The sequence below is a fragment of the Schistocerca piceifrons genome, chromosome 5 (genome assembly GCF_021461385.2).
Source record: "Schistocerca piceifrons isolate TAMUIC-IGC-003096 chromosome 5, iqSchPice1.1, whole genome shotgun sequence".
Lineage (NCBI taxonomy): Eukaryota > Metazoa > Arthropoda > Insecta > Orthoptera > Acrididae > Schistocerca > Schistocerca piceifrons.
This window is the reverse complement of record NC_060142.1, coordinates 484,406,067-484,550,245: the sequence shown is the minus strand read 5'-3', so window position 1 is coordinate 484,550,245 and position 144,179 is coordinate 484,406,067. Positions and strand designations below refer to the sequence as shown.

Sequence of the window (144,179 nt, the reverse complement as noted above, 5' to 3'; positions counted from 1 at the left end):
GATCTTACGATTTTGTACTTACCTGCACTGGAAAGAAGATTCATGACACAAACCTTTTTGAAGTAATTTCAAATGATAGAGAGTATGTTACTAATACTAAAGTAAAGGAATGAAATGCAAGGCACAAAGCAACTCATTTAAAGTGGGTTTAAATACTTACAAAATCTGATATGTTAAATATTGATTATTGGAATGTCAATAATATTTTAGGGTCTATCGTTTTCTAAACTGATGGAAACACTTCACGGCATTCGCTTCAAAACTGCTACAAATTCGTCGGGCAATAGACCGCCCCACTCGAACTGTCAACACAGCTGGCACTGCTAAGAGTATCCTACAGCTTCCACATCGCTGGCAACGGGTTATATACAATGCTGGTGACTAATTCGAAGCTCAGTAAAACTGTGAAACACGTATCTATTTTGTACGAGCTGTAAATAAATAGTTGCCACTATTAAAGTTTTTACCCTCATAAGTGCAATTCTCACTCTAAGAAGTTAAAAATATGTAACAAAACTTTTTTAAGTGCGTTGCTGAATATTATGTAAACAATAACAGTCTATCAAGACCTCTTAATGGATTTCAGCAGAATAAGGTACTCAAATTTTGTAAATAGATGGTGGTAAGCTTATATTTCTTAGCGTCAGCTACCAGAAAAGTGATCTAAAGTTAGTGTACAACAATATTACATTATGTGAATAGTGTGGCACAAATATTATTGTTCTTTATTTGAAAGATATCAAACATAAATTTAGTCAGTGGATTGTGGTAAATCTTTGTTTAGTGTTATTCTCAACAGCTGGCAGCAATCTGGTGATTCATTGTTGGCCTCTAATAATATCACATTACCTCAAAAAGTGATATCAGTATTATTGTCTATTATTGTAACTGACATGCATAGATAGGTAAATGCACATTGTAGCAGAACCTGCTGTGAGTTCCGTGAGTGCCAGTTGCCTACAGTCAGTTTCATTCTGAAAAATGTTATCAAGATGTGCCCTGCTTGTTCCATTCTATACCCACAGAAGATGAAAGTGCAGCTAAGCAATAAAATGATACTCCAAACATGAACTTAATTCTTATGATACACTGACATTTTAAAATGCATGAAATAATTTTATTTCATATTTTAAGGGAACTATTTGAATTTCCAAGTACATCAACTGCAAGCAGAGCAGATTATGTAAGCATAGTATATGATGAAGTCCCACCCGTCCCCCTCCACACACACACACACACACACACACACACACACACACACACACACACACACACACACACACACACAAAACAGCACACGATAAACCAAGGCAGAAAGGGTATCAGGTGAGCCCAGGGGGAAGTGCTTTTAGTGTAATGGCCAAGTATAGTAAGAAGAGAATGATTTTGACTCTGATAGTTCGTCAAGGATCCGTACTATGAACCAGGTTCCAGTGATACAGACTGTTCACATCACATGATTAAAGAAATCAATGCTGTAAAAGAAAGTAACAGTGGTAAACAATTAAGATGGAATAAAACTGATCCCAAAAGATGGAAAAAGAATTTAACTAAAAAGTATAAAATTGAATCTAAAAAACTGAAACCGGTTAATTGTTAAAGACATCGATACAACTGCAACAAAAATTTTTCAGATGAAAAGAGAGGCTCCTTTTGTAGAAGTTTCTGGGGCTGCTATTATACAATGTAGATGGATTTTATTCTTGGATCATAGTGAGTCTAAATCCAGCATGATGACGAAATACAGGTCAGCCACTGTAGCAATAAAGAATTCTAAGTTCAAATAACTTACGGGTTTGCTCCAGGGTGACGTCGTCGAACACCGCCAATATCTCGACAGGAGCACACCCTGCCATTCTCAAGGCACAAACGCAAGGAAAAAAAATGTGCAAGCAAATTTAATACCTCGGTTCACAGAGGAGAAACAAGGAAGACACCACACACGGAACAAGTGTCAACACAAACAAAGATAACCAACATCAGAATTATCGATAGTTACTGTTAATCAATAGGTGAGGTAGCACTAATTCTGTCCCTCTGTTTTTTGATGAGAGACAGAGCCGGATTCCAAGCAGCATTTAAACAAAATCCACCATCTCTGTTAATAAGGTTGCTTGATAGTCTCATTTCAACAGCTTTCTTAATAACACTATCCCAATAGCTGGACGTGCAAGCCAGAATCTCCGTGTTGTTGTATTCCATAGGATGTCCGGTGACAAGGCAATGTTCTGCAATAGCGGATTTGCTCGGTTGTTGTAAGCGTGTGTGACGCGTATGTTCAATAGAGGTTATTTCAGCTTCATTTAATGATGGCGTCTAATGTTTCTGAATTTTCTTGGGATTGGGTGGACGGTGCCCCTTGGTCGCAGTCTGACTGGGAATTTCAGTCTGCAACTGCTCGTCATTCGGCGAAGTTTGAACGTTTCCTTGGCTCAGTGTCTAATTCTAATTCTCGACGTTCTGTGATCAATCTCACGGAGAAAACGTTTGACGCCGCCGCTTTGTCTGTACTGGGGAAAGGTTTGAACTTCGCACCGACGCCTAGTAGTTTGCCAGTCGTTGATTTTATTAGGTCTATCGAACAGGCTGTTTATAAACTACCTTCCGAGGCTGCGGCAGAGGTTAGGAGGGAAGCTTGTCGTGTGTTGACTGGGGCCCGTGCACCCAAGTGTAACATTACAGCAGCTGAGGCGGCTGCTTTACGTTCACTCAGAATGGATCCTGATATTGTTATTTTACCTGCGGTCAAGGGAAACGCCACCGTTTTGTTGAACAAGCACGATTACATACAAAAGATGCAGTGTCTACTTTCTGGTTCGGCGTATCGCAAAATCGGTGCTGATCCTACTAAGAGTGTTGAGAGAAAGACAAATAAACTCCTGAAGAAAAGTTCTTTGTCACAGGAGACTATCAAGAGTCAATTCTTACTGTGCTGTACCACCTACATTATATAGCCTCCCTAAGGTCCATAGAGAGGCTGTCCCGTTGAGGTCTATTGTTTCTAATATTGGTGCTCCGACATATCGTGTAGCTAAACATCTTGCTAGTTTGTTGAGCCCACTAGTAGGTAGGTGTGAACACCACATTAAGAACTTTGCAGATTTCTTACGTCGATTGCAGGGATTGCGTTTGAATGACTCTGATATTTTAGTCAGTTTTGATGTGGTTTCTCTTTTTACTCGCGTTCTTCTCTCTGATTCGTTGCAGCTAATTGAGGTTAAGTTTGGTGTCGAGTTAACAAATTTGTTTCGACATGTGCTGACTTCCACTTACTTTTTATTCAATGGTCAGTATTACAAACAGACTGATGGAGTTGCAATGGGAAGTCCGTTGTCACCTATTGTGGCCAATTTGTTTATGGAGGACTTTGAGGAACGTGCATTTGAGTCTGCGACCTTGAAACCTGCGTGTTTTTTCAGATATGTAGACGATACTGTTGTTGTTTGGCCTCATGGTAGTGAGAATTTAAACCGGTTTTTGGAACATCTGAATTCAATCCACCCGAATATTCAGTTCACTATGGAGGTGGAAAAGAATGGATGCCTTCCCTTCCTTGGTGTGTTGGTCAAAAGGAAAACTGATGGTACGTTGGGACATTCTGTTTATAGGAAGCCTACCCACACTGACTTGTATCTGCGAGCTGATAGTTGTCACCATCCAGCTCAGCGTGAAGGAGTACTTCGCACCTTGGTTCACACGGCCCACGTTATCTCAGACCCTGAAAGTTTGGCAGATGAGCTAGCACACCTCGAAGTCACCTTTCGTCAGAATGGTTATAGTGAGAGGCAGATCAAACGTGCGTTGCGCCATCAGCCTTCTGTGCAACGGATGAGTGACGATAGCAACGAAGTGGCACCTAAGTCTACGGCCTTTTTGCCTTATGCAGGAAGCATTTCCAACAGGATTGGCCGTACTTTGCGGAAATAAGATGTGAAATGTGTTTTTCGACCAACTTCTAAGATTAAGGCCCTGATGGCGTCCGTAAAAGATGATCTTGGTTTGCGTAAGGCTGGGGTCTATCGTATTCCTTGCAGTTGTGGTATGTCATATATTGGTCAGACAATCAGGACTGTGGAAGACCAGTGTATTGAACATAAGCGTCACACACGCTTACAACAGCCGAGCAAATCCGCTATTGCAGAACATTGCCTTGACACCGGTCATCCTATGGAATACAACAACACGGAGATTCTGGCTTGCACGTCCAGCTATAGGGATAGTGTTATTAAGTAAGCTGTTGAAACGAGACTATCAAGCAACCTTATTAACAGAGATGGTGGATTCTGTTTAAATGCTGCTTGGAATCCGGCTCTGTCTTTCATCAAACAACAGAGGGACAGAATTAGTGCTACCTCACCTGTTGATTAATAGTAACTATCGATAATTCTGATGTTGGTTATCTTTGGTTGTGTTGACACTTGTTCTGTGTGTGGTGTCTTCCTTGTTTCTCTTCTGTGAACCGAGGTATTAAATTTGCTTGCACATTTTTTCTTCCTTGCATTTGTGCCTTGAGAATGGCAGGGTGTGCTCCTGTCGAAATATCGGCGGTGTTCGACGACGTCACCCGGCAGCAAACCCGTAAGGTATTTGAACATTCGATTCGCCGGGAAAAGTTAAGGTCTCACAAGAATTCTAAGGTTTACTACTTCAATAAATACACTAAAAAACGGTTCAAATGGCTCTGAGGACTATGGGACTCAACATCTGAGGTCATCAGTCCCCTAGAACTTCGAACTACTTAAACCTAACTAACCTAAGGACATATCACACATCCATGCCCGAGGCAGGATTCGAACCTGCGACCGTACCGGTCGCGCGGTTCCAGACTGAAGCGCCTAGAACCGCTGTTGCACACCGGCCTGCGAAAGACACTAAAAAGTCAGAGTCTGTAAGAACTTCTTTATTATAACTTAATGTATTTCAGGTGATGTCATTGATACTGCATATAAAGGGAAAGGTAAGAGTGGACTTTTAATAGGAAACAGTTCCACATAAGTAAATGAGATGACGTGCAGAGTTAACGAGCACATAAAAAAGTTTCCTACAATGGAGTCTCACAACTCAAGAAATTCATAAAACGACTGTACTTAGACCCAAGCTAAGTATATCTAAACTATACATTCTGTACAAGGAAGTATGTAAGGATTTCAAACCAGTCAACAAAATAACTTACAGAAGAATATTTTGCCAGAATTACAATCTCGCCTTCTACAAACCTAAAAAGGATCACAGTCAAAAATGTGTGAGTTCTTTTAAAGCAAAGAGTTAGGAAGAGAAGAAAGCATTGGAAACAGAGTATAACGAGCAAATTGCCAGGAAAAATGAATGCAACAACTCACGCCCCGTCCTCACATCTTTACTTCCGCTAGTACCTCTCAGGAGTGCTAGTCCTGCAAGGTTCGCAGAAGAGCTCCTGTAAAGTTTGGAACGTAAGAGGCGAAACACTGACGGAAGTAAGGCTGTGAGAACAGGGCGTTAGTCGCGCTTGGGTACCTCAAATGGTAGAGCACTTGCCAGGGAAAGGCAAAGGTACAGAGTTCGAGCCTCGGTGTGGCACACAGTTTTAATCTGCCAGGAAGTTTCATAACAGCGCACACTCCGCTGCAGAGTGAAAATCTCATTCTGGAAACATCCCCCAGGCTGTGGTAAGCCATGTCTCCGCAGTATCCTTTCTATCAGGAGTACTAGTCCTGCGAAGTTCGCAGGAGAGCTTCTGTAAAGTTTGGAAGGTAAGAGACGAGGTACTGGCGGAAGTAAAGCTGTGAGAACGGGGTGTGAGTCGTGCTTGGGTAGCTCAGATTGTACAGCACTTGCCCGCAAAAGGCAAAGGTGCCGAGTTCGAGTCTCGGTCCGTCACACAGTTTTAATCTGCCAGGAAGTTTCAACTTCTTCAGTGTTTTATAATCATTTAAGGTTCTAATAAAGTGACTGGTTATACTAATTCCGATTATTTAGTGATTGTTTTTAAAATAACTTTTTTCAAGTTGATATATAACTTGAATCATGTTTGGCAAAACTATATAACTGGAGCAAATATTTTTATTTTCTGTTAATTACTTTAAAAAATAATCCAATAACTAGCCAGTTATGCATTAAACTTTTGTACAAAACATCATTAGTTTTTTACTGTAGTGGAAAATCACTGTGGTGACACAGTTATTTTTGGCTTAAAAAAGAAACTAAAAATTCAGTTCTCTCAGTACTTCCTAAAATGTTGTTAACGGGTTTTTGCAGTAAGCCCATGTGTAGTTTGTTGCACCTTTTACCTACTTGCAGATTCTTCTTCTTCACCACGCTCCAAAACTGAAGCAGTGATGACGAAACGAACTTCAGTATGAATCTGGAGCCCGAAGATATATTAGTAAGGTAGCTGACAAACATGGCATTGCCCGGATATTCATTTTGACAATTTTCTATTAGAAATGAAAACAGAAAATGAACTGTGCTTGTGGTGTAAGATCGAAGATGTTGTATTTCCATGTATTCGTCACAACATCTTTGAAATTACGAAACAGTCGTGCAAAGAAATATGCATAATCTGCGCATCTATAGTTACAGTATCAAAATTAAGAAACATGGTTTCTCTACACACTGGGTGCAGTTGCTTCGTGTGTCTACAATGTGACTTTGTAAACGCCTCTATGGCAACGCCTCTTCATAGTTCTTTAGACAGCTAATGTTTTCACCTATAGCCATTTGAGCTTCGCAGTTGCAAGCTGTCAAAAGCGCTGCCAGGTGTCAGGGATTTTCTTAAGTTGATTGGACTGTAGTAGTGTCTTAGTAGTTAGGAATAAGTGTAATAAAGCTTTATGCATGACGCGGCAGTTTTTCATATATCTCAATCCGTGGCCAATGATAAATACGGTCCAGAGCGTGACGTCAGCAATGTAAGGTTCATGGCCAACGATAAATACTTATCAAACCGTTGACAGCGTGCTAGGAAAGCTTTTAGAACGGAATTTTGATAAAAATTTAGAATGAGGGCCGTTGTTTATAGGTCGCTTTGTTTGCTTTAGTGCATTTAAGCTATAAAATGACGAAGTATATTTGGTGCTTGGCTACCACCATAGTAATCATTGCAGAGTACGAAGGATACGGAATTCTACATAACGCAAAGCACGCTGACTACATAAACCACAATGAGCGGTTGGAATCTTACAAAGAAATAGCTGCAGCAATCAGCTGTATTCGAAGTTGCTGCACTGTGGATGATGTTAAGCTTAGATATAAAAAGAAATGATATGTGCAAAGTGCGTTCAAAGTGCGTTCAAAGTGAAATAAATGTATTTATTTGTTTTCTAAATATCCTAACTTAACTCTCATAAATTGGTTCAGATGTTTCTGGAATAATGCGTAAAACGGTACACTGTGGGATTCGAGTACTGTATTGCAAACTGCAACAGCTTACGCCTGTTGCTAAAAATCTTAACTTAGCCATGAGATTATCTTTAGCAGAAATAGAATTCATGACTGAAATAATGAAATACTGCATCAGTTATGTATTTTTGCGCAATGCTTTGGGAGAACTTATTCTCATGGCAAGTACAGACATTTACATAGGTATTTTATGTTATGTTTCGGCAAAATCGGACAAAAGAAATGTCAAATTACAGTAAATCATAAAAACAAAACTGCAGGACAAGAGAGGCAGAACAACACACGTACAAACACGGCATAAAATATCTATGTGAATATTTGCTTTTGATAATGAGAATAAATTCTCGAAAAGCGTTATATTAAGCAAGAAAAAAATAATGCAGTACCAACCAACAAAAACCAATGCAGTGTTACATTATTTAAACCGTGAATGACACAGCCGCAGGCTTTCCAAACACATTGATTACGATGAATGAAAGTAAGAAATGGCGTTTCTTAAATGAGTATCATTTATGCAAATATGAGGGGCCTCTTTCATGAGGGCAAATTGAAATGTTGGTTCACTCACTTTCAAATAATTTTCGTTGTTCTTTAAGTCCACCACTGTATCTCATGAGACAAATTCTGGTGAACACTTCGAACTTTCCCTCTCGCTATACACGGTTTCACCTACAATCAACATTTCTCTTCCCTTTCACCACCGGCATATGCTGTTGTAACTGTTCGGCATCCATTACCGAACAACTATGAAGGAAAATTTTACAATCATGTAGTAGCCTCAGTGAAGTAGTTCGGTCAAAGAAGGTTGACGGAATCTTTGGCAAAACATGCGTTTGTGTTAGCCGGCTCTAGCCAACACTAGGTTGTTAACACCACACGGATGTGCGCTCAGGCCTGTGTTTACCGTTGGTCACGATCTCAGTATTTATGACGTTCTATCTCCTGAACTATGCACCGTACAATGATGTATTTGTGTAGGAATATTCGGTGGGTGTGTGGATGTTGTCTGCAAAAAATGCTGCGAATAGAGTTAGCAGCAGAGAAGTAATAAATTCAAACATCATGCATGATGGGACAGTTTGTCACACATCTCACTGTTTATGACGCCGCACCGCCTAACTATGATAGGTAGGTGGTTCTTAAACCCCACAGCGACTGTTACCTGACGATAAGAGACGTGTGCTCCAAGTTTGGTTGAAATCAGTCCAGTGGAACACACACACACATGCATTTTTTTATAATATTTACGGATTGCTCTTGTTCTTGAGTGATAAATGTTGGTGGAAATACTGTAGTGAAAGTACCTTTGATGCAGTTCTGTTGATCCACTTCGGAAAGTACTTCAGAAAATAATCACTGAGTTCAGTTAAATGATCCACAAAGACAGACATGAGTTCTTGATTCAGCTGAGAGTTATTGTCTTCTAAAACCACGTAAAGACCAGGAAAAACGTAATGGATATCATTATCATCGAACTTCCTTCGACAAAAATAGTTTCTTTGGCTCTGAGCACTATGCGACTTAACTTCTGAGGTCATCAGTCGCCTAGAACTTAGAACTAATTAAACCTAACTAACCTAAGGACATCACACACATCCATGCCCGAGGCAGGATTCGAACCTGCGACCGTAGCGGTTGCTCGGTTCCAGACTGTAGCGCCTAGAACCGCACGGCCACTCCGGCCGGCAAAATAGTTTCTTTCTGAAGGCTGAAATTTTGTCATATAGTAGTAGAGCGCAGGTCTCATGATATTGAAAGGGATACATTCAAAGCCATGAATTGAGTTTTTCAAAGATGTAACGAAGGTATTTCGACTTCAAAACAAAGACTCTGTCTATGAACTTCTCGGAATTCAGAACTTTCTCTTGAGTAAAGGTCGTAACAGGATTCATACAACCTTTCAATACATGCGGTGCTTCCATCATTTAAGTTGATACGTACACACAGTTGGAGGTACTCTTCCACTAGCTATGCAGCAACAATTACTGAAGTTTTCAATATAGCTGATTTTTTATTTAACCGTAAAACTGCAATGTACTTGAAAATGAAATAAATTTGATTTATGACTGTGAAATAAATCGTTAACAAACTTTTAAGTTCTCCAGCATCGTAAAGAAGTAGCTTTGCTGACAGAAAAATTTAGTGGTTACACATGCCCCAGAGTTCCCCGCGGAAAAAAAGGTTTTGCGTACACATGTAAAAAGGGAAATTATACAAACATATAAAATCAGAATTAAACACTTGTAGATGTAGCTTACTATGGTGCGGCGTATCTAGGGGATCATATAGACACCTTTCCTTGCTGTATTGCTCAATAAGCACGCTCATACTTTTTTGTTTCATAATACGTCAATGGTAAGAAGCTATCATTAGATATACAGCTTTTATCAACGGTAAAACAAAACAGAGAATTTTCATTTGATTTAGTACTGTACTTATAAAAAATTACTCAATGAAAACTGTGTAGAATATGTCGCGCACTAACCACAAGAGGCCTCATGGCCTCACATATTTCTCGTCTGCTGATCGCAAGTGAAAACAAGAACCAAAAGCCTGCTTGCTGCGTTCTGCTCTTCTACTGCGCATGCGCGGAACCATGGCAGAATAGAACGGTTCCAATGTCCCTGCGGCGGATAAACCGTTTGCTAAATTCGCAGCTTCATCCGTCCTGCCGGTATAATAAATGGCGGGACGTCTGCACCTGGCTAGTAGGCGTTAGGTGTGTGGTGTGATATCGGCTTAATAGATACAAATCCAAAACATCTGGTAAAACAAGATCTTCCGCTATGGTGTGAGATTTCTTGCTCTACGCTACACGGTAGACAAATTTGTAAGCTGAAAGTAGCGCCCTTGTAAGAATCGTAGCTTGTTTAATGAAAGTTTTTCTTTGCTGTGTTATCACTTTTAACATGCTCGAAAAATATTCTCATGGTTTGGAGGAGATGGAGGATGAGATCAGTGTTTAACGTCCCGTCGACAACGAGATCATTAGAGAAGGAACAGAAGCTCGGATTAGGGAAGGACGGGGAAGGAAAGCGGCTGTGCCTTTTCAAAGGAACCATCCAGACATTTGCTAACCTAAATCAGGGTGGCCTGACGCAGGTTTGACCCGTCGTCCTCCCGAATGCGACTCCAGAAGGGGAAACTCTACAGAAGGCGAAAATACAGACTGGCAGGAAGTGAACAACAAGCGGAGAGGCAGAAGAAATTCAAATGTAGCGAAACAAAACAATGAACTGGCCAAATATAGCACAAGGAAATTAACTGTTGTACAAGACTGTGGCACAAAATGGAAAAACTACGGGACAGTATAGGCCTATTTTGAAGCCTACAATGCAGATGCTTGGAAATGTCAGTACTAAAAACAGAAGTAAAGTTATAATAGGTACTGGCGACGAAAATTGAATGCTGTATGGCGAAGAAAGAGGCTGGGTTCACATTAGCAAGTTACGAGGTACTTCAACTACTTCTCACAGGACACTACTCCAAGTCACAACAGTTCTACAGATGAAAAACTGGAAACAAAGGTATTAAATAATAGATTCAAAATTGGTGCTCATTTCGACTTAAAAGATGAAATAATGGACAGCAATATATGGCCCAAGAATGTTGCGGTAAGATGTTTTGTTTTGGTTTTTTTTAATTATTATTTTATTTCTGAGGAAGCGCAATGCTCCAGCAAGATAAACTCCCAAGACCCAGGATATTTGAACTGAAAAGGAAATGCCACCATTGAAAAAAAAAATGCAAGCATAAATGTAGCCAGTGCAAATTTGCAATGCCTTAGGACAAAACTCGATACATCGTCACTGTTTGTTGAGGAGGCAAAATCGGATGTATTATGTATATGTGAACACTGGCTAGTTCATGCAGAAATAGAATACAATGCGCATAATGAATATCTGGAAATGAAGGAGGCATGCTGCAGAGAAACTAATACACATAGTGGTGTGTTGCGTTGTCATGTGATAAGCTCAGTGCCAAGAAAACTGACATAAGAAACTTCTGTGTGGACTTGGATCTAGAATTTGCTGCTTTGGGGATGCCAGATGCTACCTTAATTGTTGTTCCTGAGTATTCTTCTCCAAATGGCAATTTTGAAAACTTCATCAACTAATTGAAAAGCTGTCTATGTCACCTAGTGGGCCTAGGAGCAAAAATTGCCTTATGTGGAGTCTTCAACATTTATATTGGGGAAGGCAGTGACAAAGAAAGACCTTTCATGAACTTATTAAGCAGCCATGGGCTATTTGTGGCAAGTTATCTATCAGCAAGAGGAGATGTCTGTCTTGATACAGTCGTTACAAAGCTAAATACACTCCTGGAAATGGAAAAAAGAACACATTGACACCGGTGTGTCAGACCCACCATACTTGCTCCGGACACTGCGAGAGGGCTGTACAAGCAATGATCACACGCACGGCACAGCGGACACACCAGGAACCGCGGTGTTGGCCGTCGAATGGCGCTAGCTGCGCAGCATTTGTGCACCGCCGCCGTCAGTGTCAGCCAGTTTGCCGTGGCATACGGAGCTCCATCGCAGTCTTTAACACTGGTAGCATGCCGCGACAGCGTGGACGTGAACCGTATGTGCAGTTGACGGACTTTGAGCGAGGGCGTATAGTGGGCATGCGGGAGGCCGGGTGGACGTACCGCCGAATTGCTCAACACGTGGGGCGTGAGGTCTCCACAGTACATCGATGTTGTCGCCAGTGGTCGGCGGCAGGTGCACGTGCCCGTCGACCTGGGACCGGACCGCAGCGACGCACGGATGCACGCCAAGACCGTAGGATCCTACGCAGTGCCGTAGGGGACCGCACCGCCACTTCCCAGCAAATTAGGGACACTGTTGCTCCTGGGGTATCGGCGAGGACCATTCGCAACCGTCTCCATGAAGCTGGGCTACGGTCCCGCACACCGTTAGGCCGTCTTCCGCTCACGCCCCAACATCGTGCAGCCCGCCTCCAGTGGTGTCGCTACAGGCGTGAATGGAGGGACGAATGGAGACGTGTCGTCTTCAGCGATGAGAGTCGCTTCTGCCTTGGTGCCAATGATGGTCGTATGCGTGTTTGGCGCCGTGCAGGTGAGCGCCACAATCAGGACTGCATTCGACCGAGGCACACAGGGCCAACACCTGGCATCATGGTGTGGGGAGCGATCTCCTACACTGGCCGTACACCACTGGTGATCGTCGAGGGGACACTGAATAGTGCACGGTACATCCAAACCGTCATCGAACCCATCGTTCTACCATTCCTAGACCGGCAAGGGAACTTGCTGTTCCAACAGGACAATGCACGTCCGCATGTATCCCGTGCCACCCAGCGTGCTCTAGAAGGTGTAAGTCAACTACCCTGGCCAGCAAGATCTCCGGATCTGTCCCCCATTGAGCATGTTTGGGACTGGATGAAGCGTCGTCTCACGCGGTCTGCACGTCCAGCACGAACGCTGGTCCAACTGAGGCGCCAGGTGGAAATGACATGGCAAGCCGTTCCACAGGACTACATCCAGCATCTCTACGATCGTCTCCATGGGAGAATAGCAGCCTGCATTGCTGCGAAAGGTGGATATACACTGTACTAGTGCCGACATTGTGCATACTCTGTTGCCTGTGTCTATGTGCCTGTGGTTCTGTCAGTGTGATCATGTGATGTATCTGACCCCAGGAATGTGTCAATAAAGTTTCCCCTTCCTGGGACAATGAATTCACGGTGTTCTTATTTCAATTTCCAGGAGTGTAGTTGGGACTATAAAGTAAGTGTGGTTGACCTTATGTTTGCATATCACAGTGCAGTAATCACGAAGATAGGGGCAATCTCAGTGAGTACTCAACAAATTCCCAGATGACATTCAAACTATGTCTTCAGATGTAGGGTTATTACAAAGAAAAATTTAGATGATGTCAAAGCTGCAGTGTCTTCTACAACCCAGCATCCAATGTGTGACGAACTGGCACCAAATTATACATTTAGTTCCCTGTTTCAGACTCTTAAAACCAAATTTGATGAAATTTTCCGCTGAAACCCAAGGGATACTCAATCGGCAAATCAAAAGACACACAGAAGACTGTCAAAGTAAAGAGCTGGTATACCTCTCGAGTAGTTAAACTAAAATGCATTGTACAACCAGTACATGCTAAAGTCAAAGCCTCTGAAGATATCGGTATCAAGGACAGACTATACTACAATTATCTACAGGCCAAAAGGCTGTATAGAAAAGAAGTAGAGAAAGAAAAGAAGGAAAGCAACGCCAGATTTATTGAAGAAGCTCACAATCCTTACAAAACAGCATGAGATCTGTTTAATGAACTTAGGCAAAAGCCCATCTCTTGCTCAAATTCTTGCATTCCAGATGAATTTAATGAATATTTTATAAACATAGTAGAAAATAGCGTAGGTGACATTCCTGACTTCAGAACAGACGCAGCAGTAGCTGTGAAATTTGTAAATAAATGCAGAATGGTTATGTGAAAGAGTGTGTATCCAAATTACATAATAAAAATAGTAAAATACTACAAAACACTCAAGGAGCCCTGATATTTGTGGCATGTCCTGTACTCTTTGAAAAATTATCGTCTGAAAAACTGCTCATCCACTGTCAGCAGTAATGTGTAAATGCCTTCACGCTGGGGAATTTCCAGACTTCCTGAAAGTATCACGCACAGTACCAGTTTACAAAAAAGGTAATCCACATCAAGTGTCAAGCTACAGCCCTATATCTATAATACCAGTGCTAGCTACCTACAGTGATGGAGTCCATAATGAAAGCTCAGCCATTCAGTTATTTTGAAGGAAATAACCTCTTTTATGATACACAACACGGTTTTCAGAAGGCCAAGTCAACTACAACAGCAGTACTTGCATTAGTTACAAATATAGGTCAGGGTTTTGAAGACAAAGAGCCTCTATCACTTATACTCTCTGACCATCATATGGCATTTGAGTGTGTATCACGTAAGGCCCTGCTCAGCAAGCTAAAATCTTATGGTATTGGGCGAGTTGTCCTATGAGCTCTCGAATCCTACCCAAATAACTGACGACAGATTATATCACTGCAAGGAATAGAATCAGGTGAAATGAAGTTAAAACACGGTGTGCCATAGGGATCTGTAAGAAGAGCCCCTGTTGTTCATAAATTTCGTTAATGACATAGACTTCAATGGGCGCACCTTGCAGTTTGCAGATGACACAGCTTTGTTCTCGAAGGGGAGAATATACTTTAAACTGTTCAACAAGCAGAAGTCCTATTCAGTGAGGCAAGGCCTGTTTCAGCATGAACAAGATGAAAATTAATGAAGACAAAACACAGAGGATTATATGCAGAGCCTAGGTGGTACTGGAGCACTAGGTGATACAGTGGCTGTCAAGCTTCTGGGCTTTTTCACTGGTACAACGTTAACCTCGCCACAGCACACTAAACATGTATGTTCCAAAGCCTCACAGGTTCTATACCTCTTGAGGAAACTAAAAAATGCTGTTCCGATACCACACCAGTACCTATTAACAGTCTACAATGCAATGTTGCACAGTCACACCAGCTATGGACTGTTACTGTGGGGTCATTCTGCAGGCAAGAATGTGCTTTACTACAAAACAAGGCAATGAGGATCATTACCTCAAGCAAAAAACTGACCTTTGCGAATCAATTTTTTCCAAATTGAGAGTTCTGACTGTTTTCAGCCAATATATTTTCAACTGCCTTGTCCACACACACGAGTACTACAGATTAAGAAATGAAGTTGTAGCGATCGGACAGTAATAATCTGTACTTCCGTGCATACCTATGTATATGTCTTTGCTATATTTACGATCTTTGGGTCTGCTTCGCCTAGAGAGTTGGGGGGAGTCGAGTGTTTACTCAAGCAGTCTTGCATTGTGATTTTAACTTGTGAACGTTATCCGAATAAATCGTTATTGTGCTGTAAGAAGTTGGTTTATGGGACTCAATACCTACCAAAACCCCACGAAGTTCATTAATACAGCACTCTCTATAAAGGTAGCATAGACAAGCCAAGATGTAGATTAACTAAGATGCGGAACAGCTTCCCAATAGTGACCCTAAAATTGTTTTATGCTCTACATAAGAATATAAAGTCACTACCAATCCAACAATTTAGGGCTAAAATTATGTGTACACTAAAAGACCAACCCCCGTACAGTATGGAAGAATGTAGAAGAATACTTCTTTGGTGACAGAACAACATCTATTTGAGCTGTATCTCAATACCACTGACAACAGCAGCAACTCTGCTATTTTACTACATGATTGTCTTATTATTGTAATGTACAGTATATTGTAATTTATTTCTTAAATAAATTTTTATAGTACCAACTTAAGAATCATAGTTTAAATTGCAATTTTTATTGATTTTAATATGATAATATTATTGTAAAACTGATGCTGTCTGTGCAGTCATGGCTATTGAATGACAAAGAACTGGTAATAAAGGCAATAAAGATAACCACTATTGTATGTCTAGCTAGGCCCCTAATCTTTTGCAGTTTCTCTTTGGGGTTAAATCTGCTTGCTTTGTAAGCATGGACGTAATTAATATTCTACTCTTACCTTGACAGTTTTTCTTCAGTGGTTTCAGCCCAGTTTCCCTTAACTACGAGTCACCAGAGAAGTCTTCACAAGGCTAATCAGTTCAGTGTCATGGTAACGCTTCAGGTTAGTGACCCTGAGCTGTGACAATACCATTTGACACCAAGGGCACACTGCTTTTATTAGAACTCTATTGTCTTCTTCATATTCACGCTCGTTAGGCAATATCGTATCTATTACAGCACCAGAAATATTCGCAATTTACCTTTAACTAGTGTGCAAGGCTAACATTAATTTTTGATCCATGTGAAGTATAAAAATCTTTTATAAAAATTACCATTTATTCCATGCATGATAAAAAAATGACCTCTGTAAAAAACCGACGTTAAGGCGTATGCGCACCTAACCAAATACTTGGCAAGAAAGCTTGCACAAGCACGCAGTTATTTTATTATTCCAGGACTGACTCTGAAATGGCGGAATCAGAAGTTCGTAGCAGATATTTTCTCATGTTCCAGCTGATGCCATCATAATTATGAGTAGGAATCTTTGTGGATGAAGCTATTACGTAGAAGTTGCTGGAGTATAGCGAAAGCACGCTAAATGACATTAATGTTGAGAGACTTTATTATGCTTGCGTAGGGGTCTGAGCATAGGGACTTACTATTTAGAGTAAATATCGATCTGTATCTCGTAGTATTGCGCATGCTGACCACTTATTCATGCCTTCTATACTCTCAAACGAACAGAGAAACAATTGTAGTTGTTGAAGTACTCACAGCGATTAACTCAGAGCTCCAATATTTTTATTTTGTTACAAACTTCACAGGAATTCCGAACTTGGCTTTCTTTAATTTGAGAGTAATTACTGCCGTAATGACTAAAGCACTTAGCTGACATCGTTTTGATAGCTACGAAAGTTAGAAAGGGGCAGCAAACTGTTTTGAAAACTATTTCGGTGATGCAGCAGAAAGCATTTCAATTCCAGTACCTGTAGTTAGGTCGGTTTTCATTGTCGAAGCAAGTGCATTAAACTCGAAAGATTATTCAAGAGAAAATCGATCTAATGTTTACTGACCTTCTAAATATTTCATATTTTCAGCAGACGATCAAGGAGTTCTTTTTTAATTGCAGGATACAACATGTATCTCAAAATACTGCAATCCCAAAGAAATGTTGTCATGCTAAGACCCGTACGAAGCTTTTTCGATTACTTTCGCACTTACCGTTTGTAAACATAGTAACAAAAAGTAACAATAAATTCTCGATGTAACAGTTTACTTTTGTTACATCTTTGTGTTGTCACGATGTCGCAGTAGTCACTGTACAGGTTATTCCCTAGCACACACTCGTATGTGAAGCCTGTTGTCCCTGCAACTTGCCACATGGCTTAATGTTAACTGCAAATGGCTGGAAGAGCATGATCAAGGCTTCAAAGTACGTTCTTAGCGCAAAATTCCCTAGACATACATCGACGGGGCCACCACAACTGTACCGGGCGGTTGTAATCAAACTTACAGTGTCACAAGTGCTGCAGTGCGGGCTGTATACATCGCAGGACGCTGAAACAGGGGGATGCTAAGTTCACCGGACTTGGATACGATGTGACGTATACAAGCTACATCGAAAACGATAGAAATCGTGTATCGACTATTCGACTTTTGTGAACTTTCGAGAGATTGTGACAGGGTAGCGCTGTGCTCTGTGCCATTCGTTTATATGTGTTTTGTGTTCCTTGCGTTTAAATCGTGTATTGTACTGTGTTTGTGTCCTGTGCGTTGTTTTACGTTTGCCCGTCTCTAATTATGTGTTCAGCATTCGAGAGACTAATGAGAAAAAAGCTTACCACCATGGAATGCTTTGACACTATCATACCACCATGGAATGCTTTGACACTGCGTTCAATCATTTCATACGTCAATCAGTACTAGACACTAACCTTTGGTTAAGACTTCATTGAGAAATCCACTTCCCCTCGTATTTCATCTCCGGTCGACGATTTTTCTTCAACAATGCCTCATATTTTTCTTTTTAAGTTCGAAATTCAATCATTCTACACATCAGTCATTACTGGACACTAAGGTAACTGTCTCTGCGGTCCGAGTGTAAAATTACTTGGAATTATGGTTGATAAAAGACTATCTTGGGATGGACATATAAATTACTTAGCTAACAAACTTGCACGAGTTCTCTTTCAGCTATATAAATTAAGAAAAAAACGTCAGCAAGAGTATGCTGCTACAATCTAATATGTACTGACAAGACCAATTGTATGAAACCATACTAAAATGTTGATAATAAATAAATATTACTTTCGGCGTAAGCATTCAATACAACAATCACACAATCTAATCTGGTCGGGACATAAGAAGACTTCACTTTTTTACGCGGTGTTTTCAAGGCCACGGTCAGGAATATTTCTATTAATATCCAGCTCTTTTACTTTTATTTTGGCGAAATCCATATACGCTGCCACACTGAGCTGTTTTCAGAATAGCACGTGTCAAAACAAACCACTAGCTGACGACAGTTTAGAATCTCGAACGTTCGTAAAAGTCGATAGGTGTGTTAAGCGACTAAAGCGTATATACGTCATAATGACGTCACATCATATCCAGCGAGGCCAACAAGAAAGACTCGTTGGCCTCGATATCCAGGTTGGGTGAACTTAGCATCCTCCGCTGAAACATCGTAGATATGTTCGTTAATTGGTAATATCGCAGAGTATGCTGAAAAAAATATAGTGCCACTTTCTGTCACCAGGCGAAAATACGGCACTGTAAGCAGTCAGAATGTTAAATCTTTCCTATTTTGTCTGTCTCTTGGTAACGCATGTTGATTTCTTATGTGAAGTGATTGTTAGTGTAAAAAGTTAAGAAAGTTGAAGTTTTCCATACAGAACGCAGTGGCTATTGAGAAGAAAGACTGTTCACTGCTGATAAACTTGTTTTACTACAGAGGCAGTAATGTAGGAATATTGCCTACAGAAGAGCTCCAGAGAGGCCCCATATCCACAAATGGGCTAAATATTATGATCAAGAAATTTGAACAAACGTGTTAATTTGGTGGTGCAGCAGGGAGATGGAGGCAACCAATTTCTGTGGCAGTTGATGAAGTCGCTGTAGCTGCAGCTAGCTGTGCATAATATGCCTCAAATTCTGAAGCTAGTGCTCAAGCTGTGTCATGGGAACTGTCTCTCCCACGGTCAAAAGATTTTGCAGTGCGTTGTTTACTGGTATCCCAACAAGATTCATGATGTCTATCAAGCTCCAAGATAGACTAGGCCTACAGAACTGTGAGTTTGCACATACGAAAATGGATGACATGTGGCAGAGAATATTCTTTGGACAGATGAGACACATTTTACTCTGCACGGTGCCATGAATGCACAGAACTGTCAAATATGGGGCTCTACTCCACCAAATGTTGCGCAGGAACATCCACTACTCCCAGCTTACCAGCTTACGTGACTGTGTGGTTTGGACAGACAAGTTCCTTCACTTTTCACCTGGTTTTCTCTAAGAAGATGACAGACACTTCACAGGCTTGTTAGGTGTACAGCACGTGACATCTGTACATTATAAGGACCTCCTTGTGCTACAAGTGGTTCCAGCTTTGCAAGTATGCAGCTGTGTTCACACCACTATATTCATTCAAGATGGGGTGTCACCACATGTCACTTGCCAGGTGAGTGGTTTGCATTGAGAAACCTTCAGTAATGACTGCGTCATCTCTAGGCAGTTTCAAGATGTGTGGCCTTCCAGGTACCCCAACCTAAATGTCCGTGACGTTTGTTGTGGGGTCATCAGAGAGATCATGTCTATCAGGGTGAAGCATAGCATACGGTCATATATTACTCTGATTACATCAAATATGCTGTGAGCAACTGTTGACAATGCCATGTAATGGATGCAGCATGTTGCTGAGCTGGGAGATCATATTAAACACATGTTGTAACTTGTGACCATATCCTAATAAACATGCCAGAACCACCATTATCTTCTATCTGACATTCCTCCCATTTTACAGCATCCACACCACATTCAGACTGCTTACAGTGCAATTTCTTCATCTGGTGGCAGACAGTGGAACAATTATTCTTTTCCAGCATGCTCATCAAGTGCAAGGATTAATGAGCATACTTACAACGCTTTAGCATACTGCAACGTTTACAGCCCACAGTGCAGCATCTGGAACTCAGTCAGTTTAATTATAATCACCCAGTAGCATTTGCTGTGTGAATCCCCTGCTGCAACCACTTTTTATTTAAACGTCCTTTACATGGATCAATTAAGTCATAACAATGTAGCCATTCTTACCCAGCACTAACAGTGTGCATGAACATTTTCAAATAATTAGGAATTAAATTTTCTTTAGTTTCAATCAAGACATAGAGGAATATTGAAACTACAGGGAGTGAGGAATTAGATTTTATTGAAACTGTAGACTGAGGAGGTTCATTCTTTGTTAGTCTTCTTGGTCTTCATGCAGCCACTTTAAAGTTGGCTATCCACTTCTTCAAAAAATGTGTCCATGATGACATAGTTCATCAGGAGTAATTACCAGAGAAGTACCATAATACTCATAGGCAGAGACAGTGCTTGATTTCTAAATTTTCCAGTACTGTAACCATGATGATGTACTTCACGAGGAGTAACAGTCGGAGAATTATCATAATACTCGTGGGAAGAGACAGTGTTAGATTTGAAAAAAGATAAAGAGGTTCCAGTACTGTGGTTTTCTGGAGGTATTTTTTAAATTTAGATTTCTTAAAACGTTATTTTAATGCTTTTCTGGGCATTTTAAAAGTGTGAATACAACATTTGTACCAATAAAAAATAAAACTCCCATGTGCACCAACAATATTTTATTACATGTTTTATTAATTAAGTTAAACATTATTTCTCAAATTTGGATTTGTTGCAAAAAAGAAGTTACAATATGGTAAACACACACAAATTTGTACTATAGGATACCAAAAAAGGGACATAAACTTAAATGTTTTAACTTACAGTTTATAAAACTGTCCAAAGCTTTGATAGGTTTGTATTGTATGTGTATCGTCTCTCTATTTCCTTGTTGTTGGTGTCCATAGAGGAGTTTGTGACGAAGCAAGCTGGGATATTTTTAATTCCCTTCTTGTGTTTCATCTGCCTCCTTAAATTCGCTTTTTTACTTCTAATTAATTACCATTAACATACGAAAGAGTAAGATTGGCCCTCAGTTTTAAAGAATATGACATCAGATCTAACTTTGTGCTTAGTTTTATGTACTTGATTGATTTTCTAATTTATTTTGACTATTCCTCGTTAGTATCTTTTGCTATAGGGCAAAATCAATAATTCTTTTGTAACTTAAATTCTATTGTTGACATATAAACAAATATAAATTCTATACTAATTATAACCATTTGGAAGACGAAATACTAGTACTTTTGAAGTATCTATTTGGCTGTATTCAAAACCATGTTAGCAAAGGCAGCCCTTAATTAATTCCAAAGTAATTAACAGTTTTGTCAAAAGTATTATTTGCGTAACTATATATGTTAAGTTCATGATTTAAACAAATAATTTGGCCTAACTCTTCCAGTAGAAGAAACCGTTAAAAAGACTCAATTTTTCGATGTATTCAGTTAATTTAATGAGATAAGTTTTAATTGTAATTTCTGTAAATTTTACTTCGAACAATGTCTAGTTTCAGTACCTATTATTGTGGTGATATATAAGGGTCAGATTTTTGGTCACGAGATAGTCAATCCACAGCCGAGTTTTAAGCGAGAAATCGGTATTGATTCGAACTGCAACAATGCTTCAGCCTACCTGTGGGGTAAGTGTTCAACAATTAGGCCGTGTGTAGTAACCATGACAGTGTCTGTTCCATATGTACCTGATTATTCCTCAAGAACCGTGAACTTTAAAGGCTTGTAATTCTCGTAGATGTTCAACTGGAAGTTATTGTAGCAGTATGTGGAGGTTTGCCTGCAAACTGTTAATGTGGGTTGTCGGAGGTTAAACAATAGTGCACTGGCCATATCACTGTGTATTAGTCGGCAGGTTGTGAACATCAAAAGTAAAAGACTGTGAAACGTAACTGTGCATCTGTCGGCTACATTATTTACTGTAGTCAGTGTCCAAATTACAAACCCCATTTTCTGGCCACAGTAGCAGCGCTGTATATCGATACCGAGGACAACAAACGAAGAAAATAAAAGCAGGTTGAATCGCTACAAGTTCTACCCATGAAGCAGCTGATTTTCCATGTACTTTGAAGGATCAAAACGGGTCGGTGGTGGGCCATTCAGCTTCAGAAACAGTAGTGAAGAAACAGTTTTTGTTAACACGTAGTCTCTACCCTTTGGAATGATCAGATTCATTTGAGAAAACCACCTTTCACATTCACAAAAAGACAATAGAATTGTCTTGATGGTAATTGTCAGTGGAAGCAAATTTGTGGGATACTTTGGTTGTTGTCACAATTTCCACCATAGTTCCCACAGTTGTTAAAAACATACTCATGAAATACTGAAATCATTTTTCATTTGTTCAGCTGAAAGCAAACTACAAGTGATTCAACATGTTTTCCCCAGAAAGCATTGTCTTTAATATCTTTGAATGAAGTTCTTGTGTGAGATATGTGGGCTGAATTGACCAAAGCTGCATCTTTCCCACTCATAATTCTCTTTTCGATTGCTTGTGAAAAGTTATCATAAAAGTCAACAGGATTAATAGGCAGTTCTTTAGTTTAGTTCTGTCTACATAAAGTAGCGCAATGGCCTTGCCGCAGTGGATACAACGGTTCCCATGAAACCATCGAAGTTAAGCGCTGTCGGGCGTGGTCGGCACTTAGATGGGTGGCCACCTCGGCACTTAGATGGGTGGCCACCCAGGCCGCCATGCGCTGTTGCCATTTTTCGGGGTGCACTCAGCCTCGTGATGCCAATTGAGGAGCTGCTCGACTGAATAGGAGCGGCTTCGGTCAAGAATGCAATCATAATGGCCGGGGGAGCAGTGTGCTGACCCCACGCCCCTCCTATCTGCATCCTCCACTGAGGATGACACAGTGGTCAGATGGTCCCAGTAGGCCACTCGTGGCCTGAAGACGGAGTACATAAAGTAGCATCTAATCTCACGCCAAGTAGGCATAGTTTTACAGGGTTTCAACTGCACCAAAAATGTTATCGTACCACATATCTAAGTCTACGGTTCTGAGTTACTTTTTTATCAGAGCTACCTGTATGTGGTACTGATTTATATCATCACAAATGAAGCATATTCATGATTTGGTTACTGCTGTATAAAGTCTGAACTACCAACTTTCCAATCTCAAGTGTCCCAGTATTGCACGGTTGAGATCCGCAGGTTCATCTAGGTGATCTTCACGGAATGGAGGTAGTACTATTTTCATCCTATGCCTGAACATTGCCTTAACTACATACATATGAGTTACCGAGTGACTAATTAATGTCAGAATGTAGTATACACTGAGGAAACAAAATTCATGGGATACCTCCTAGTACTGTATCAGATCTCCTTTTGTCTGGCATAATGCAGCAACTCAATGTGGCAAGGACTCAACATGTCGATGGTAGCGCCTGCAGAAATACTAAGCCATGCTCCCTCTATAGCCAACCACAAACGTGAAAATGTTGCTGCTGTATGAACTGACCTCTCAGTTATGTCCCATAAATGTTCAATGGCATTCATGTCAGGCAGTCTTGGTGGCCAAATCATTCACTCCAAGTGTCCAGAATGTTCTTCAAACCAGTCACAAACAATTGTGGGTCAATGCAATGACATCATTGTTTGGAAACATGAAGTCCATAAATGGCTGCAAATGGTCTCCTAGAAGCTGAATATAACCACTTCCAGTCAATGATCAGTTGAGTTGGACAAGAGGACCGAATCCATTACATGTAAACGCAGTCCATACCACCAGCATACACAACGCCTTGTCAACAACTTGTGTCCACGGCTTTGTGGGGTCTGCATGACACTCGAACCGTACCATCAGCTCTGAAATTGGGACTCACCTGATGAGGCCATGGTTTTTCAGTCATCTAGGGTTCAATTGATATGATCATGACCCCAGGAGAAGCACTGTAGGTGATGTCGTCCTGTTGGCGAAGGCATTTGCATTGGTAGTCTGCTACCATAGCCTGTTAACACCAAATTTTGGCACACTGTCCTAATAGATATGTTTGTCGTATGCCCCACTTTGATTCCTGTGGTTACTTAATTTGGTGTTGCTTGTTTGTTAGCACTGACAACTCTATGCAAAATGCCAGTGCTCTTGGTCTTTATGTGAAGGCCATTGGCCACTGCATTGTCCTTGATGGGAGGTAATGCCTGAAATTTGACATTCTTTGGACACTGTTGACAGTATGGATCTCAGAATATTGAATTCCCTAATGATTTCCAAAATGGAATGTCCCATGTGGAGTTTCCCCAATTACGAATCGATGTTCAAAGTTTGTTAATTCCCATTGTGCTGCCACAATCACATTAGAAACCTCTTCATATGAATCACCTGAGTACAAATGACAGCTCCACCAATGAACTGTCCTTTTGTACCTTGTTTACATGATATTACTGACATTTATATATGTGCGCATTGCTGTCCCAAGATTTTTGTCACCTTAGTGTATGTTGTGAAATGTACTTGCAAACTGTGAATGTAATATTCAATCTACTTGGAACATATGAAGATATGTGTCAGACTGGGACTTGAATCTGAATTTCCTGCTTGTCGCAAGTGGTCACATTAACCACTAAGGCTATCTGACCATGCTTCCAGGATGGACCCAAATCTGCATATAGCCCAGTGTTGCCTTCTCATAATACACAGTGGCCGAGCGGTTCTAGGCGCTTCAGTCCGGAACCGCGCGACTGCTACGGTCTCAGGTTCGAATCCTGCTTCGGGCATGGATGTGTGTGCTGTCCTTAGGTTAGTTAGGTTTAAGTAGTTCCAAGTTCAAGGGGACTGACGACCTCAGATGTTAAGTCCCATAGTGCTCAGAGCCATATGAACCATAATACACAATTACGTGTTTCCTGCACAGGGAGAGACTTATTTCATTAGTTTCACCAGGTTGCCTTGGATTTGGCATGAAATACATTAGTCCAGTGTCTGTATTTGACAGTATATGTGTAGTTCGATGCAGTGCTCCTGCCGAGACATGTAGGTATGCATGAACAAAAGAAATAAAGTAAGTCTCTCCATGTATGGGAATCACATAATTTTGCGAGTGCTATGGGAAGAAAAGACAGGGACATCTGGAGATTTGCATCAATCCTTGGATAGCTGAGGTGGTTACAGCAACCGCTTGCAGCAAGCAGGAAATCTGGGTTTGAGCCCCAGTCCAGCACAAATTTTAATATGCTACCACTAAATTGTGTAACTGTTGTACTATTGTATTCACTATTTTTTATGGAACATTGTATCAAACTGCATCGACACCAACAAACACATACATGGCACTAATGTGTAGTAGGCCTATATGTGTTTGCAGTCAATTCACGATTTATTCCGAATTCACGATTTATTTCTTTTCATTCTATATGCTCTTTCATTTATATAGTATTTGCAGCTAATACATTTGGATCCATTCTCGATACAGATTAATTGTATTGCTTGATTTTTGGCAGCAGCTTAGAGAAACTACACTTATTGAATAAAGTGTGACTATTATCTTTTGAACACGTAAACAAATACACTTACATGTAGACCAGGCTTTCATATTTTTGTCTGCAACATTATTGTCACATAATTAAATTAAATATAGTTCCTAACCCTCAGTTTATGACCAAGGTTTCTGGGAGGTTTACTTGATTGTAAAGCAAAAGCCAGAATTTGAAAGTAAGGGTTGATCATTTTGAAAGCTAGAAGAATCAGCCATCTACAACATTTAGCCATTCAAAGCAAAGTGATGAACTCCAGGTAAGTACATTTGTGTTATTGGTTCCCTTTGTGTCTAACTGATTAGACACTTCACATCATTTTATTGATAACAATAACAACAATATATAAAGAGTAGGACTATAAGTTTTTACACAGCATGTAGGTATTAGGAATCAAGAGTGTAAATAGACTGACATTAATACACAAATTGGCACATTCTTCTACACACAAGCAATGTGTAGGAGAGCATCACAGGCAAACAATTGGAACATATCATACTGATATAATTATTATAGGTGCCAAATGAAACATTATTATTGTGCTTTTGAAAAAAAAGAAATAATATTCTAAAATTACCGTCAGTATGTCTGGTTTGTTCTGCAGATTTTTCTCACTCTGTGGCCTTGTTTTACACAAGATGTAAACCCATTAAACAAAATGCTAGCCATTCCCTGAAAGAGCAACACTGGCTGTTTTGCAGTGTTGTTGGTAGCACAGTTGGTAGCAGATGGTCATGTTATGACATAGCTTGTTGGAGCAGCCCCACTTGCCATGATTACACCTGTGATGATCAATATTTCTTCCCAGTAATTATGGTAATTATCATACTGTTATGAGTACCACACATATATGATATGTACCTAAATTCTTGATAATGTGAACTGGGCTTTACACGACCCAGTTTATTACTCAGTAATTTCCTTTAATTGTGAGAAGTTTAACATTATAATTAGTCTCCACTTAAAGCATGTTAATCAGAAAATATTGGTCATTGAATGTCTTACTATCTTATAATTTTTCCAATATCATGTGAGTGAATAAAAGTAGTTCTGAGCATAGAGATAATGCTAATTAATTGATGGGATAGCTAACATTAAAATTCACATTAGTTAACATTAAAGTTCATTTCTGATTTGATTTAATGTTTAATTTGGTCCTGTTGATTACATATTGTACAAATGGTGTACTAGTAATACAGGACAAGTGGTCAAAATTTCTATTGCCAATTTTGCCTGTGGGCTTGTCAGATTCTGAACTTTGACACTGTGAATTCATAAATCTATTTTCTTCCCCCCATGAACCATGGACCTTGCGGTTGGTGGGGAGGCTTGCGTGCCTCAGCAATACAGATAGCTGTACCGTAGGTGCAACCACAATGGAGGGGTATCTGTTGAGAGGCCAGACAAACGTGTGGTTCCTGAAGAGGGGCAGCAGCCTTTTCAGTAGTTGCAGGGGCAACAGTCTGGATGATTGACTGATCTGGCCTTGTAACACTAACCAAAATGGCCTTGCTGTGCTGGTACTGCGAACGGCTGAAAGCAAGGGGAAACTACAACCGTAATTTTTCCCAAGGGCATGCAGCTTTACTGTATGGTTAAATGATGATGGCGTCCTCTTGGGTAAAATATTCCGGAGGTAAAATAGTCCCCCATTCGGATCTCCGAGCGGGGACTACACAAGAGGATGTCATTATCAGGAGAAAGAAAACTGGCATTCTATGGATCGGAGCATGGAATGTCAGATCCCTTAATCGGGCAGGTAGGTTAGAAAATTTTAAAAGGGAAATGGATAGGTTAAAGTTAGATATAATGGGAATTAGTGAAGTTCGGTGGCAGGAGGAACAAGACTTCTGGCCAGGTGACTACAGGGTTATAAACACAAAATCAAATAGGGGTAATGTAGGAGTAGGTTTAATAATGAACAGGAAAATAGGAATGCGGGTAAGCTACTACAAACAGCATAGTGAACACATTGTTGTGGCCAAGATAGATACAAAGCCCACACCTACCACAGTAGTACAAGTTTATATGCCGACTAGCTCTGCAGATGACGAAGAAATTGAAGAAATGTATGATGAAATAAAAGAAATTATTCAGATAGTGAAGGGAGACGAAAATTTAATAGTCATGGGTGACTGGAATTGGTCAGTAGGAAAAGGGAGAGAAGGAAACGTAGTAGGTGAATATGGATTGGGGCTAAGAAATGAAAGAGGAAGCCGTCTGGTAGAATTTTGCACAGAGCACAACTTAATCATAGCTAACACTTGGTTCAAGAATCGTAAAAGAAGGTTGTATACATGGAAGAAGCCTGGAGATACTGACAGGTTTCAGATAGATTATATAATGGTAAGACAGAGATTTAGGAACCAGGTTTTAAATTGTAAGACATTTCCAGGGGCAGATGTGGACTCTGACCACAATCTATTGGTTATGAACTGTAGATTAAAACAGAAGAAACTGCAAAAAGGTGGCAATTTAAGGAGATGGGACCTGGATAAACTGAAAGAACCAGAGGTTGTACAGAGTTACAGGGAGAGCATAAGGGAACAATTGACGGGACTGGGGGAAAGAAATACAGTAGAAGAAGAATGGGTAGCTTTGAGGGATGAAATAGTGAAGACAGCAGAGGATCAAATAGGTAAAAAGACAAGGGCTAGTAGAAACCCTTGGGTAACAGAAGAAATATTGAATTTAATTGATGAAAGGAGAAAATATAAAAATGCTGTAAATTAAGCAGGCAAAAACGAATACAAACGTCTCAAAAATGAGATCAACAGGAAGTGCAAAATGGCTAAGCAGGAATGGCTAGAGGACAAATGTAAGGCTGTAGAGGCTTATCTCACTAGGGGTAAGATAGATACTGCCTACAGGAAAATTAAAGAGACCTTTGGGGAAAAGAGAACCACTTGTATGAATATCAAGAGCTCAGATGGAAACCCAGTTCTAAGCTAAGAAGGGAAAGCAGAAAGGTGGAAGGAGTATATAGAGGGTCTATACAAGGGCGATGTACTTCAGGACAATATTATGGAAATGGAAGAGGATGTAGATGAAGATGAATTGGGAGATATGATACTGCATGAAGAGTTTGACAGAGCACTGAAAGACCTGAGTCAAAACAAGGCTCCGGGAGTAGACAACATTCCATTAGAACTACTGACAGCCTTGGGAAAGCCAGTCCTGACAAAACCCTACCATCTGGTGAGCAAGATGTATGAGAAAGGCGAAATACCCTCAGACTTCAAGAAGACTATAATAATCCCAATCCCAAAGAAAGCAGGTGTTGACAGATGTGAAAATTACCGAACTATCAGTTTAATAAGTCACGGCTGCAAAATACTAACGCGAATTCTTTACAGACGAATGGAAAAACTAGTAGAAACCGATCTCGGGGAAGATCAGTTTGGATTCCGTAGAAATGTTGGAACACGTGAGGCAATACTGACCCTACTACTTATCTTAGAAGCTAGATTAAGGAAAGGCAAACCAACATTTCTAGAATTTGTAGACTTAGAGAAAGCTTTTGACAATGTTGACTGGAATACTCTCTTTCAAATTTTGAAGGTGGCAGGAGTAAAATACGAGGAGCGAAAAGCTATTTACAATTTGTACAGAAACCAGATGGCAGTTATAAGAGTCGAGGAACATGAAAGGGAAGCAATGGTTGGAAAGGGAGTGACACAGGGTTGTAGCCTATCCCCGATGTTATTCAATCTCTATATTGAGCAAGCAGTGAAGGAAACAAAAGAAAAATTCTGGGTAGGTATTAAATCCATGGAGAAGAAATAAAAACTTTGAGGTTCGCCGATGACATTGTAATTCTGTCAGAGACAGCAAAGGACTTGGAAGAGCAGTTAAACGGAATGGACAGTGTCTTGAAAGGAGGGTATAAGGTGAACATCAACAAAAGCAAAACAAGGATAATGGAATGTAGTCAAATTAAGTCAGGTGATGCTGAAGGAATTAGATTAGGAAACGATACACTTAAAGTAGTAAAGGAGTTTTGCTTTTTGGAGAGCAAATTAACTTATGATGGTCAAAGTAGAGAGGATATAAAATGTAGACTGGCAATGGCAAGGAAAGCATTTCAGAAGAAGAGAAATTTGTTAACATCGAGCATAGATTTAAGTGTCAGGAAGTCGTTTCTGGAGTGTATGGAAGTGAAACATGGATGATAAATAGTTTGGACAAGAAGAGAATAGAAGCTTTCGAAATGTGGTGCTACAGAAGAATGCTTAAGATTAGATGGCTAGATCACATAACTAATGAGGAAGTCCTGAATTGGATTGGGGAGAAGAGAAGTTTGTGGCACAACTTGACTAGAAGAAGGGATCGGTTGGTAGGACATGTTCTGAGGCATCAAGGGATCACCAATTTAGTATCGGAGGGCAGCGTGGAGGGTAAAAATCGTAGAGGGAGACCACGAGATGAAAACACTAAGCAGATTCAAAAGGATGTAGGTTGCAGTAGGTACTGGGAGGTGAAGAAGCTTGCACTGGATAGAATAGCATGGAGGGCTGCATCAAACCAGTCTCATGACTGAAGACCACAACAACAACAACATTTTCTTCTGAATCAGGTGACACCCTCACTAATAAACTGAGCAAATAACTAAGATTTTGAATAGTTCCCATTATGTAAAATAATTTTTTAATATGGTGTTAGTTATTGTTAGTTGAACATTCTTAGCATGGATGCATAAAGTGATTCCTTAAACTTTTCTAAATTCCTAAATTACCACAGTTTTTGTAAATCATAATCTTGTCAAATTTTATAGCGCATTTTGAGTAGCAAAAGTTTACCTAGCTTGTTTTTAAATGATTATATAATTTAGAAAATAACAATCAGTTCATACACGAGTCCTTAAATAGTCAGGCATCACTAAAAACAGGAGTTCACTCTCGGTCTGCGCTCGGTGGTGGTTGAACTACAAAGCATGTTAGATCCATGCTCCCAGTATTTGCATATGCTACAATTATTCACCATTTGTCCATGGAAATACATATTTCTACATCCACTGAAACTAAATAATATCAATGTCCAGTAACTTTCAAATGGCTTTATAATTCATGAATATTTGAGAGAACTGTGTCACGGTTGATAGCAGGGTTGGACTATTATTGTCACGCAAATGAGATAATGTTGAATAGTGTAACTGCAATAAATTATTGAACTAATTGAACTGTTGTAGTGAACTTTCATCTCATAGATTTCTACAAACCGATACTGATTGGACAGTGTTCCATTAATGTGTGTTCTAACAACTTCGTAATTTGTACGACTATTTCTGCCACTGTACTCTTAGTTATTCATCAGTGCTGAAATGCTAGTAGAGCACTAATATTGTCACAAAGTGGGAAAACTTGTCATCATCCAAACAATATAAGTATGCTAAATTGTGGTTTAAGTACATTTCTTTGGAACAGACACCATCAAATATTTATTGAGTATTCCAGCTCCTTGACAACAAATGGATCTTCCACCAGAAGGCAACAGTGACTGTGATTTACAATGTGATCTTTCAAATACTGGGTGTCTATAATTAAAGTCCCAGTATCAAAATCCTGTAGAAAGAGAAGCACTGCTCAAAATGATGTCAAATTTGAACAGCATATTATTGACACATGAGTAAATGTCAAAGAAAGCATGTAGAGCAGTAGCTCTAGTGACATATTAAAAGTTGCAAAAATGATGGTGTTCAATTTCTGACAAGATCATGTATTAGATGAGTGGAAGGTTCTACAGTTTAAAAAGGATGACCCAGCTTAGATAACAAAGATATGTAGCAGCAGGAAGTATCAAAAAATAAGCTCATCATCCATATAGTTGAAGTACCCACATATTGGTTAAGCTTCTCTTACATTGCCCCATGTAAATGCAGAGACAAAGAGATGATATTCCATTTTGAAGCACAAATCAGGAGACAAGAAGGCAGCAATGACTGTGAGGCATGCTTTGGGACAATAGCCCCATTTTGTTTCTGTGTCCATTGGCTGTCAGCTCATTAAGTATGAACAGCAAGCACATACAAATTACATGGCTTGTAAGGAAGAATGTGAAAGGAGAAGAAACTTGTATTAGAATAAATGCATAATAAGGAAGAAATGCAAAGGCATCTTGGTGAGGAGATTAAAAGGTGAATAACATAAGAAAGTCTATCAACCATGACACAACTGCTCTGAAAGAAAAGAAGAAAGAACAACTATCTAAGGAGGCATGAGAAGAATTTCTGTATCAAGCCTCAGCTAAACTAAAGAAAACACTATAAAAATAATTTAAAGCATGACAATTGGCCCAGGGTATGCTTGAGGAGGCACTGATTATTTCCTTTTTTGTTAAGAAACAATAACCCAAAACTATCTTCTTGACCTTTCTCCAGTACTGAAGTGTAGAATGTCATTAGTTGTAAAAATATGATATAGATTTTGTTTGTTAACTACGGTTGCCAATATGGAACTACCAATACCAAATTAATTATGTATCTGCTTATCAATAAATTTATGGAAAGGAAAAAATGGCTAGATCCTATTCAGGATCATAATAGATACCCTTATCTTGGTCTTAACTGCACTTTTTGATAGGTGATTACTAAAAATAAAAACAATTCATTTGGTCCATAGCTGTTTATTGAAATAATTTGTCACCTTTTAATCACCATTTTCAAATATTTTGTCACCTTTCTCGCCTTTTTTGAGTGCCATCATGGCTCCTCACCCTGGAGCCTATGCCTATTCATAATACATGAAATATGGTTTAATAAAATACAATTATAAAAAAATGTGCTTTTCACCCATTAAAAATATACACAACATTATGCCAGAGACCTATTATTTCCCATGCTTTAAAAATCTGCACAATCATATACACTTAACCCTAAACAGTGCTATTACTTTCAGTTCAAAATAGCTATGGTCAATTTATCCTCAACAAGCATGTATACATGAAACTTAAATAGCATTATTATTGGCACTTTTAAATTGATGTTAGTCACTTTCCACCAACACTGCAGATCTGGGGGCCCTAAAAGTGAACTACAGGTGCTATATAAATAAACTGCTTTTCCCTCACGCTACTTAGATTTTCCACATCTCATTTAGTGGCTGAGTCACAAAATATTATGTATTAATTTTTATAATGTAGGTGAGCCTTACACTGAGACAGTTCATTCTTAATAATCTAGCAAATGAACTGAGTTTTGATACAGCTGAGTATGTTATTAGATGTGGTAGGCCTGTCTTTTATAGTTTATTATATCTGTTATTACTTCTTCTTCTTTTTCACTTCATGTATAAGGCAATTGCCTGTTACAGTACCCATCTCTTATATGGTTTTCCTACATTTCTGTAGGTCAGAAGAAATGCTGTATCATATCCACCTTATGTGAATTATGGCCTGTGGCTACTCAGAGATGGCAGTCACATCACCAGTTTTACCTGCAGTGGGTCAGTACCCCTTTGAGGGACTCAATAAATGTACTTCCAGTACTTGATCTAGCCTCAGGAACAGGATGGATTACAGGGATATGACTTGAGCAAGAAATAGGAACAAGTGAAAATTGTTTAATGGAGCTTGGAAAGTTTCCACCTGCAATGTTTGGGGAATTGCTCGTAAGGAAGTTAAATTAGCTAAACACTTGAAAGAAAGGGGCATAGATTTTACAGCAATTACAGAAATGTCAGACAAGCACAGTGAAAGAAGATTGATAGATATTACCAGTGAATGTTGTGAAAAGTCATTTATTGAAAAAAATAATCATCTTTTCATTCATACTACTACTACTATGACTACTACTGGTAGTAGTACTACTAATAGTGGTAGTAGTAGTAGCAGTCATAGTACGAACAAAAAGATGATTATTTTTTTCAGTCAATGACTTTTCACAACATACTACTACTACTACTACTGCTGCTGCTGCTGCTGCTGTCACTCAGCACTTTCTCTATATGACAAGTAGCATTTCATATTGATATAATTAACTGTATGGTATTTATGTGACAGGCATGCAGTAGTAATTATAGATACAATCAACATAGTCATAGTCCCATTTTCCATGAAAGTAGATGGCAACACCTTTACTTGCTCTTTGCTCTGCTTTATTACACTGTAGATCATAACACAGTCATCTACATAATTAGTTCCAGACATTTTCATTTTCGTTTCTGTAATTGCTGCAAAATCTATGCTCCTTTCTTTCAGGTGTAGCAGTAGTAGCAATTGTTGTTTCTGTTGTAGTAGTTATTGTTGTTGCTGCTCACTGGCTTGAAGTTAAATGGAATATGATTTCGCCAAGATGGTTCCTGGATCTTGCAAGTGTTAATAAGTTAATCTTCTTCCAGATGTCAATATTTCATCATAATTCATTCATCCAGTAAAGTCAACAATAATGCTTGCTTGCTTGGCTCTGAGCACTATGGGACTCAACTGCTGTGGTTATCAGTCCCCTAGAACTTAGAACTACTTAAACCTAACTAACCTAAGACATCACACACATCCATGCCCGAGGCAGGATTCGAACCTGCGACCGTAGCAGTCTCACGGCTCCGGACTGCGCGCCTAGAACCGCGAGACCACCGCGGCCGGCAACAATAATGCAGTTTGTGCTTTCAGAATGGCATAAACAGGTATGAAATGTAACTTCTAAACATGAAACTCCAGTTAAAGTTACTTTGGTATGTATTCTTCACTTTTAAATAACCACAAAACAATCGTTCCAGGCTACTTGATATATTAGCAATATATCCTACAAAGCTACATCAAAGATGAATTATATTCTGATACTTCTCCACGACAGCTCACAACAGCTCACAACCGACTCTCCACTATACTAGCCAGAGAAAACATAAACCAAAGATACAAAGGAAGGGAAGTTACCTTTTTTAGATGTGTTGGTGGAGCGAAAGCCGGATGGACGACTGGACCATTCTGTGTACAGGAAGTCAACCCATACAGACTTATATCTGCATAGCCTTAGCTTCCATCATCCGTCTCGGAAGAGAGCTATGCTGAATACTTTAGTACACAGAGCCAGGACTATTTCCGACAAGGACCACCTCGGTCCCGAGATTAACCATTTGACGACTGTTTTCAAGAGGAATGGTTATTCTGCCGGTGAAATTAAATCAGTATTGTCCAAGAAAGTAAGACACGATGCCGGCCACATACAAGAAGAGGACCAACACATAGCGCAGCTTCCTTTTTGCGGTGCTATAACGAGCAAGATAGCCAGAGTCCTGAAGAGGCAAGGAATAAAACCAGTTTTCCGACCACCTAGGAAAATTAAGGAAATGTTGAGACCAGTCAAAGATAGTCTCGGCTTGAGAGTGCCGGGAATTTATACTATTCCTTGCGAATGCGGCAAGAATTATGTGGGCCAGTCTGTAAGAACCGTTGCCGACCACTGCATCGAGCACCAACGCCACCTGAAATACAGGTATTTGGGAAAATCAGCGGTGGCTGAACATAGCCTGCTTAACAAGCATCAGATTTTATTTGAAGAAACCAGAGTAATAACTCACGCATCGAATTACTGGGACTCTGTGATCCGGGAAGCAGTCGAAATTAGATTTAGCGATAATAACTTCAACAGAGACAACGGCTATGCACTTAGCAACACTTGGAAGAGTGCACTGGATAAAGAAAAATCGCAGAGAAAAACTTCTCGCACTTTACCTCCTGATTCAAGGGATGGCGCTGCAAGCAACGCAGGATAGTAACTACATCTATGGAAGTAGAGGGCACCACTTCACTACGCGCCATATCGCTGTTGCTATGACATATTCCAGCCAATCAGAAGCCGTCCTTTGCATATAAAAGTAGGAACCTCGCTAGGTCACGACAGTCAGTTTTAGCCCTGACGACGACCATGGAGGTAGTGGTCGAAAGCTTGGAGTTTTATCCTGAACTGACGCGGCGTGTACACCGAGAGATTTTTACTCAAGAAATATGTCGCGAAAGACTTCGCAGCCATTTGCTGAACTTAGTATTCAAGTTTACTACATAAGTTAACAGATAACAGGCTTTCAATTTACTCATGCTGAAGCATTAGTTTATTGACAAATTAAAAAGGAAATTATTCTTTCTATTGCAAAAAGTGCTGCTTTTCTGACTTTATTTTTATACTTCTTCTTTAATCACAGTAGCCATACCGAACTATCATCTTTCCAGGCATGTCTCCAGCACATTGAGATACACATTTACAGCTATCCAAAAAAGAGGAATTTTTATATTTTAACATCATCATATATAACACATACAATTTCCTTAAGTTGAGTTGTTCCTATAACTTTTCTTTATCTTTCAAACAATGGAAACTTCAGGTATGAATATTAACAATGTAGGAAAAGATAGATTGCTGCTTACCATAAAGAAGACATGTCAAGTTGCAGACAGGCATGATTAAAAGATACTCACGTATAGCTTCTGGCCTGAAATCCTGGAGTTGGTGGTCATGCGTGTCTGTGAGATGTGCTTGCTTGTGTCATCTCTCTCTCTCTCTCTCTCTCTCTCTCTCTCTCTCTCTCTCTCTCTCTCTTACCCCCCCCCCTCCCCCCCTTACTAACGAAGGCTGTGGCTATATGTGAGTGTCTTTTAATCGTGCCTTTCTACAACTTGACATGTCTTCTTTATCATAAGTAGCAATCTGTCTTTTCCTATTTATCCTTAGTTTTTAAAACAGTTATTTAGCGACATGTGTCAGTACCTTAACACAGTTCTTCAAAAACTCTAGTTTTGTGCCAACAAGAGCATACTGGCCAAGAATTGAAACTAAACAATATCAGAAAAATTATGCATTACCAGAAAACAGTTGCAATTATTGAAGAAACCAGTGTGATACTGAATCTTACAAAAACAAATTTTAGTTCTAAACAAGAAACAATGATCAAGAGGGTTGAGAAATTTTTCAATGTGCAAATTGCTAATGCACCAAAATTAAATAAATACTTTCATTATCTTGTTGATAAATATAGTATTATTTGCTATCATGTAGTAGAATCGTCTTCTTCCATGCAGATACCACTGTTAATGTATTATTTCACTCTTATTTTCTTATTTATTTTTACATGCCTTTCTTAATTGTTTTGTAATCTGCAGACCCCATCACAAAGGAAAACTTTCAGGATTGTGGAATGAATGTCACTATATACATTAACAAAGTTAAGCAGCTATTAGGAACCGCTGCAGCAATAATTTACTATCATTGACTGCTATAAACAATTTTTCTTACGCAATCCAAAATTATTACAATAAAATTAACAGGAAACGCATTACCTTGGAAAAATTATATTTAAAATTTACTGTGTAGTTACCCTTGTTGGTTATTCTCTAAGAACCACAATGATAAGAGACTGACTTACAAGAAGCATTGGTTCTCAACATCCAGCTGACAGGAAATTTCCATTCTTGTATCTACATAATTTGTATAAGGAGTGGGTAATATGGTATGTTTTAATCATCTTTTGAAATTATATGGATTCTTGTTGTGTCACTTTATGTCAGAGAGTAACATGTTGAAGATCTTCAAGCCAATCTACAGAACTCCACTTTGAACCCTTAATAGAGTGTCAGAGCCATCAGGAATCAATATCTATCTTGTTTTGTGGTTATGTAAATCACAATTCAGCTGAAACTGATTCTTCAGTCCTAACTTTTTAGACTGTGCAATACCAGTCAGTAAATTCTTGTTTGAAAAAAAGAGGCAATTGTATGACTTTGGTAACATAACATTTTCAGAGGTTTCTTGAAGTAATTTTAGTCAGCACAATCATAAGCCAATATATTTTCTTTTTCATAGATTGACACATAGTGAAACTCATCTTCATGTGTACTGAAGGGATCTGCCGAAGAAAGTCCTAACCCTCAATTTAGTAAGAATTAGTCTGATCATGTTATCTGTTGCAAATTCGATGGCACCACTGCTGGTAACAAGTAATTCAACACCAACTGCCAGAAAGCACTGTCTTCTATAATAACTGCTATTTCTTATTGCATTTATGTTTTTGTCTTTCAACATATAACATGTAGTGGCTAAAAATATGCCGTTGTGGGTTAGTATTTTTTTCTGCAGATCCCTTCATCTGTGAGATACACATCCACAGGAAAAGTTACAAAATATTTAATACACATACTTTTATAATCTTCTCTAGAGTTCGTAATGGAATTCCATAATGTAGTCTCAAATTTATAATCAGCCCCATGTACTCATTTAGAAATAAATTCCGATCTCCCAACATTCAAAAATAGTGGCCATAAATTTCATAAATCACTGGATTATCTGTTCTCGGGGGCCACAAATTCCTGTTAGTACTAGGTGGTGAGATAGGCCAAACATAAATAATAAAATAGTACTTATTTTTAGAAATAATAATGATAATCCCTGTATTCGTTTACAGAAATAAATGTGAAATACATATTGAAAGATAAAACAGCTGCCAAATTTCAGAACAGTAAAATACAGACTTCTCCAAAGTTGTATCTCCTCCTAAGTAAGCTGGTTACTTCTGGTATTTAAGCACAGTTAAGAGCACACTCAATATCAAACACAACAAAATATTAATGATTGTTTTTTTGCTTCCATAGCATATGGACATAGTGTATAGCTCTTGCCTCTTTCTGTCATTGTAGTTCTCAAATTATTCCATGCCATGGGAGGTTCTCCCTCATGATCGTATGTAAGTGATGTTTGTGTGAGTGAGTGATTATTTTGCTTCTATACCAATTACTATAGAAGTGCTGATTCCTCATTGCAGCTGTTTAGAGCATTATTGAGTTTAAGTTTGCACATACATGAAGTCACAAATTTTATAAACCAATTTTGTGATATAAGATTTCAATAAATAGAAAACTTAGTGACAAAAGAATACCAGAACTTAGTAAAATGAAGACAGGTAATAAGTCAACTATTTCAACAGGTTCAACGTCCCGAAAGCAGATATCTGTGTCAGTGGACTGCCATCCTTTATAACGCGATAGTACACCTCGCTCACGGATTTTCAAAGTGCTGAAGAGAAAGAGTTGATAAATTCAGTACAAAAAATTATACATTACTGCTAATAATTATGAATAGTTATACAATAACTACAAGTAATATTAGATTATTTTGTTTTGTTAATGATTTAATATAAATTGTCATTCTGCGTGATCCGTGACTCCCTACCCAGTAAGTTCTATTGCTTCATGTTTCAAAGTATTTATGAAGATTTTAACATCTTATTCTGAGAACCTATTTCATAATCAAATGTTTCTATTAAGAAAACAGAACTAGATAGTCATTGTTTCTGTCAGAAACAATGCAGATTGTTGTAGTACAATAGTACTGGATGGATCAATAGATACATGGATCAGTTTTAAATAACAGTGATGATAATGTCAATCTTAAATTTCACTCTGTACTAATTTATATTCCCAACAGACAATCATCATGATCAGTTTGCTAACAAGAGGATATACTACTTTTACATAATATGGTAGCAGTGTACAAACACTCAAAAAGTCTAACTTCATGATACAAGTCACTATTTATGATGACTATCCTGGTAATTTGAATACAGGCAACTGATTTCACAGAACGTTCCTCATTGACTGCTCTAGAATGATTGACTATTTCATTAGAGGTATTCCACCTTAAAATGTTTCAGCTGTATATTCATTCTGCAGGATGGAAATTCAAATCCCCATTTAAATCCACATTTGGTTTTTCTGTAGTTCTCTAAATCTTTTCCTTCGTCTTCTTCTTCTTTATTGTCCTCATTCCATTGCAACCCTCTTTGAATGTTAGCTTCTTCAACAGGCTTTTTCCAATTTACTGCCTCTGATTTCCCTAGATCACTTAAAGACAATGCTGAGTTGGTTCCTTTGAAAATACAGGGCTGCTTTCCCAGTGTGAGTGTGTGTGTCATCTCTAATGGTCCTGGCATTCACAGGACATGAAACCCTAATCTTCCACCCTTGCCTTTTCAAATAAATCTGCAATTCATAATTGTTGAGGCTCCTGCTGCCACTTGTTGATTATTGTGTTTTGGCTTTTGTCTTGAGATCACAAGATGTTTGTTTAACAGTTTTCATGTAAAAATCATTAAACAAACATCAGCCAAAGATCTTGAGACAAAAGTCAACAGGCAATACATCAAATTTTCAGTTCTTCGCCTTGTAACACTGGTTATTTAATGAAGTTTGATAATTCTTTGAGATTCTGAAGGTGATGATGATGATGATGAAGCCCCATACTCCTTGACAGAGTGTAGGGGAATGATGTGGGAGACCCGCACCACCATACTAGGCAAGGTCTTAGTGGAGGTGGTTTGCCATTGCCTTCCTCTGACCATAATGGGGGTGAATGATGATGATGATGAAGATGACACAACAACATCCAGTCATCTCAAGGCAGGTGAAAATCCCTGAACCCGCCAGGAATCAAACCTGGGACCCCGTGCTCGGCAAGCGACAACGCTACTGCAAGACCATGAGCTGTGGACATTCTGATGGTAGCAGGGATAAAATAAAAAAGGAGCAAAAGGTTATATACAACTGCTGCAGAAATTAGACTGAAGTTAGAAAGTAGAGAGGACATGAAAGAGAATCAGTAGTTGAGAAAGGAATGACAGGTTTGTAGCATATCTCTGATGTTATTCAGTCTTTACATGGGCAAGCAGCAAAGGAAACAAAGGAAAAATTTGAAAAGTTATTGAAGGTTCAGGAAGTACAAATAAAACCTTTGAGGTTTAAAGGTGACATTGTAGTCTGTCAGAGACAACAAAGGAGGAATGGATAGTGTCTTGAAATAATTTATAAGATGAAATATCAGCTAAAGTAAAACAAGGGTAATGGAATATAGTCAAATTAAATCAGGTGATCCCAAGGGAACCAATTTAGAAAGTGAGAGACTAAAAGTAGTAGATGAGTGTTTTTTTTTTTTTTTTTTTTTTTTTTTTTTTTTTTTTTTTTTTTTTTTTTTTTTTTTGCAGCCTTGTAATTGATGATAGCTGAAGCAGAGAGGATATAAAATGCAGATTGTCAGTGGCAAGGAAATTGTTTCTGAAAAAGAGATATCTCTTGACTTTCATTGAAAATTAAGTGTTAGGAAGTATGTATTTTCTGATGGTATTTTTCTGGAGCACATCTGTGTGCAGAAGTGATATGGTGACAACAAGTGTTTCAGACAAGGAGAGAAAGGAAGTTTTTGAAATACAGTGCTACAGAAGAATGCTGAATATTAGATGGGTAGATCAAATAACTAATGAGCAGTTGCTGAATGAAACTCAGGGAAAAGACTTGACATGGAGAATGAATCACAAGATAGCACACATTCCGAGGCATCAAGAAATTGCCAGTATGGTAATGAAGGAAGTGTGGGGAGTAAAAATTTTACAGGGAAGACCACAGCTTGACTGTGGTATGTAGGTTCAGATGAATTTAAGTTGCAGTAAATATGCAGAGATGAAGAGGATTTCACAAGATAAGAGTAGCATGGAGTGCTGCATCCAACCAGTCTCATACCAATGACCACAACAACAACAATAATAATTTATTTTTACCTCTGATACGGACCTTAGCAAATCAATTAGAGAGACTCTCTGGTGGGGTGTAACTCACTGTGACATGGGCTCCTGAAGACACATGAAGTGTTAAACTGCTCCTTGATTGATGAAAAACCACTCTCAACTCATAGAGATTGCCCACTGCCCAAGGTACATACATTGGTTGTGCAGTTCCTGATATGTGCTCAGCAGGACTGAGGTTTGATGAACATCGGGTTCACGTTCATCAAGAGACACACACACAATGCAGTGGTAAGCCCTCCATGTGATTGCTTTATGTATAAAATGTGCACATAAATATATGAACAATATCTTTCATAGCTCACATAGTAGAGACAATGGTATACTCTGGGATTCATTTTATCCAGCATGAACATTTTTCATATGAGGGAACATAAGGTAACACAATGACAAGACACAGGATTCAAATGGAGAAGGGCAGTGGTTCAAATTCTTGTCTGTATGACAGCTTTAGTAGGAATTGTGAGCACATGATTCTAGTTTAAATGATTGCATGTAAGTTTGTTATTAACTGGTGTGTGCCCTGTTGCACAGTGATCCATCTGTCTGCTGGTAGAACTTGAGCTAGCTCTCTTAGACTACATGGGCCATAGTAGATGACACTTCAGCAACAGTTTTACCAATTCAAGTTATTCATGGTAAATCCTTGGCATGGGAGCCTATAAAAAGCTCGTGCTTGCACACTTTCAGAATTAATGTACACTATGCATCCAGTACTAGTAATCTTCTCACAGTGAAAGCAATGGCACCATTACTGTGATTAGATTAGATTTACTTTCATTCCAATTGATTCATAGTGAGGAGGTCCTCCAGGATGTGGAACATATCAGAAAAACAGCAATACATGACAAATACAAAATTGTTGAGGCTTTCGTGGCCACTTGTTGACAAACTGCCTATTGGCTTCTGTCTCGGGTTCTTTGGCCGACGTTCATCTAATGATTTTTCTGACGTTTCGCCAGCACGAGTGGCTGGCATTGTCAAAGCTTCACCCTCCATTGCCGGTGGTGAACTGGAGGCGAGCTCGCGGGCACAGACTATATGTACCTGGCGTGCCAACGTCCGAGGGCTTCTCCGCAGTCATTTCCGGTGCGGTTCTCCTCTTGCTACCTGCGACGGTCGTTCGCTGCAGTACGGGAAGCCAGGATCCATTTACCGTAGGGCTTTCATCTTTCTTGTTCAAACTGTTCGCATGTTTTTGTATTTCTACAGCTTCTCTGAACAAGTGCGTGTGATAGTGGTTCTCTACAGCCAGAACTTCCGTGTCGGCGAATTTTATTACGTGGTCAGTCTCATTCAGTGCGTGCTCTGCCACGGCCGATTTCTCCACCTGCCCCAACATGCAATGTCACTTATGCATAAGCGACATTGCAGATTGGGGCAGGTGGAAAAATCGGCTGTGGCAGAGCACGCACTGAATGAGACTGACCACGTAATAAAATTCGCCGACACGGAAGTTCTGGCTGTAGAGAACCACTATCACCGTGCTTGTTCAGAGAAGCTGTAGAAATACAAAAACACGCGAGCACCGGAAATGACCGCGGAGAAGCCCTCGGACGGTGGTGCGCCAGGTACATATAGTCTGCGCCCGCGAGCTCGGCTCCAGTTCACCACCGGCAATGGAGGGTGAAGCTTTGACAATGCCAGCCACTCGTGCTGGCGAAATGTCAGAAAAATCATTAGATGAACGTCGGCCAAAGAACCCGAGACAGAAGCCAATAGGCAGTTTGACATGACAAATATTTACAACTCAAACAAATAAGTTAATGTACCATTCCACAGGTGTCAAGTGGAATGATCATCATTTTTTAATGAACACTATATGAAAGAATCATTTTACAAATTCTTATTCACTGAATTTAAAATAAAAAAGTTTTTTAAATTACTTATAAGGTAATAAATGTGTAATACAACTACTATAATACTTATTTACAATGAACACATTACTGCACTGAAATGGTGCAGAAGTTAGTGTGTACTTACACACACACACACACACACACACACACACACACACACACACACACACACTTATTTACAATGAACACATTACTGCACTGCAATTGTGCAGAAGTTATATTGTACTTATATATACACACCACGCACAAATCTGTTAGTTCTACTGAGAAATTCATCAATGGAGTAGAAGGAGTTGGCCACCAATAAATCCTTTAGTCTCCTCTTAAACTGAATTTCATTGGTTGTTAAGCTTTTTATGGCTGCTGGCAAGTTATTGAAAATGTGTGTTCCTGAATAATGCACACCTTTTTGTACAAGACTAATTGACTTTAAATCCTTGTGAAGATTATTCTTATTTATAGTATTGATTCCATGAATTGAGCTCTTGGTTTGAAAAAGTGATATATTTTCAATGACAAATTTCATTAAAGAATAAATATATTGAGAAGCAGTACTTAGTATCTCTAGTTCCTTAAACAGGCTTCTGCAGGGTGTTCTTGAGTTCACACCACATATAACTCTTACTGCACGTTTTTGCGCCCGGAAAACTTTAGGTTGCCTTGATGAATTTCCCCAAAAAATAATCCCATATGTCATTATGGAATGAAAGTAAGCATAGTATGCCAGCTTTTTCATTTTTATATCCCCTATGTCTGACACAATTCGCATTGCAAACAGAGATTTGTTAAGACGCTTCAGCAGTTCTGTGGTGTGCTTTTCCCAGTTGAATTTATTATCAAGCTGTAATCCTAAAAATTTAACACTGTCCACTTCTTCTATCTGCTTGTCATCATGTGTTAGGCATATACTCGTGAGACACCCCTTACAAGTTCTGAACTGCATGTAGTGTGTTTTTTCACTATGTCTGACACAATTCGCATTGCAAACAGAGATTTGTTAAGACGCTTCAGCAGTTCTGTGGTGTGCTTTTCCCAGTTGAATTTATTATCAAGCTGTAATCCTAAAAATTTAGCACTGTCCACTTCTTCTATCTGCTTGTCATCATGTGTTAGGCATATACTCGTGAGACACCCCTTACAAGTTCTGAACTGCATGTAATGTGTTTTTTCACAGTTTAGTGACAAGGAATTGGCTAGGAACCAGTGATTAACGTCCAAAAATATTTAATTAACTGATCTTTCTAAGACTACATTTGATTTGCTATTTATTGCAATGTTTTTTTCATCAGCAAACAAAATGAACCTGGCATCTGGTAATGTTACTGATGAAAGGTCATTGATATACACAAGAAAAAGTAAGGGCCTAAAATGGAACCTTGTGGGACCCCACGTGTAATTAGTTCCCAGTTGGATGAAGCCTGATAGCTTGATACATGTCTCTTTCCTAATAACACCCTTTGTTTCCTGCCAGGGATATAAGATTTGAACCATTTTGCAGCATTTCCTGTTACACTATAATATTCTAATTTACTTAAAAGGATATTGTGATTTACACAGTCAAATGCCTTTGACAGATCACAAAATATACCAGTTGCCTGCAATTTTTTATCTAATGAATTAAGCACATTTTCACTGTAAGCGTAGATAGCCTTCTCAATAAGAACTGTGACTTTGACTGTATGTTATTTGAGATAAGATGGTTATAAAGCTGATTGTACATTACTTTTTATAAAATTTTTGAGAATGCTGGCAAAAGTGAAATTGGACAGAAATTTGATGCTATTTCTTAATGTCCCTTCTTAAACAGTGTCTTAACTTCAGTATATTTTAACCATTCAGAAAATATTCCACTGATAAACGACTGGTTACACAGATAGCTTAATATGTTACTTAACTCAGAATCACATTCTTCAATTATCTTTGTTGATATTTCATCATACCCACTAGATGTTTTTGATTTTAAAGATTTCATGATGGACATTATTTCTGCTGGGATAGTGAGGGTCAAATTCATATTGTGGAAGTTACTTGAAATGTCTGGTCTGAGGAATTCCATAGCAGCACCTACAGAGCCTGACAACTCCATCTTTTCTGTAACAGTTATGAAATGTTTGTTAAAAAGTTCTGCAGCACTATACACATCTGTCACCAGTGTATCATTTACTCTTAATGCTATTTGTCCCTCTTCATGTTTGTTCTACCAGTCTCCTCCTTCACTATATCCCATACTGTCTTTATTTTGTTATCTGATATGACTATCTTTTCCTTGTTATATATTTGCTTTAATGTCCATATTACAGTCTTTAATATTTTACAGTATTTCTTGTAACGTGCTCTAGCATCAACATCGGAACTTTTTCGGATTGACAGATACAGTTTTCTTTTTGTTTTACAAGATACCCCTATTCCTTGAGTAATCCATGGCTTCATTGTAGACTTTGCTCTAACCTTGGTAAGTTTTGGGGAAAACAGTGTTCAAATAAGGTAAGCACTTTATTAGCAAAAGTGTTATATTTTTCATTCATGCCATGAGCACTGTAAACATCAGTCCAGTGAATGTCTCTGAGAAGTGTCCTAAAATAAACAATTTTTGGCTTATTGATTACCCTCTTGAGCTCAGATTTAACAGATTTTATATCCTGTTCAGTGTTAACATTTAACAGAAGGAACTGCATGTCATGATCTGAGAGGCCATTGACTATTGGTTTTGTAATATAATTTTGTTCATTGGATTTTTCTATAAAGATATTATCAATGGCTGTTTGTGAGCATTGGCTACCCTAGTGGGGATTGATTGATTGATTGATTTTTATTGCCCAAAAACAAAACATTTACAGGGATGTTTACAGTGGGAATTAAGTTTAATGATAGAGTTACTATATCAAATAAGTTCTTATTGGGAGAGTCTTTAAGGAAATCTACATTGAAATCACCAGCAACCACTATTTCTTTGATTTTGGTTGTTGAATGGGCCAGTACAGCTTCAAGGTGGTTTACGAACAGATTAGAGTTACCTGCAGGTGCTTGATATACACTTAATATTATGAAGGATTTTTTGTGAAATTCTACTTCTGCTGCACATGCTTCCATATGCTGTTCTAGGCAAAATTCATGAATGTCTATGTTCTTAAATTTATGACAGTTCCTGATGAATGTGGCAACTCCTCCTTTCTCCATTTCTGATCTACAAAAGTGAGATGCTAACCTAAATCCTGTAACACTTAAAAGTTCTATACCAGTGGTCACATGATGTTCAGAGAGGCAGATTATGTCAGCTGGGTTTGAAGACTCTAATTCATCTATGCAGATGATTAATTCATTAATTTTATTTCTCAGTCCTCAAATATTTTGATGCAATAAAGATAGCTGACATTTCACATTGACTGAGTTAAAATTGGGTAGAGTTAAAGTATCTGCTGACTGTTGAAAATTCTTAACCAATGGCTGTTTATGCTGACGTAATAAGCTAGAATTATGTTTTTTGGTTTCTTTCTCAAACTGAAGGTTTGTCTCAGTCCTAGCCTCTCTTAAAATTTGGTTTCTTTCTGTCCTCACTACCCTAAAAAGGGGTCTTTTCTGAACCCTATAACCAATGGTATTTTATCAAGGCCAAGTTGTATCATGATAATGTGATTCACACATTGTTCCACTTGGTGAGGCAACAGTAGTGTTTCAACATGGCTGTCAACTTGTATTGTATTTATCAAGAATATAAGTTCACCAAGAATCAGTTTGATACAGTTTCCATTGACAAATATAAGATTTGTTTCGGCTTTTCAATCAAGATGCTAACTTTTTGGGAACTATTACAAAAACACGGTACAGCAAATCCTCACTAACCCATCTCCCTTGGGGCCACTAGCAAAAAGAGTTGGATTATCAGAGGAACACTTTTATTGATCTGCAACATCACAAGGCAGTACAGTACAACTTTAATTTTCAAGTGTAAATACTGTCTGAAATATTGTTCCATGTTAGCACAGTAACAAAACATTGACACTAAAAAGTCATACATGAAACTGTAACGTACAGTAGTGTCTGTTTTACAAAATACATCTGCATTGTGCAGTAAGATATTGGTACTGTGAGTGAAAGCTTAACAACTGCACATGCCTTATTACAGTACTGCACTGGCACAAAACTTATTTCCACTTGGCTGTTTAAAACAAGAGAAATTGTATGGTAAAAAATGTTCTGTTCTTAAGCAGGACAAGAAAAGTTTGTAATGTTCTTTTGCTTTTCAGATGACAACCTTGATTTTGGCACAATGTTCTGCCATTTCCTAATCCATAAAATCTCTGTTGGTGTCTTTAACAGTGAGTTGTTATGCTCACCCCTACCTCGCTTGCAGTGTTTTGAAGAGGTTCAACTTTATCTAACTCTTCAAGCATTTTGTTTCTCTGATAAGAACAACATCACATGTTGATGCCTTAATTTAGTTTTACGCACTTTAGTATGTAAGGAGAACACTGTCACTAATCTATGAAACAAAGGCATGCACAGTAACACTTATTATGCCATGCCAAAACTAATCAAACTACTACACCCAGCAACAGTCAAGTCCCTAGTGATCCATATGACAGACAATGAGTCATATAAACAAACACCAGAAATGGGATGGTCGGACTAAGCAGAGAGTCGGACCATCCAAGGCTGAATTTGTAAGGTTCTACTGTATGTCTCAGTTATTTAAAAATAATGTGGTTCATTTGGAGGTAATCTGTTCCTCTGAGTGGCATTATTTAATACCATTAGTATAACACTCGTACATATCACCTCCCAGTTAAACTTTTTGGATACTTTGGAAATTTGTTAAACAATTCGGCACCCTTATAAGGGCTGTTCTCTGCCTGTACTTTATTATGCCTTGTGAGGTGATAATTTCAATCTCTTATAGCATTATAAATGTGTACGTGTCAGTTGTTTTATTGATGGTATTTGATTAATATGGTCCAATTATTAAATTTCATCTTCAGATGTACTTGTGACTCTCCATCTCACCCAAAACACAGAAGAACATAAATTTTTTTGATACATAACCACACTGTAAATTGTAATTCTGCTGTAAGATAAAATATGGCAACTTTTTTGTATACCCAATATGAAAGTCAAACCTACGAGGGCAGTCCAGAAAGTTCTCAGCCTGAGAGTGAAAATGACAGTTTATGCTTTCAAAGAAGTTTTATTTTTCAACATAATCTCCTCTAATACCAATACATTTCATCCAGCAGTGCCATAATCCCCTCTCTGCAGTGTTCCTCTAGAAGTGCTGCTAAGTACCCATGTAAAGCCACAATGGCTTCTTGATTGGATGAAAAGCTCTGACAGTGAGGAATGTCTTGAGTTTTGAGGAGAGATAAAAGTCCAAGGGAGTGAAATCTGGGGAATAGGGTGGATGTTCCAGCACTTTGTAGTGCAATTCCCTCAATTTCCTGATTGCCAAGACACTTTTGTGGGTAGGTACGTTATCCTGATGGAAGATGATTTTTTTTTTCCTTCTTTAAGTCAGGTCTGTTTTCATCAATGCTTGCACCCAGTTTCATTAGAAGTTGAGAGTAGTATTCTTCTGTTATGATTTTACCTTTTTGAAGATAGTCAATCAACAAATTCCTTTTGCATCCCAAAACAGTGACATTATGATCCTTGCCATCTTTGGAGTTGGAGAGCCAGCTTCTATCCATTGCATAGGCTGCTGTTGAGTTTTGAGTGTGCAGTGCTGAATCCATATTTCATAAATTGTCATGCAGTGTTGAGAAAATGTCTCTCCAGTTTTTCTAAAATGTGCCAAGCAATTGTGATCCGCAGCAGATACATGCGGCACCCATATTGCTTAAAGCTTCCTCACATTCAGCTCATGGTGCACAATGTGACCAACACATTCCTTTAATATCCCTAGAGCATTAGCAATTTCATGCACCTTTATATGCCTGTCTTCGAAATCATATCAAGCACTGTATTGATGATTTCCTGTGTGCTTGCAGTTTTTGGATGTCCTTCACGTGCCTCATCTTAGACACTTTCATAGCTACGTTTAAACTCAGCTACCCATTTTTTCATGGTGGAAATTGGAGATGAAGAGCTATATACTCACTTACAAGCCACATTTTTAGTTGGTGTTAAACCTTCTTTTGTGAAGAATTTAATCACTACAAGAAACTCAATTTCTTTACATTTTCAACGCCACACACATCACAATTGCTTCAAACAACTTCCTATGGTCAACTGCTGCCTGGATTGACTTGTAGTTTTATGTGACATCTTCTAACATATGTACCAACTAAAGGGGAAAAATCATGCAAGTAGTGCTGTGATATCTCTGTGAGGCCGAGAGCTTTTCAGACAGCCCTTGTACAATAACCAATGTTTCATGTTGTTTCATGTTTCATGCCCTTCCACCCCTCTGCCCCTCATTTACTATGAATCATGATACGTCTCGTAAGTATGATTTTATGATGCTACACATTTCCTGTATATTAAGTAGCAGCTCATAAGAACTTTATCAAATGCACATGATAGATTTAGTAACAAACATGCCAACATTCCCTCATTGTCTAATTTCATTAATATTATATTTATTAGATCACATATGGTGGAAGATACTGAGCAACTTTCTCTAAAGTCATGTATTTCTCATAATGCAGTAATTGGGACTAGTCCTGAACTAGTTGTATACACTTGGGAAAATGTCTAATGGTTTTGTAAGATTTGCCATATTTCATCTTCTGATATAAGATTCACATCCACTTCTGTTTTCTTGAGAAATCCAAATGAAAATTACAATACAGGGCACACAGCTCTTATTTCAAACAGAGAAAAACGAAGTGCTGATACGAGGCACAGTGGTAGAAGGAAGGTAAAAATAGTGTCAGTAGGAAGATTACTAGAGATGGTGGATAGGAGATAGAATTTAATGTCCCATCAATAACATTGTCATTAAAATATGGTTCACTAAGCCAAGGGTGGAGGAAAGAAACGGCTATGACCTATTTGAGGTACTGTTTTGTTATTTGCCTCTGAGGATATTGGGAAACCTTGTCAGGCTGGCTGGTGGAAGTAGGAACAATGGTCTCTCCAAATGCAAGATGAGTGGCTTTATTTATTTTATTTATTTATCTTTATTCATCCAAGAATCATGTCATAGTAATACAGGAATTGTACATGCAAATCACATAACATGCCTCATGAGGATACGACACGTGGTCAGCTTGACCAGTGCAGATAGTGGATGGAGCGGGAAACAGAACTGATAGGGATCAGGGCTACAGTATTGAGAGTGACCTAGTAAAAATAGCATCTGCAACGATCCATACAAGTGTTGGTTTGGTTCCTGCTTTCATGCAGTATGTTTGGCTCCAATTTAACAGCTCTGTCAGGAGGGTCAATATTGAGCTAGATCAGCTGCTTCAGGCGGTTTTGGTAGGCATAGGTTTGGTTCCTGTTGAGGGTATTGGTATGTGGGACTTCACAAGATATGGCCTGCATCTCAGTAGGAAATGGAAGGGTAAATTGGCTGGAATGACACAAAAATCTTTAAGGGGGAGCACTAAAATTCATGGGAGTACCTCTTTCCATTCAACATTGAATGAAATCAAGCTTAATGTGAATCTCAGACAGGAAGGTACAAGAGATGGCTAAAATATCGCAAGATTGTCATAAAAATACTAGAAACTAAAAGAGTTTGTGTAGAGAAACATATAGAAAAATGTGTGTGTGAGCTTAAACTAAATAACACTACTTTTATAACTGTAGCTATGTACAGGTTCCCATTGGGAAATTTTCAGCTGTTTTTGAAAAACATGGATTCTTTGTTGTGCTATCTGTCAGACAAAGGAATGCAAATTATTGTTTGTTGGGATTTCAATGAAAATTTTCTGAAAGAATCCAATAGAAAGCTAGACCTTGCAGTATTACTTGGTTCTTTCAATCTGATGCCAGTTGTTGATATTCCTACTCAGATGGTACTGGAAGGCAGCGCACTGGTAGATAATACTTTCGTAAACCAAGATAAATGTAATCAAATAAAAAGTTTTCCTGTTAAGATTGGTCTGTCTAATCAAGATGCACAGCTAGTCGCAGTATATGACATAGCTCCAGACAGTAATGTAAAACAGTCCTCCAAAATATTGCTTTAAAACATTTGCAAATTTTTGGGAAAGCTTGCAACAGTTAGACTGGGATGAAGTGTACAGTGAACCTGATGCTCATTTAAAATATAACCTGTTTCATACCTTTTTGAGTATATTTGAAAACAGTTTCCCTAAGAAAACGGTGAAATATAATTGTAAGAAACCACCTACACTGAAAAGCCAAAGAAACTGGTACACCTGTCTAATATGGTTTAGGGGCCCAGCAAGCACACAGAAGCGCCACAACACAATGTGGCATGGACTTGACTAATGTCTGAAGTGGTGCTGCAGGGAAATGACACCGTGAATACTGCAGAGCTATCCATAAACCCGTAAGAGTACAAGGGGGTGGAGATCTCTCCTGAGCAGCACGTTGCAGGGAATCCCAGATATGCCCAATAATGTTCATGGCTGGGGAGTTTGGTGGCCAGTCGAAGTGTTTAAACTCAGAAGAGTGTCCCTGGAGCCACTCATATCACAATTCTGGAAGGGTGGGGTGTCACATTGTCCTGCTGGAATTGCCCAAGTCTATCAGAATGCACAATTGACATGAATGGATGCAGGTGATCGGAAAGGATGCTTACGTATACGTTGTAACATCACGAGTCAATATGCAACAGCATTTATTGCACTACTTTGCAGTACAACTCATAGCTATGGAGCCATTGCCAATGATGGGAGACAGCCAGTTGTGTCTTAGCGATGACTCATTCGTACCTGTCACTAGCCTAGCCACGGGAAGCAGTGTCTATGTCACTTCGAGTGACTGAATATTCAAACCCCTACGAATCTAGTTAAACTATATTGAACATTATTTAATATTGTTCAAAGTTGATACATTGCCTTTTGTTATTCATGAGAATATGGTATAAAAAAATTTTAGCCTTCTATCTGTCATACTTTAAGAGTTAGAGGAAATTACCGAAAACACCCCAAACTGACACTTAGACTAAAAAACTCAGTTAGGAATAATAACAGTTTGTCTTTTAGTATCATTTGAAATCATTACTGGAGTTCACAAAATGTCAGGTCAGTTTATTTGATTTTTCATAATAAAAACGTTAACTACTTTTTAATTTTCATAATATAAAATTCAGAAAAGATTATTATTTAATTAATATGTATTTGTTTTGTTGTTGTGGACTGAATGAGAGTGAGTGAGAGTGTGTATGTGGGACATACATTAAACTTCAAGATTAAATTTATATATTAAAGTACGTAATCATAGCATGGGAAAGATGTTTGTGCCCACTTTGCTGATGACATATGTCTAAGTGTTCTTGCTTTGGTAAGGAGGCAGCCAGAATAACATGCAGGTACTGGTGGGAGCAGGTTCATTGACCAATCCCGGTATTTCGAGTGCAGTCAGCTGCAGGCTGATGATGTAATGGGAAGGTGTGGCCCAACAGGTGACAGAAATGTCAGAGGCAATGACAGCACATGGCAGGAAAACTGTTAGCAGTCTGTGATGATGCTAGAGTTTGCAGACTAAACCCGTACAAAGTAAACCCACTAGCAATGCCCTTGGTAAGAACAGTACCTACACAACATTTTGAAAGTAATGTTAGTGAAAACAGTAGGGCAGAGGAGAGTGACACTGAAAAACAATTTGATTATCCAGTAAATTCAGTAGCTTTTTGTGAGAAGTAAAGTTCAGATAGAGATCACAGGAACTATTTTAAGGAGGAACCAGGTAGAGAAAGTAAATACTCAGATCAGGAGCTGGGGTTGAATCAGCACTGCAGAACAGATGAGAGGCTACCTAAAGACAGTGGAATTAATACTATAGAAATACAGGAGGGAGAAGATGAAAGTGTTGAGGAATTTTTGAATAAAGTGAGTGGAGTAATTTCAGAACGTGAATCTGAAGAATCAGGAGAGGAAGAAGAAGGGGGTAATGTAAATAGTTCTGACAATGCCGTAAGAAGGATTGCAGAAACAGAGTATATTTCAGATGAGGAGAAGGAAGAAGACAGTGATGCTTTTTCCATTTTGAGTAGTGTAGTGAAAGCTGCTAATAATAAAAAAGGTGAAAGAGGATCCTGTAAATGTACTTTTAATTTCCACAGGAGGGGTAGGTTTCGACAGACAAAAGTTGGTGCAGGATTTGCTAGACGATCCTGAGTCTAAATATCTAAAAATAGATCCAAGACAACCTATAACTGAGGTAACAGTTTTTAATAAAAAAGTTGAGTGTTTAATAGACAGGGTAAATGCTCTATCTAAAAGTAAAGAAGTAACTATTATGCCAGTAAGTGGGTTAAAAATAATTGTGGCCACTGGTAGAAGCAAAAAGGTAGTAAAACAAGAGTTAATGATACCCATTACTATAGATGGGGTTCAGACTGAACAGAATTTTTTGATTATTAACAGACTTACGTGTTGAAATGATGGTAGGGGCCGATTTCTTACATAAATACAAAGGAAGGTTAGACTTTGGAAAACTTGAGGCAGTAATAAATGTACAGGGGGAAATTGTATCCATTCCTTTTGTTGGAGGAAAAGGATCTACTGTCAAAGATCTGCCTATATGTTAAACATTGAAGAGATAGATGATAATGTAGAAGGGAAAGAAGCAGGTCCTTCTGGGACAGGAGAAAGTCACTATTTTGATATAAAATTATTCAGATACTTAATGGAGCAACAATTAAACAGCAGTAACTAAGAAGCCTCAGTTCTGTTAGCAGAATATGGAATCGGTGGGTTCAGGAGGGTAATACGGAACACCCTGCTGAATCCCAACGGCCTTGTATCACTAGCAATCGAGATGACAGGTATGTTATCCGCATGGCTGTAATGGATCGTGCAGCCACATCTCGATCCCTGAGTCAACAGACAACAACCATCTGCACGAACAGTTCAACGACGTTCGCAGCAGCATGGACTATCAGCACGGAGCCTATGGCTGCGGTTACCCTTGACGCTGCATCACAGACAGGAGCGTCCGCGATGGTGTACTCAATGACAAACCTGGGTGCACGAATGGCAAAATGTCATTTTTTCAGATGAATCCAGTTTCCATGTACAGCATCATGATGGCCGCGACATCGCGGTGAATGCACATTGGAAGCGTGTATTCGTCATCGCCATACTGGTGTATCACCCAGCGTGATGGTATGGGGTGCCATTGATTACACGTCACGGGCACCTCTTGTTCACATTGACCGCACTTTGAACAGTGGACGTTAGATTTCAGATGTGTTATGACCCATGGCTCTACCCTTCATTCAATCCCTGCAAAACCCTACATTTCAGCGGGATAATGCACAACCACATGTTGCAGGTCCTGTACAGGCCTTTCTGGATACAGAAAATGTTCGACTGCTGCCCTGTGCAGCACAATCTCCAGATCTCTCACCAACTGAAAATGTCTGGTTAATGGTGGCTGAGCAACTGGCTCGTCACATTACGCCAGTCACTACTCTTGATGAACTGTGGTATCATGCTGAAGCTGCATGTGCATGGGCAGCTGTACCTGTACACGCCATCCAAGCTCTGTTTGACTCAATGCCCAGGCGTATCAAGACTGTTATTACGGCCAGAGGTGGTTGTTCTGGGTACTGATTTCTCAGGGTCTGTGCACCCAAATTGCATGAAAATGTAATCACATGTCAGTTCTAGTATAATATATCTGTCCAATGAATACACGTTTATCATCTGCATTTCTCCTTGGTGTAGCAATTTTAATGGCCAGTAGTGTGTATTGTGTCTAATGGAGCCACTGAAGTTGGCATGAGTCATGTTTAATATTTTCTATAGAGTATGTATTCTCTGTGTATATTAGTACGTAAGACGTGTTACAGAGTTACTGAAGAGAGATAGATTTTCAGTAACTTTATGAAATGCTTTTCTCTTTGGCATGTGTGATTTTCAGTGTTCAGTAATTTTGTATTCTTTATGTAATGTATCATGATGTTTTCCAGAGCTGCAGATGGTGGCAGAAATAATTTTTCAGTATATTTAAAGATGATGTATTTTTTCTTATATCATCTCATTTTAGGTAAAGCAATGGAGCTTAAATGATGATTACCAAGGAAAATATTTTTTTCTAAGGGAAAATTCATAGAAAAAAAATATTTGTGGATTTTTTTTTTATCAGCAATATTTGTAACAGTAACTTGCTTAATGATTAAAACAGATTTTGAAAAAATATTTCAGTAGTAGTACTGATATTAGGTACTGTTAAAATTTAGAGGGAAACAGTAAATTCATTTTCCACTGAGTTAATTAATACTAAATGTAATGAAACTACGACTACAGTAAAATTTTGAGGAAAAAATGGTTTGAAAAAGTACTTTGAAGAAAGTTTTACTTTTGAATCTGAGAGTCAAGCTTTGAGAAATTTTATTTATTAGGAATAAATGTGCGTGTTATGTTAGGATGAAAATACTAAGGATGGCCGCTTAGATGTACTGAATATTGCAGGTACGAAAAAAAGTGACAAAACCGGATATTGTACTGAGAGAGAACCCGATGTTGAGACAAAGCTGGATGCTGTATCCCAGTAATAAGCCCTTATGTGATCAAGGTGTTAGTGTTTGTGATACGCACTCATTTGCTTTGTCAGTGCAATTACTCCAAAACCCCCAACTTGTTACTAGAACAGTTTTAAGTTTAGAGATGAACCCCACATTGCTGTGTAAGGTTTAGGAATGGACACTATTCGTAGCACTTGAATTATATTTCAGTCACCTGTCAGAGTCATATCTAGATGTATCAGTGGTTCCATATTCCTCCAACTGCACATGCCCCACACCATTACATAGCCCACACCAGCTTGAACAGTACACGTACACATCCAGAGTTTGATACAATTTGAAATGAGAGTCGTCCAACCTGTCAACAATGTTTCCAGTCATCAACAGTTCAATGTCAGTGTTGACAGGCCCAGACAAGGCATAAAGCTTTGTGTTGTGCAGTCATCAAGGGTACATAAGTGGCCTACGGCCTCGAAAGCTCATATCGATGATGTTTCGTTGAATGGTCCACACACTGACTCTTGTTGGTGACCCAGCATTGAAATCTGCAGCAATTTGTGGAAGGGCTGTACTTCTGTCACACTGAACGATTATCTTCAGTCATCATTGGGTCATTCTTGCAGGATCGTTGTCCAGTCGCTGCAGTGTTGGAGATTTGATGCTTTACTAGATTCCTGATATTCATGGTTCAATCGTGAGATGGTCACATGGGAAAATCCCTATTTCATCGCTACCTCAGAGATGCTGTGTCCCATTGCTCATGCACCGACTATAACACAATATTCAGACTCACTTAATCTTGATAACTTGCGATTGTAGCAGCAGTAACCGATCTAACAACTGTGCCAGACACTTGTCTTATATAGGCACTGCTGCCTGCAGTGCCATATTCTTCCTGTTTACATATCTCTATATTTGAATATGCATGCCTATACCAGTTTCTTTGGCAAGTCAGTGTAAAAAGCCATGGCTTACTAAAGGAATAAAGATACCCTGTAAATAGAAAAGGGAAATGTATCTTATAGCTAGAAGGAGTAATGATCCAGAAACAGTGAAACATTATAAAAACTACTGCACTCTATTAAGAAAAGTTATTAAAATGCCCAGAAGTATGTGCATCATGTCTGAGGTTAGCACATCTGACAATAAAATTAAAACAATTTGGCATACTGTTAAAAGGGAAACCAAGAGCACATGAGTACCGTATTTACTCGAATCTAAGCCGCACTCTTTTTCCAGTTTTTGTAATCCAAAAAACCACTTGCGGCTTAGAATCGAGTGCAAAGTAAGTGGAAGTTCTGAAAAATGTTGGTAGGTGCCACCACAACTAACTTCTGTCGCCGAATATATGTAGCGCTACACAGGCATGCTTAGCAGGCACAAAGATAAATACTGGCGCCAAAAATAAATTTAAAAAAGATGGAAGACGAGTTTTCTCCGCCCCGAGTTTCGACCACTGCATTTTCATACATGATCCAACGGAGTAAATACAAATTCCGTATTGTTCATCTTCGAATGTAGCAGCATTTCAATGGACTACAACTCTACGTTCTGAATTTTTTCCTATCTGTGAGAAGAGATGGTTCTTAATAGGAACTTTTATGAATTGTGAATCACATGCAGTAATCTCTTCACCATAATAATAATACAAATATAAACATTTTGCCATGTATTCTTTCGTGTTTGCTGTTATCTCATTTAAATCCTGTCTGTCTAATAAACTACGAAACTAGAGTGAGACAACAGCAAACGCGGAAGAATATACATATCATGTCATGTTTGTATTCGTATTATTCTTATGCCTAATAGTGATACAGTCAGAAATTAAGCACGGCAATTGACTAGATTTTTAAATCTAAGATGACTCTAATTTCTGTGCAGAATGTAATGTACTGAAGAGGAGTCTGCAAAGATTTTCAAACGGAAAAAAAATTTTGCTAAACTCTCGTTCAGAACATCTTCTATCATACGCAGTCTATTATTTGGTTCTTGGTGATCATTATCAAAGAAAGCAGCAGTGTAAGTAACAACAAATAGCAGTCTCTTACCATTGTTTCGCTAATGAGACGATTCCTCTCTCTCTCTCTCTCTCTCTGTCCACAGTACAATAATGCATTTTCGGCTTAGAGTGACGTAAACACCTATATAAAGAGAATGGCACTTATCAGATCAAAGAAAAATAAGCAATCAATTAAAACCAGACGAAGCACTTGAAAAAGGAAGGGTATCCGTATAAATACGGACCGAGTGCCTGACGCATAGCAATGGCTACCTGGTAACGCTTAACTGCTAAGCTTACAACTCGAACCAAACTACTGTAGCTGTATCGTCATTCATTCGACCTAAATTGTGTCTCATATTACAATGGGCCAACTTTGTTTCAATTTGGAGGTGCGGCCAAACACTTTTCTCTCCCCTTGAATTTCGAGTATCAAATTTCAGGTGCGGCTTAGATTCGGGAATTTTTTTTTCCCTTGATTTTGAGTCACATTTTTCAGGTGCGGCTTAGATTTGAGTGCGGCTTAGATTCGAGTAAATACGGTACTGTATTTCTATCAAAGTCAATGAAAAGTTTGTTAATAAAAAATCAGAAGTAGAAAACATTCGAACAATCATTTTTTAAGTGTTATAGAGAAAATGGGCTCTAGTTATTCATTAGAAAATGAAAGGCAGTGTGTGGAAGAGGCAATACCTATGCAGTTTGATAAAATTGAAATTCGGTTCACCTCTCCTGCTGAAATTAGGAAAATAATAAATTCACTCAAAAGTAAAAGCTCACATAGAGTTGATGGCATTTCCAAAAGACTACTAAAAGCTTATTCCCAACAGATAAGTCATAGTCTCAGTGACATGTGTAGTAGCTCACTGAAACAGGTCATTTTTCCAGACAGACTGAAATATGCTAAAAAACTGCATAAAAAAGAGGATAGGTCAAATGATTACAACTACTGCCCAGTCTCACCTCTGACAGCTTTATCCAAAATTCTTGAAAAAGTAATGTATTCAAGAGTAGCATCACACATTTGTAAAAATGAAGTACTACCAATTTCAGTTTGGTTTTCAGAAAGGATTTTCAACAGAAAATGCTGTATATGCTTTCACAGATCAAATACTAAATTCTCTGAATAACTGAACATGACCCATTTGGATATTTTGTGATCTCTCAAGGCTTTTTACTGTGTGATTCATGAAATTCTTCTAGTTAAGCGTAAGTATTGTGGTATGAGTGGGACAGCACTCAAATGGTTTGATTCACATTTAATTGGAAGAATGCAGAAAATTGAAATTAATAGTACAGATGATCTACAGAAATCAGCAGAGTTCTCTAACTGGGGAGGTATCAAGCTTGTTGTCCCACAGAGGTCAGTCTTGGGTCCCTTATTGTTCTTAATATATGCAATGACTTGCCACTCTGTATTCATGAAGATGCAAAGCTTGCTCTTTTCACTGATGATACAAGTATAGTAATCACACCCAACAAACAAGAATCAGCTGAGGAAATTGTAAATAAATTCTTTCAGAAAATTATTAAGTGATTCTCTGCAAATGGACTCGCGCTAAGTTCTGAGAAAACACAGTACATACAATTCTGTATAGTAAATAGTATATCACCAATGATAAATATAGACTTTGAACAGAAGTCTGTTGCTAGGGCAGAATATACAAATTTTCTGGATGTGTGTGTTGATAAGAAATTGAATTGGAAAAAACACACTGATGATCCGCTAAAACAGTTAGGTTCAGCTACTTATGCTATAAAGGTTATTGCAAATTTTGGTGATGAACATATCAGTAAATTAGCCTGGATGACTTTCTCATTCACTGCTTTCACATGGCATCATATTTTGGAGTAATTCGTCACTAAGAGAAAAAATATTCATTACACAAAAGTGTGCAATCAGAATAATAGCTGGAGCCCAATGAAGATAACCTTACAGACATTTATTTACATTTATTTAAGGAACTTGGATATTCACAGAACCTTCACAATACAGATATTCACTTATGAAATTTGTTATTAATAACTCAACCCAGTTCATATATAACAATGAAGTGCATAGCTACGACACTAGAGGAAACGATTATCTTCACTGTTCTGGGTTAAATCTGACTCTGGCACAGAAAGGGGTGAACTATGCTGCCTCAAAAATCTTTGGTCATTTGCCAAAAAGCATAAAAAATCTGACAGATAGCCAATAAACATTTAAAAAGAAATTAAAAGAATTTATGAATGACGACTGCTTCTACTCAATAGATAAAATTTTAGAGAGGAAGTAGTAACTGTAAAAACAAATTGAGAAAATAAAGTTATATTGTGTAAAGAAAACTTACGTTAAACTGACATGTTCCATATTGTTATGAAATGTTGTATTCATGATGCGTGGAACAAGTATTAATGTACTGTAATGGTTATACCTAGTGTAATAGTTTGGCTATATGGACTGAAAGAAAGGGGACATATTCAATTATTTTGTATGTAAATACTGTTAAACTGCTTATAGGTGATAACACACACATAGCTGCATTGTAAATAATCCCTGCATGTATTTCAGTGAAGTCTAACATTTTTGTTAAACACTTGTACAGTGTAATTCTTCATGCTTTCCCGGCGATCTGTTGACATCTTGGATATTCGGGAATCCAGCCGAATGTTCGCATCGTTCTTGCATGATATTTGAACAGCATGACAAGCTGTCTTCTTCAGGTGCTACCTGAGCCTGGTCCTTGGGTCGATTGAGTCTAGTATTTATGCCTGGAAGGAGCCAGGTGTTCCCTAATTGGCCCACGCCGAGTCGAGCGTTCCATCTGTGGTCCATGCCCGCCAGACCCAGCTTCAATGGACCCGTCCAGTCACAGATATTCCGACTGCCGTCCGCGCCCATTTAGACCACAGTTGTGGTCGTCATCTGAGGTGTGTCAGACCCACTCTGAGATGTTGGGTACTCTGTCTCATGACTGTTACTATGGTTTCCACTTCTGTTTCGTGCTGGGTGCTCCATAATCAGTTCGGGCCGCGTCGTGTGTTCAGTCTGTGGTCCGCGCCCGCCAGACACTGCTACATTGGCTGGTATTTCTCTGGTGTTCTTTACACCTGATGTCCACAGTTCTGGTGGTCTGGCCAATGTATGACATCCCACACTGGCATGGTATGTTGTAAATACCTGGCTTGCATAGCCCCAGGTCATCTTTTACATTCTCCAGCATAGCCTCAATTTTGAAGGGTAGGCAAAATATGCTCTTGATGTCATAATTCTGGAGAATCTTGCTGATTTTGGCAGAGATAAGTCTAGCGTGTGGCAGGTATGCCATCTTCTTTGCCTCTTCTGGTTCTTCTTCTGGATCCTTTGGCTGACTGGCAGGCTGAAGTGCCTTCTGGATATCTCTAGAGGAGTACCCATTCCTGCTGAATACTGATCATAAGTGTTCTATTTCTGTGGCCAAACTATCAGGATCTGACAGAGTTTGTGCTCTGTGGACCAGTGTTTTAAGCACTCCATTCTTCTGAGCCAGATGGTGGCAACTGCTGGCTTGTAGGTATAAGTCAGTGTGTGTTGGTTTTGCAGTACACACTGTGTCCAAATGTGCCATCTGCCTTTCTCTTCACTAGAACATCCAAGAACGGAAGTAGTCCATCCTTCTCCATCTCCATTGTGAACTGAATGTTCGGATGGCAAGAGTTCAGATGTAGCAGGAATTCATCTAACTTCTCCCTACCATGGGGCCAGATGACAAAGGTACCATCCACATACCTAAAAAAAGCACTTGGGTTGATATGTGGCTGAAGAGAGTGCCTCCTCTTCATACCTTTCCACAAATAGGTTGGCCACCACGTGATAGAAGGTTGCCCATCGCCACCCCTTCTGCTTGTTCGTAAAATTGACCCCCATATAGGAAGTACATCAAGGTCAGTACATGCCTGAATAGGTCAAGGAGAGCCCCATCGAACTTCTCTCCAATAAGCTCAAGTGACTCCTTGAGTGGTACCCGTGTGAAGAGAGACACCGCATCGAAACTAACCATGATGTCTGTGTCTGTGATGTGTTGCTGGCTCAGACGTTGCAGAAAATCCTCTGAGTTCTGGATGTGATGTGCACATTTACCCATGTGTGGTGTCAACATCTTCTTCAGGTATTTCCCAGTAGGGTAAGTTGTTGCACCAATATTGCTGACAATAGGTCGCAGAGGAACCCCATCCTTGTGAACCTTGGGGAGTCCATACAGTCTAGGTGGTGCTGGCGCTTTGGGACGCAGCTTCTTGATGACATGTTCAGGCAGGCCCGTCTCCTTGAACAGAGCCCTGGTCTTTTTGTTCACTTTCTCTGCAGAGTCGCTTCCTATTGACCTGTATGCAGGATCCTCCAGAAGTTGTTGCACCTTTCTATCATATTCTGTTTTCTTTAGGATGACTGTGGAGTTCCCCTTGTCTGCTGGTATCACCACAATGCTGTCATCCTCGCGGAGTCACCTCAATGTCACCCATTCATCACCTGAAATGGATTTTGGTGGCTTGGTCTTGGTGAGTGCCCTGCAGGTCTCTCTTCGGATCTCTTCGGCCACACTAGAAGGTAGAGTGTTGGCCACTTGCTCAACTTCACTGACAAGCAGCTCGATGAGACCACCTTAAAAGCACTTAGCAAGGGCCTCAATTTAGGAATGACCCCCAGAAATGTGCCTGTCGCAGTCTTCATCAGACTGAACACACGACGCGGCGCAGACCGATTATGGAGCACCCAGCACGAAACATAAGTGGAAATCATAGTAACGGTCATGAGACAGAGTATCCAACATCTCAGATCGGGTCTGACACACCTCAGATGACGACCACAACCGTTGAGGATGGCCTAAACGGGCGCGGACGGCAGTCGGAACATCTGCGACTGGAGCAGAGTCTGGCGGGCGCGGACCACAGACAGAACACTCGACTCGGCGTGGACCGATTAGGGAACGCCCAGCTCCTTCCAGGCATAAATACTGGACTCGATCGACCCAAGGACCAGCCTGAAGAAGACAGCGTGGCACGCTGTTGAAATATCGTGTGAGAATGACGCGAACATCCGGCTGGATTCCCAAATATCCAAGATGTTACTTGTACAGTGCTATCACAGAACATTTTCTAGACATATGGATCATTATGTTCACTCCATCTTTTATTTTATTGTATTTTAAACTCCAAAATTTCTGAAATATGTTTATAATCATTTCCGATTTCAACACTTGAATGTGTTCTGAGAACAAGAACATTTTTAGTTTTTTGCCTTGACAAACAGGCACGATTTTGTCTCAACGTTTCAAGACAAGTTTCATATACTGGTGCTTTTGACATTCTTACTGATGTTAGTATCTCTCTTCTTGAAAAATTCACTCTCACTCTTCAATGTATTCAGTAACTGTTTTGTTTTCTGAATGATGTTTACCCTTTTCCCAATTATAAAAACCCATTCAACAGATATTTAGTGTCCACATCCTCTACTAACCATGAGTTGCAGCTGAGCAGCGGAGGCGTGCACATGTGTGGTGAAGTGCACTACCTGTTCTAGGCGAAAAGAAGAGCTGCGAAGCTGTGCTCTGATTGTGATGTGACGCTAGTGCGAATTGTAGTGTGTCGTTTTTACGACTCTGCAAAATTGTCATGTTCTCTCGCGTCACAGTATGGGCACAAACGCACAGAAGAAGAAGACAGTCATCGAGAAGAAGCCACCAATGCTGGAACCCAGAAGGAAAGCGGACCGGAAGCGTGAAGAGCATCATGTACCTGTCCCCCATCTGTACATCCAGTGCAGTATGGGGTCGTGGACAGAGATATATGATATTATAGGCAGCTGCTGCAACGAAGAGGTAGGCGTCGAGTCACTTGACTCAGGCACCATCATTCAACTGCAGGCAGCGAGTGCGGCTGACCACCATGCACTGAAGGGTGCTGTGGCCGCCCACATCGTTGATCCAGCCAGCATGGAGAAGACGACCGCGCCGAAACACCACGAGAAGCAATCCAAGGCCCTGATTAGAGGGCTGCCTTGGATTTGCGACGAGGAGACAGTCCAGGAAGGGCTGACACGTGCCGGATTCCGGGCAGCATCCATCAAGCTGCACAACCAGACAACTAAGAAGAGGCTGCCACTGTTCATCGTCGTAGTGGGCACTGCGACAGATGGCGGTGACTTCTTCAGGTTAAGGAAGCTCCTAGGGTTCCCCATGACCACTGAAGCATGGACCCTAAGGAAGAGTGCTACAGGTGCCAAGCTGAGGGGCATGTGGCCAAATACTGCCGCAACTCGCCACGGTGCGAGAAGTGCGCTGGCACACATGACACCCGTGCCTGTGACAGAAGAAGAGATACAGCGCCGACTTGTGCTCGCTGCAGCAGGCCACACGTGATGAACTGGCGTGGCTGCCTGGCTTTCACCAGTGACAGCTGTGCTAGCAAAAAGGCCCAAACAGAGAGATGACGACGACGACGATGATGATGCAAGCGCCACCGAACGAAGACAGAACCGGAACGAGAGAAGACTGCTCCCACTGCCAACATGCGGCCGGAATATCGCACCAGTGAGAGTGGCGTGGGGGACCAGCTGCCGGCGGTTACGCAGCAGGCACTGCAAGCCCAGGAGATGCGTGCCATGCTAGCGGCCGTGGCAGAGGAGGCGATTGCGGCCTTCAAAGCCACCATGGAAGCAGATAGGGCAGCCTTTAAGGTCACCCCGTCCGCCGAGACGAGGCATGCATGTATCCTGCAGCACCAACTGCATTCGCAGATGGCCCAAGGCATCCATGCAGATGCAGCAGGTGAAGAAGAGACATCAGCTGCCGCTCCCCTGGTGTAACAGCCGGTGGCAGGACACATCGCAGCGGACACACTGAGGAGGAAGAAGACAGAATGTGCCGCACCAACGCCAAAGCCCATCATCTCCGCGCAGCTCTGCTCCAACGAGTGGGCAGTCACAGCGTCAAGGATGCTCAAGAGCATGGGCTACGTCATCCACAACATGGGGAAGACAGAGCCATGGCCCTCACTGAGCCTGTCTACGCAGCTGATAAGCAAGGAGTGGTGCCGCTGTGTGGTCACACATCTCTGAGCTCTTGGCTTCGAAGCACGCCCACCAGACACCAATGGATGACCTGGGCCCTGCCCTGTGTAAAGTCACCACTGACAGCGCGGCTGAGGCTCTCAGCACAAACCACAGCACACCGTGGTGCAGCACCATCTAGGACTGATCTCTTATGACGAAACTTGACATGACACGATATCGATTGCATGATACCCGCTTCTAACATAACCTACCCTTGCATGACCTATCACAGTCAGCAAGACATCCGCTACTGCTCTTAGTACCCGACCTAACTACCGCAGAGGTTTTTTTCCCTTGGCGCTTACCTTGGCACTTTTTTCCCTCTGCCCTTAAAAAAACCGCTACCCTTCGTTTGATTTTTGACCTAATCTATCTCCAGATGAGCGCATATAAATGGCTAACCTTAGCCAGATGTATGCAAACATCGCAGCCCCCACATCCTGCAACACCTCACTTCAGTGAAAACTAACCCTTTTGCAGAGATGGCAGTAGACCTTTTGAGTTGGTTTGAGTTGTCCATCATGCCAGTGTGGGCGTAAAGGGGCTCCATCTCTTAGTAAAAAAAAGAGGATATCTATTGTTCCTGAAGCCAATGTGCAGAAATTTCATACTATCTCTAAATGTATCTCTTCACAATATTAGACATCCATCCTGGATTTTTTCTCTCTTCACAGTGTATTGTGACTGAACCATAGTCTCCTGTCTTTTGACAATAAGCCATCAGTTTCTATTCCCATGTAGCCACACATCCTAAACTGCAATCAATCTGTCTATCTCATGAAAAGAAACCCACCAACAGTGTGTCTCCAAGTTGCCTAGTGGCTGCTGTCTTTGTGAGTAGTTTTATATTTTTAGTTTGTGTAATCTACAGTCACCACAAAAGCAGTGCTGTGAATTTTGATGTTTCTCATTACAAGTAATGTTGGTCCTTCTGTGTGACAGAAAATATTTTGCTTTTGTGATCTTCCAGATTCATTGAAGCTATGATCCAAAATTACTCATTCTCTCCTGTCTCTTCCTAATTCTGAACAGCCCACAAAAAATGGTGAATGTACTGATGTTTACTTCTTCATCTCTCTCTTCCTCTGTTGTATCAAATTTCACCCTTACTAAATGATATACTGCTTTTAACGGAGGAATTTGTCTTGCTGCTGTAACAGTCAAGGGGTAACTTCTTGGGACACACACAACTATTTTCTCTTGATCAGCATAGTCTGGAATATAATAATCAGCACACTAGTTTCTATTTATCTTTCAATTTCACTACCTATGGAATCTTGCTCTGAAACTTGCTGTGGATTTTCTAAGTATTCCATTACTTCTTTATGTGACAAATTAAAGAGTCATTTTCAATATACCTAAGAACACTGAATACAATATATCTATCACTCCTCTATGAATCCTGCCACTTTTATTCAGTCTGCTTAGTGAAGTGTAAGAAACATATTACATAGCTTCTCAAACAATTAAGTTCAGTTACTTCTACTCTTCATATAATTGCTGGTGTTGGAAACAAACAAATCAACTTCCTGACATATTCAATAATGTCTTGTGGAATAATTTTCTGAGGTAAACCATCGGTTAGAAAGAAAGTATTGACTCCACAAAAGTGAGCAATAAGAACAATGTGTGGTGTTCACCCATGGATATCATGTACATACAAGGAGCTAGGCATTTTTACTGCACTGTCCCTAATAAAATTTGTCATAAATGATCCATCACAATTTAAGCAATGGTGAGGTCATACCTACAGAACTATAATAAAAAATAAGCTTTACTACCCATTATTAAACCTGTCAGTAATGCAGAAAGGAGTTCAATGTGCCGCAAGAAAAATTTTGATCATTTGACCAATAACATAAAACGTCTGGCAGGTTGCAAAGCAAATTTCAAGTCTAACCTAAAATCATTTGTCCTGGACAACTACTTCTATTCCACGGATGAATTTCTATTTAAAAGCTGGTAGCCTGTAAAAAGTTATTTTGAAGAGCAACTGCATGTGTAGGACTAAAAAATAATGTATTCATTAATGCTAACACTAATCATGGATACATATTGTAAAGCTACATCATTTTGATAAAAGAAATGTTCAAATAATCTATGGGACATGTAACTAACTATCTAACACTAAGAAACTGTACATAGCATCTATAAATAACTGGTAGCTCTGCAGCTGCTATGACCTGAAGTTGGTCAATAGTTGAACAAAGCTGGTTACCGAAGTAAAAAATATGCATCCTTAGACTGCAATAAAAGACACTTCAAAAATTCAGTTGTAATGGGTTGCTCCACTTGACAGTATGTCAAGTCTATATTATAATTTATTATTATAATGGAAGGAAACATTCCACGTGGGAAAAATTGTCTGCTTGTGTCTGTATGTGTGGATGGATATGTGTGTGTGTGCGAGTGTATACCTGTCCTTTTTTCCCCCTAAGGTAAGTCTTTCCGCTCCCGGGATTGGAATGACTCCTTACCCTCTCCCTTAAAACCCACTTCCTTTCGTCTTCCCCTCTCCTTCCCTCTTTCCTGATGAGGCAACAGTTTGTTGCGAAAGCTTGAATCTTGTGTGTATGTTTGTGTTTGTTTGTGTGTCTATCGACCTGCCAGCGCTTTTGTTCGGTAAGTCACCTCATCTTTGTAATTATAATTTATTATTTGTGACGGAATTGTATTCATTTTTCATGCAATAAAGTATTTCAAACCTATCTTACACATTATACTTACCCATAATTCATCATCTCTCTGTAGGGTGAATTGTGAGCTACTGACATTGCAAGCAGCACTGTCCCATCAGCTAGTCTGATGACTTCATATTTACAATATTCTTTACCACTGAGCCTATTCAGTATTTTATGCATATTGAAATCAGAGGTACAGTAACATCGACGTCCTTTGCTGACAAATAAGAGTGCAGATTGGGAAGGTATAAGTTCATGCCCTACCCCCAGATCTTGAATGTCCTTGTTCTTGGATATCTGCACTCAATAAAAGTTACAAATTACATACAGACTATGCATCAATATACATACACACACACATACATGTAACCATAAAATTTAAACAAGGAAATGCAGTCATTAGACCCAAGTTGAATAGAAGAATGTGCTGGTGACTTCGGCCACTGGAGTTCTGAGAGTACAAATTAATCATTAAGAAATTGATACATATTTTTCATTAACTGCTGAACTGGAAAGAAATATGTCAACTATTTTTTATGATTGTTGTCAGTAACATGTGCAAAGAAATGTCCACAGCAGAAAAAAACTGAGTGTGGTAAGAAGCCATTGGTATATATTTAGAAGCCTAAGTCACTCATGTTCCACATCCATTCTAAATACTTTTGGCTCTCAGGTCTGCCGCTGAATCACATTTTGTACATCCCGTAATATTTCTTCAAGGCAGCTGGTTGACATTAACTGATGGTGACTGGTTGTTACTGCTGGCAAGTAGCAGTTGCCGGTGCTCACTGCTATGTTCCACTATGGAGGCCTCATTCAAAAGCTGCACATGTGTGATCACATAACTTGCAGATGGACAACCATAGCGTTTTCAAAGCCCTATACCAGGAGCAAATCTGTGGCCTTCCATGCATCTGTTTGCACAAAATGTCATTCACTTGCACACCTCAAAGCCATATATTGAACATATCTGCAACAAAAGCTTGAAGAGCCATACTAATACATTTTATTTAGCACATTCACTCACTAAGGCATCTGGTCCTTGAATACAGAACAATATAAATAAAAAATTAACGCAAAAAAGCCCTTAAACATTGTGAAAAGAGCACCTTCACAAGCAAATGCTCTATAAATTATCACTAAAATAAATATATTGCCTGTCCCTGGAATTTCTATGGTGTAAACTGTCTCCTTCGTGAATGAAATTATACGCCTAGATACACACACCCAGTTCTAGTGGAAAATTCATCTGTCAAATCAGGGATTGAGCAGTGTGATATGTGTAGGAAGTCTTATCTATAGGAAACTAGTCTCTCTGTTACAAGGGGAAAGAATGTCATCAGATATAATCTTAAAGTAATACAGTTAACTTTTGATTATTAATGCAGAACTGAGACTATATGGATAATTGGAGAACACAGATAACCCAAAATACACACATCTGCCAGAAACTACTATTTACTCCACTTACAAAAACATGATACATGACGCATTTGAAAGCCCACTGCATTACTTATGCATTTCCACCAAAGCTGACAACTAATTTACAAAATTATATTTAAAATACACTGTATTTTGCATCACTTGCTTTCAGTTTACTATGAGGAAGTAATTGCCTAATTTTGTCTGTTTCTGTTTGTCATTTATTTTTTCCAGATAACTGTTCTCATTTTCTGAAGTGTGAAAATATAAACATACTCAAACAATTTTTGTCGTGCATTTTCTTATAAAAGAGACTAATTATATTTTTGTTTACATACTGTAGTTGTTACAAATGTGACTGCCATTTTCAATTATTCTGATGTCATATACTTTCTTATTTGTTAACATGTTATTTGAATTCATTTTCTATGGACAGAGTAATGTGGAATTGTGATTTTGTATAAAATCATAAATTGACATAATCAGAATCTTTGAAAATGTTATGTGAAGTGAGGTGTGTGAGCGATGTAGAATCATATCAAGAAGTCAAAAGAGAAGGCACCAACAAAGAGTCAGGAGTGAGAAAGGAATGGTGGCGATTATCATGCAGTGTAGGTACTGCTACACATTGTTTTTGTGGCTGGTGAAAGATATCAGTGTTTGGACAGTGCTACATTTATAATCTCAATGTGTACAGTGATTAAAGTCCTAATGACTTTAAGTGTTGCATTGCTCATTTGCCAGAACTGTGTTTTGACTCATTAAACATGAAACTTTGATATGCAGACTTGTAAGCTATGTGCATGTCGTAAAGATACTGTTTTCAATTGTTTAGCACATACCATAGACTGTGGAATGATATAGAAAATATGGTTGCACATTTAATGTCATACACTGATACGAAGAACTTTTTCCGTGAATCTATGATGTGCTGATCGCCATATGATTCAAGTGATTGCATAGACAATTGTGCCCTGTACCTTTTGTTCTGTTTAAACAATGACTAATTATTTAATGTACAGTCTACTTGATTTACTTTCATAGTAAGGACAGGTACACTGTGAAAAGGGCCACATCACAATCATAAAGAATAAATCTGAAAACTGCGACTAAAAATCAGAAAGCTGTGGGTTTAAGAGTGTAACAAACATTATGACATCAGGTTACATTACATGTTAGTGGAAAGGAGCATGTCTTATGTTCACCATTGTATGCAGATATGCAAATTGGAATTAATTCTGGAAATATTGACCCTTGCTTTTAGATTTGTAACATGATGGAGCTCAGCAAGAGATTGGTATTATTGGATTACACGCTCAAGGATCGTGGACTAATGAGGTGGATGTCAACATCTCTTTGACAGCACCAGCTATGTGGAAACAGTTTTGAAGGAGCATTTACCAAGAGACACTGCAAATTATATTGTTCTAATCAGTGATGTAAACGCTCATTATGCATAAGCAAGAGCAACTTTTCATGGTGATTAACTTTACATAATTGTAAATTTTCATATTGCACTGGGGTTTTGATTTCTTTTCAGTAATGACATTCAGAACAGTAGTTAAAATGTGATTTCATCCATTAATTTCTTTCTTTCCATAATGATAACAATTTTGCAAACTTGTTGATTTAGACATTGTCCATATTACTGCAGACAGTTGCTATGGATACTAATGAGGTAAAAGTTAAACAGTTTTATCCCCTTTCATTTGCTTTTAATTGCTGGTGCTTCTTTGTATATGCTGGTGATTCTTTGCACCTGTGGTCTAGGGGTAGTGTCTTTGATTAGTATTCAAATTGTCCTTGGTCCTGGGTTAGCACCCTCCTTCCTCCCCCCCCCCCCCCCCCCCCTCCCTGACACATTTTGAATAAAAATCATCAGCTTTGTCTTCCACAGACTTCTGGCATAAGAAGTCACACTCATTCTGCCAACAACCTTCCAAACAGGATGGAGGATCAGACAGAGGTTCAGGGCAATCTCTTGCCCTCGGATGGGAAACTGCTCCTAAAGACAGAAGAATCAGCAATGATCAATGGCATGAGGATGCAGAAGGAAATGGAAACCACTGCATTAAAGACACATAATGTTCATCTACAGGACATGTGGCCTGTAGCTGAAAAAGTGCCATGATGATCCCTCCATTAGCAAAAGATTCAGGAATAGTCCCCCATTTAGATCCCTGGGAGGGGACTGCTAAGGGAAAGGTGACCCTGAGAAAAAGATGTAATAACCAACAAAAGGATAATGTTCTACAAGTGGGGGTGTAGAATGTTAGAAGTTTCACGTGGTAGAAAAGCTAGGAAATCTGAAAAGGGAAATACAAAGACTCAGTCTAGATATAATGAGGTCAGTGAAGCAAAATGAAAAGAAGACAAGGATTTCTGGTCAGTTGAGTATAGGATAATACCAAGAGCAGCAGAAAATGGTATACCAGGAGTAGGATTTGTTACGAATAGGAAGGTAGGGCAGAGAATGTGTTAATGTAAACAGTTCACTGTTAAGGTTGTTCTCATCAGAATCGACAGCAACCAGCACTGACAGTGATAGTTCAGGCTTACATCCTGGCATTGCAAGCTGAACATGAGGAGATAGAGAAAGTATGTAAGTATATTGAGTGGCTAATGCAGTATGTTAAGGGAGAAGAAAATTTAATAGTCATGGGGGATTGGAATGTGGTTTTAGGGGATGAAGTAGAAGAAAGGGTTATGGGAGAATATGGGCTGGGTACTTATAATGACAGAGGAGAAAGACTAATTGAGTTCTGCATCCTGTCACTTGGAAGGCCACAATCTGACCCCATTCAAACTCGCTCAGTCGGCTGTAGGAAGCACGAATGCATCTTCATGGCACAGTTCCCTGCGTGCTTCACATGTTTGCAGCACACTGAGCCTTCTGACTGTGGGCATTTCCTATAACCTGTTTCAGTCCTAGATATCTCAGTCAGTAAGAGCATCAACTGCAAAAGACAAGGGTCTGGATTTACCTATAGTCCCACTGCTAATTACTGGTTTGCAACAGTTCTTGTTGACATGTCTGGACTCATAAGCCCTCTTACCTATGCTGTGTAGCTCTATGATCTGCAACTGCTGCCCTTACAATACGATGATACTGGCAGGTGTCTCTGCCACATGGATGTGCAGAACCTGTCTAATGGTGAGGAATTTTCACATGGCCACTGATACCAGCATCATTGCACAACTGATGTAGCCTGTCTAATTCTCTGAAAGGACCATCCTGTCACTTGGAAGGCCACAATCTGACCCCATTCAAACTCACTCAGTCGGCTGTAGGAAGCACGAATGCATCTTCATGGCACAGTTGCCTGCATGCTTCACATGTTTGCAGGACACCGAGCCTTCTGACTGTGGGCATTTCCTATTAAAACTTACACACAGATGGTGCTTTGGTAGCTATGCCACTATGCTATCTAATGGTGGATGATGTTGAAAGCATTATCAGTACATCTACTATGCCCCAGGTGGCATATGCCATCATTGGACCAAAACCGATGTCATCTTTCCAGGTGTAATAATATTTTTCCCAGCAGTGTAGTTAAACCATGAAGTCAACAGATGTCAGCATCAAAAACCATATTTGACAGTCTACTGACCAAAATTACTTCAGGTGGCCAAAATTAGCGCATTTAACAGTAACAAGTTATCATAGTCGAACACAAAAAAGGGAGGGGGCCCTTGATGTAGGTTATAGTAATGGCATATACTTGCATTATAGTGCCCTTAGTGTTAATGATTACTTTTTAGAAAATGTACTGGAAACTGCTACATTGTTACTGCCCATGTTATAACCCATAATAGTGTCTGTATACCGCACACCAGATAGTGATATTGAAGTAAGAGATCTGTTCAAAAATTCCGGAAATTTGTCCACAGAATTTTTCTGTGGTTACCTTTTTGTTATTGTGCAAAATACTCTCCTCCAAAATTGATACACCACTCCCAACGCTATTACCACTTCTGACAGCAGTCTTGGTATGCCTCTTGCTGGATTGCACAAAGTGCTGTTTGTGAGCTTTCTTTTATCTTGTCTATCATTGCAAATTTTCATCCTTTCAATGGGATTTTCAATTTTGGAAGTCTGGAGGGTAATGCAGTACAGTGATTTTATTTCATGTGCAATAGCCATGCACAACCATGGAGGAATGTGTGGTTGCATTATCATGAGCCATGAATTGTCTCACCACATTTCAAGCTGTTTCCTTCTCATATTTTCTCACAGATGATGCAACATGTCCCAATAGTACCATCAATTAAATGTTTGTCCCTGTGGCATGAATTCATGATGAACCAATCTTTCAAAGTTAAAAAAAAAACTGTCACTATGGCTCTGACATTTGACCTGACCTGACTAACTCTTTTTGGTCTTGGAGAACATTTCTCGACCCATTGTGATTATTGAACCTTGGTCTCAACATCATAGCTATAGACTCACATCTCACCATCAGTTATGATTCCCTTAAGGAACATGTCATTCTCATTTGTATGATCCAAAAGCTCTTGACAGATTGTGAGATGAAGGTCTTTCTGGTCCTGACTCATGAGCAGTGCTACAAACTCGATGTCAACGTGATTCATTCTGAGATGCTATGCCAGGATTTCATGACATGATCTAACTGAGGAGTTACATTCTTCTGCAATCGCTTGGACAGTCAGTCTCTGTTATATCCTAGGCAGTAATGCCAACCGAGCCCGCTGCCAAAAGGTTGGCAGCATCAAAGTCCGGACACCGTCCGCATAAGCAGCGCCAGCGAGACAGCAAATCGCCGCAAGTCTGCGCGCGCCACCGCTGGCTTCTGGTTTGTTAAGCGCTGGAGTCGCGAGCGCTAGGACAGTTCTGTATTCGCCGCTCAGTTGTATACTCGCCACTGAATTGTGTACTTGTTAGTCAGTTGTGTGTTCATCGCAGCAGAGTTGTTGTTTGTCATCAGCCGATGCTGACCTAGCCGCTCCGACTCGAAATAGACAGATTTCTGTAGACACCGAGTTCACTATTGTGTTTCTGTATCTTCATCAATAAAGATAAGTACCGACTTTTATTTAATCAGAGTGTTTGGGGTTTCATCTTTCTGTTTACTGTTCCAGCGGACCGGTCGGCCCGCTATTAAAAGTGTGGCGGTGACTTCGTAAGCCATTTCTACAGCCAAGTGTTTGACGCTACGAACACCGCCACAAAACTGGCGACGAGGACTTCCGAACTCGTGTGCAGGGCTGGTTCAACTTGTTCTTGTTATACTAATTGTCGAGATAAAATTTTGGGGGCTGGTTTAATTTGTGTTCACTATGTCTGCCGAATTACAACAGTTGATCTTGTTACAGAGTCAGCAAATCCAAAGTCTGGTGGAAGCAATCGCCAAACAAGCGGCTAATCCTCCAACACAAAAGGAACAAGCACAGGCAGCACCACAGTTCCGGGCTTTTAATGAATCCAGAGAAGAATGGCGAGAATATTTCGCGCAGTTGCAGGCGCACATGACAGTCTACAAAATCACAGGTACTGAGCGGCAGCTTTATTTAATTTCCACTGCAGGCGTGGAAGTCTATCGACTGCTTTGTAAGTTGTTCCCGGAATCCCAGCCAGAAGCTTTAGACTATGACGTTGTTGTTAACAAGCTTGCTGAGTATTTCGAGTCGCGAGTTCATGTGGCAGCAGCCAGATTCAAGTTCTTCAGATTAAAGAAACTGCCACATCAATCTAATAAACAGTGGTTAACAGATTTACGGGGCCTCACCCGTCAGTGCCGATTTAATTGTGTGTGTGTGGTGCTTCCTACAGTGATGTCATGCTACGAGACGCTATTACTCAAAACATTGCAGATTCTCATATTCGTGCTGCTATCTTAAAGTTGCCTGACCCGTCATTAGAGACTGTGATGAACATCATTGAAGCCCAAGATACTTTTGCCTATGCTGAGTGTGAGTTAGATCAGCCATGTATTTCTCAAATTGCCTGTGCTAAGCAAGTTATGTCACGCCCGCGGCCCCACCGGCAGAGTCAGACTGTAAACACCAGCCGGCCGCGTCCTGTTAAACACATTCGTCAGCCGCGTGTGCAAAATGATAGAGTTAAGTCTTGCCCTAAGTGTGTTCTTGTTCATCCTCGTGGACGTTGCCCGCTAAGAAACGCGGTTTGTCACTTTTGTCAAAGGAAAGGACACATCCAGACTGTTTGTTTGCGTAAACGCAAGAACAATTCTAGTGCTGCCCAGCCCATGGATATTCATGTTCTTCAAAGCCAGCCCGCACAGAAGGTCGCGTTTAAAGACTCTTCCACGGTTCATGTGGGTAATAAACTTGTTCGCAATAAGCCACCCACCCAGCCCTCTGCTATGCGACCCAAGCGTAATTCAAACGCTGTGAAAAGTGATGTACAGACTGCAAGTGACGCGGGAGTTGTTGTTCCACCCGCCCAACCCACGAGTTGTCGTAAGCAGCGAACACACGCTAAACGCGCTGATTTTGTGTCTTCCGCCTCCACTGCACCAATCCAGAGACAGTGTAATAAACTATTTGTGAAGCTACGCATCCAGGATAAGACCTTCAATTTTCAATTAGACACTGGTGCGTCTGTGACTCTCATAAATGGTGCTACGTATGCGGCTATCGGCCGGCCTAAACTTTCAGCGGCAAAACATTCTTTGGCTACTTATAGTGGTGAACACATTCCTGTGTTAGGTGTATGTAGCGTGCCAGCCACATTCCGTGGCAATACAAAAACAGTTTCATTCACAGTGCTCCGCGCTACAGACAGTGTAAACATTTTCGGATTGGACTGTTTTGACTTGTTTGGCCTGTCTATCCAAGACAATGTGTTGCAAATTAATTCTGTTGTTGTTCCTCACGACAGCATAACCGATTTGTGTAAACGATACAGTGACATCTTTAAAGACGAACTAGGTTGTGCTGCGAACTTTGCCGCTCATATTACGTTAAAAGATAATGCTCAGCCTCGATTTTGTCGTGCTCGTCCAGTGCCTCACGCCCTCCGGGCACCTGTAGAAGATGAACTTCGTCGTTGGCAAAACAACGGTGTTATTCAACCCGTTTCAGCGAGCCAGTGGGCTTCTCCCTTAGTTATTATAAAGAAACCGTCTGGCAAGTTACGTTTGTGTGCTGATTTTAAGTCGACAGTTAATCCTCAGACTGTCATTGATTCTTTTCCTTTGCCTCGACCGGACGAGCTGATGGATAAGTTAGGGGAAGCTCGTTTCTTTTCCAAAATAGATCTCCGTGAAGCATATTTGCAATTGCCCCTCGACGAGCAATCACAACAGTATTTTGTCATAAACACGTCGTTGGGGTTGTTCCGTTTTCTGCGTTTGCCTTTTGGTTGTGCGTCAGCTCCAGCTGTTTTTCAGCGTTTTTTGTCACAACTTCTGGCTAATGTGCCATCGTGTTGCAACTATTTAGACGATATTGTTGTGTCCGGTCGGACGCCTGCTGAACATTTCCGTAATTTGGAGTGTTTGTTTAAAGTGTTGTCTCAGGCAGGCCTACGTTGCAACATCGATAAATGTTCATTTTTCCTTACGGAGCTGGAGTATCTGGGACATGTTATTAACGCTCAAGGCATTCATCCCTCCCAGTCACATTTAGCAGCTATTCGTGATTTGCCCGCCCCTCGCAATCTGCATGAATTGCAAGCAGTTCTTGGCACATTGACATATTATATTAGGTTTATACCTAATGCATCACAGATTGCTGCACCGTTGCATCATCTCCGCCGTAAGAATGTTCCGTTTGTGTGGTCAGCTGATTGCCAATCAGCCTTTCAGCAGCTTAAAGAGGCTTTACTGAATGATCGTTGTCTGGTCCATTACGACCCTAACAAGCCTCTGGTGTTAGCTTGTGATGCCTCTTCTTTCGGCCTCGGTGCTGTGTTGTCTCACCGAGTCGGTAACACCGAACGTCCTATTGCGTTCGCATCTAAATTGCTAAACAAAGCTCAGTGTAATTATAGCCAATTGGACAAGGAAGCGTTGGCTATTGTGTTCGGTGTCACAAAATTCCATCACTACCTCTATGGTAGACCATTGTATTTAGTCACAGATCACAAGCCCCTGACGTCACTGTTTCATCCGTCTAAACCAGTTCCTCAGCGGACAGCTCAGAGACTACAACGTTGGGCTCTTTTGTTATCACAATACCAGTATGAGATACTGTATCGCCCTACAGCTCAGCATGCAAATGCTGACGCGCTTTCTAGATTGCCGATTGCTGTGGATGATGTCTTCGATTCCTCTGACGACTCTTGCCATCAGATTGACGCCGATGAGCATCAATCCCTCCGGGATTTTCCGATTGATTATCGTCAGGTGGCACGTGAGACAGCTACGGATCCTCATCTGAGTTTACTATTACGTTTTGTTCAACGTGGTTGGCTGTCCAAGGCAAAGGACATATCGGATCCTGTGGTTCGTCGCTATTATCCGCAACGTCATCTGTTGTCTGTTTCGCGCACCGAGAATGACCAGCTTCGTGTAGTGGTTCCCCGAGTGCTCCAATCCAAGGTCCTCGACTTGTTGCATCAAGGTCATTGGGGAGTGGTCCGCACCAAGCAGCTTGCCCGCCGTCATTGTACATGGATCGGCATTGATAAGCAGATTACGCAGATGTCTACAGATTGTTCGACGTGTGCCGAACACCAAGCTGCTCCGCCTCAATGCTATTTTGAGTGGGCACGCCCTGCCGGTCCCTGGCAGCGAGTACATATTGATTTCGCTGGTCCATATTGGAATTCTCGTTGGCTCATCGTGATAGATGCATTTAGTAATTTTCCGTTTGTTGTGCCCATGCAGTCTACAACGTCTGCACAAACTGTACAGGCGTTGACTTCAATTTTTTGTATTGAGGGTCTTCCAGAAGTTTTAGTGTCTGACAATGGTCCACAATTTACCTCTGCTGAATTTGAAAGTTTTTGTTCTGCCAATGGCATTCGCCATGTTCTTACTCCGCCGTTCCACCCTCAATCGAATGGTGCAGCGGAACGTTTTGTACGCACATTCAAGGATCATATGGACCGCCTTCGTGCTACGCACTCTCGTCAGCAGGCCCTCATCACGTTCCTGTCGTCGTACCGGACCACGCCACGCGACGGCCCTTCGCCTGCGGAGCTTCTCCACGGCCGTCGTCATCGCACCCTACTACGGTTGTTGCACCCCCCGGATCGACCTGCCGCTTCTGAGCATTGCACGCGTTTTCAGCGCAACGACGCCGTTTTTTTTCAGAGTTTATCACGGTCGCCGTCGTTGGGAACGTGGTACCGTGATACATGTCCAGGGTCGCGGTTTTTATACTGTTCAAGGTGCTACTGGGGTGCACAGGAGGCATCAGAACCAGTTGCGCCGCGCTGGCCGCCCGGATTCTGCCGCTCGTTCTTTGTCCACAGATTTGGTCCGCGGCGGGTTCCAGCCGCGCCTTCCGACTTCGCTGCCGCCCCCCCGGGCAGCAGCAGCAGCCGTCGCCGCTACCACGCCGACAGCCCATCCCGTTGATGCCTCCCGCGCAGCTTCATCCGGGAGCGCCCCAGGTGGTCGCTGCGGCGCCTGTGGTCCCTCTTCAGTCGCCACCGCCTTCGGAGCTGATGGACGTCGACCCCTCAGCCGGGCCGCCTTCCCAAGCGGTGGCTGTGCAGCCTGTCCTGCAGCCGCTTTCCTTGGGCACCCCCAAGGAGTCTGACACCGCAGCGCCTTGTCCGGCGCCCACTCAGCAGCCGTCGACGCAGCGTCAGGAGACGCTGCCTCTCTTCGTGGGTCCCGACGCCCCGTCGCGTCCAGTACCAGAAGCTGCGCCCATGGTCACAGGCGTGCACCCTGACCTTGGTTTTCAGTCGGTGTTTCCCGAGGCCCCGCGCAGCCAATGCTGGGGTGCGGACCGGGGACTGCCACCGACAACAGTCTCCGCCCCGGTCTCTTCTGCTACGCCTGCGGCCAGACCCCTCCCCCGCCGTCGACGCTCGCCACGTCACTATTCAACGACGGTGCGGCGATTTGGGGGGGAGGAGTGTTATATCCTAGGCAGTAATGCCAACCGAGCCCGCTGCCAAAAGGTTGGCAGCATCAAAGTCCGGACGCCGTCCGCATAAGCAGCGCCAGCGAGACAGCAAATCGCCGCAAGTCTGCGCGCGCCACCGCTGGCTTCTGGTTTCTTAAGCGCTGGAGTCGCGAGCGCTAGGACAGTTCTGTATTCGCCGCTCAGTTGTATACTCGCCACTGAATTGTGTACTTGTTAGTCAGTTGTGTGTTCATCGCAGCAGAGTTGTTGTTTGTCGTCAGCCGACGCTGACCTAGCCGCTCCGACTCGAAATAGACAGATTTCTGTAGACACCGAGTTCACTATTGTGTTTCTGTATCTTCATCAATAAAGATAAGTACCGACTTTTATTTAATCAGAGTGTTTGGGGTTTCATCTTTCTGTTTACTGTTCCAGCGGACCGGTCGGCCCGCTATTAAAAGTGTGGCGGTGACTTCGTAAGCCATTTCTACAGCCAAGTGTTTGACGCTACAAACACCGCCACAAAAGTCTCCAATCTGAACGCACACTTTTGTTGATCATTTTACCCTCCATTCAGAGGCTGTTGCACACAGCGACCATTATTTTGATTTGTAAACAATAGATTTCAGCTCTCAGTCGTCCTTTGGAATTTTTATTGGCAGATCTAGATTTCGGCTAGAAACTAGCCATTCTCAATGCACTATCATTTTTGGTTAATGAATGTAATGCCTGTTGGCATGCATTAACCAAAAATGATAGTGCATTGAGAGTGGCTAGTTTCTAGCTGAAATCTAGACCTGCCAATAAAAATTCCAAAGGACGACTGATAGGTGAAATCTATTATTTACAAATTTTGTTGATGTTCCTGACTTCAGTGTCATCAGTAGACATGAAGGGAAGGGTGTCCTGAATGAGGGTGATCTTTAACTTCTGTTCAGCCATTTTTAAACAATGTGAACCATTTGTAACACTGAATATGTCTCTGTAAAGGGTTTTATGAGTCTCATGCAAAACTTAATGCAGATGCATTGCCCTTCTAACTCTGCCATCTTTAAATTCACAAACAATGCAAAACAATGTTCTACTCAATACAGCACTGAACAAAACTAAGAGACATACAGTAATGAAACTTCTTGCAGTTACACATTAAACACAGGTGTATGAAGGGATGCCAACTACATTTTGCTTCAACACACCATTGGTGCAAAATTACGAATGTTCCAGAATTTTTTGAATAGACCTCGTATTTGTGCAGACCTTACAGAAACTGAATTTATACATTGAGAAATGGTTTAAACATAGGATTTTAATGTTTGGTAAAATAAATGTTGACATAAGACTAAGGACACCTAAACAACTTAATCTACTCAATATGCTAAGATCACATTACCTGTACTGTAGTAGTGATAACTCAACAACACAAATCTGACTGTCTTGATAATGTAATTAGTAATGTCGAAACAAATCAGTATGAGCTAGGGTTGTTCAATAAACATTTTTCATCAAACCATAAAGGGATCTCATTAAAATTAAAAACTAAAGAGTCCATATCCGATTCCCACAAAATTAAGTACATTATACATCAGAATGAGGACAGTACTGATAACTACTGAACACAGCTAAAGATGATAAACTGTAATGATGTTCCCCTTGAAAGTAGTCATATTGCAAATACATCTACATTATTTATTAATGCACTGTCAGATATATTCCAAACTCATTGCACTAAAGTAATGAAAAAATAAGGGAACTGCCAGGAAATATGGCCTCTCATCTGAACATAACTGCTTTGCACCTGATTTAGAAGTACTGAGAACTCTGTTAATTATTTCCTATGACAAATCAAGGAATATTCAAGTAAAAAGAGCAAAAGAAGAAATGCAAGGCACATTAGATTGCACAAGTAAAAGGCAAATGATGTTATATTAATAAGTCTCAAAATAAATGTAAAGCATTCTGGACTGTTGTCAAGACTCATCTGGGTAGAAGTAAAGGTATTAGGAAAAGTAGTTCCAGTGATATTGGTGTCACACCAGATGGTTTCAACACTTTCTTCATTAATGCTAAAAATTAATACCATAGTTGCAACCAAACATAGCCATAAGTATAGTAACATCCATAACTCAAATCATGCAAATTTTTTTTAGATATAGTTCCTGTCTTTAAACAAATTGAGGTAAAAGTAACTGATATTACAATTGCAATAGCAAAATTAAGTTACTCAAAAATGCAGAATATTTATGGCCTCTCCAATCTTATTACCAAAAGAATTGTGGATGTGATATCACGTCCACTGTGTTCTCTTATAAACTGGATGTTTGGCAGTGGCTCTTTCCCTTCATCACAAAAAACTGATATCCTTTCTCCTCTGCACAAAAAAATGTGACAAGTCTTGTCCTAATGATTACTACCCAATCTCATTTGTACCGATAATTTCAGAAGTAATGGAATATTGAATACAGCTCCAAATCAATCAACACCTGTCTGTGAAAAATATTCTTAGTAACACTCAGTACAGCTCAGTACGGCTTGTCAACAGTAGAAGCAGTTGAAAATTTTATTTCATTTATACTATCATCATTTGAATCAAGATTATCTGTTAAAGTTACCTTTGTGAATCTCAGCAAGGCATCTGATTCGTCAGCCATAGCATACTGCTGTAAAAACTCTTCTGCTATGGTCACACTTGCTAACTTAGTACAGATATAATTGGTATGATTCTTCCATGTTAATTTTCAGTCAAGGTGGGTCCCTAGTAGTTTAGCTGAAGCACAACCATTGCTGTCATCTTTAACACATAAGCTAAAGAAGATATTTAAAGTTTTTCCCTGATTAATAAACCATTCATTGATTTGGAACCACTTGTTGGCTGCTCTGAGATTACTTTCCTGCTTTCCTGCTTTCATGTTCTTAAGTCTATCCCATCTATAACAAAAATGGTATCATCTGCATAGAGTGTGGATTTACACAATATAGTGCTGGGCAAGTCATTTACAAATATTATGAAGAGTAAAGGTCTAAACACAGAACCCTCTGGCACACCCTGCATGATATCCAAAACATTTGACCTCACATCACTGAAATACACAATTTATCTTCTATCACTCAGGTAGGATCTGATTAGAGATGCCTTTTTCCACACCCACTTGACTTATGATATTTTGTTATGAGGTATTACCATGAGCGAAAAAGTTCTCAGTTGGCACAAGAAGATAATCAGATGTATCTGTTGGGTCAGAAATAATGAATTTTGTAGACGACATTTCAAAAAACTTAAAATACCAACAGTTATGTCCCTCTTTATAGTACCTACAAAAGAAAACCAATACAGTCACAAAGTACAACAATCTGTTCACCAACATAACACTTGCCTGAAACAGTAAACTGACATCACTGTTGCTAGACTTAAAAAACCCATCATAGTTCCATGTACATTGAGGTAAAACTGTTTAACGTGTTGTCACTACAGGCACACAGTGTGTCATTGAGTATGTTTGTAAGTGCAAGACAGAAATAGCTTCGAGAAAAATCATTTTATATAATAGAATAGTTCATAAAGTGTCCTACAGATGACCTGATACACTAATGGAGTTTCATTAGATTAAACTCATATAATGGACAGTTTTGTATCATTATAGACAATAATTATCTAAAATATCTTTTATGCCATGTATGTTATTTATGTAATTTTATATGTAAGGTGTTTATGTACATAATAGACAAATGCATTTTTAATGCTTAAAGATAGCTAATAAATAAATCTAAATGTTCATATTCTGTATATGATGCACAACAAACGGCAGTTAGTTTAAAAAGTGTGTCACTGTAAAGCTGTGAGTGTTAAATTCTTCATTTGTATGGTCATATTGTCCATAACTGCTTTGCAGTTCCTGAGGGTATTTTTGTTCCTTTGTTACAACTGCAAGAAAGTGCACGTTTTTCTTACCAGGCATATTTCGTTTCATTGAAGTATAGCATCATCAGTTGGTTGTAAATACCTTCAGTTACAGACCACTGATGATGCTTTGCTTTAATAAAGTTAAGTTCATCTGGTGAGAAAACATGCATTTTCTTGTAATTGTAGAGCTGTAACAAAAATACCCTCAGTAATTGCGAGTATTCAGTTGGCACTATATACAATAATACTTTTACCATAGAGAAGCGTATACTTAGCAGCCACCAAAGCAGAAATAAGGAGGGTAAAGCTAATACACATAAAATAAAGTTAAGTTGGGTTGGAGCTCTAGTTTGCAGAATTGTAAAATAACTTGCTTAAAGAAAATGATTAGGAATATTAAGACTAAGGGAAAGATTTACAGGGGTAAAAAGAAGGGAAAGTTATGTCAACCCCTGGTTAAGACAGACTCAATTACAAGAAATGATTCAAAAGTAATAATGGACTAGCAGTCAAGATATGAATTCCATGGTGTTAGTAAGAATTGGCTCTTAATATTAATAAGTAGAAGTACTGGGCTCATCAATTTTTAAAGGAAAGAGGAAAGAAAGCTCATATAATGAGCAAGACATGGGAAGTGAGTACAGACAGACAGAAATAATATCATAATGCACAATGTAAATGTAAAAGGAGAGGGAGGAAGTCTATGGTAGAGAATGACAAACCTTTTACAGGTGAATGGATAGCAAGAATCAAGGTCCTATCCCCTTCGGTTACATTTCACAGAATGCTGAACAATAGGATACTGTGATTCCTATTCTTCTATATAAATAGTTTGCAAAGGTCCAGTCTTGTTCCGTGAATGATAGAAGTGGTGCTAGTGTAAGATTGCAAACAAATTATATATTTTGTATCAAAAGGAGAACTCACCCATTAACTCATCACATTCCATAGATCCTTTCAAGAAGGAGTCTTCAGTGATATGGAATGAGTGAAAGTATACATTTAAGAAAAAGCAAATCATAGAAACTTGAAACATATTAACAGTCAGCTATCACTATATGGCTTAATGTTATTTGTGATGGACAAATGTAATCTAGTAATCAGAGAGAAAGCCACTTCTTTGGAAAAAAATTGCTACTTCTTTAATTGTATCAGTTAGCTCCTATTTATCTCCTATCAGAAGTTTAATATTTCACATACTTATTTATATTGGTACTTTTTAAAGGAAAATTTGTAACATGGGAGGCATGTTTATCACACAGTGCTACTGGTCATGTAGCTTTGCAAAGAACACTGCTGCTTGCCATATAGCTTTCAGACATTTTAAATGGGGTAAGTCTTTAGTTTTATTTTGAATTGGTCATAATCAGGCCTATTCTTACTTAAATGTTTCTTAATTAGTAAATTTTTGACTTGGATAGGTTGTGTTTGTTAAGCCGGCACTTGCAGACTAGCCATGTGCTGTTTTTGAATAGATCATGATACAACAAAGACATTAAGATAATTTGTTCAGTTCAGAATATCTTGGATTAATTTATTGACATATCTTTGAAACACTGTGGGAGCATTAGCCACTCTGAATGCAAACCAGTAATAGTGACACATTGACTGCAGCCTTGAAATCTCTGCATATCCTTGTACATTTGTTTAGTTTTTTTATTGTTACTGCTGTGCAGGGTGGCACAGTTACGATGAGCTCCCCACCCCCAACCCACCCCCCTACCCCCACCCCCACCCCCTTCTTTGAATGCAAATTCAGTATTTTGACTTCTGAAACAGAGTAAACAGCTAACATTTTTCTATCAGCATTTCAGTGTACTTCATCAGTAAAGTTAGACATTTCTCTTTAAAGTATGCAAAATGACTTTCTCAATAGAAGAAAGAATTGACATTGTGGAAACATATGTGAAAGCAAGTTCATTTAAAGAAACTCATGAAATTTTCAGGGTCAATTCCAGGGATAGAGGATTACCAGCAAAGAGAGCTATACACAGTCTGTACAAAAACATGCACCTATTGATCTGTGCAAAATGTAAAATGGCAAAGAATCCCTTCAGTTTGTATACCAGAAATTATTGCAGACATTTGCTAAAGAATTATTCAAAGGAAAAGAAGTGTAAACATAAATTGGCCCAACAGGTGCATGTAAGTAGGAAGAGTTGCCAGCAAGTATTGAAAAGTCTTCAATTTGAAGCCATATTATGTGATGGTTGTGCAGCAATTATGGGAAGATGACAGTAAGAAAAGTATGGATTACTGATGTGGCTTTTGAATAACATCAATCGTGGTTTATTAGACCCTTTCCACCACTTCATGCTTGATGAAGCATGGTTTCATCTTTCTGGTCATGTGAATTTACAGAATGTGAGGTACTGAGCAATGGAGAACCCTGACACTACATGTCAGCAACCATGCCTTAATGAAAAAATTGGTGTTTGATGCAATGTAACAGGAACAAGCATCATTGGACTGATATTTTTTGACACTGTCCTCAACACAGTTGCATATATGGAAATCTTTGATAGATTTTATGTTCAACTAACTGAATATAAAAGACAACACTGCTTCTTCAAGCAAGATGGAGCAACATCTCAGACATCTGAGGTATTCCTGGAATGAGTCCATGTTGTCTTCACTGAGGAACAAACTGTCAACAAACATTAATGGTCGCCACATTCATTGGATCTAATGACATGCTATTTTTTCCTGTGGGGACACTTGAAGAGCAAGGTCTCTGAAACAAATCCACGCAAAACGCAGGAACTGAAACACAACATCAGCCATGAAGTTGCTGCCACTAATATCAGAATTTTACATCAGGTGTATCTGAATAGACTTAGAAGTGCACAGCCGTGTATTGATGTTGCTGAGGGTCACTTTCAACATCTTCTATACATGTACTTTTCACTATATTTTTCAATGTAAGTAAATAGTGAGTCCATTTCAGCTCTTCGTTTCTGTAATTTCACTTCATTTCCTTTATAATCACTTGGCTACTTTTATCTGACCCACCCTGTATAATTAATACAGGTGCAACTACATCAGTCTTTGAAGTCTCTCTAATTTTATGTTAACAATATCCCACCCAGCAAATGGATTTGTCCTTGCTCTGAAGAAACGAGATTGTGTGGATGATTTTAGCAAGATATGCATAAGAACATCTTTTGTGCAATTGATTCCATGTGCAGATAATTGCTTATACATTGCAATCACCTAATCTAAACAAAGAGACAGGAAGAAACTTGATACTAGTCACACCTCGTCACTGACTAAAAACCCGAATAATGTAAATGGATCTAAACCAAAAACATTATTTGCTACTGTTGATCTAACTACAAGCTGTGTTAGAGTTCAAGTTGCATACAGTAAACTTGATTTAATGTTTATTTCACTCTATGGCAGGATGTGCTGTCTTCTGTAAAAAACTGCTTCCCATTATAGTCACCAGAACCATGGAGTGTGAATCCGTAGGGAAGTTTACCAGTTAGTTAAAGACACTGTAGCTCATGTACATATCTGGAATGCCACATCATGGCATTTGAAGGCCTACTTGACCACTAGTTTAGTTGGCATTCCATTTACTGACCATACTGATAAGATGATGTGGCGTGGCATGTTGCACCCTGGTGCTTACAGGCACAAGCCCAGTTTGATAACCCAGCTTGGGGCGTGTGTCACATTCGGCTTCACGGTGTGGGCACTGGTGTTACTCATGCTTCATGTTATACTCAGAGCATGACCACACTAGATGTCATGAGACACTGACCACCCAGTGTAAAAGGAAGTGGGGAGTACTGTGTTGTCAATAGAGCAGCAGTAACAGTAGAATGTGTCAGTCAGTAGAGCTCAAAGAACTCAAACTTCAAATGTGGACTAGGTAGTGGAAGTCACCTGAGTAACAAATATATAAGGGACATTTCAACCCTTCTAAAGCTGTCCAAGTGATGTGATTGTGAAGTGGAAATATGAACAAACAACCACAGCTAAATCTAGATTATGAAGGACTTATGTACTGACATACAGGGACCATTGAGCATTGTGGAGGGTGGCTGTACAAAATCACATAAAATCACAAAGTGCCATCAGCACTCCATATAGCACTTTGGAGATGATGACTGTTTGTATCAGCATGACAGTGCACGCTGTCATAAAGCAGGATCTGTAAGGCAATGGTTTGTGGACAATAACATTCCTGAAATGTACTGGCCTGCTCACAGTCCTGACCTGAACACAATGGAATACCTTTGGAATGAGTTAGAATGTTGACTTCACCATTGATGCCAGCATCCAACATTACTGTCATTACTGACTTTGGCCCTTGAGGAAGAATGGGCTGCCATTTCTCCACAGAATTTCCGACACCTCACTGAGAGTGTCCCCAGCAGAGTACAGGCTGTTGTAGAGGTGACAGATGGAAAACCACATATTAATTTCCACCAATTTCATGGTCCAAGTCACATGGAATTCATCTGGCTCTGTTTTGCACATTCATTATATTTTAGCTATTGTGCCTATAATGTTTAGGCAGAAAATCACAGACTGCAGAGAGCTCAAAACTAATGAGGTCAGACATTAGCTCTAGCTTTTGGGTTAACTCATGTAACTTACTTCTTGAGGCCAATTAAATAGTGCATTGACAAACAGAATCTGAAATGCTACATGCATTTTAATAAGGGAGGAAACTACCCACGTAGACTGTTCAATTTTCCTCCATGTCTTTGAATTTAGCGACAGGCATTGGTCATGCTGGTGCCATTAATACTGACTATTGTTGCTGTTTCAGTAGCTGAAAATGATGCTCCTCCTGTTGCTGTTGTTGATGCAGCGTCGGTTCTTGGTGGAACTACTGTTTTTGCTGATCTAAACGTTGTTTCCACTGACTCAGAAACCTGGCATCCATATTACAACTCTCACAGTACTGTGGCAACTTTCCTCAGTGGTAGGATTACTGTTAACTCCAAATGGACAAAGACAATGTTAAATTGGCGTAATAGATTCATGAATTGAATCAAAGATGAAATCAGAAACCAAGATGGAAATGAAAGTTACTGTGAGGGAAAATCTATCACCCCAATCTGCACATCTATAAACATAAACAGAAAGAAATAATCTGGTCACTACAAAAGGACTAAAAAATAAAGTTACTGGAGGCATTTGCTATGTTGAGTGAGTGCCAATAAGTTTCCCCAAGTACTTTTGGGATGTTCACCACAGGTTGTGAACATCTACCTAGCTGCTTCACACAGACGAGGTCAAAAGAGATCAAGTCTGATACGACCAATGTCTCTATCTTGTGAGCAGAATTGCACAATACTAAAGAATGGAGATGTAAGTCAATATTAACCTCCCACTTAAGTCTTTACACAATCATAACAGAAAAGAAGAAAATATTTTTCAATCTCCTTTCTGGGTGAACTTTAAGAAAGCCAATTAATTCCATAAAATGAAATTTTCATCTGAGAGCAAAGATGTTTGTTAAATTACAGTATTTTGACAAAATTTTGAACAATAATATTTCTAAAAGAGGGTTTTCAATAACCACATCCAAACATAAAAATAAAACAACCAGTTCAAAAAATATTAGACAAATGAATGTATATTTAACATTAAGAAGTCATTCTTCGAATGAATATGATGAATCAATAGTGTATTATTTGTAAGTTTTATGTTGCACTATCTTTCTCATCAATTAACTCTTATTGTTGTTCATTGATATTTTGGTATGCTTCCCATACTAAAAATTATAAGAAGATGTACTTACCTTAAATAAGTGAGAAATATATGGGAACATATCAACTCCCAGTTTATAATGGAATGCTGACAGGTCAGAAACAGACTGGATTGGTGACTCATGAACGGAAAGAAAAGAAATTATCTGCCCAGAATAAGCACTGAAAAGCAGTATCGCCACAAAAGAAAACCAATTGATAATCATGTTGGCAGCTGTACTGTTGGGCAGTCTTGTAGAACCTGGAAAAAATATTTATTTATTCAAATAAAATATCTGTTCTTATATATGTCTTTCATCTTTGACAGCATTATTAAAATAGACATGATGCTTATATTCTTATATGCTTTAAAAGATCTGTGACTGCACTATTTCATAAATATGACATTACTGCATATTTTGCTATTGCTGCAAGTATAATTTTTGTCATAAATGAGAGTTTTGTATGCTCAGTTGCTTGTGACATTAATAGTTGTCTATAAATCCACAAAGAATAACTACGTATTTCAGTACTTGTACACAAGTAATGTTCTCCTAATGAAACTACACTAAAGATGGCTAAAACAAGCATCAAACGCTTATTTTTAATTCTGTGATAAAAGCTCAGTTAATAACTGCCCCTTGTACCCACTAATACTTTGAAGGAGTTTTAATCAGTTAGTTTTCATTGCATTCCCAATGAATTTATCATGTTCTGTGAGCTGAACTTAGTAATAACATCCATATCTACCAAATGTAATTTTCTTTCCTTTTTCATTGTGAGATAGGAAGCTAGAAGGGTGCATGTGGAGTGTTCATTTCATGTGCAGATGGAAGTGGAGCTGACAGCAGTCTCTCTGAAGGTGACAGCCTTGTTGATTACAGATACACACCATCATATTTCTCCTTTGTGATATGACAGCATTAAAGAAACTGCGTATGTCAGTTCAGACATTGCAAGTAACAAAGTTCTTTGCTGTATTCCTCATGATAAGATTAATCTGATGTTGAGCTAATGGAAAAGAGGAGAATACAGCAGGAAACAGGAAGTTAATATCTTAATGCTTAAAGCTGAAGAGTGTAACATGCAAAGAAATCTAAAAGAGCCCTTTATGCAGTAGTAAATGAAAAATGATCAGTGGTGACTTCTAATTAATTGTGTCTTGTGATTTGGACCTGGGCAGAGGAGTGCACATAGAGGCACAGTTGCTTTTATGATAGGCTTAACTAGATATATTTTAATCTGTGTCTATTTGAGAAGTTGCACACATGTAAGATACAGTAGTGGCTGCTGAAATTTAACTGGCCAATATTATAATAAAACAGCAGAAGAGGAACTTAACATAGGATTAAGAGGGCATTAGATTTGAATTAACATTTTTGGAGGAGAAAGTGCTGCAACCTATCCTATTACTGCAAACAATCCTATCACTTTTTTTAATAAAAAAAAGGCCACAGTCTTGAAATCTGTTTATGTCCACATACTATGCTCTCCCTTGTATTGTTAATTCAGCCAATAACTTCTGACAGTTTTTAGAGAAGGAGGTATGTGAGTTTACACCCTGATAGAAATGTTATTTGGTCTCATTATTTTGTTTCAGCTGAGGGGGAGGGGGGGGGGGGAGTTGCATAGATTCTGTACAACTGTTGTGAGACCATAAGGTACTGTACCATGATATCTAGCTGCGAGTTCAAACAAAAGTTTCCCCGAGGTTAGCTTCTACCAGTTTTTCCATTCATCTGTAAAGAATTCGTGTTAGTATTTTACAGCTGTGACTTATTAAACTGACAGTTCGGTAATTTTCACATCTGTCAACACCTGCTTTCTTTGGTATTGGAATTGTTATATTCTTCTTGAAGTCTGAGGGTATTTCGCCTGTCTAATATATCTTGCTCACCAGATGGTAAAGTTTTGTCAGCGCTGGCTCTCCCAAGGCTATCAGTAGTTCTAATGGAATGTTGTCTACTCCTGGGGCCTTGTTTCGACTTAGATCTTTCAGTGCTCTGTCAAACTCTTCCACACATTTCTTCTTCAACTACATGTTCTTCCATTTCCATAATACTGTCCTCAAGTACATTGCCCTTGTATAGACCCTCTATATACTCCTTCCATCTTTCTGCTTTCCCTTCTTTGCTTAGAACTGGGTTTCCATCTGAGCTCTTGATATTCATACAAGTGGTTCTCTTTTGTCCAAAGGTCTCTTTAATTTTCTCCTTACATTTATCCTCTAGCCATACCTGCTTAGCCATTTTGCACTTCCAATCAATCTCATTTTTGAGACATTTGTATTCCTTTTTGGCTGCTTCATTTATTGCATTTTTATATTTTCTCTTTTCATCACTTAAATTCAATATTTCTTCTGTTACCTGAGGATTTCTACTAGCCCTCATCTTTTTACCTACTTGATCCTCCGCTGCCTTCACTATTTCGTCTCTCAAAGCTACCCATTCTTCATGTACTGTATTTCTTTCCCCCATTCTTGTCAGTCGTTCCTTATTGCTCTCTCTGAATCTCTCTACAACTTCTTGTTCTGTCAGTTTATACAGGTTCCATCTCCTTAAATCCCCACCTTTTTGCAGTTTTTCTGTTTTAATCTACAGTTCATAACCAACAGATTGTGGTCACAGTCCACATATGCCCCTGGAAATGTCTTACAATTTAAAACCTGATTCCTAAATCTCTGTCTAACCATTATATAATCTATCTGAAACCTTTCCATATCTCCAGGCCTCTTCCATGTATACAATCTTCTTTTATGATTCTTGAACGAAGTGTTAGCTATGATTAAGTTATGCTCTGTGCAAAATTCTACCAGGCGGCTTCCTCTTTCATTCCCCGTCCCCATTCCATTTTCACCTACTATGTTTCCTTCTCTTCCTTTCCCTGCCATCAAATTCCAGTCACGCATGACTATTAAATTTTCATCTCCCTTCACTATCTGAATAATTTCTTTTATCTCATCATACGTTTCATCAATTTCTTCATCATCTGCAGAGCTTGTTGTTGTTGTTGTTGTTGTTGTTGTGGTCTTCAGTCCTGAGACTGGTTTGATGCAGCTCTCCGTGCTACTCTATCCTGTGCAAGCTTCTTCATTTCCCAGTACCTATTGCAACCTACATCCTTCTGAATCTGCTTAGTGTATTCATCTCTTGGTCTCCCTCTACAATTTTTACCCTCCACACTGCCCTCCAATACTAAATTGGTGAGCCCTTGAGGCCTCAGAACATGTCCTACCAACTGATCCCTTCTTCTAGTCAAGTTGTGCCACAAACTCCTCTTCTCTCCAATTCTATTCAATACCTCCTCATCAGTTATGTGATCTACCCATCTAATTTTCAGCATTCTTCTGTAGCACCACATTTCAAAAGCTTCTATCCTCTTCTTGTCCAAACAATTTATCGTCCATGTTTCACTTCCATACATGGTTACACTCCATTCAAATACTTTCAGAAACTAGTTGGCATATAAACTTGTACTACTGTGATGGGTGTGGGCATTATGTCTATCTTGGTCACAATAACGCATTCTCTATGCTGTTTGTAGCAGCTTACCCACACTCCTATCCATTTCTCTTTTTAAATTTTTTAACCTACCTGCCCGATTAAGGAATCTGACATTCCACGTTCCGATCCATAGAATGCCAGTTTTCTTTCTCCTGATAACAACGTCCTCCTGAGTAGTTCCCGCCCGGAGGTCCAAACGGGGGACTATTGTACCTCTGGAATATTTTACCCAAGAGGATGCCATCATCATTTAACCATACAGTAAAGGTGCATGCCCTCGGGAAAAATTATGGCTGTAGTTTCCCCTTGCTTTCAGCTGTTCGCAGTACCAGCACAGCAGTACTGTTTTGGTTATTGTTACAAGGCCAGATCAGTCAATCATCCAAACTGCTGCCCCTGCAAATACTGAAAAGGCTGCTGCCCCTTGTCAGGAACCACATGTTTGTCTGGCCTCTCAACAGACACCCCTCCATTGTGGTTGCACCTACGGTATGGCTATCTGTATCACTGAGGCACACAAACATTAGGGGGCAATTAGTTATATGCATTATAATAAAACAGCAATTTTATATTACTAAACTATGCTACCTTACAATTTAATGATACCATGTAACCAGGAGAGGGAGAGGATAATTCATATTGTTCACTTTTTATGTATCTTATTGTCTATGTTGTGTCACTTATGTGTTTAAGGATCTTTTATCATATTATTCCAGTTTGCACTACCAAACCATGTGCTCATTGATTTCACATTTTAATACATAATAGCACACTTAAACATCTTCAGTCTAATATATTGCATGGCTCTAAACATTTTGGTTGCTGTTGTCTGTTTGATAATTAAGGAGCTTATTTTGTTGTACCCGTGTAGACTGAATGTAGTGAAAATCTACATCTACATACATACTCCACAGCCCACCATATGGTGCATGGTGGATGGTACCCTGTAACACTTCTAGTCATTTCCTTTCCTGTTCCATTCACAAATGTAGCAAGCAAAAATGTACCACCATGTGAACTCTAATTTCTCATATCTTATTTTTGTGGTCCTTACATAAAATGTATGTTGTCAGTAGGAGAACTGTTCTGTAGTCAGCCTCAAATAGCGGTCCTCTAAATTTTGTCAATAGTGTTCCTTGAAAAGAATGTTACCTTCTCTCCAGGAATTCCCATTTCAGTTCATGAAGCATACTCTTGAGTAGAAAATCCAGCAGCCCACCTCTCAATTGCTTCGATGTCTTCCTTTAACCCTACAGTAGTCATGTGTAGACCATCAGTTCTTCCTTTTTAGTCTCATTGGACCTAGGACTAACATGACCTGCATACATTCCTACAACCAGCAGTACTATGTTACTCCTTTGTTTCATTTGGACTGGAGCAGTGGTGATGACATGTTCAACAACTGTTGATTCACAGTCCCATGTGAACAACATTCCATGAAAATTGCAATGTTGGCTTTAGGAGTAATAGTAAAAGGTATGTCATTATTGCCGTATTATTGTTAATTGTCAAGGGTTTTTTTTATTATTACAGTCTTCACTTCTATTAGTTACATTGTTCTGTTAGGTTCAGGTTAGTTGATTATTTCATTAATTTATTTTTTGCAAAATGGATGTACATGAAGGAGAGTCTGGAAGAATTAGAAAGTTGCTTGCTGAGGTTTTGGCAGAGAATGATCGTGGAGGTGACTATGATGAAGAATGTGAAAGCAAGTGTAGATGGGGTAGAACGGCAACCTGAAAATTCTGATACAGAACAAGAGTTATCTGATGGTGAGGACAGTATTGACAACATCACAAATAGTCTGGCTATGAAATATAATAAACATACACCTCGAAAAAATTTTAAAACAAGGTCTGGAAAAATAATAATCGATCTTCCTGGTGTAAAACCTACTCTAAAGCATCTGAAAACGCCAAATGATATTTGAAAGCACTTGTTTTAGTGATGATATTATCAGCATAATCATAGAAAACACAAACCTGTTTATCGAGTACCAGAGAGGTAAATTTTCCAGAGACAGTGATTGCAAAGCAACGACTGACAGTGAAACTCAAGCTCTAAATAGATTTCCTGATTTTGGCTGGAATATTGAAGCCTAACCATCTGAATCAGATGATTAATGGAAAACTGAGGGCACAGGGACAAACATTTTCAGGCTCATCATGTCACACTCTAGATTTTGTTTCCTTCTCAGATATCTGTAATTTGACAAGCTAACAAGAGAAGAAAGACTGAAATATGACAAGTTACCTCCAACAAGAAACATTTTTGAAATGTTTGTCCAGAATTGCTAAATAGCATACACTCCCTTTAAATACCTCACAACTGATAAGTTGAGGCATTTAAGGCAATTGTCGGTTTGGACAGTATATAACTAGCAAGCTGAACAACTACAGAACAAAAATATTTGCCTTTTGTGATGCTGTGATGTATAATACTATGGATATGGATGTGTATGTTGTAACACAGCCAGAGGAACCATATTATGTAAGTAATACTCCAGCTGCTGTAGATCAGAGGTTGTGTACCTCCACCAAGGAAACCAGCAGGAATATCACAGTTGATAACTTGCTTACCAGTTTTCAGTTGGTTGAAGCAGTGAAAAATCATTTTTTGGCTACCTTTACTAGAAACCACACAAAAAAATAAATATAAATTGTCATTTGAATTCATGAAGCAAAGAAAGCATCACGTGGGTTCAATACCTTTGCCATCAGAAAATCTTGCATTTTAGCATCATATATTCCTAAGCAAGGCAAAAATGTTGCACTTGTATGCAGTCTTTACCAAGATGGCAGTGTTGATGAACAGATGGGCAAATCAGAAATAATAGTGCAATGCAAATGATGAATACATTTTGAACTCCAAAAATAAATGTAAAGCAGCCTGGAATGTCATAAAACAGGAAATTAATAACATCAATAAAGAAAACAACATCCCTATAGACTGTGATACACTCAATGATTATTTTGTAAATAGTGCCACAACCAATCCACTCAATAATTCTACCATAGATGCAGAAGCACTACTCATACATACAAAACAGACTAGTGAGAAATTTACTTGGACCCCTATCACCCTAAATGACATTTGCAAATCAATAAACAAACTAAGCAATTCCAAAACAGAGGACTATTATGGACTCAGTAATTTCATCATAAAGTGTATAGCAGAGGAGATCATAGTGCCACTTCTCTCACTGTCAAAAAGAGTACTAGATGAAAGAATTTTTCCAGAATGTCTTAAGCTCACAGTTACACTACCTATGTATAAAAAAGGTGATAAAAACCTCCCAAACAACTACAGACCCATATCAATAGTACCAAACATATCCAAAATAATAGAAAATTGCATGCATGGGCAGCTATACAGCTATTTTGAAAGCAACAAACTATTAAATGAACAGCAATTCGGATTCAGGTCTCACCTATCAACTGTAAAAGCAATTGAAGCTTTGGTGAACAATGTATATGAAGCATATAAAAAGAGGCTGCATATATCTGGAACACTTATTGATTTAAGCAAAGCATTTGATTCAGTGTCTCATGACATAATCATTAAAAAGTTAGAATACTATGGCTCTGAAGATATACCAGTCACCTTATTCAAATCTTATTTAAGCAATAGGTTAAAGCTTGTATATGTAAATAAACAGAGATCAGCAATACTCCCTATAAAAATAGGAATACCCCAAGGCTCGGTTCTTGGGCCTTTCCTGTTCATCGTCTATATTCATGATTTCTAGAATTATATACCATGTAAGAATATACTGAACACAGATTATATAACACTAATAATGTCAGGTGACAATTTACAAACTGTGCTGAATAACAACAGAGAAATAATGCAAATGACTAGTCACTGGTGTCAGGCCAATCAACTGTGCATAAACAATACATAAGCAAAAACAAAAAGTGGAAAATGAGTCATTTGCTAGTCCTATAATAAGCTGGCGTGTGAAACAAGGGGTAAATTGGGATCATAAACAAAAACAAAAAGTGGAAATCGAGCAGAGTACTAGGCATAAAATAACCTGGCATGTGAAACAGTGCAAAAATCATTACGACTGAAAACAACGAATAAAGTTGAGCTTCCTGACACCAGTGAAGACTCAATCAAACAGGGAACTAAAAGTAAGAATCATATGTATGAGACAAGTGAGAATAATAGAAATAAATATGACCTGCCAGACACTAGTGAAGATATGAACAAACAGGGAAACAAGAGAAAGGAACATACATCTAAGACAAGTGGGAGAAATAAAAAGAGTGACATATACATCTTCTCAGACAGCCACGGAAGAGGCTTAGCAGAAAAAATGGCCAGTATGCAAAAGAAACTAAAAGTAAGCGGAATCACCAAACCAGGCATGCCATTAAGTGAAGTGTTGAAATCCTGGGAAACATCCGTAACAAAAGGTGCGAAATATGTCATTATAGGTGGAGGAAATGACATTTATAGAAACAAAAGTATCAATGCAAGAAGAGTACTGAGGGAAACTCTAGGGAAAGCTACTCATTCTGAAGTATATGTGCTAAGCATTCCTCAAAGACACGACTTGATGGTCGAGTCCTGCATAAATAAAGAAATTACCAGAACAAATAGGATATTTAGGAAGATATGTAGCAGCTCCTCAAATGTGACTTTCATAAATGCAACAAGCTCACAAAGAGAGCATTTCACAAGGCATGGTTTACACAGAAACAACTGCGCAAAAATTATTCTGTGCAAAGAAATTTTGGAAAAATTTGACAAACTACAAGGGCAGACACAGACACCCATAATACTACCAATGAAGGAAGAGGCAGGAATGTCTCCACTGTGCCATATAAAAGAAAAAGAAACAACCTCATCACCAACAGAAGCAGACCCACAAACCTCACCATGCCCGATAGAGGAAAAAGAAGCAACATCATCACCAACAGAAGAGGACCCACCACCCCCACCCCCAAAAGAGGAACAGATAACGCAAACAGCAGGAAAAGAAGTAAGGTCATCAGAGACCCGACAGATAAGATAAGAGGGGAGAAAGAAAAAAGAAACCTATCAGGGACCAGGACTTCCTATATAACGAAGCCGGAAACCAGCCAACCTACAAGAGGCTGTCATCAAAGGAAACTCAGGATTTTCACTGGCCCAAGACCAGCAGTGCCACAACATAGCAGACAATCTGAGAAGCACACTGGTACTATAGTGTCAAAACCAAATGTACCCGGAGACGACAAAACCAGGAGAAAACGAAGGGAGAAAAAACATGAACATAATGTTATGGAATGTAGAAGGATTCAAAAGCGCAGCATGCATAGCTCCAACAGACTTTCTCGAAGGTTATGACGTAGCAATATTCACAGAAACTTTTCTCACAGACCATTGGCAACACCCAAAATTCTATAGCATAAATATGCTGGCAAAGCAAGGAGAAAGGGGGCAACCCCAAGGGGGAATAACAGTCCTACTGAAACCGTGGATAACACCAATTATAGCGACAACAGAACTAAATCACTCCATTCTAATAGAAGTAAAACACATCACAATATTTGCAACCTGCTTCCAGCCAAGCGAATCGGCCAGACATAACTGATGAACTAGGCCAACAAATAAGATGGAGCAAGAAAGACATCCCTTTACTTATCGCAGGGGATCTAAACAGAATCACAAAACAAAATTAGTAATCGAATAACTACAAGAAGAAGGCCTCATCCTGCTAAACAACACAAATGTCCCTACGTACTTCAGCCATAATGGCAAAAGTTCTATTGATATCGCCCTCATAAGAGGAAACATAAAAGGGGACATAAGCCCTCTTTGGAATGCAAACCACACGCCAATAAGAAAACACATCCTGATGAACATAGCCATACAAAGTGATTGGAAGGCAAGAGAGAACCAAGAGAAGAGACCACTCTCGAGGAGACTGGATCCAAGGAAAGAGGAAGAATACCATGACCAGATAGAACAAATTGAGTTCTTAATCGACAACTCAAATGTAGAGGAGGCAGCGCTTGAACTGGAGAAACTCTTAAAACAAGCAACTACCCCCAGGAAAGTGAGAAGAGCTAAACCATGGTTTGATCAAGAGTGTTATCAGCAAAGAAAAGAAGTACGCCAAGCTTTACACTGACTAAAAATGGACACAGATAATCACTCACTACTACGAACATACGCTGAGAAAAGAAGATCCTACAAAACACTAACAAGGGAGAAGAGAATGGCACACAGGGAAGAAGAGGGAAGAAGACTAGCTGAAGAAGCCAGGAGAGACCCATTCATTGCAGTCCGCCCCCGAAAGTAGGCACAGTCACACTATATAAGCATGGAAAAATGGACGAGACATTTCAAAGACATTCTCAACAAAGATGGTAGAGAAGGAGCACAGGTAGCAAGTCAAGAGCTCACACCACAAGAGATGCCAGCCTGGTCCCCACTCACTCCAAATGAGGTCCGAAACAACATTGAATCACCAAAAAGGAAGAAAGCAGCAGGACCAGACATGGTTTACAACAAATACCTTAAAGACACAGCCCATCTGCTAGCACCAACCTGGACAAAACTTTATAACAAATGCACTGAAACAGCAAAAATCCCATGCCAGTGGAGAAAATCAATAGTAAGGGTAATGTACAAAGGGAAGGGCGACCCAAAGGACACAAACAAATACAGAAGAATAGCCTTGGAAAAAAAACCTTTTAAGGTATTCACAAAACTAATCACAGGAAGAATAAGACACACTTTGGAAGACCACCTCCCAGAATCTCAATTCGGGTTCAGGGAAAAAAGATCCACTATCACAGCAGTGGAGCTGCTTTTAAAAAACATATTGGAAACTATCGATAAGAAGCAAAAATATTATGCTGTATTCATAGACTTCACAAAGGCCTTCGACCTCCTCAATCGATCATTAGTAAAAAGGATGCTCGACGAAACCCTGGGAGGAGACAGCATCTGGACGAGGATCATAAACTCCATAAATGAATGGAATGAGATAAGGATCTCAGACAACCTCGACCTGTCTGAACTATTAAGGCAAACAAACGGAGTACTTCAAGGAGACCCACTAAGACCGCTCCTGTTCATTCTGGCAGCAAAGGACATTATGGAAATCGCTCAAGATGAAGATGTCGAAGCATATGCCTACACGGACGACATTGTGATAGGCTCAAAAAACTTAAAGAAACTACAGGAGACTATAGAAGATGTGGAAAAATGGTGCACAAAACACAAGTTCATAATCAACACCGACAAGACGGAAATGATGGTATTCAGACCAGGCGGGCAAATCCCAAAAACGACAAGAATTGCATTACAAGGAAAGGAAATATCTATCACAAAAGATTACAAATATCTAGGGATAACACTCCAGCCATCTGCAAAGTGTTTCACTAAACACACAACAGAGAAAGCGACACAAGCCATCAGAGTGATGAACGAAATAAGTTCCATCAGAACACTAAATCTAGACACAGCTATGGCACTCTTCAAATCAAAAATAATACAGATATTGGCTTATGGGATAGAAATCATATGGATACACCTAAATGAAAAGAACTTAGAAACATTGGAAAGAGTAAAAGCAGCTTATACCGAAAGAGCATTAGGGGTAGCAAAAACCACAAGATCAAGATTAGTCTACCTTCTCGCCCGAGAATCTTTCCTCATAGAGGATCTAAGGACAAGGTTCTTACTTGCCAACACATCAGCATTGGAGAACCTACTAAGATCACTACTCAAGAAAAGAGAGGAAGTACCAACGGAATTCTATGGATCCGAGGCCATGATCGACCGCACTTGGACAGCAGCAAATTTTGAGATGAGACATGTACTTAAAAGACTCGCAGTACACGGATTCCACCATGAAATTTGTGCAAATACAACATACCGTGAACCATCAAACCTTTGCAAGTGTACACTATGCGGACAGTCTTGTGAGAGGTACCATATAGAAATATGCAACAAGAGGACCAGATCAATTGGAGACTATGCAATAAATGGTTCAAATGATAATTTGTTATAATACCTGCACTGAATGTAATCTACTACTAAGAATTATGCGCACACTCAATACATCCTTGTAATTCACTCACGAATGGTTGTAGTCTAATGTATAACTATAATGGCTATTTTGCTGCAATAAATCATTTAATTAAAAACAGAAGAAATAATTTTTAATCTAAAACCCACAAAAAGTACAAATAAAGCAGTGAAACTTCTTGGATTGCACATAGACCAAACACTCTCCTGGGAAGAACACACCAATCACCTGTCCAGCAAACTAGCCCGTGTACTTTTTTTACTGTACAAATCGAGAAACAGTGTGAGCAAACAGCTGTTACTCCACTCATATTTCGCTTTCTTCCATTCCCATCTGGAGTATGGAATATTGCTCTGGGGTAATTCCTCAGAGGCTAAATGTATTTTCAGATGGAAAAAGAAGGCCATCGGATGTATACTAGGATTAGCACCCAGAGATTCCTGCAGAAACCACTTTAAATTTCTTAGTGTAATGACAGTACCTAGCATGTACATATATAACTGTTTAATGTATGTATCTGGACATATTCAGCACGAGATGTGATGTACACACACACAATACCAGAAATAGTCGCTTGCTGGATTTTCCTTTCTCAAGGCTAGCTGTTGTCCATAATAACTATAAACATTTGGGCATAAAATTTTTCAATAAGTTACCATACTCAGCTCATACAGCCCCATTTAATCAATTCAAGAGTGTATTGCAAAACTGGTTAAAATGCAGTGAATTCTATACAATTGAAGAATTCCTAGGAAATACTCATTATAATGTAAGCTTTTAATAAGTGATAAAGAAATGTTTTCAATTCTTAAATAAGCTAAATAATTCTGCGTATGTAAGTGCTTATTGTGCTTAACCGTACTCCACTGTAAACTTTAACAAAACAAACTGTATGAAAAATACTGAAAGGCAAATAAAAATATTCTATTCTATTCTATTCATCTAGTGGAGAGTGTGTGTCCAAGCTCATTGTTATACATTGTATCTGTTGCATATGAAATTTATTTCTCATTACTAACAGACTTATAAATAGCTACAGCTGACATAATGCATTTCCATGCAGTGAACAATAATATAATTTGAAGAATGGTGCACCAAGTCCTCTGTCGTGAAATAAAGCTTGTAAATGTAATTATAACGTCCAAATTAAAAATTGCTGTTTTGTGTACATTTCTAGTTTACTTACTTTGTTGGCAGGCAAGACCAATAGTTAGTAGAAGAATTTCAGAGACATTCCATGAGTAATCTGAGCAATTTTCCTTCTTGTTCACACTCATAACAGCAAATGTTAGTGTTAGAAAGGTGAGTATTGTAACAGTAAATACTGAAAGCCACACATCCACAGAAAATGGTAAGAAAAACACATTCTGTAGGGACGCTTTTGTTGGCCGCACAAAAAGCATAGAAAGGCTGCAAAAAATTAAAGGTATTGGAACATTAGTAAAAATGAAAAATATCTTTTAATATAGCCTACAACAACAAGGCTGTATTATAGAAATTACACACTAATAACATGATGTAAATGATCTCATCTTTTACGGCAAGGTTATCTAATATAAAGTTCGTTGGTGTCCAGCTGTAAATCTGCATCACCAGAAGTTGTGTGACTCAAGCTGATAAAAATGTCAGCTCTTTTAAATGAACTCACCCTTCAAATGCTTTATCACAAACTGCAAAAAGAAATAGTTTTTAATAACAGGATACATTTTTAATAATAGGAGGGTAGCTTGAGAAGAGAGATCTGTTACAATATTATGACCTGCTAGAACATAGGGCTTGTAGTATTTGGCAGATGTGACTTTAGGGATAGCATAGATGAATGAATTTTGGTCAAACCTACCAGATCAGGGAGGATATTCAAGCAATGCTTCAAGCCTACTAGCTTTGATTTAGATTTCTCCAACAGCTTCTGTGCTCTGGGGACTGTGGAAAAAAAGACTGTAAACCTCAGAAGTTCACAGCTGACTGAAAAGAAGAACTGCAAAGATTAAGAGAGGATGTGGATGCACTGGTGGGGGTGGCGATCAGGTTAGAGGCTATGCTCAAGTCTCTGCATGGGCTTTCTGGATGCATCTAGAGTGCTGGGCAATGCTGGATGTGATCACATCATGTTGCTGCTAATGTGAGATTCTATGCTGAACAAAGTTGGCAACCTCCATCCATATTGACTTGGTTCCCATGGATACATATTTCTATTGATTCCTTAACAATGTTTTCTCCTTATTGGGCTGCTTTGCATAGCAACTTTCTCTTCTCAAAGTCAAAAGTGTGATCTTCATTTATGACATGTTCCGCCACTGCTCATTTCTGTCTGTGTCCCAGTCGAACATATCTCATGGGTTCCTTGCATTGTTTCAAGATAAATCACTGCCTTTGCCCAATGTATTGGTGGCCACATTCACATGGGATGCTGTGTATCCCTAGTACATTCAATGGTCAAAATGAAAGTGTGTCCCTTGTCTCCTTCTTCATGCTCTTATTTTGTTGCATTTTTTTTTTTTAAATGCCCTTCTACTCTGCTACTCTGTGGTTCCCCACCCACTAGGGTTAAGATAGATACTGCCTATAGGAAAATTAAAGAGACCTTTGGAGAAAAGAGAACCACTTGCATCAATATCAAGAGCTCAGATGGAAACCCATTTCTAAGCAAGGAAGGGAAAGCAGAAAGATGGAAGGAGTATACAGAGGGTCTATACAAGGGTAATGTTCTTGAGGACAATATTATGGAAATGGAAGAGAATGTAGATGAAGATGAAATGGGAGATCTGATACTGCATGAAGAGTTTGACAGAGCACTAAAAGACCTAAGTCAAAACAAGGCCCCGGGAGTAGACAACATTCCATTAGAACTACTGACAGCCTTGGGAGAACCAGGCCTAACAAAACTCTACCATCAAGTGAGCAAGATGTATGAGATAGGCAAAATACCCAAATACCCTCAGACTTCAAGAAGAATATAATAATTCCAATCCCAAAGAAAGCATGTGTTGACAGATGTCAAAATTACCGAGCTATCAGTTTAATAAGCCATGGCTGCAAAATACTAACACGAATTCTTTACAGATGAATGGAAAAACTGGTAGAAGCCGACCTCAGGGAAGATCAATTTGGATTCCATAGAAACGTTGGAACATGTAGGCAATACTGACCCTACAACTTATCTTAGAAGAAAGATTAAGGAAAGGCAGACCTACATTTCTAGCATTTGTGGACTCAGAGAAAGCTTTTGACAATGTTGACTGGTATACTCTCTTTCAAATTCTGAAGGTGGCAGGGGTAAAACACAGGAAGCGAAAGGCTATTTACAATTTGTACAGAAACCAGATAGCAGTTATAAGAGTCGAGGGGCATGAGAGAGAAGTAGTGGTTGGGAAGGGAGTGAGACAGTGTTGTAGCCTATTCCTGATGTTATTCAATCTGTATATTGAGCAAGCAGTAAAAGAAACAAAAGAAAAATTCAGAGTAGGAATTAAAATCCATGTAGAAGAGACAAAAACTTTCAGGTTTGTCAATAACATTGTAATTCTGTCAGAGACAGCAAAGGACCTGGAAGAGCAGCTGAACAGAATGGACAGTGTCTTGAAAGGAGGATATAAGATGAACATCAACAAAAGTAAAACGAGGATAATGGAATGTAGTCAAATTAAATCAGGTGATGGTGCAGGAATTAGTTTAGGAAATTAGATGCTTAAAGTAGTAAATGAGTTTTGTAACTGATGATGGTTGAAGTAGAGAGGATATAAAATGTAGACTGGCAATGGCAAGGAAAGTGTTTCTGAAGAAGAGAAATTTGTTAACATTGAGTATAGATTTAAGTGTCAGGAAGTCGTTTCTGAATGTATTTGTTTAGAGTGTAGCCGTATATGGAAGAGAAAATGTGGACAATAAATAGTTTAGACAAGAAGAGTATGGAAGCTTTTGAAATGTGGTGCTACAGAAGAATGTTAAAGATTAGATGAGTAGATCACATGACTAATGAGGAGGTATTGAATAGAATTGGAGAGAAGAGAAATTGTGGCACAACTTGACTAGAAGAAGGGATCAGTTGGTAGGACATGTTGTGAGGCATCAAGGGATCACCAATTTAGTATTGGAGGGCAGCGTGGAGGGTAAAAATGGTAGAGGGAGACCAAGAGATGACTACACTAAACAGGTTCAGAATGATGTAGGTTGCAGTAGGTACTGGGAGATGAAGAAGCTTGCACAGAATAGAGTAGCATGGAGAGATGCATCAAACCAGTCTCAGGACTGAAGACCACAACAACAACAACTCTGTGGTTCACTGTATCAGTTTTTTTGGATCACTTCCTTTGGGTGTTGTAGCTTGTCTGGTAGGTTGCAGATGATTGGGACCCTATGCACCAAAGTGATTAACGCTGTTTGCCTCTGCATTGGATGGTGGCAGCTAATGCAGGTACAGGTCTGTGGGAGTCCTCTTCCTACTGTAATGTAACAGACCAACATTCACCAGTGGAAGTATGTTTGCCAGTCATGCAACAATATACTCATGACATGAATAGAGAAATGCTCTCATGAGGTAGTGCAGATTTAAAATACACAGAAAGATGTAAAACTTCTAGCTTTTGAAACCCAGGGATCCTTCTGTTAGCAGAAGAGAGGAAAGGTTTTAAGGAAAAGCTGCGGGTAAGGTTTGACAATACTGCATAAGTCATGTGCCTATAGCAGTATGTTAATGGAAAGCACTGAGCAGAATATAAACAATAGAAATAATAAAGATAATCGAACTGTGTAATAAGGGTAACAGTCTAGTGTAGTCATGTGTGAATAACATACCTGCAGTGATAAGTGATTTCTTCTTGAAGGTACTACTACGGCCTTCAAATTTAGGCTGAATTCAACAATTTCTTGTCAAATTTCATCACAGGCGATTTAACATGGGTTCAGAACTTTCAGCTGGAAACGAAGCAGCAATCCATGTAGTGGCAATACACCACCTCTTCTCTAAAGATAAATTTCAAAGCCACATCCTCAGCTGGTGAAGTAATGGTGATGATCTTCTGGGACTCTGAAGGGGCTGTTATGTTTTGTTCTGGTGCAACAATCTAGACTGAAGAAATAATTTCATCCTGTTCAGCATGACAAAAATGCAAAATAACTTCTCCTACTCCATGGCAGTGCAAGGCCTCACACAAGTTCTGGACTGTTCTTTTTCACCCATCCTACAGGCTGGGTCTTGCACCTTCTGATTTCCATCTGTTTGACCCAATGAAGACTTTACTCCATGGGGTTATGTGGAGGTTATTGATGCAGAAAAATGTTAGCTCTGACATCGACCAGTAGAGTAGTGCCATGCAAGCATACATGCTCTCCCAGTTAGGTGGCATGAGGTCACTTACAGGATTTAGACTGATGACCTGTTTGGTCTCCCCCCCCCCCCCCCCCCCAAAAAAAAAAAAAAAAAAAAAAACAGCCCAATCCATCTTACAGGATTTTGTAGCCAAAAGTGTGGGGAATAATAGAATAATACGGAGTATTGGAATTCTGGATAAAACCAACCTACTTTCAGAGAAAGAGGCCTTTCATTACTTTCTGTGCAACCCTCATATTAATTGATTTGTGATCATAGGTATGTGAAACAGGTGATGTCTCTGCAAGAAATTTTTAAAGATAATAGTAAAAACTTGTTTCTGAACAACCTCTTTACTGCTTTAAAAAGTATTTAATTAATTTTCTGTTTCAATTTGGTACTTTCTGTTGCATGTGAGTCCTTCAGTTCATACCAGAAGCTAAATCAGAGCAGTGAAATAAAACTTCTGCCTCTTGTCTAGAAAAGCTGATTTGATATCATATGCCAGATAACTTATAGTCAGTACTTTCTAAGGTTGTTCTGATTGAATATTTTGTAGAGGCTAAAATAATAGACAGTAAATACTATGTGAAACTACTTAACCAATATGATAAAAAATTTGTGAGGTGATCTGGATCATGGAGAAAATTAAAAATTCAGAACAGTGCATTTGCCCACAAAAGTGCTCAAGCACCAGGATCATTCAAGGCTTTGAAGTGCAGAATATAGGCTAATCCACTCTATTCACCAGATTAGTCATTCACTAATTTCTCTGTATTTGTACTGTGAATGAAAAACTAGCACAATGAAAAGGTCAAGGAAGCCATAAATGAGTATTTTTCAGAACAGCACTTTTTGAATGGTATCTTTTAACTGAAAAAAAAAAACAATTGACAAACCACATTGGTCATAGCTGGAACAATGCTGAAAAATGAATCCATTTTCAGCCAATAAACACAGAACTATCAGTGGCAAGATAGGGAAATTATTTCCTTTCCTTTATTCATTTCACAACAACAAGATGTCCTGATCAATATATAAAACAGAAAACAATATCTCTGGAACACTTGTGAGAAAGCATCATGCATGTAGTTTTTGATATGCAAGTACAGTAGAGTGAATTTTATATTGCTTCTGCATTTGGGGTATACATTAATTACAGTGACAAACTTAATGTACCCTTCCTTTATAACTTAAGATCTCCAATATATTGCCAGCATATGTCATGCATGTACTTAAGCATGAGAAAATAGCACAGATAAATAGCACTCAATGCAGAAACAAGATCTTAAATATAGACCAATGTAAAATGAAGAACACTTACCGTAATCCACCTATTGGGTGTATGAAATGAATAAATTCAGCTCTCTCACGAATGACACCCATTATAATTGGGGCAATATCAGCATCTCCATTAGTAATAGTCTTCAGTACAGCAGCATCACCAGTGACAGCATTAGAGTCAATCATGTCAAGGCTAGTGACAAAAACAGGACAATAAAAATCAATTCATTGTTGGATGCTTCTATAAGGATGATATATGATGTACCAAATTACCTGAAGTTAAACATTTCTTGAAATAAAAGAAATATTTCAATATTTAGATCAAATGGTTGATACCCCGTTTTGATAGAGAAGTTTTTAGGATTGAAATTATTTGTCATTCTCTGAAAAAGAAAAGGAAATTAAAGTTGTATTTTTATAAGACTGAAGAGTCCTGGGTGGAATAAAAAAAGTAGGAGGACTAAAGATAGGCACTTACAATATAGCTGTCAGTTCAGTCTTGCTCATGTTCCTACCTACTGCTCAGCGTTTAAACTAAATTATTGTTCAAAGAATTTTTGGGCTTGCAGCTGGTCTTTCACTTCACTAAATGATATTTCAACTGGGCACCTTCCCCTCATCCTCAGTTGATTCATTGAGTAGCTGAAGCCTATTTAAAATATTGTGGAATAAAGTGAACAATGACTGACTGCAAATCCAAAACTTCTTTGAAAATTCATTTTGCTGGGATAATTTTGAAATTCACACTGAGCTTATACTGGTGAGTAACTGTCTATAGTTCTTCCATTGTTGGTTATATTTTTCTTTTGAAAACTAATACTCCCAAAAATTATTGTAATAATGATCAAATAACAAATTTTCATTTTGTAAAAAATTTCAGATTTAGTTATTAACAAGAGCAGTTTGTGGTTTCGTTGCATTCAGCTTTTGTGGCAGATATGTAAATTGTTAATGGCCATTGCTCAAAAAGAGACTAATTTTTCATAATCAAAGAAGAAGGCTTGGAAAATATAAAGCAAGTTTTTCTTAGTAAAGAAGTCACTGAAGTACAATGTAAGTTAATTATGAAATTAAAAACTCATCCATTTAATAATAAAATAATGTACACATTTGCATTTTTAGTTGTCTTTAAAACATTGCTTTACACACCTTGATCTGAATTTCCAATAGCTCCTGTTGGCTGTGAATCATGACATAGTGGTGTTGTGGTGGAGTGTGAAAACCAAAAAAAAGATTTTAACCACAATAGGCGAGTTGGGACAAATAAACGATAGTGAATCAATAACCCACAGTGTAAACCAGAATCCCTGTGTGAATACTACCAGTATTTCCTCTTACAAAACAAAAACAGGGCAAGAAAACATTGCAACATTGTGGTGGAGTGTGAAAACCAAAAAAAAGATTTTAACCACAATAGGCGAGTTGGAACAAATAAACGATAGTGAATCAATAACCCACAGTGTAAACCAGAATCCCTGTGTGAATACTACCAGTATTTCCTCTTACAAAACAAAAACAGGGCAAGAAAACATTGCAACAACTACAGATGCAAGTAACAAATCAGAACATACAAATAGGCCTACCAATAAAGAGCTTACAGTCCATGAAGCGACAGAAGATCGATGTGTTAGCAATACTTCTTTGAACAATTCAAAAATTGGAGCCAGTATAAATGAAACCAACCATACATCTTAGCCAGACATTCAGATGAGAAAACTTCACCCAATACAGATACAAATTGGCATGATGTACAATGTAGGGAAAGAACTTTTTGATCTACAGATCAGCAAGTATCATTCACAACACGAAAACAACAAACCAACAACATACACAAAATGAAGCAGAATGCATCTGTACAACCAAAAATGCTGTATGCAACTGCACTAAGGAAAAGTGTAGAGGAAGAAAGACCTCAAGCATCTGCCATAGCATCAGTAAGAAATTCAAGTACTAGAGAAAGAAAAAATCAGATAATAGGCACTGGTGAAGAACAAGCAATGCTTTATGGCAAGAAAAGAGCATGGTTTCATTTAGGAAAAGTGAAAAACGGCACAACAACTGAAAATGTAACCAAAATCCTTAAGAAAATCTTTCCAAACTGGAAACAAAGAGTGTGAACAGCAGCTTCAAGATTGGTGTGGACTTCCATATAAAGGACAAGGTGATGGACACAACACTATGGCCAAAGAATATTGTTGTCAAGCATTTTTTATTCCAGAGATCGACCAGTGCCCCAGTAAAATAGTGCCTGAAATAAAAACCCAAGGCCCCATAATATCTCACAGAAGTAACAATAGAGATGATAGTTATATGCCCATTGTTATAACAGTTCTTAATATACAGTGTTTAAGAACAAAGGTGGACCTTCTATCATTCTTTGTAGAAGACGTCAAACCAGATGTTTTATGTATCTGTGAACACTGGTTAGATGAAGCAGAAGGTCACTATTAAAGAGCCATTGAATATTTGGACATGGTAAATTCATGGTATTGAACTACTACAATTCATGGTGGTATCTGTATATGCAAGCAAGACTCCTAGTGTAAAGGAAATAGACTTAAAAAACTTTTCCACAGACCTAGATCTAGAATTAGCTTCACTAGTGTTAACAGATATTGACCTTATTATTGTCTCTGTGTACCACTCACCAGATGTTAATTTTGAAAACTTGATTGCACAAATGGAAACATGTTTGTCCTACCTAACATGTCTTAAATCTAAAATTGCACTGTGTGGAGATTTCAGCATGCATATAGGTGATGGAAGCACTAAAGAGAGAGTCTTCATGACTTTGATAAATAGCTATGGGCTGTTTGTTGCAAACCGACTGCCAACAAGAGGTGATGCCTGCCTAGACACAGTTATCACTAACCTCAATATCTGGGAGTATAATATCAGTGTAGTTGAACCAATGATTGCTGACCATAGCGCATTAGTAATGGAAATAAGTATGAATTGCTCGAGTCAACTGTAACCAAGCTCATGGCACTCCAGTTACACATTTACTAAAAGGATCATAGAAGAAGAAAGACTAAATGACCTTAAAATAGCCCTGTCAAGTGTAAATTGGCAGCAAAAAATTGCAGGAATGGGGGCCAGTGCCTCATTCGAATGTCTGTTCCAATCATTAAAAGCTAAATTTGATGATTTATTTCCAGAAATCCACAAGAAGTATCCTACAGGCAAAGCTAAAGGAAGGGACAAACCTACTACAGAGAAGATGTGGTATACCCCTGAGCTAACCAAATTAAAATGCATTGTGCTAATATTCAGGGACCGTATGAAAGCAGCTAGAGATCTCCCGTCTAGAGACCTGCTTCATTGTAACTATGTAAGAGCCAAACGAATTTACAGAAAGCAAGTGCAGGAGGCAAAAAAGAGATACAATGACAGGTTCATTAAAGAGGCTCACAATCCATGCAAAGCAGCTTGGAATCTGGTAAACGAGTGTAGAAAAAAGCCCACCTCAGCCTTAAATTCTGGTAGCCCTGACGCCTTCAATCAGTACTTTGTTAGGATAGTGAAAGATACTATTAATGAAATACCTGACTCAGGCTTAGTCCCCACAAGTCACATGAGAAACATAACCAGTAACGCTTTTGAAAACTGGAAGGAAGTGCACCCTAAGGATATCGTAAAAATAGTTAAGTCATACAAGAACTCAGAGAGCGAACATATCTATGGTATGTCTTGCACAATGCTGAAGAAAATTATTCTAGAGCTAGCTCAACCATTATCTATAGCAATTAACAAATGCTTATCCTCTGGTGTCTTCCCAAAATTTCTTAAACAAGCACACACAGCACAAATCTACAAAAAAGGTGACCCATATGAAGTGTCCAGCTACAAACCAATTTCTATCGTTCATATTCTAGCTAAAGTTATGGAGTCCGTTATAAAACTCCAGTTACAGAATTATTTTGAAGTAAATAAGCTTTTCCAGGACACACAGCACGGTTTTCACAAGGGAAAGTCAACGTTTATGGCAGCACTGGACTTAACCAGAAAACTAAGGCAAGAATTCGAAGACAGAGAAAGTGTGGCACTGACACTCTGTGATCTTAGCAAGGCATTTGATTGCATTTCCCACAAGATACTGCACAATAAATTGAAGTGTTGTGGTGTCGGAGGTCTTGTTCTGGCAACTTTTAGGTCTTATCTGGAAGACCAGAGACAAGTGGTATCAATTCATGGAGCAACATCACAAGAACAAAAGCTGGAATATGGAGTACCCCAAGGGTCCATCATAGGGCCTCTCCTGTTCCTTATTTATGTCAATGATATGGGTTATAACAACAATATGTTACAGTTTGCCGGTCAGGGTGGCCGAGCGGTTCTAGGTGCTACAGACTGGAACCGTGCGACCGCTACGGAGGAGGAGGAGGATATTAGTGTTTAACATCCCGTCGACAACGAGGTCATTAGAGACGGAGCGCAAGCTCGGGTGAGGGAAGGATGGGGAAGGAAATCGGCCGTGCCCTTTCAAAGGAACCATCCCGGCATTTGCCTGAAGCGATTTTAGGGAAATCACGGAAAACCTAAATCAGGATGGCCAGAGACGGGATTGAACCGTCGTCCTCCCGAATTCGAGTCCAGTGTGCTAACCACTGCGCCACCTCACTCGGTGTGACCGCTACGGTTGCAGATTCCAATCCTGCCTCGGGCATGGATGTGTATGATGTCCTTAGGTTGGTTAGGTTTAAGTAGTTCTAAGTTCTAGGGGACTGATGACCTTAGAAGTTAAGTCCCATAGTGCTCAGAGCCATTTTTTGTTACAGTTTGCCGATGACACCACCCTTTTTGCCAAAGGAAGAACTGCTGCAGAATCACTCCAAGAAACAGATGTACTCTTCCAAAACATTAAAGAATGGTTCATCAAAAGTAAAATGAAAATGAATGAAGAAAAAACACAACATCTGATATGCACACTTAACAACATTGGATGCCATGATAATATGGAGGCTGTCAAACTGTTGGGCTTCATGATGGACAGGAAACTAACAATGAACAAACACACAGTGTACATGTGCTCCAAGTTCTCCCGTGTAATATACCTTCTGAGGAGGTTAAAAGGTATATTGAGTGACCAATATCTCATAACAGTATATTATGCCCTATTCCATAGTCACATCAATTATGGCCTACTGTTATGGGGACATTCTGCAGGTTGTAAGGATGTGCTAATTCTACGGAAAAAAGCTCTCAGAATAATCACATCAAGCAAAAGACAGGAGTACTGCAGGCCTATATTCAAGCAGTTAGGAATTATGACAGTCTTCAGCCAGTATGTGTTTTTATGTCTCATCAGCATGAAAGAAAACCAAGGAGTCTTCAGCATGAGGCAAGATATACACAATCACAATACCCGTAACAAGAGGAGCATCGAAATACCCAGGTGTCGACTGATGGGAACGCAAGACAGCTTTCCAGTGGTTGCCCTAAAGATGTTCAACTCACTGCCTCAAGAAGTGCAATCCCTGCCGCTAGGAGCATTCAGAAGGAGAGTAGCACAGGACCTGAAAGAACGCCCATTGTACTCCATTGGTGAATTCTTTAATAGTGACCAAAGTGAATGGACAAACAAATATTGTTTCTATTACGTATAAATGTATTAATTTTGTAAATATCTTTTTCCCTCTCCTTCCCTCTTTCCTGATGAGGCAACAGTTTGTTGCAAAAGCTTGAATTTTGTGTGTTTGTTTGTGTGTCTGTCGACCTGCCAGCACTTTCATTTGGTAAGTCACATCATCTTTGTTTTTAGATATATTTTTCCTACGTGGAATGTTTCCCTCTATATATATATATATATATATATATATATATATATATATCAAAGATGATGTGACTTACCAAATGAAAGTGCTGGCAGGTCGACAGACACACAAACAAACACAAACATACACACAAAATTCAAGCTTTCGCAACAAACTGTTGCCTCATCAGGAAAGAGGGAAGGAGAGGGAAAGACGAAAGGATATGGGTTTTAAGGGAGAGGGTAAGGAGTCATTCCAATCCCGGGAGCGGAAAGACTTACCTTAGGGGAAAAAAAGGACGGGTATACACTCGCACACACACACATATCCATCCACACATATACAGACACAAGCAGACATATTTAAAGACAAAGAGTTTGGGCAGAGATGTCAGTCGAGGCAGAAATGCTGAGGCAAAGATGTTGTTGAATGACAGGTGAGGTATGAGTGGCGGCAACTTGAAATTAGCGGAGATTGAGGCCTGGTGGATAACGGGAAGAGAGGATATATTGAAGAGCAAGTTCCCATCCCCGGAGTTCGGATAGGTTGGTGTTAGTAGGAAGTATCCAGATAACCCGGACGGTGTAACACTGTGCCAAGATGTGCTGGCCATGCACCAAGGCATGTTTAGCCACAGGGTGATCCTCATTACCAACAAACACTGTCTGCCTGTGTCCATTCATGCGAATGGACAGTTTGTTGCTGGTCATTCCCACATAGAATGCATCACAGGGTAGGCAGGTCAGTTGGTAGATCACGTGGGTGCTTTCACACGTGGCTCTGCCTTTGATCGTGTACACCTTCCGGGTTACAGGACTGGAGTAGGTGGTGGTGGGAGGGTGCATGGGACAGGTTTTACACCGGAGGCGATTACAAGGGTAGGAGCCAGAGGGTAGGGAAGGTGGTTTGGGGATTTCATAGGGATGAACTAACAGGTTACGAAGGTTAAGTGGACGGCGGAAAGACACTCTTGGTGGAGTGGGGAGGATTTCATGAAGGATGGATCTCATTTCAGGGCAGGATTTGAGGAAGTCGTATCCCTGCTGGAGAGCCACATTCAGAATCTGATCCAGTCCCGGAAAGTATCCTGTCACAAGTGGGGCACTTTTGTGGTTCTTCTGTGGGAGGTTCTGGGTTTGAGAGGATGAGGAAGTGGCTCTGGTTATTTGCTTCTGTACCAGGTCGGGAGGGTAGTTGCGGGATGCGAAAGCTGTTGTCAGGTTGTTGGTGTAATGCTTCAGGGATTCCGGACTGGAGCAGATTCGTTTGCCACGAAGACCTGGGCTGTAGGGAAGGGACCGTTTGATGTGGAATGGGTGGCAGCTGTCATAATGGAGGTACTGTTGCTTGTTGGTGGGTTTGATGTGGACGGACGTGTGAAGCTGGCCATTGGACAGGTGAAGGTCAACATCAAGCAAAGTGACATGGGATTTGGAGTAGGACCAGGTGAATCTGATGGAACCAAAGGAGTTGAAGTTGGAGAGAGGAAATTCTGGAGTTCTTCTTCACTGTGAGTCCAGATCATGAAGATGTCATCAATAAATCTGTACCAAACTTTGGGTTGGCAGGCCTGGGTAACCAAGAAGGCTTCCTCTAAGCGACCCATGAATAGGTTGGTGTGCGAAGGGGCCATCCTGGTACCCATGGCTGTTCCCTTTAATTGTTGGTATGTCTGGCCTTCAAAAGTGAAGAAGTTGTGGGTCAGGATGAAGCTGGCTAAGGTAATGAGGAAAGAGGTTTTAGGTAGGGTGGCAGGTGATCGGCGTGAAAGTAAGTGCTCCATCGCAGCGAGGCCCTGGACGTGCGGGATATTTGTGTATAAGGAAGTGGCATCAATGGTTACAAGGATGGTTTCTGGGGGTAACGGATTGGGTAAGGATTCCAGGCGTTCGAGAAAGTGGTTGGTGTCTTTGATGAAGGATGGGAGACTGCACATAATGGGTTGAAGGTGTTGATCTACGTAGGCAGAGATACGTTCTGTGGGGGCTTGGTAACCAGCTACAATGGGGCGGCCGGGATGATTGGGTTTGTGAATTTTAGGAAGAAGGTAGAAGGTAGGGGTGTGGGGTGTCGGTGGGGTCAGGAGGTTGATGGAGTCAGGTGAAAGGTTTTGTAGGGGGCCTAAGGTTTTGAGGATTCCTTGAAGCTCCGCCTGGACATCAGGAATGGGATTACCTTGGCAAACTTTGTATGTGGTGTTGTCTGAAAGCTGACGCAGTCCCTCAGCCACATACTCCCGACGATCAAGTACCACGGTCGTGGAACCCTTGTCCGCCGGAAGAATGACGATGGACCGGTCAGCCTTCAGATCGCGGATAGCCTGGGCTTCAGCAGTGGTGATGTTGGGAGTAGGATTAAGGTTTTTTAAGAAGGATTGAGAGGCAAGGCTGGAAGTCATAAATTCCTGGAAGGTTTGGAGAGGGTGATTTTGAGGAAGAGGAGGTGAAGGGTGGCATGCTGTTCTAAACAGCAAACTATCCAATCTCCTGGTTTCCCACCTCCGGAAAGGCAACTCACTCACCCTTCACAACCTTTCCAGCAAACCTCAACCACCTCTCATTGCACACAAACCCAGTCTCTTCCATCTACTCAGTCTCCCACTTCCAGCTCCACTCCCTCCAAAACCTCAAAATTCCAATCAACACAATCTGGCACCACAACACCCTAATTCAGTAGTTAACCTTTCCTCCAAACCTCTCTCCCAATCCGAAACCTCTGTCCTATCCAAAGGCCTCACCTTCAGCCCCACTCCCAGATTCAACCAAACAGCCCTCGTCAAAGATTTACTGTCCTACACTCGTACTCTCTGCTGGAAGTATCACTTTGCCACGAAGAAAAATGATCCTAATCCTACCCCTAATGATCCAACTCCCCAAGACACTATCCAAATTGAACCCTGCCTGGAACAGTTCCGTCCTCCGTCACAGCGGGACCCACCTCCTCTTCCTCAAATCACCCTCTCCAAACCTTCCAGGAATTTCTGACTTCCAGCCTTGCCTCTCAATCCTTCTTAAGAAACCTTAATCCTACTCCCAACATCACCACTGCTGAAGCCCAGGCTATCCGTGATCTGAAGGCTGACCGGTCCATCGTCATTGTTCCGGCGGACAAGGGTTCCACGACCGTGGTACTTGATCGTCGGGAGTATGTGGCTGAGGGACTGCGTCAGCTTTCAGACAACACCACATACAAAGTTTGCCAAGGTAATCCCATTCCTGATGTCCAGGCGGAGCTTCAAGGAATCCTCAAAACCTTAGGCCCCCTACAAAACCTTTCACCTGACTCCATCAACCTCCTGACCCCACCGACACCCCGCACCCCTACCTTCTACCTTCTTCCTAAAATTCACAAACCCAATCATCCCAGCCGCCCCATTGTAGCTGGTTACCAAGCCCCCACAGGACGTATCTCTGCCTACGTAGATCAACACCTTCAACCCATTATGTGCAGTCTCTCATCCTTCATCAAAGACACCAACCACTTTCTCGAACGCCTGGAATCCTTACCCAAACCGTTACCCCCAGAAACCATCCTTGTAACCATTGATGCCACTTCCTTATACACAAATATCCCGCACGTCCAGGGCCTCGCTGCGATGGAGCACTTACTTTCACGCCGATCACCTGCCACCCTACCTAAAACCTCTTTCCTCATTACCTTAGCCAGCTTCATCCTGACCCACAACTTCTTCACTTTTGAAGGCCAGACATACCAACAATTAAAGGGAACAGCCATGGCAGGATGGCCCCTTCGTACGCCAACCTATTCATGGGTCGCTTAGAGGAAGCCTTCTTGGTTACCCAGGCCTGCCAACCCAAATTTATTTTAGTTTAGTATTAATATTCACTTAAAGAATATAAACATTTGTCAATCAAGAAATATTTCAGTTTCACTTTGAATAAGTTCCCTTTGTGGCACCTTATAGAGCTCGGTAATCTGTTGTACCATATTTGACCACTAATGCATGGACTATGGTCTGTTGCTTTTAATTTTGTTCTTTGTCTGTAGTAGCAGTCTTTATTTCTTGCATTATAGGCATGCATATCAGAGCACTTTGTTGTTTTGTTTTGATGTGTCACAAAAAAATATAATTAATTTGTAAAGATACAGTGAGTAGACTGTGAGGTATTTATGATGAACATAGATTTCCTAATCCATGGCTAATTCTGATTGCTCTTTTCTGTAGGATTAATATTCTGTTCATATGTATGTCAGCAGCACAACCCCATATCTCTATCCCGTAATTAATCTGTGCAAAAATGGTTCCATAATAAATTGTTTTTAATGTCTGATGTGGGACTACTTTTGATAACTGGCTGATTAGATGTAATGAACTGCTGATTTTATTGCATAAAAATTTGATATGGTTTACCCATCTTAGATTTTCATCTAGGTGAATACCTAGAAATCTGCAGCCTTCTGTGTCCACTACTTCAATTCCACCTATGTTACTGATAGAGGTTTGGTGTGAGTTTGTAAGTTTAAATGGCAATAACTGAGATTTACTGATATTAACTTTCAACCTTGATCTTGGAAATAAGTAGTTACTTGACGTAGTCCCTCAGTTGCTACCAACGTTAACTCATCATTTTGTTTACCAAGAAATAACAGTGAGGTATCATCTGCATAGGTTACCAATTGGGAGTTGAAAGGTTGCTCTATATCATTTATGTACACTAGGAAAAGGAAAGGGCCAAAAATTGAGCCCTGGGGTACACCTTGTGTGACTGTCTCATATTTGGACTGGAAATTAATGATCTGATTATTGATTTTGTAAGTCAGCTTTGTACACTGCTTACGGTTAAATAAATATGTTGCCAGCAATTGCATGGATGCAGTATTTACATTGTATGACTCAAGTTTACTTAAAAGTAACTCATAGTTTACCGAGTCAAAGGCTTTAGTAAGGTCTAGAAATATGCCAGCTGTTTGCACTCCTTGATCAAGGGCACCATACGTTTTGTGAAGAAATTCCGTAATTACTGTGATAGTACTATGATCTTTTCGAAATCCATGTTGTGCCTCTGTTAGGAACTTATTTTTCAAGAAATAGTCACTAAGTTGTGTCAGCAGCACAACTTCAAATACTTTGCTGAAGACAGGTATTAATGATATGGGCCTGAAATTTGAAACTCCTTCCTTGGATCCTTTTTTATGCACTGGTATAACTGTGCTCCATTTCAATACATTTGGAAATGTATGTTCTCTGATACTGCAGTTTACCAGATGGGTGATTATTTTAACTAATTCCTTATTACATTTTTTAATCACGATACTACTCAAACCATCCCATCCAGATGAGAACTTATTCTTTAGGTTATTTATTATCACTTACTTGTTTGAATTCAAAAGGTGGCTCTTCAAAGGGGTGGAGCTTTACCTCACTACTCACAATTGTGTTAATAACTGGACTAACAGCTGCAGATATAAAGTATTTATTGAAAACATTGCAGAATTTATTAGGATCTTTAATTGTGTTTCCTTCATGTCTTGTATTTACAATTTCAGTTTCTGGCTTCAGTGTGGCTTTGCGAAATTGATTTACAATTCTCCATGAGGTCTTGGCTATATTGTCTGATTGAGCTATTTCACTGCTGTATATCTGTTTTCTTAGATGTGAAAGCTCTTTCTTAAAGATTTTCTTGGCTTCTTTGTACTTGGCCGTAACAACCTGCAGGTTTGTTGACTTGTGTAACACATCCAGGTCCTGGATGTTTTGCCTGAGTTTTATCATATTTGCTGGAAGTATCAGTCTGTTGGTTTTTGCATTTTGGTTATGGGTGAACAATCTTTGTATTTTCTTAACAGGGCAGCATCTGTCAAAGTGTCTTAGCATAGTATCATAGAATTTGGCCCATTTGTTTTCAGATTCTTCAGTCTCGTAAACCAGATCCCAGTCCTCTATAGCTAATTTATTTCTTAGGGCAAGGATGTTACCCTCTTTTAGGATTCTTTTATTTTCGATAACTTTTGTCATTTTTGGAATGCTTGTGTTTACATACTCTACAAGCTGGCATTTGTGCTCAGAGTAGTGAAAATCCATATTTCAGCACCTAACACTGTCTTTAATATGTTTACATAGTATAACGTAATCAATTCTGCTAGATGTGGACTTTGTTACCGTAGTATCACTATTTACTACAGTTATGAGATTATATGGGTTAAGAGTATCTATTAACCTAATATTACACAAACTGGAAGATTTTGCCTCAATATTCAGATCGCTAAGTATAGTTAGGTCCCTGGGACCATAACGTCCCCCTACTCTACTAAATATGTCTATGAAGCTAACTACATCAGCCTTTGGTGGATGATAAATCCCAATAACTTTATGTTTTCTCATAACCTCTCTACACTCTTTCGTGTGGACTTCAATGCCTGTCACTTCAATCAAGCCTTCTTTGTTGTACTGGTCTAGATAGTTTATTTTCTTGTACTCGAGATTCTCACTAATGTAAACTGCCACACCACCACCTTTATGTTGCTGTCTACAATAACTATTTGCTAAGGAGTAGCACTCTAGTTTACAGTAAATAATTTCATCAGATTTTAATCCATGCTCAGTTAACACTACTATATGAGGTGACTGTTCATTTACAAAAACCTGTGATATATTAAGCTTATTTCTAAGGTACTGTATGTTTAGGTGCATGAGCGTTAGTGGTATTTTTAACTGGTCACTCTGATTATCTTCCTTTAAAATGCACTGAGTTGGTTCACTTACATAAGTTCTGGATACAGGCATTAAAAGTGTTCCTGTTCTTTGGCGATCTTGCATTTCTTGATCTACTACCCAACCTGGCTTCTGTCTGTCTAGTTGTCAAGGCAGCTGTTGAAGTGCCTTCTTGCTCCATCCAGTCCGAGGAGTTGCCGAACTGCCTGGTGTTGCAGTAACTGGAGTTGTATACTCCACCACATTTGATTGAGTAAATGATGCTGAAGAGTCTGCAGTTGATGCCACAGCTTCTGTTGTTTTAACTAGCTGGCTTGGCAAGTTGTTTTTACCCAGTCCTGGGAATTTAATAGTTGCTTTGCTTTCCCACAAAAACATGTCACTTTGAACTCTGGGTTTTATTGGTCTTGAGGATCTTCTAGGAGCACAATGTGTTTCTGGACTTTTCAATATCCTATTGCTGTAAACTGATCTTCCTACTCCATTGTTCGTTACTGTCCTCTTGACAACATTGTGGTTGATTTCTGGCACTGTAATTTTTTCTTGCTGTGGTATTATTTGCTCTGTTCCATCTGGATCCTTCCACTCAAGTGATATTGCAGGCTTTAGTTGATTTTTTGGAGAGATGACTGCAAGTAAAGTTCTGGCCATTTCTTCCTTGCCATTAGCATTTAGGTGTAGTCCGTGAGAAGTGTACCAGTCTCTGTTCTCAGGGACTGTTACAAACTGAGTGTTTTGGAAAGATTTCACTATTTTGGCTATTTTCCTATTTGTTCGCCTGGTTTCATCGTTCACATAAGACCAGTTTTCAAGATCATATCTATGGGGTGTCCCTACTATGATTACATTTGTGTGCTGAAGCTTAATTAATGCTGATGTTATAGCATTTAATGCCTTGTCTGCTTCGTTTTTGGCTACATCATTTGTGCCACCCCAGATTATAACTGTGTCATTTATTGTGAGATTCTGTAAGTTGTTACAGCTTTCAAGTATTGAAGTTAATGGTGAACCTGGTATAACATTTCCTTGGATTACGAAACTATTATGACTTTGATGCATTAAGTTAGCTGCAACTGATCACCCATGGCTGTCTGCAAGCACTGTTATTCTTTTTTTGTGTTTAGGTGAGCTTTTTATGTTACTGCTGTGTCTGTTGTACGAATGTTTCTTGGTATTCACGCTGTTTTCTTGTTTTATATTTAAGTGTTATCAAGTGTAAGTAGTGTCTGTAATTTTGACTTTCTGTATTGATACAAGGTATTTCAGCAGGATTTAGATGGAGCCTTGTTTTTGATACTGTGTTTTGTGTATATTGCTGACTTTCTGTTAATTTCTGTATGGGTAGTGGGATACCATTTGAGTTGTATAGGTCAAATGATGTTTTTCGATACTGTGTTTGTTAACTGCATCTTGTTGACTTGGTTATATTTGAATTTTCACATACGCCATCTTCTCAAAATATGATGAAGCTGTGGTATTCTGTATGAGAAATCCAAAATATTAATAGAACTAAGACAAAAAGCACTGAAAAATCTCCTGAAGTCAATTCAATAAAATTTTAGATCCTCTCTTAAGTAAAAATGTAAGGCATAACACTATTTGTAGAAATTTTGGAACTTATAGCAATTCAAAGGCTGATTTAAAAAATACATGTTATCAGCCACTGTTACATGTTGAATCCCACATTTGCAAATCCTGTTACTGCTGTAGAGCACTGTATTAATAAATAATCCAAAAAAGACATTACAATTTTTTTGCAATAAATATGTAATAAATAATGCAATATGTAATATATAAAATATCAAACAATGGAAAATCCAGGATGGAATGTAACAATACCAGAGAAGGGAAGTTACTAATCACCATATAGTGGAGATGCTGAGTTGCGATAGGCACAACAAAAAGATTCTCACAATTATAGCTTTCAGCCATATTAAGGCCTTTCTCAGCAGTAGACACACATACACACAAGCTCTCACACACTCATGCAAACGCAACTTGCACACACGTCTGCAGTCTCAGAGAACTGAAACCGCACTGCAAGCAGCCGCACCAGAGCATGATGGGAGTGGCAACTGGGTGGGAGTAAGGAGGAGGCTGGGGCGGGGAGGGGGAGGGATAGTATGGTGGGAGTGGTGGACAGCGAAGTATTGCAGTTTAGATGGAGGGCAGCAGAGAATGTGTGAAGGGGAGAGAGGGTAAGTAGCGGAAAGGAGAGAAATAAAAAGAAATTAAAAGACTGGGTGTGGTGGTGAAATGACGGCTGTGTAGTGCTGGAATGGGAACAGGGAGGGGGCTGGATGGGTGACGACAATGACTAACAAATGTTGAGGCCAGAAGGGTTACGGGAATGTAGGATGTATTGCAGGGAAAGTTCCCACCTGCACAGTCCAAAAAAGCTGGTGTTGGTGGGAAGGGTCCATATGGCACAGGCTGTGAAGCAGTCATTGAGATGAGGGATATCATGTTTGGTAGCGTGTTCAGCGACAGGGTGGTCCACTTGTTTTTTAGCCACAGTTCGTCGGTGGCTGCTCATGCGGACAGACAGCTTGTTGGTTGTCATGCCTACATAGAATGCAGCACAGTGGTTGCAGCTTAGCTTGTAAATCACATGACCGGTTTCACAGGTAGCCCTGTCTTTGGTGGGATAGGTGATGTTAGTGACCAGACTGGACTAGATGGTAGGAGGATGTATGAGACAGGTCTTCCATCTAGATCTATTACAGGGGTATGAGCCATGAGGTAAGGGGTTGGGAGCAGGGATTGTGTAAGGATGGACGAGTATATTGTGTAGGTTCGGTGGACGGTGGAATACCACGATAGGATAGTGGGCAGGATACTTCGTGCCCTGAAATGAGAAATCCCTTACCTCATGGCTCATCCCCTGTAATAGACCTAGATGCAAGACCTGTCCCATACATCCTCCTACCACTACCTACTCCAGTCCAGTCACTAACATCACCTATCCCATCAAAGGCAGGGCTACCTGTGAAACCAGTCGTGTGATTTACAAGCTTGGAAATGGCACAATGTATTGATCTTTTTGTGATAGTTATTTCTCATCAGTATTAGAAGCTTTTCAGACTGTTTCTGACTACCTTGTATATACTTTATTGCTCGTCAGCTGAAATCCAGAATTTGAGACCACATCTTTAGGGTTTGTTTGGCATGAACTGAGTGAATCTTTATTTTGTTTTGCACTGTGTCAGTTCTTCTCCAAGGTGCTGTGTGTGTAACTATGCAGCAAATAAAATCCAAGTTCATCACATTTGGTGTATTATTTGTCAACCAAGAAACAATCATTCGAAACAGGTCATGCATCCAGGAATGCAAGACAAATAATATTTTTGTGAAAAGTTAGTACCTGTGATGCCATGACTAATAACGAGATATAATTTTTTCCTTTCTTTTACTATCTTGTACTTCATAGATACATTTCTCATGATGTGGAATAATTTTCATTTGGTTATATAGTGTAGAACATGAAGTGTGACTATGTTTACTTTGCTGCTTTCTATATGAGTTCCTTATGTGAAACCTTAGGTTTTTTCTGGTGATATTTCAAATAGTTTTATTAAATGTATTGTGTGAAACAGAATGCAATAGGCAGAAGTGTTGTAAGAACTGTGTAGTCAGAGAGGTATTGATAGTTGTCAGGTTGAACAGTTTGATATAGTGACTCATATTGCTAGAAATGAAGATCTTGCCCTTCACTTGCAGATTTTAGGTGGGCAAATACCCAATCAGGTGCCTGTTACAAAAATTCTGATGACTCTACCAGTAGCATGCAAATATTTTGTCAGTGCATGGGAATCAGTGCAAATAAGGAAAAAAACAGTTAGCAATCTGATCTCCAGCCTTTCCATTGAGGAAAATGAATGAACATAAGTGATAAAGTTCAGCGTATGCAGCAAGCAATAGCTCTCATAAAAATGATAGTAAAAAACACAAACATTTTGCAAAATCAAGCACTTGTCACTATTGTCACAAGACAGATCACTGGATCTGTGATTGTAAAAAGTGAAAAACCACAACTGCAAACCAATATTCACCCAATGAAGAAGCTTTCATTGGAGAAGCAACATTCAGTACACCTGATTCCAATACAATTGGACAACCAATGTATGTATGGATTCAGGAGCAGCTGACTGCAGCTCCAATCAATATTCTTCATTCACAACTTATGCAGAATATCCGTAGGTGAGACCTGTTCATAATGATGGAAAATATTTTCTGCTGTTGTATCTGGAGACAGTAATAGTCTGGCTTACACTGGAAAGGAATGAAAGGAGAGGCACATCAGCAAGGTTTCGCACATTTTGGAGTTAATGGACAATCTGTTCTCCTAGGGCACAGCCCTCAAAAAAGGTATGGCACATCAGTCTGACAAGAGGATGTGTAAATTTTTTAAAAATGAAAGTATTGTTGCTGTAGTAGAGAGACATGACAAACTATTTAAAATTAAATTTAAGGTTGCTTTAAATTGTGTATGTTGTGGAAATGTTGCTACTTGTGAACCTATTTTTTGTGGCACAAAAGGATGGCACATCAGAATATCATGCACCTTAAAAAGGTTTTGTCAAGCGCCAACATAAATTTTCAAGATCAGAAGTTAAAGTGTGAGGACTATATTACTGGTAAGGTATGTAAACTGTCATTAGAATCCAGTAATACAAAATCAAAACAAATAGTTGAGCTTGTACATGAAGATTTGTAGTATAATGCAATAAGACTCTCTGGGTTGTGAAAAATATTTCTTGCTGTTGAAAGATGACTATAGCTGAGCCATGTTGGGCTCATGTGTGCGTTGGTTTAAACCTTGGTTTCTATTCTGTGTTTGGTTTCCCGCAGCTATTGCGATTATGCTGTTCTTCGCTCTCTCTGTGAGAGACAACAGCAGTGTGTATTGATATTCGCACTTTCTGCTATCTTTGGTCTGATGCTTATAGTTTCTGGCTGTGCTGTGTGCTAGCAGTCGGTCAGTTGGAGCGGAGCAGTGAGGAAATCTCTGTGAGGCATAGATTGGCCATGCCTGCTGGTGGTCTCTACGCAGTGTCGGAGTGTTTGGGGCTGTTCCCATTGCTATGAGGTCCATGGCTCACTGACCCTTGACATGAAAGTTGAGTTTGGATTTAATTTACCAGCAAGTTGAGACTGTTCACATTGTACCATTTGGTTCTCAATGTTGGCTGCTGGGACATTCAAGCAAGCAACAACGTGTGTGTTTGAGTTGGTGAAGGTTTAGCCACTGTCCGGTGGAGTCTAACTGTATTTGGTTATTTGCAATTGAAGTGCACCAGTGGAATTTTCTGCCTTGTGGCTGTTAACGTTCCAGTTACCTGCCCTGGCCATTGACATAAATTTAGGCAGTGTCCTTTCCTCATTGTGTTGTCGCTGTCCAGCACGGTGTGTAGTTCGACAGCTTAATGTATGCTTGGTTATGGGTGTCCTTGCCTTTTACGGTTGCATTGAACTCCCAGTTGTGTGCTGGTCAAGTGGAGTGCAAGTTACCTTGTCGGTGGGTCTGTTGACTGTCTGTTGGTTGGGTTGTTGTCAGACTGAGAATGGTTGGGCCGATTGCCTGTCTCACCTAAGTGAACATTTGTATTTCAAGTGCTGGCCGACCCCTGAAATTTCTGAGCACCATTAGCTGCACTGCCTTTTCTTATTTTCTGTTATGTGTATTTGTGTGGCCCATAGCTGATGGTTTTGAATTAAAGTTGAATTGTTTTTAGTGTGTTTTAAGTCATGGGCCTTCAACCACTTTAAAATTAAAGTTCCTTGCTTTTCAAGTGTTAGATTGTTTGGGCCTTCAGCCTCATTAAAACATTGTTTAAAGGTAAAGCCTTGGGCCTTCTGCCTACTAAAAATTATTTTAGTTGTGTTTTGAGACATGGTCCTTCAGCCATTTTAAAATTAAAAGTTTCTTGCTTGTCAGGTGTTAGAATGTTTGGGCCTTCAGCCTGATTAATATATTGTTTAAAGATAAAGCCTTGGGCCTTCCACCTAATAAAAATTAGTTTAGTTGTGTTTTAAGTCATGGGCCTTCAGCCGTTTTAAAATTAAAGTTCCTTGCTTGTCAAGTGTTAGATTGTCTGGAGCCTTCAGCCTAATTTAAGATAAGGCTTTGTTGTTTAAATTTATTTTAGCTTGAGTTTTAAGTCATGAGGCCTTCAGCTGTTTTTAAATTAAGAATCAGGCTCTTTGGGACCTTCAGCATAATTGAAGATAAGGTCTTCTGCCTTGTGTTTTTTTATTTAATTTTACCTTGAGTCTCAAATCATCAGCCTTCAGCTATCTTTAAATTAAGGTTGTTGCTTTTCAAGTGTTAGATTTTTGGGCCTTCAGTCAAATTATAGAACTTAATTAACATGAGGCCTTCTGGCTTCTAAATATTCTTTTTGGTGTCTCAATTTTGAGTTAATGGCCTTTAGCCATTTTTTTAAATTAAACTGGTTGTGCCCTTAGGGTATAAGATAGTGTTGCATATTCAGCCAATAACTAAGTTCAAGAATTTGTGCTATAATGTTGGTCAAATAAATAAAGTTATAGGTGTTCAAGTGTAACTGACAGCTGCTCATTTTGGCCCCTTTCCACAATTCCAACTACCTGTCCTATCCTGCAGGTTTGGCAAGGCGTCTCACTGGTAGCAGAGCGTGGTTATGCATGTGTTTGCTATTCTAGTTGCTGTCAGTTTCACTCTTGTTTCTGTTTCTGTTTGGTGATACCATATTGTTTTGGCTGTTACTTGTTTCAGGTGCTTATCGTAATGGCAATCAGAGAGTGTCCAGGGATTGGCCTGCTCAGAAAAGACTACCTTGTTTATGAGTTGGCAATAAGGCACCAACCGGTTGAAGGAAGTGTTCCGGGATTGGTAGCCCGTTTGCATGCTGCCGTGCTTCAGCCGGTTGAGGTCACGTCAGTGGTGGTGGGTGAGACAGAAGCGGAAATTGAATTTTTGTTTGAGGCTATTAAAGGCCTTGAGGACACTATTTGTCTTTTGGAGGGAACCCAACTGAGTGACAGTCAGCTGGATCGGGTGCGGGCACAGTTGATGCATTTAACTAATCGGGTAGCAGATTTAAGCTTGTTAGATTTGGAGGATCATCACAAAAAATTGACCATTGAGTTGGAAACTTTGGTGAGCACATTACAGTTTAATCTTATGTGTTTGTAGTTGGATGGGAGGAAACTTTAAGATAGTGACTTGCACTATCAGCAAGAGGGTGAGAACCAACCTGGGGCTGGCACTGTTCCACGCTCTGTCAGGTTAGATGCTGTGTTTACTATGTTGCCTGATACTCTGGCCTATTTCTTTCAAGATATTACTGAATTGGTTGTGGAGCGACTAGATCAGGTACAAAAATTATTGTGGTTATTGGTTACCTAGAACAACACGCAGCTGCCTTTCGCGTTGCACACCAAGTAATTCTGTCGTTGTTGTACCCGACAGCTACAGGTGAGTTGCAGAACCTCCTCTCATGAGCCATGGTGGAAGGGTTTTCCTTGGAGTAGTTAAGAGAGCTCATAATTAGGCAAAGGTTAACCACTGGGGTTCGTAAACAGCTTGAGTGTCGTTACATTTGGGAAGTGCAGCGGGGTGAGGAGCAGTTACATCGGTATGGCAATAGAGTTCAGACAGCCTCTTTGGCCTTGCTGATTGATTTTCCTGAACAAGAATTAATCATTCTAAGGAGAATGCGTGTGGCGGATAAGTCACATTTTGACTTCCGTAAGCAGCCTACAACTTGGGAAGAGTTCCATGATGTGCTCGTAGCAGCATCCGCACTACAATTTGAGAACCATGTACGTCATGAGGTTAAGGGGTGGGACATCGGCACCGACCACAGATTATCTGCATCCGCTGAAGTTATAAAAAGGGAACCCCAGCGTTGTTTCAGATGCAGCAGTATGGCTCATTTGGTACACTATTGTGTTCAGCCTTGTGCACCTAGAGCCAATAGATGACACTGTGTTGGGCCACGAACTCGGGTTCAAACTTTTAGGCCTTGGCGTACTCGAGTGGTCGCTCCCTCATCACGCCCCTTGCCTTACGTTTGTTCTCGGGTGGGTGGTGAGACAGTTTGTGCTCTTTTGGATGTTTCGAGTGGTTTTTGGAATTTGGACATCTTATGAAACTTGGTTCTGTCCCTTCGCCAGTGCAGAGATGTCAGCTGGCCAATGGCCAGGTGTTACCTCTGTATGGTTGGGTCCAGGGGAATGTTTTGGTCAGTGATTTTTCCTGGCCTATGCCTTTAGCCTTGGTTAAGGAACTGCCTTTAATCTAATTTTGGGGTGTGATTTCATAAATAAAACCAGCTTGGTCTTTGATTATTCTGGACACACCTTTTCCTTTAAGTTCGCTCCTCAAGAGAAGTTTGGCCTTTGCAAGTGCACTAAACCTAGTGTGCATCAAACTGTCAGGGCGTTGGCTGTTAAGGTTGCAGCTAACGAGTTTGATATGGCCCATTCCTTGCCCCATCAGGCTTCTCAGTTACGTGAGTTGTTGCACAGTTTTCACCAGCTCCTTAGTGATAACCTGGGTGTTACTGTCCGATGATATTCCGGTTAGGTAATCCCCATACCGCCTCTCACCCCCTAAGGTGAAGATACTCAAAGCTAAAATATCTCAAATTCTCCAACAAGGAGTGATTAGGCCCTCTACTTCTTCTTATGCTTCCCCAATATTTCTTGTACCTAAAGATCAGGGGCGCGATTTCAGACCTGTGGTTGACTACTGCCGTTTAAATGCTAAGGTTGTACTTGAATCAGTACCCCTACTTGATCTGCATAATTCTTTTGCGTGGTTTGCCAGCGCTAATTTGTTTACGGTCCTTGATTTGAATCAGACCTCTTATCAGATTCCATTGGATGAAGAACGTAAACATGTTACCGCATTTCGTACTGATTGGAACTTGTTTGAATTTAACAGAGTCCCTTTTGGGCTAGCAAGCAGAGTGGCTGTGCTTACTCATTTGTTGGATAATATCCTTGGTGACTTGAAGTTAGTCTATGTGTATAATTATTTGGATGACTTGATTATCTATAGCTGTTCATTTGAGGATCATTTGGAGCATATCCAGCAAGTTCTTTTGAGATTACAGTGAGCCAGGCTAACAGTTAAGCCCACTAAGATCACACTAGCCAAGCAGTAGGTATCTTTTTTAGGTCATACAGTGTCAGATCAGAGTATTCGAACTGACTGAGAGTGAATGAATGCCTTACAGGTATTGCCTCCACCTACTGATAAGCGGGGAATTGCTAAATTCAGAGGCATGGTAAATTACTTTAGGTGTTTAATTCCCAATTTTGCTGTTGATGGCACCCTTAAATCAGCTACACCAGAAGGGTGCACACTTTGAATGGGGACCCACCCAGGAGGCTCCGTTTGAGAATATTAAAGCAGGGATAGCCAATCCTCTGGTACTTGGGGTACCCAATTTTAATAAAAAGTTTGTTGTTCAAACTGACACTTCTAATGCTGGTATTTCTGCCGTTCTCCTCCAGGAGCTTGAGGGGCAGAAACAGCCATTAGCCTATGCATCTTGTCGTTTAACTGATGCCAAACATAAGTACTCTGTCTATGAGTGTGAGGCCTTGGCTGTTTTATGTGTGTTACAGAAGTACTGCTTCTACCTTGAACATTGGGTATTCCAATTAGAAACTGACAATCAGGCTTTGAGCTGGGTGTTGGCTAGGCCAAGCAAAACTGGCAGTATTGCCAGGTGGACAGTATGCATTTTGGTATTTCAGTTTGAAGTCAAACATGTCAAGGACTCTGAAAATATCCGTGCGGATGTTCTCAGCCGGATGTTCGCCAAAACTACACCTAGTGAGGGAAGATGGCAGTAGAGGGAGACAATCTTAATTGTATGGTGTTGGGTGAAATTCCCCTCTTGTTTGCAGATGTTGCTCACCATCAAGATCAGTACCCCATTAAGCAATGTGTGATGGCAGGAGAGCTGTTGGATGAGTATGTTCTTAAGAGTGGTATTTTCTGTAAGAGGGTGGGCGAGGCTAAGAAGCCCAAGATCTGTTTGCCTGCAACCTTGGTGTGCCCAGTTTTTTGTTATTTTCCTGATTTGTTGGTGGGTGGCCATTTAGGTACTTATAAGACTCTCCAGAAAATCAAGGAGCATTTGACTTGGCCCTCCATGGACCAGGATGTGAGGGAGATGATATAGCAATGCCGCTTGTGAAATGTAGCCAAACCCAAGAATGCTCTTCAGCAGGGTGGTTGCATTCTGAACGAGAGTCCTGTCCTATGGACAAGTCCTACATTGATTATTTAGGTCTGTTACCTCGTACTAAGAAGGACCATCGATATGTGCTAGTTGTTATCGATGCATTTTCCAGATTTACTTGGCTCCTCCCGAGCTGTAATGTTACCGCTGACACCAGTATTTATCATTTAAGTAATGTCTTCAGTGCTTTTGGGCCACCCAAGCAGCTTGTTAGTGATAATGCTCCTGCATTTCTTTTGGGTCCTTTCAGACCCTTCTGTTTTCAGAATGGTCTCAAGCATATCACCACCAACGCCATATTATCCCCAGTGTTCCTTTGCAGAGAGAATTAACCAAAACCTTAAGTCCACATTGATTAGTTATTATCAGCAAACCCATAATAAATGGGGCTCCAGTCTTCCCTGGCCTAGTTTTGCCTTTACTACCGCCAGTCATGAAGCCTTGCAAGCTACGCCTGCATCCTTGGTCCTTTTCTATCCGGTAAATTCCCCTCTGTCGAACTTGTGGGGAATTCAGGATCTTATTGCTGCCGATGTTAGTCCTTGTGCTATCTTGGAGAACAAACTGGGCCAGGCGCAGTATACTCAGAGCCCATAATAAACAAGCTGAGCATTTTAATCGTAATCAGGGAACCTTTTTAGGGCAGGCCAGGGGATCAAGTTTATGTCCACAACTTCCCGGGGAGGCATGTACCTGGTGGCAATTTTAGTAAATTTACTCCTTGTTTTGTGGGGCCGTGCACTAATGTGTGTATATTAGGCCCGGTAAACATATTGCTCAAGGAAAACACTTCAGGTAGGTAGTATCGGGTTCACCTTAGCCAAGTTAAGTTCAGGTACCTCAGGGCTTGAATCACCCCCTTCCTGTTAAGTTTGAGGGGTTGAGGTTGAGCCATGTTGGACTCATGTATGCATTGGTTTAAACCTTGGTTCCTATTCTGTGTTAGGTTTCCTGCAGTTATTGCGATTATGCTGTTGTTCGCTCTCTCTGTGAGAGGCAGCAGTAGTGTGTATGATATTTGCACCTTCTACTATCTTTGGTCTGGTGCTTATAGTTTCCGGCTGTGCTGTGTGCTAGCAGTAAGTTGGTTGGCGTGGAGCAGTGACGAAATCTCCACGGGCCGCAGATTGGAAGTGGCCGCTGGTGGTCTCTACACAGTGCCAGAGTGTTTGGGGCTGTTCCCATTGCTATGAGGTCCGTGGATCATCGACCCTGGACACGAAAGTTGAATTTGGATTCAATTTACTAGCAAGTCGAGACTGTTCACATTGTACTGTTTGGTTCTTGTTGCTGGCTGTTAGGACATTCTCTCAAGCAACAACATGTGTGTTTGAGTTGGTGAAGGTTTAGCCACCATCCAGTGGAGTCTAACTGTATTTGGTTTTTTGCAATTGAAGTGCACCAGCGGAATTTTCTGTCTTGTGGCCATTATGTTCTGGTTACGTGCTGTGGCCATTGACACAAATTTAGGCAGTGTCCTTTCCTCACCGTGTTGTTGCTTTTAGTATTTCAAGTGCTGGCTGACCCCCGAAACTTCTGCATGCCGTTAGCTGCACTGCCTTTTCTTATTTTTTGTTGTGTGTATTTGTATGGCTCACGGCTGATGGTTTTGAATTAATGTTGAATTGTTTGTAGTGGTGTTTTAAGTCATGGGCCTTCAGCCACTTTAAAATTTAAGTTCCTTGCTTGTCAAGTGTTAGATTGTTTGGGACCTTCAGCCTAGTTTAAGTTAAGGTTTTGGTGTTTAAATTTACTTTACCTAGAGTTTTAAGTCATGGGGACTACAGCCATTTTTAAATTCAGGATCTTTGTGTTTCTAGCATCAGACTGTTGTGGCCTTCAGCCTAATTGAAGATAAGGCCTTCTGCCTTGTGCTTTTTTATTTAATTTTATCTCAAGTCTTAAATCATCGGCCTTCAGCCGTCTTTAAATTAAGGATGTTGCTTTTCAAGTATTAGATTTTTGGACATTCAGCCAAATTATAGAACTTACTTAATGTGAGGCCTTTTCTGCCTTTTAAATATTCTTTTTTTAAAGTGGTTGTGCCCTCAAAGCATAAGATAGTGTGGTGTATTCAGCCGATAACTAAGTTCAAGAATTTGTACTGTAATGTTTGGTCAAATGAATAAAGTTCTATATGTTCGAGTGTAACTGACAGCCACTCATTTTAGCCCCTTTCCACAATTCCAACTACCTGTCCTGTTCTGCGAGTTTAGCAGGGTGTCTCAATAGTGACTGGAAAGTGGTGTACCTCATCAAGAATAAGTCAGACACAGCTGAATGTTTGAGAAATTTCTTTAAACTGAGTGAGAAAAAAGGGTCAGCGGCACAAAGACATTAAGGACAGGTAATAGATTAGAATTTTTTAATCAAGGAGTTAATAATCCAACCAGCCAATGTGGAATTTTGCATCAGTAAACATCATACAGTCCACAACAGAAAGGCGTTACTGAAATGGAAAATAGAACTGTTGTCACATTAGCCAGGACTTGTATGCATACAAGTGGACTGCCAGCTGAAATGTTGGCACAAGCTGTGAATTATGCATTATTGACACTCAGCTGAACAGGAACAAGTAAAGAAAGGGGAGTTGTGCCATGTGACCTGTGGCTAGGGAAGAAACAAAGCTTAAAAACCCTCAGAACTTTTGGTGAAACAATTTACATCCATGTTCCAAAATAGATGAGGCAGAACTGGAATTGAATGTCAGAAAAGGGATATTTTGTTGGTTATGGCCAAAACACAAAAGGTTACCACAGGTGTCATTTCCAGACCAGCAACAAGTAAAAATCACTGAGATGTTACCTTTATAGGGAAACTCTTTAAGGACAACTACAGTACACATGAAACATCAACACCAAGAGCAGCAGTCTTTTTTCTACCCGAAAATTAGTTATTACTTTCTCTAAGAGAAGTAGCTTTCTTCATCAGAATGCCCGTGCTGACAAGACATGTTCAAAAACGTCTTTCATGGATGAAGAATATGACTTGAATTACACAATACAAATTAGTAAATTGGAATATGCATATGCCAAGATGCAACAATTTGCCACTCATTGTGGAATTATTTACATATGTTTGCAAGAGAAACTACATTGGTATTGGATTGACCTCTTCTGCCATTCTGAGTATAGTGAATGAAATGGCCTAAATAATATTTTGTAAATCCTAATACAGCGCCATAAAGATGAGAAAAAATAAGCAGTAGTCATACGATTTCATGAACAAAGTAAAAAAATGGATATGATGTTGAAGAGAAAGGTATGACAGGAATCATTTTGAACCCTTCTGTCTTTCTAGTGTTAAATAGTCATATGTCAGTTCTGGGCAAGCTAACAAGCATGTAACTCCTATGCTCCTGATATTGGCTCTTTTTATAGCTATATACAGTTTTTTTCCGAAATACATGTACTTATGTCCATGGAAACGGATCAGTGTTAATGTCTAAAAGCTTTCAAGCAATTTTTGTTACTCAAGCTAATGAAAATTCTGAGTAACTGTGTTATGTTTGGTAGGAAGCCTAAACTGTCATTGTTGCTTGAACAATGTATTGTTGAGCATAGTGACTTTAGTTAACAACTGAACTAAATGAGCTATTGCAGGGAACTTCAGTATAGGGATTTATTACAGGACAATACTGTATATGAACTGTGATGCTTTGTGTGAATACGGACAGTGTTTATGCCATGCTTGATTACTTGATTTGATGACTGGTTAGAGCTGCCAATGACTATTAGTCAGTTCTTTATTTAGTTGAGTTGTAATAACTTTGCAGTTCATACGAGTAATTGTGCCACTGCTCTTCATCACTTGTGAGTGGCAACCTGTGAAGTAGGAAAACTGCTCACTTTCCAAACTGTATAACTTTAATAGTTTTATTATTATTATTATTATTATTTCTTTGCTACTGGACATATGACAGATACTATGAAAATCAGATGGTGCTTTACAACTGTTCTCTAATTTGACATGGATAGGCTTTGGTGGTGTAGCATACTGCACATGTGGTAACAAAGCATTAAATGCTCTTACATAATATGAAATATTGGACACTGAATATGATTCATTTACTCCAATTGATTTTAATGTGCATAAGTTTTCTTGATTACAGAAAAATAACTGGAATTAAAGGTGTTGCAGGACCAATAAATACACAGTATAATACATCAGATATCTGCATTCTTACCGCAAGCACAATTCTGAGTGGGTTCAGATAAAGATTTCCACGTCTATTGGTATTGAATTTATAATGCTTAGGCAGTAAGTCCATGGCTGTCTTCTGATTTGTCCAGTTTCCAAGAAGTATTGTTTGCATTTCTCCCCTTATTATGTTATAAACCTCTGAGAACTGGAACTTACTTTCATCAGTCTGCTCCACTACTGTAATCTCACTATCGATTCCAGAAACACTAACTACTTGTATGTATTTCTCCATACTGCAGCCGTGTTTATGGAATATAAGCCAATGATGGGAAGCAGAGAATAGCTCACTGGTAATATTCTGAAAGAAAAAAAAAACTGCTCAGTTTTCTTGATTAACAATTTGGTCTTTTTAGGTACTATGTGAGTAACAAAGAAATAATAATTTAAAATGACAATTATATTTCTACTCACCATATAGAGGAGACAATGAGTCATAGAAAAACGCAATGAAAAGAGTCTTCTGAACTAGAGAACACACACACACACACACACACACACACACACACACACATTTGGACAAGCATAACTCATACACACATGACCACTGCCTCTGGTGACAACAGGCAGACAGTTGTAATGTGTGTATGAATTATGCTTGTGTGAATGTGTGTTTTCTATTTTAGAAGCAGGCCTTTTCTCAAAAAGCATGAATGTATAGCAGTCTTTTCGTTCTGCCTGTCTGTTATCCAGTGTCTCCTCTATAATTGAGAAGGAGTCTATCGTTTTCATAAGATTGTTATTAGTACATCCTGGACTCTCCATTTTTTAATAATTCAAAGTAGGCGCATAGCAGCTAATTAAAACTAATTTACTTAGTACAGCATCACATGACAAAGTGAGGCCTGAATCCACACAGCTCATTAAATCAATAATATGCAAAAGTCTTAAAATTAACATCTAAATGAAGCCAATGTATTGTCTCCTCCAAAAACAAGCTGGCTCACAATTGTTGTAACTGTTCTTTGATATCCTGGATACTGGCACTGAGGTCAAGCTAGTGTCCAAGCTGGTCCCACACATGATACTGCCACATGAGAGGTAATACACGAGGATGCTGGCTGTCCATGGTGCATTGTTGTGCCATCACAGTTTCCTCAGTCACTACCATAAATATGTTTCTGGTAGCTAGTGCACTTCACTATGTTTTGTACAGTAACACCAGTTGCAAAAAGACTGTGTGAATGATGTGGCTTATTTTACACCATATTTTATTATACGTGAAGATGCTTTGCTCAGTGTACTTATATGTTTTGATGATGCCAACATGGCTTTATCACATTAGAACATGGTGTAGATCAGATCTGAAGATGGTTATTACTAACTGAAACTGGTCATCATTGAAGGACTTTATATTGTGATCAAAGACTGGAATAAAAAACATTTTACTGTAACTGGATCACTGTTTTTATTTGCAATTTTGTTGCAGCTTGTGAAACTCTTAGAGTTTTTCACCAGCTCATCAGCCTGAATGCCATTGTGGCTATTGTGTCCATCTATGATTAGAAGTACCTTGTCATCACTCATAGGTTTAACTGAAGATATAAAATTTAGCAGCCACTTTACAAAGAGCTCTGACATCATGTGTCAACTTTTATTGCAAAGATGTAGAGTTCCTGGGGCCGTTTCATCCTACAATGTGGTGTTTATTTTCTCCTATGGAAATATTATACCTGGAGAAACATAGTATCCAATGGAACACACACAAACTACCATGAATATTACGCACGATGTTCATAAGTGCACTAAACTGTTTATTGTCTCATTCAGCAAAGACCTTAGGTACTCTTTGTACTGTTGTTACGGCTGATTCATCCGTGTTATAAAGTTTTGTTGAGTTGCTGTTGTCTTTCTCTATGGCTGGAGCCAACAGAGAGTAGAATTTTTTAACCTCAGGCCTACTAAAAGATTGTGCCCTTGCTAGTGACATAGGATGTGGTTGGTAAAGACTTATTTTCTGGTATCTTCTTCAAAATCCAACAAGTGAGTCTTTTCCTGCAATTCCATTGTCTCCATTGAAATTAACCGGGGTTCCCATTCTTTGAGCTAAATCAAAAACAAATTTTCTTACATCCGTGACTGTCATTGTAAAAAGTTGTGACTTGTGAGCAACCAGTTTCTTTTCAAGCTCTATCTTCAGGACACATTGAAACCTACCCAACTTTTTCACACGGCAGTTTGCTTGTTTGTTTTTCTCTGCACAATGATGCAGAATTATGGAATATAACAGAATATAAATCTGTTCATCATAAGAATAAACCAGATGTAAACAAACACAAACGCGATGATTGGTCAAAAGCCGTAGCAAAAAAAATTGTTCAAATGGCTCTGAGCACTATGGGACTTAACATCTGAGGTCATCAGTCTCCTAGAACTTAAAACTACTTAAACCTAACTAACCTAAGGACACCACACACATCCATGTCTGAGGCAGGATTCACACTTGCTGTTGCTAACTTTGTGGTCTCGCGGTTCGAGACTGAAGCGCCTAGAACTGCTCAGTCACAACGGCCGGCAAGCCGTAGCACACGTACCCTTATGTTGTTAAGGTCTTGGAAGTAGGTCCTGCTTATGTAGTAGATATCTTATTACTAAGTTATGTTAAATGAAACTTGAAGATATTCAAATGTATTAGCAGCAATCAACGTTTATCTTAATCAAGCATTAGCTACGTAGTTTTTATTTCAAAAATCGTGTACAGTCACAGCCTCTGCAGCGTTGTATTCTGATTGTCGTGCTGTTAATGCGCAGTATGAAAATGGCTAAGGCTCCTGTCTGTTCCGTAGTGAAACACACGTGTGGAACATGGTTAAACATTGCAGAGAAATAGGCTGTTCTTAATGTTTTTCGTAAGTTTACAGAGATAATCGGTTTTGAAGTTTTCCCAGCGATGTATATACCGGTACTGCAGTTTATTAATATAACCACATCAAATGTGTAGCGCAGTCAGAAGCGGTATGAAATGAGGTCTAAATACGGTTACTCATAAGTTGGTTCAAATCTCCCCTAAGTAATTTCTTTTCCTCGTTCAATTTGAAATACCTACATCTCGTAATTATAAAACTCATCATCATTTTTATGAATAGTGCATGTCTTCTTGTTTATAACTACATATTGGGCCCGAAATTCCTGTTTCCATTTCAAATACAGATTCTTAATTATTAATGTTTTATGAAAGACTGTTCATAAAAGTTGTTTAAATGAAGAATACATAACAGTTTGATTTTTAAGGCAAAAATGATAAACCGAATCCTCTTTATTTGGACCATGTCTATCATTTTATACCACACGGGTAGATACCGGTAAGTATCGTAGAAACATGAAAAATTATCATTTTACACAGCATTGCGCACATCACAAAAATGCTGCATTTTTACATTTGCTATTGTACCATTACTATATGAACCCAACAGAACTGATCTGGAACCAAGCTGCAGGATTTGGCCCGAGAAGTAAGAAAACTGTTAAGCCGTCAGACGTGCTGGAACTAATGCATGCAGCTTTTTCACATGTCACTGCCAAATGCTGGCGGAATATGACTCATCATAAAAGAAGAAGAGAAAATACTGCGACTGGTTGGCTTCGTGGATTCTGTTTTTGATAGGCTCATTATCAACAAAGCAGGTGCACTTCCAGAACTGAAATGTATTTCTCGGATTCGGATAAGGAAGGAGCTAAGAGATTGCCAGCCGACTGACTGTAAGTAATACCTTCAGGGGCTTCAATACTTAACTATACAGTGAAATCCTTCAATACTTTCTTACGTTGCACACAGTTTATGCAGAAAAATTACCCTGTGGTTAAGTCAGGAATTTTCGTCGTTCTTGTTTTTAATTAAAATAGTACGTTAGCTAAAAACGATAACATGTTGCAGTTTTCATCTAGTCGTCTAAGGAGCTTACTGTGGGAGATTTTCAGTGTATTATTTCATCCTACTTAAAAATTAAATGACATTCGAAGCTGTATTGCTCCTCTGTTCGTCTCTTTTTACGTGTGAAATGCAGCTGGCCACATAACTGTAGGCTAGGTGTACCAGCTGACCGGCCTGTGCTGTCCAAGTTAAATGCGTCAGTAAAGCTGCTGTCCCGTATTATCGCCAAGTTGATGTGCACATTACGCGCAGCACTGAACGTACCCTTATTATCGTACTTGACAGCACTCGAAACAGCTTGGCTGCAGTCCCATATGAAACGGAAATCCAATGAGGTTCCAACAAACTCAGAAGAATATGCAGTGCCATGTTTACATCAGGTTTATTCTTATGGTGAACGGATTATAGTAAGGTTTCTTCTCCAGCAGTTTTACCAATGAGTTGGTAACTTATACCGATATTTGTTTCTTGTTTCATAATCATGCTTAAACAGGTTATCCTCAAAAAGTTGTGGGTTTTGTTTAGATAACTTAATTGTCTCATAGATATAGGGGCCAGGAACAGTCACAAGATCAAGGGCATTGTCTTTTTCCTGCAACTGCCATGGCTCTAATGATTTTTTTCTCTGATGCCTAAAAAATTATGCCATATCTAATCACAGATACAAAATAAGCATGTATACAACTTTTTTGACCGGTGTTTCTATTATACTGCTTATAACATTCATTGCAAATATTAGACTATTTACACAGTGACACATGGCATCTACATGGTCTGTCCATGATATTCTTGTTCAGCATTACACCTAGAAAGTTGGCTTAGATTGTGGTGGTAAAATGATTGTCCTAACCCTTTCAGGCCTGGCGTCCAGTATATCGTACATTGACTTTTATCCACATTTTATAACAGTAAACGATTTCATCACCATTGGAACCCAGTTGCCTGTTTACTGGACATCTCTCACGTTAAGTTCTATGCATCTTGCTGCCCTCTGTTGCTGGAACTGTGTACTACATCGAAAAGCAATCAAGATGGCGGACCCGTTGCGAAATCCTCCAAGTAAGTCATATTTAGGTGTTAAATACTGCAATATACACGTTTTCCGGTGCTCAAAAAAATATATTAGATAAGAGCCATCTGTAGAGATTGCGTTTAACGTAACAGATGTGCGATTATGAACATAATTGAACTAAATTACGACGTCCAAAATTTTGGGTAATATTTTTTCCCTAATAAACTGCAGTGAAGTCGTTGATATAATGATTGTTTTCAACCTACTACTGTCTTATAACGTTGTTGCGTTTCTCTTTCGATTCATATCATAATATATTAGCCAATAAATTATTTTATCTCTGGTATCCAGTAATTATCTTTGTATTTTATGGCGTTTTAATCTGTAACATACATGCAAGTTTGCTAAAACTCGGTTTTTGTTTGTAGATCACAGGAAGGTATATAACAAAACAATTCCAGACCACATCAAGGAGATCCTGAACCTCTTAGCAGTAGGAGATGTTTCTGATATCGATATTTCAGATGACGAGGATCATCTTGGAAATATTCCAGGCGCTTTTTCCACAACTACAAGGATAGGAAGTGAGAAAATGACAGCTAAAGATGATTTGAATTCACAGAAGATGCAATGGAGGTAGCGTTGTTTCATAATGATCTAGAAGATGACAAAGAGCCACATGAGTTATCTGTACCTGCATGGACTGTATGTAATAGTGAACCAGAATATCACTATCTCACTAGGAAAGAAGAAATAAAGTATAGACATCACCCTAGGTCACCTCCTCCTATTCATTTTGAGAATCAGTGCTGTATTGATCAAGAAATTGAAGAAGAACCTGTCTGTTACTTAATGAAATATGTAACTGGTCAAGAATGGGAAATGGTTTCGAGAAACACAAATATATGTGCATTACGGTCTTGTTATACAAATTTCAAATCAACAACCCAGATCAAATAAAAGCACTCATTGGCCTGCATATAGTGATACGAAACCTGAAATTTCCTCGAGTGAGACTTTACTGGGACAAGTTTGTTTGAATATGTTTGTTCTTAGATTCTATGACTAGAGATAGGTTTTTCCAGTTGCGAAATGCTCTGCATATTGTCAACAATTTTGAATGCCCTGCAAACTCAAGGGACGAATTGTATAAAGTTTGATCTTTGTACAATGCCATCAGAAGAAGATCTTTAGAACTCTCCCTTGAAGAATCTATATGTATTGATGAACAGATGGTTCCATGCAAAGGTCAGCTTTCAGTCAAGCAGTTTGTGAAAGGCAAGCGATGTCCTTGGGGAATTAAAATATTTGTTTTGGCTGGAAGATCTGGTGTTGCTTATGACTTCCTAATATATCAGGGTAGAGTTTGATGAACAGAACAAGAAACTATTCGGTTTACATGCATCTGTTGTTCTCCATTTGTGTGACAGAATAAAAAGTGAAGGACACAAACTGTATTTTGACAGTTACTTATCGTCTTATCATCTTCTTCAAGTACTAAAAAACAGAAAAATTTTTGCTGCTGGAACAGCTTGGGTAAACAGGTTTTTTTTTCTCCTACGTTGATAAATGACAAAGATATCAAAAAGAAGGAGAGATGATTTTCTCACCAGGTTGACAGTAGAGACAATAATGTAGTCCTGAAAAGTGGCTTGATACCAGAACTGTGGTATTGGGTTCAAATTTTGTTGGAATAGGTGAAGTAGACACTGTTGAACGATGGGACAAAACCTCAAGATTATATGTAAAAATCAGGCGTCCTGAAGTTGTTAAATTGTACAACAAATCAATGGGTGTGGCAGACTTGTTTGATCAGCTGATTGGACTGTACAGAATCTTTATTAGATCCAGAAAATGGACTCTAAGAATGCTGATGCATGCTGTTGATTTTGCTTTGGTCAACAGCTGGTTAGAATATCGAAAACACTGTTCAGTGAACAAAATTCAAGACAACAAATTACTCGACTTACTGCATTTTTGAATGAGTGTAGCTAATCAGCACTGGTGTCAAAGACTCCCGGCGTAAGAAGTCACCCTCATTCTGCCAACGGCCTTGTCAAAGAGGGCAGTGGAGTAGACAGAGGTTCAGGGCACTCTCTTGTACTTGGGTTGGGACACTGCTCCTAAAGGCGAAAGGATCAGCAATGATCAATGGCATAAGGGTGCAGAAGGCAGTGGAAACCATTGCATTACAGCCACATAATGTCTATCTACAGGAAATAGAAAAAGTGTCATGATGATCTCTTCATTGGCAAAAGATTCCAGAACAGTCCCCCGTTTGGCTCTCTGGGAGAGGACTGCCGAGGCGGAGGTAACCATGAGGAAAAGCATGAATAACCAAGGAAAGGATAATGTTCTATGACTTGGGGAATGGAGTGCCAGAAGCTTTAACACTGTAGGGAAGCTGGAAAATCTGAAAAGGGAAATGCTAAGGCTCAATGTAGATACAGTGAGGGTCAGGATTCCTGGTCAGATGGGTATAGGGTAATATCAGCAGCAGCAGAAAATGTTATGAGAGTAGGATTCATTATGAGTAGGAAGGTAGGTCAGAGAGTGTGTTACAGTGAACAGTTCAGTGAGAGGGTTGTTCTTATCAGAATCAACAGCTAACCAACACTGACAACGATAGTTCAGGTACACATGCCGGCATCACAAGCTGAAGATGAAAAGATGCAGAAAATATATGACGATGTTGAGAGGGTAATACACTATGTAAAGGGAGATGAAAATCTAATAGTCATGGGGGGCTGGAATGCAGTTGTAGAGGAAGGAGTAGAAGAAATGGTTACAGGAGAATCTGGACTTGGGACAAGGAATGAGAGAGGAGAAAGACTGATTGAGTTGTGTAATAAATGTCAGCTAGTAATAGCGAATACTGTGTTCAAGACCCACAAGAGGAGGAAGTACACTTGGCAAAGGCCAGGTGACAAGGGAAGATTTCAATTAGATTACATCATGGTGAGACAGAGATTCTGAAATCAGATACTGGATCGTATGGCGTACACAGGCACAGATATAGACTCAGATCACAATGTAGTAGTGATGAAGAGTAAGCTAAATTTTAAGGTATTAATCAGGAAGGATCAATATGCCAAGAAGTGGGATACGAAAGTTCTAAGGAATGACGAGTTATGCTTGAAGTTCTCTAAGGCTATAGATACAACACTAAGGAACAGCTCAGTAGGCATTGCAGTTGAAGAGGAATGGACACCTATAAAAAGGACAGTCACAGAAGGTGAAAAGAAGGTAACAACGAAGAAACCATGGGCAACAGAAGAAATACGTCAGTTGATTAATGAAAGAAGGAAGTACAAAAATGTTGAGAGAAATTCAGTAATTCAGAAATGCAAGTCGCTGAGGAATGAAATAAACAGGAAGTGCAGGGAAGCTAAGACGAAATGACTGCATGAAAAATGCGAAGAAATCGAAAAAGAAATGACTGTCGGAAGGACTGACTCAGAATATAGGAAAGTCAAAACAGTGTCCGGTGAAATTAAAAACGAGGGTGGTAGCATTAAGAACGCATCAGAATTGCGCTGTTAAATGCAGAGAAAAGGGCGGATAGGTGGAAAGAGTACATTGAAGGCTTCTAGATGTGAGAGAAGAAGAAACAGGATTCGATTTAGAAGAGATAGGGATCCAGTATTGGAATCGGAATTTAAAAGAGCTTTGGAGGACTTAAGATCAAATAAGGAAGAAGGGGTAGGCAACATTCTATCAGACTTTCTAAAATCGTTTGGGGAAGTGCCAACAAAACGTCTCCTCACGTTGGTGTGTAGAATGTACGAATCTGGCGACATACCATCTGACTTTCAAAAAAATACCATTCACACAATTCCGAAGACTGCAAGAGCTTTCAAGTGCAAAAGCTATCGCACGGTCAGCTTAATAGCTCGTTCATCCAAGTTGCTGACAATAATAATATACCGAAGCATGGGGAAAAAATTTGACGATGTATTAGATGACGGACATTTTGGCTTTAGGGAAGGCAAAGGCACCAGAGAAGCATTTCTGACATTGACGCTGATAATCTAAGCAAGACTAAAGAAAGATCAAAACACATTCATAGGATTTGTCAACCTGGAAAAGGCGTTCAACAATGTAAAACGGTGCAAGATGTTCGAAATTCCGAGAAAAACAGGGTTAAGCTAAAGGGGAGGCGGCTAATATACTATATGTACAAGGAACAAGAGGGAATACTAAGACTGGACGACTAAGAACGAAGTACTCGAATTAAAAGCGTTACAGGGATGTAGTCTTTCGCCCCTACTGTTCAATCTCTACATCGAAGAAGCAATGATGGAAATAAAAGGAAATAAGTCGTCGAGACGAATACCGAAAAATATTTTAAACAATAAATTGCGGCAAAATACCATCGAAAGTACTTAAAAGTATGCAGTGGCGGATTTACATATAGGCCCACTAGGGGGCCTAGGGGCGGCACCTTAAGGGGGGCGGCATTTTTTGCTCTGTACTCTTTTTAACTTTTTACGTTTTAAAATAACTGCGCTTACAAACGACAAAAATTTTTAATATTGTTAAACAACTTGCTAGTTTAAATAAGCCTTAAGAACGAAATTCGACATACAAGCTTGGAAATATACATAGTTTATTTGGTGACTGAACGGAAATTTAACCATGGTTTTCTGTCTGATATCTTCATGACTGTTCAAAATATTTTGAAGTAAGCTGTCAGGACGGCATCTACAATACAATGTTTGAAGCGTTATTATTCCAATAATGTTATCGGCTTCTACTTGACCCTACCATATTTTCCCCGTGAAAATACCGGGAATAGCTGTGATAAATGAATCAGCAGTTTCTTAAATACTGTAACATGTGTGGGCCTCAGTATGTAAAACCCGACTCTACTTAAATTTCTTGTAGAAATTACGAGGAAGTATCAGGTTAACCCTTCATTACTGTAATTAATGTGAAAGCCCTGTGATCTTCAATATCGGAGCTTTGATTTAATGACACCCATCTAACAAAACATGTTGATACTGGGAATGTTTTACATTTTTAAACACATGTTTATATGAAAAGAACATAGCAGAATATCTAATAATGTGTGAACTACACCTCACAACAGTTTAAAAATTTTATTTATTTATTTACTTAATTACTTTTTCTAGCGAAAAAAGAAGAAGAAACCAACTTTCGTTTGTCTCATTTACTGTGGTGCAGCCTACACTCTATGCAAGCGAATAGAACGTGGCACTCCAAATTTTATAGGTACTAAACTTCTTGACTAAGTTAGTTTTTTCAAGGAAAGGTTATTTTTATTTTATTTTGGAACAAAAGGTGCATTTGCGCGTTTGTGTTCACACAAATGACAACATACCACATCAGCTGCAATCAAGACTACTTAAACTTTGTCTTCTCTGCCCACAAAACCGCTAAAATGTTATAAGAATAAGTGGGATAAGAATCTATCCACCACACCTCACTGCAAGAAATTGTAAAAATTATTTGCTTTTTAAATTAAAAAGACAGTGTCAAGAATATTCATAACATACTGCGTCCCAGCTAAAATGCCGGCGACGCAGGAAAAAGAAGCCATAAAAGGGACTGTCCCGTTTTCTTTTAGAGACGAATTCCAGCCGGCAAGTGTGCTTCTACTGTTCACTGAAAACAGAAAAACAGGTGACAATGAATTTAAATTATTCTGCATTGTCGTTCTTTCATAGCACAGTTATGTCGAGTAATTCGAGTTGGTTAGTTCATCGCTCCGCGTTTAAAGGAAAAATTATTGTGCTCGTGTGCCGTATTTAAAGTTAAAAGATTTGCGCAAAAATGTTGCTGATTCGAGTTCAAGTAGTACAGATGATATTTCTGGCATTGCAGCGGCTGCAAAAGAAATAAATACAGACGAAACAAAACTTAAAAATGAATAAAAGCA

General features: G+C 39.6%; 1 protein-coding gene across 1 annotated transcript; it reads right to left on the bottom strand.

The window, feature by feature from the left end:
- Nucleotides 1–37,428: 37,428 nt before the first annotated feature.
- LOC124798560 (glutamate receptor ionotropic, kainate glr-3-like) lies at nucleotides 37,429–136,242 on the bottom strand. Its single transcript, XM_047262019.1, has 8 exons — nucleotides 135,795–136,242; nucleotides 133,381–133,695; nucleotides 106,798–106,907; nucleotides 106,565–106,717; nucleotides 101,119–101,342; nucleotides 88,451–88,659; nucleotides 67,408–67,658; nucleotides 37,429–38,592 (listed from the first exon to the last, which is right to left on the bottom strand). The coding sequence occupies exons 2-8, from the start codon at nucleotides 133,627–133,629 to the stop codon at nucleotides 38,394–38,396; spliced, it is 1,395 nt and encodes a 464-aa protein (XP_047117975.1). The 5' UTR covers nucleotides 133,630–133,695; nucleotides 135,795–136,242; the 3' UTR covers nucleotides 37,429–38,393.
- Between the last annotated feature and the right edge of the window lie 7,937 nt (nucleotides 136,243–144,179).

What these genes read in the sequence shown, in the direction of transcription:
- LOC124798560 (XM_047262019.1), bottom strand. Translation starts at nt 133,629, where the DNA reads ATGGAGAAATACATACAAGTAGTTAGTGTTTCTGGAATCGATAGTGAG. An exon ending in CACTCAGAATTGTGCTTGCG is followed by an intron (nt 106,908 to 133,380) that starts GTAAGAATGCAG and finishes TTTCTTTTTCAG; the next exon opens with AGAATGACAAATAATTTCAA. An exon ending in TGGTCTTGCCTGCCAACAAA is followed by an intron (nt 88,660 to 101,118) that starts GTAAGTAAACTA and finishes TATTTTTTCCAG; the next exon opens with GTTCTACAAGACTGCCCAAC.